Source organism: Apium graveolens, chromosome 2, assembly GCF_009905375.1.
Source record: "Apium graveolens cultivar Ventura chromosome 2, ASM990537v1, whole genome shotgun sequence".
NCBI lineage: Eukaryota > Viridiplantae > Streptophyta > Magnoliopsida > Apiales > Apiaceae > Apium > Apium graveolens.
This window is the reverse complement of record NC_133648.1, coordinates 10,958,088-11,102,266: the sequence shown is the minus strand read 5'-3', so window position 1 is coordinate 11,102,266 and position 144,179 is coordinate 10,958,088. Positions and strand designations below refer to the sequence as shown.

At 34.6% G+C, this 144,179-nt stretch overlaps 7 protein-coding genes across 10 annotated transcripts; 4 read left to right on the top strand and 3 right to left on the bottom strand.

The window, feature by feature from the left end:
* The first annotated feature begins 59,347 nt into the window (after nucleotides 1-59,347).
* LOC141685409 (uncharacterized) lies at nucleotides 59,348-59,929 on the top strand. The gene has a single exon (XM_074490516.1). It carries the CDS (start codon nucleotides 59,348-59,350, stop codon nucleotides 59,927-59,929), a length of 582 nt encoding a protein of 193 aa, XP_074346617.1.
* Nucleotides 59,930-64,252: 4,323 nt separating this feature from the next.
* Nucleotides 64,253-67,814, top strand: LOC141706941 (putative xyloglucan glycosyltransferase 12). The gene is made up of 5 exons (XM_074509843.1): nucleotides 64,253-65,281; nucleotides 65,381-65,689; nucleotides 65,888-66,178; nucleotides 66,283-66,396; nucleotides 66,530-67,814. The coding sequence occupies exons 1-5, from the start codon at nucleotides 64,508-64,510 to the stop codon at nucleotides 67,169-67,171; spliced, it is 2,130 nt and encodes a 709-aa protein (XP_074365944.1). The 5' UTR covers nucleotides 64,253-64,507; the 3' UTR covers nucleotides 67,172-67,814.
* Nucleotides 67,815-75,595: 7,781 nt separating this feature from the next.
* LOC141706940 (AP2-like ethylene-responsive transcription factor ANT) lies at nucleotides 75,596-79,107 on the bottom strand. Its single transcript, XM_074509842.1, has 8 exons — nucleotides 78,691-79,107; nucleotides 78,076-78,565; nucleotides 77,897-77,979; nucleotides 77,521-77,609; nucleotides 77,357-77,430; nucleotides 77,217-77,267; nucleotides 76,953-77,029; nucleotides 75,596-76,624 (listed from the first exon to the last, which is right to left on the bottom strand). Exons 1-8 carry the CDS (start codon nucleotides 78,893-78,895, stop codon nucleotides 76,026-76,028), a joined length of 1,668 nt encoding a protein of 555 aa, XP_074365943.1. The 5' UTR covers nucleotides 78,896-79,107; the 3' UTR covers nucleotides 75,596-76,025.
* A 1,440-nt stretch (nucleotides 79,108-80,547) lies between these two features.
* On the top strand, nucleotides 80,548-84,865 carry LOC141706938 (growth-regulating factor 2-like). 3 transcript variants are annotated; one of them, XM_074509838.1, is made up of 4 exons: nucleotides 80,548-80,953; nucleotides 81,894-82,115; nucleotides 82,830-83,178; nucleotides 83,813-84,865. In XM_074509838.1, the coding sequence occupies exons 1-4, from the start codon at nucleotides 80,827-80,829 to the stop codon at nucleotides 84,429-84,431; spliced, it is 1,317 nt and encodes a 438-aa protein (XP_074365939.1). In that variant the 5' UTR covers nucleotides 80,548-80,826; the 3' UTR covers nucleotides 84,432-84,865. The 3 variants fall into 3 exon arrangements, with proteins under 3 accessions (XP_074365939.1, XP_074365938.1, XP_074365940.1); XM_074509837.1 differs by having other exon boundaries at nucleotides 81,882-82,115; XM_074509839.1 differs by having other exon boundaries at nucleotides 80,828-80,953; nucleotides 81,382-82,115.
* Nucleotides 84,866-85,011: 146 nt separating this feature from the next.
* LOC141706939 (uncharacterized) lies at nucleotides 85,012-95,112 on the bottom strand. Of its 2 annotated transcripts, none has more exons than XM_074509841.1 (11): nucleotides 94,924-95,112; nucleotides 94,180-94,369; nucleotides 94,004-94,078; nucleotides 93,300-93,406; nucleotides 91,907-91,967; nucleotides 90,064-90,300; nucleotides 89,524-89,676; nucleotides 87,102-87,153; nucleotides 86,015-86,137; nucleotides 85,493-85,713; nucleotides 85,012-85,351 (listed from the first exon to the last, which is right to left on the bottom strand). In XM_074509841.1, exons 1-11 carry the CDS (start codon nucleotides 94,956-94,958, stop codon nucleotides 85,319-85,321), a joined length of 1,287 nt encoding a protein of 428 aa, XP_074365942.1. In that variant the 5' UTR covers nucleotides 94,959-95,112; the 3' UTR covers nucleotides 85,012-85,318. The 2 variants fall into 2 exon arrangements, with proteins under 2 accessions (XP_074365942.1, XP_074365941.1); XM_074509840.1 differs by having other exon boundaries at nucleotides 87,099-87,153; nucleotides 94,924-95,111.
* Nucleotides 95,113-105,171: 10,059 nt separating this feature from the next.
* LOC141706937 (DNA-(apurinic or apyrimidinic site) endonuclease, chloroplastic-like) lies at nucleotides 105,172-109,469 on the top strand. The gene is made up of 2 exons (XM_074509836.1): nucleotides 105,172-105,542; nucleotides 108,618-109,469. Exons 1-2 carry the CDS (start codon nucleotides 105,186-105,188, stop codon nucleotides 109,272-109,274), a joined length of 1,014 nt encoding a protein of 337 aa, XP_074365937.1. The 5' UTR covers nucleotides 105,172-105,185; the 3' UTR covers nucleotides 109,275-109,469.
* A 366-nt stretch (nucleotides 109,470-109,835) lies between these two features.
* On the bottom strand, nucleotides 109,836-113,013 carry LOC141706936 (uncharacterized). Its single transcript, XM_074509835.1, has 2 exons — nucleotides 111,036-113,013; nucleotides 109,836-110,122 (listed from the first exon to the last, which is right to left on the bottom strand). Exons 1-2 carry the CDS (start codon nucleotides 112,824-112,826, stop codon nucleotides 110,117-110,119), a joined length of 1,797 nt encoding a protein of 598 aa, XP_074365936.1. The 5' UTR covers nucleotides 112,827-113,013; the 3' UTR covers nucleotides 109,836-110,116.
* Nucleotides 113,014-144,179: the final 31,166 nt, after the last annotated feature.

The window sequence follows — 144,179 nt, the reverse complement described above, 5'->3', positions numbered from 1 at the left end:
TATCCATATGGACTTATTTGAAATAATTAATGTCTTATCAATTTCAAGGAATAAATATGCATTTGTGATGGTGGATGACTACTCAAGGTACACATGGGTAGAATTTATGCATTCTAAGGATAAAACTCCATACATCATAATTGAACACATTAAAAAGATTGAGAAGTAGGCTCAAGATCAGAATTATGTTAAGATATTGAGGAGTGATAATTGCACATAATTCACAAATACAACTTTAACTGAATTCTGCAAAGACAAGGGCACTATTCAAGAATTCTCAGCTATTAGAACACCTCAACAAAATGGGGTAGTTTAGAGGAAGAATAGAACACTAGTAGAGGCTGTTAGAACAATGCTGCAGGATGCCAAACTGCCAACAAATTTTTGGGAAGAAGCTGTCAACACTGCATGCTATACTCAAATAGATATCTCATTAATAAGAATCTTGGCAAATCACCCTAATCAATCTTATCTAAAAGAAAGCCTACTGTGAAGCATCTTCATGTGTTTGGAAGCAAGTGCTATGTTCTAAAAGACAGCTCTGAATATGTAGGAAATTTTTCTGGGATATTCATTGGAGAGAACTGCCTACAAAGTCTATGTGCTTGAACAAAAGAAAATTATGGAAAGTACATATGTGACATTTGATGATGACAAGTGTCTAGGCTTGGAATGCCTTGATGATAATGAAGCCGAGACCTTAAATTTGAAAACCTCAACATCGATAGTGATTCTGAAGATGAAGCTAAAGTCAACACAAGCAATAGAGTGGATGAAGAGTCAATTGAATAAGTGAATCATGAGAATAGAAGCTCATTTCAAACACCTGAATTTGATAGCACAAACTCAGTGGGAGAAAGAGGATAAAGTTCTACAAGTCATGCCAATGATGAAGAAGATGCAGAAAATCAAGTCAACAAACTCACACCAGGAAATGGGATAGGAGTCACACAAGAGAAGCAATTTTTGGTGATCCAAATGCTGGAGTGAGGAATAGATGTGCAACTGCTAATGAATGTCTACATGCATACAATCTATCACAAGTTGAGCCTAAGAAAACTGAGGAAGCTCTACTTGATCGTGATTGGATATTTTCTATGCAAGAGGAGCTAAATCAGTTTGAAAGAAATAAAGTTTGGAAGTTGGTTCCCGCATCAAAGAACAGATGTGTAATTGGAACAAAGTGGGTGTTCTGGAAAAAAATGGATGAAAATGGAATTGTAACAAGAAACAAATCAAGGTTGGTTGCAAAAGGCTACTCATAGGAAGAATGAATTGATTATGATGAAACTTTTGCTCCAGTTGCAAGACTTGAAGCAATAAGAATCTTTCTTGCATTTGTTGTATATTCAAACTTTAAAGTATATCAAATGGATGTGAAGAGTGCTTTCCTAAATGGCGAGTTAGAAGAAGAAGTTTATGTGTAACAGCCACCTGGCTTTGAACATCCTGAATTTCCTAATTTTGTCTTCCAACTTCTAAAGGCTCTCTATGGACTAAAGCAAGCACCTAGAGCATGGTATGACACATTGTCAGAATTTTTGCTTTAACATAGATTCACTGGAGGAACTATTGACAAGACTCTCTTCTATAAGCAACATGGTGGTGATATGATCCTAGTTCAGATCTATGTGGATGATATCATTTTTGGTTCTACTAATGAAAAGCTATGTCAAAGATTCTCAAAACTCATGCAGAGTGAATATGAAATGAGTATGTTGGGAGAGTTAAGTTACTTTCTTGGACTTCAAGTCAGTCAAATAAGTGATGAAATCTTCAAAAGCCAAACCAAGTATGTTAAAGATCTATTAAAAAAAATTGGTATGGTTGATTGTTCACCTGTATCAACTATGTCTACAGCTACAAAGTTGGATGAAGATAAGAAAGGAAAAAGTGTAGACATCTCAGGCTATAGAGGAATGATTGGATCTTTGCTGTATTTGACTGCTAGTAGACCAGACATTATGTTTGCAACATATCTGCGTTCAAGATTTCAAGCAAATCCAAAAGAATCACATTTGATGGCTGTAAAGAGAATTTTCAGATACTTAAAGAGGACCCCAAACTTGGGATTATGGTATCCTAAGAGAACAGGATTTGAAGCTGTTGGATACACAGATGCAGATTTTACTAGATGTAGGATTGATAGAAAGAGAACTAGTAGAAGTTGTCAATTTATTAGACAAAGAATTGTATCCTGTTATAATAAGAAACAACAATATGTGCCAACTTCCACAGCTGAGGGTGAATACATAGCTGCTGAAAGTTGTTGTGCTCAAGTGCTTTGGATTAGAAATCAGCTAATGGATTATGGCCTAGTGTTACACAAAATCCCAATTATGTTTGACAATACTAGTGTTATATCTGTTAGGAATATGTGTATTAGTTTGATGATAAGTTAAACAAAATACTTAAGTAGAAATCTAGTGTTTGTAGCCTCAACGGATAAGACCATTCTGGCTATCCGTTGATGGAGTAGCTTTACTTACAAATAAGTTTAGTATTGTAGCACATTTCAGTTTCTGTATTTAAGTTATAATTCTTAGATGATTGTGGGAAATTATAAGTCATGTTGACTACTAGAGGATATGCAAATAGGAGGGCTAATTGTAAATATTTCATGCCTTGTAATTTTGTATAAGTGAAGTAGTATCAACTGATGAATTAAAGGCCTTCAACGGATTAGAAACAAAGCTTCAACGGATGTCTCTAAAGCTCCAACGGATAACATCCATCAACGGATGAGTGCATCAACGGATAAAGCTTCAACTGTTAATGCATCAACGGATAAAGCCATCAACGGATGAAAGCTTCAACGGATGCTCAGTTCAATAGCAGTTGACAATGACAATTCATAAGATGACAGAGGCACATGGGTTGACAGAGACAAATGGAATGTGGTAGCCTCTTGGAGGAATCAAGAAAATGCAGCATTTCCATTCTGGTGCAAACAAGGAAGTATTCAAAGATTCACAGATTATCCTAGATTGCATTGGATAGAGAAATGAAGAAAAAACGTGTGAAGAATCTTTTTAATTATATTTGTACTTTTGTCTTCACTTGTAAGTTTGGTGATATATAAACCAAGTTGCAGCTAGTAATTAGATGGTGAATTTTCCAGAGCTGTTTAGAAAAACATAGAGAGAGAATCATCTAGTTTGTACTAGGACGCAGCTGTGATCAATTCTTTTGAATCACTGATTTTCTGAAATATACATCTTTGGTGGAACAACAAATCCACCAGAAAAGTTTTTAAAGCCTTTGTGTTCTTTACATTTGTGTTTTGAATATATATCTGTCTGTACCTGCTCAAAATAATTCACACACAACTGTTCATCAAAATACTTAGCCTTTGAAACTGCTCAAAACTTGAAAAAGTTTTGAGATTTACATTCAACCCCCCTTCTGTAAATCTCATTGTTAGTTCCTTGGGAATACCAATTGGTATCAGAGCAAGCTCTTAACTTACAAAGAGTTTAAAGATCTATTCTACTAACATCATGAGTGAGAAGGATATTGGTGTAAAGATTCCAATCCTGGAAAGAGATAATTATCATCACTGGAAAGTGAAAATGCATCTACATCTTCTCTCTCAAGATGAAAGCTACATCAACTGCATTGAAAATGGTCCTCACATTCCTCACAAGGTAGCCACAGCTGCAACTGCCACAGTTGCTATTGGACAGTCTATTCTCAAGCTAAAAGCAGAATGGACTGATGAAGATATAGAAGAAGTTCACAGGGACAAGAAATCCATGAACATTCTGTTTAATGGTCTAAATCAAGATATGTTTGATAATGTCATTAACAGCCAAACTGCTAAGGAAATTTGGGATACTGTGCAACTCATCTGTGAAGGTACTGAACAAGTCAGAGAAAACAAAATGCAACTTCTCATTCAACAGTATGAATACTTTCATTTTGAAGAAGGAGAATCACTGAATGATACCTTCAATAGATTTCAGAAACTGTTGAATGGATTGAAGCTGTATGGCAGAGTGTACCAAGTCAAGGATTCCAACTTAAAATTTCTGAGGTCTCTACCAAAGGAATGGAAGCCTATGACTGTTTCACTAAGGAATTCTCAAGATTATAAGGACTTCACACTTGAAAGATTATATGGAATTTTGAAGACCTATGAACTTGAGATGGAACAAGATGAGTTGTTGAAAAAGGGAAAGAGAAAAGGTGGATCAGTTGCACTTGTAGCTGACAATGAGAAGACTGAAGCCAGGAATGAAGAAAAGACAATGCCAAGTCTCAAAATTGGCACAAGCAAATCAGAATCAAGCAAGGGAAAGGAGCAAGTAGCCGAGGTTGAAGATAGTTCCAGTCAAGATGACTCTGATGATGTTGATGAACATCTGGCTTTTCTGTCCAGGAGGTTTGCAAAGATGAAATTCAAGAAAAATGCTAAATTCACGAAGTCAAACAAGAACATGGTGGACAAATCTAAGTTCAAATGTTATAACTGTTGCATAAGTGGACACTTTGCAAATGAGTGCAGAAAGCCAACCTCTGATAAGAAGAAATTTGAGCAAGTGGATTACAAAAAGAAATATTTCGATTTGCTCAAACAAAAGGAAAGAGTTTTTCTGACTCAGGATGACTGGGAAGCGGATGGAGCCAATGAAGATGATAATATGGAATATGTCAACCTAGCCCTGATGGCTAATTCTGATGAAAATGAAACTAGTTCATCAAGCAACCAGGTAATTACTACTGATCTCTCTCAGCTTTCTAAGATTGAATGCAATGAAGCTATAAATGATATGTCCAATGAATTATATCATTTGCGTGTTTCCCTTAAATCACTAGCTAAAGAAAACACAAGAATTAAAGAGAATAATTTGTTTTTAAGTGATAGGAATGTTGGATTAGAGGGTAAGGTAATTGAGCTTGAAAAGATTAAAATCAAATACTTATCTGTTGAGAGTGAACTAGAAGAATCTGTTAAGAAAGTAGAAATTCTTTCTAAATAATTAGAACGTGAACAAGATGTAATCAAGGCCCGGAAAACATCTAGAATTGTTAGTGCTCGGATTGTCAAGGTTCAGGGAATTGAATCACTCTGTGAGAATGCCTGGAAGAAAAACAAAAAGGAAGTAGAATTAATTGATGGATTGTCAATGGATGTGGAATCAACGGATGATGAAAGTTATCCGTTGAAGGAAGAAAAGGAGCATCCGTTGAAGGCTCATCAATCAAAACAGGCAAGTGATTCTAAATAGAACAATTTGAAAAATCTCAATAAGAAGTTTGGTTCAACTTCCAAGAACTTTGTCAAAGAAGAAGCTAGCACATCCAAAGATGCCAGTAAAGATTATGTGTATTAGTTTGATGATAAGTTAAACAAAACACTTAAGTAGAAATCTAGTGTTTGTAGCCTCAACAGATAAGACCATTCTGGCTATCCGTTGATGGAGTAGCTTTACTTAGAAATAAGTTTAGTATTGTAGCACATTTCAGTTTCTGTATTTAAGTTACAATTCTTAGATGATTATGGGAAATTATAAGTCATGTTGACTACTAGTAGATATGCAAATAGGAGGGCTAATTGTAAATATTTCATGCCTTGTAATTTTGTATAAGTGAAGTAGTATCAACTAATGAATTAAAAGCCTTCAACGGATGATAAACAAAGCTTCAACGGATATCTCTAAAGCTTCAACGGATAACATCCATCAACGGATGAGTGCATCAACGGATAAAGCTTCAACTGCTAATGCATCAACGGATAAAGCCATCAATGGATGAAAGCTTCAACGGATGCTCAGTTCAATAGCAGTTGACAGTGACAATTCATAAGCTGACAGAGGCACATGGGTTGACAGAGATAATTGGAATGTGGTAGCGTCTTGGAGGAATCAAGAAAATGCAGCATTTCCATTCTGGTGTAAACAAAGAAGTATTCAAAGATTCATAGATTATCCTAGATTGCATTGGATAGAGAAATGAAGAAGAAACATGTGAAGAATCTTTTTAATTGTATTTGTATTTTTGTCTTCACTTGTAAACTTGGTGATATATAAACCAAGTTGTAGCTAGTAATTAGATGGTGAATTTTCCAGAGCTGTTTAGAAAAACATAGAGAGAAAATCATCTAGTTTGTACTGGGACGCAGTTGTGATCAATTCTTTTGAATCATTGATTTTCTGAAATATATATCTCTGGTGGAACAACAAATCCACCAGAAAAGTTTTTAAAGCCTTTGTGTTCTTTATATTTGTGTTTTGAATATATATTTATCTGCGCCTGCTCAAAGAAATTCACACACAACTGTTCATCAAAACACTTAGCCTTTGAAACTGCTCAAAACTTGAAAAAGTTTTGAGATTTACATTCAACCCCCCTTCTGTAAATCTCATTGTTAGTTCCTTGGGAATTACAATATCTATTGTGGTTAATCCAGTTAATCATTCTAGAACAAAGCACATTGATGTAAGGTACCATTTTATTAGAGAACATGCTGCAAATGGTACCATTGAGCTAATTTTTGTTCCAACAGAAAAACAGTTAGCTGACAGTTTTACTAAACCTTTGGATGAAGCAACTTTCACTGGACTTGTAGGTGAAATTGGAATGTTAAATTCTTCATCTTAAAGGCAAGAACTCAGCTAATGTGTTGCAGTAGATTGATTTCTAATAAATCAAAATTAATTTGATTTAATTGGAAATTAACTGGAATATGAGTTATAAATATTTCAGAAATCTATGTATATTTATTTTTCAAAATTCAAAACTTAGCTTGAAATTTTTCAATTATGAGAATACTTTCTACATGATAATTTACATCTTCAATATGTAAAATTAGCATAAGACGGATTCAAAAATGACAAAAATATATAGAGAACTGAGTTCTCGATAAGTCTAATTGACTTCTCGACAAGTCATTTTGAGACTTCTTAAGTGAGTTATAGATAAACCATTTTTCTGACTTCTCGAAGGACTTCTCAACAAGTATTATTATGACTTCTCGATAAGTCATTGTAGAGATCTCGATAAGTGATAACTCACAGAGTTCTATACAAGTGTAAATTTTAGACTTATCAACAACTTAGAACTTAAATAATTTAATTTAATAAATTATTTTGGTAAAATACCTTTGATAAAATATTTCTGATTTTATTTTGATTTATTCAAATAAAAATTAGACAAATTCATTCCATTCAGGACAAACTGGGTATTTATTGGACATCTTGATAAGAAATTTTTAGTTCTCGATAAGAGTCAGGAAAAAGACATATCGATATGTATCTATTCTCTCAAAATGACTTATCGATAAACAAATTCCAAATATTTATCTTGGAGTTCTCAATAAGTCATTTACCTTTTACTATAAATACCCAGACATCTCGACATACACCTTTTTACGCCTTCGAGATCTCTAAGTGACCTAATTTCTCCAAATTCAAATCATTTTCTCTCATTTCAAGCTCTTTCTCTCTAATTTTTCTTACCCACTCGAATTCAAAAACTTTAAATGGCATTAAACATAATTACACCTTTTATCCCATAGGAAGGCACCAACTATCTTGCATTTACAGATGCAAACCAAGCTCCCGATAGCTTCAAGAGCTTTGTGAAGTTTCTTTCTGAAACGTACTTTGCAGGTGCTCTAACTGCAAATCCAGTATTGTACTTGGATTTTCTTAGGGGTTTCTGGAACACAGCTGTGGTGAGGACAGTGGTGCATGAGAACCAAGCTATGTCAATGGTGGTTAACTGCTCCATTCAAGGCCAACAAGTGGAGTTTTCTGAAAATGATTTGAATGTGGCTTTGTGGATCCCTACTGATAACTTAGTGGAGGTGCCTACTCAAGAAAAATTGGCTGAATTCATGAACTTCATCAACTACAGTGAGAATCAACTTGGCAAGACTGAATAAGAAATACTTGAGGAGGTCTTTCCTTTTTGATTCAATTGTGAAGTCTAAAATTATTTCCTTAGAATCAATTGTGAGGTCTAAAATTCAATTTTCATTCAATTTTTTCCTTAGAATTACTCTATTTATATTGGAGAGATTCAGGACTTACCCTTACCCTATGCCTGACATGAGGTCTAAAATCACAACTAATACAATAATGGCTCATGTACATGTAGAAGAACAAACACATGAATACCAACAGGGGCCTTCCCAAACCGAGACCCCTCTTTGTTTACCAATAGAAGATAGGAAACCAACCACTTCATCCTCTCAAAAGGATGCAGTGAGTAATAAGAAGAGAAAGCAGGAAACCCTAACTATTATCAATGAGAGTGGTGAGGATCAAACTCAAATAGAGTCCACCCTGGTCAAGAAACCAAAGAAGGTTAAGAAAACTGAGTTGACCACTCAAGCTACCTCTGCATCCTCCCAAAAGGATGTAGTTGCAAAAGAGGGCATAAAACAGACTCTAGGGGCATCCTCTCAACAGGATGTCTATTTTAAAAAGAGCACTCCCCTTAGTGCACCATGTAAAGAGTCTGCACCAACACTTGAACACATTCAAGTGTATGAAAGGAGGAATAAGAATGACACACACACACACAGAGCACATCTTTTGAAGCTCCCTCTTCTATTCAGGGGGAGCTGCCAACACTCAATCCTGAAATTATTGATCTTATATCTAAAATTTCTTCTTTATACAATGAAACACTTGAATCTGATTCTCAAGTGTTGCTAAAATCAAGTGGCATAGTTCAAGAAACTATTATCACCACCCTGGAACCACATTTAGTTGGTGAGAGGCTACACTCTGGGGTACACCTTGATGACACCAACACAAACACAGGGGTTTCATCAGTTTTTACTGAAGACCCTGTGGTAGTTACCCAAGCACCTTCGTGTGCTACACAATTTTCACAGATTGAAAGGTTTGAGAGTACTATTCCTGAGGGGGGGGCTATCTAAATCCTCTCCAATTCAATTGGAGGTTCCTCATGTAGGGACAACTCCCCTCAAAACCCTAGCTGAAATTTCCTTAATAATTGAAGCTAAAAGTCTAATTGCCAATGAGCCTGTTATAGAGGTGGCAAGTCGGGCACATTCAAGTGCTGGCTCTTTGCAAGAAGAGCAAAGGTTTGAGACCATGGTATATGACAGTAACCTGGTCAAATCCCCTCCAATTCAATTGGAGATTCCCACAAGTGGTGAATAACACACTGTCATAACCATAATTCCAACTGTGAGTTAAACTGTGGCATCTATCACAGGTGATGTTACTAAACCCCAACCATCCACCTCAAACCCTACATACATTCCTTCTACATCAACCATTTCTCAACCACCATCACTCCTTATCTCTCAATGGCTTCAAGATGCTCAAACTCAACCCATTACAATGAATGACCTTTTGGTTGATCAACTTTCTGGCCTTTCTAACATCACACAACAGCTTCTTACCACAGACATGTCAAATCAGGACTATCAAGCAATATTGCTCTCTTATAAAACTGATGTTGAAGAGCAGTAGCAAAAGATTGTGAATGAAGCTGAGGAGGATGGAAATGTAGATGTTTGGTTAAGCAAGGACTTCAGCTTGAGCATGGATGAGGTCTTGGCAAGATTTAGGGAAGAATATGTCACCATTTTGGGAAGCAATGTCAAGGCCCTCACTCCATAGGAAGTCTATGATGCTGTAACAGAAGTCTATAAAGATCAACTTAAAGCTTTTCATCTCATGAGCAAAGCACTCCAACAGATTCTGGACAACTATCAAGAAAAGATAAGAAGGTTGATGAAAGATAATCTTGATGATCTTGTCCCTACTCAAGTTCAAATCAAGAATAAGTTTCAGACTTTTGCTGACCAAATGGAGAGGTTTGACATGACTAGCATGGAGCAAAGCATCAGGAATCTCAAACAATCATTTGTAGCTTTGCATGAAGTTGTCCAGAATCACATTACCGGTAACAATGACACAATGATCAAACCGGATCAACTTCATCAAGCTAGATATGAAGCATCTTCTCTTTTAATGCAAGGGATCAAGGAGACAGTTCAAGCTAACTTTGGTAATTCTACTTAAAGTTCTCACCAACTTAACATCCATAAACCTGCAAATTCAAGCTTTTCAATCTCAGGTCTCCACCTTACAGTCTTCAAATGATTCATTGAAAGCTCAAGTCTCTCAACTCATAGCTCTGGTACAAATCACCAGGCTGACATCAAGACTCTGTTGAACTCCTATAAGCATCTTCAAATGCAAAATTCAGTAGCTTTGGGAGCCATCATGGGTGCTCTAAATATTCCATTGCATGCACTTCCAGAAGCTATTAGGCCTGAAATCCCTGTACCTCTCATCTTGCCTGCTAACAAGACTAAGGGGGAGATAGAGGCTAGGTTGCTAAGATCATCTGTCCAAGCTCAAAAATGCAAATTCAAGGAAACTGAACAAAAAGTTGATGTTGGAATGGAGAAGCTACTAAAAGCAGCTGAGGGACGTAGTCTAAGCAGAGAATTTGATGAATTTCTAAAGGCTCACATGGCTTCTCTAAACAACAACTTATTTACATACAAAAAGGCCTTGGACAAGACAGTAAACTTTCTAAGGGTGATCATGGTAACTGTGGATGGCTTTCACGAAAGGAGAATTGTTGTCAACATAAATGACTCTGGGGTAGACATGTGTATGTAAGTGTCCCTTAATTATCTCATAACAAGAAGGACATCTGAATTGAACATTCTGATCAACAAAGTCAACAGAGTGATTCAATAAATCACTCTCTTGCTCATTGAATTGAAGAAAACTCAAGTAGCTGCTTTTCCAGAAGCATATCTGCAACCAAGCAAGGACTGCATACATCTGTCCAACCACCAAACATTGCAAACATTTTCAAATTCCAAAGTAATGTGTCATGGCAAACAAGAAGCTAATAATGACTCTGGAGACAGACTTGAAGATAAATCAGTGCAAGACTGTTGAAGAAGAATACATGATCAAGTTGATGGGGAAATATCTGAAAGATGCTGAAACCAGGTTATGCCCAAAACTCAAACCAATATTAATGGTGACTTGGATGATGATGAGGCAAATCCAAGTCAATCTACTAAGGCAACTGACAGCAAAATAGAAGACAAGAAAAGGGATGACAAGAAGAGGGGAGATGAAAGAAGAAGGAATAAGAAGGAAGATGGTGAAGGCACCAAGAAAAATATCCTACTAATTCAAATCTAACAAGCTTAAATCTCTAAGCCTGCAAAATCAAACACTCAACTACCTTTAACTCCTAAGCCAAAACTTTTGTTCAAACAAACTGCAATCACTCTACTTAAAATACCAATCACCTCTAGCCAAACCACCCTAAAGAAAATCTAAAACCTACCTTCATTTAAGGCACCTATCAAAATTCATTTCAAAACTGTGGGGAGAAAGCCAAAGAAGCTGCAAGTTGAAGAAAGGGCTATCTGGAATTGCTTTGATCAGATTGATTTTTTACCATTAAATTGGTGCATCACATACGATGACTATCTTCAACAATTAGCTGAAGAAATAGTCAAAATTTGGGTTGTATCATTGAGAGAAGTCAGAATCTACTATCAAGATGGCTCCTTCACTCAACTTAACAGGGGATTAATGGACACATTTTAAACCACATCAATTAAGAGGGTGATTAGCTTAATGAAGGATAAGGACACAAGTATAAAGGCATGGAAGGCTGTGATGTGTATGTGGTTAAGAGTAAGAGAAGAAAGAAGAGCAAAAGAAAAAGCTGAAAGAGAGGAAAGAGAAAGAATATATGCAGAAAAAATAGAAATGTTTGAGCAAAGATCTAATGAACTCAAGGCAAAGGGGCTAAGAAGGATATCTAAGGATGGACATTTTCTAAACATACAAGCTGGCAGATTATCTAGATTCAGAGTAAATTACTTGAACAATTATTCATTGGATGATTGACTCAATCTTGTGGAAGCTCTAAGAGGGACATAAATCATAGAGGAACTTCAAGTTCTTTTAAATCTAAAGGACCTCATTAGAAAAGAATCAGGCTATGAGAAGTTTGTATGATGAATATATTTATTGAACTCATGTAATCACTCAGTGTATAAAAGTTGTATTCATTAATCTGTCAATTTGTGAGTATTAATATTTTATTATAACTTGGGGTTAGTCTTGTTACCATCCATGAATTTGTGATAAGCAATCTTCTCACAAATTGGGGGAGATTATTGTGCAAGACATGCTTGTACTATAACAAGACTAAGTCACAGTGACAACCCTAAGATTTAGTTGTAAGATAGTCTAAATATGTATTTTGTATTGTATCACTTGAGTCTATAAAAATGTCAAAGATCAGACTGGAGTATTATTCTGAAACAGTCTCAAGCCTAAGAATAAACTCTGGAAGAAGATCAACAAGATCACGCCTCGGAGAAAAGGTGAAGAAGCTTGTAGTTGAATAAATATATTTTAGGAAAAATGTTCTAAGTCAAGACATCTACAAGTCACAGACCAAGTCATATAGAGAAGTCATCCGAGAATTCCAGAATGACTTATCGAGAAGTCCAAAATGGCTTATAGAAAAGTCTCAGAGATATCGATAAGTCAAATGAAGATGTGAAGATTGGAGATATCGACAAGTCATATTATCAGTAGAGATCTCAGAGATATCTACAAGTCAAAATACATATAGAGAACTCTGAGATATCGACAAGTCATTTCTACATATAGAGAACTCAGAGATATCGACAAGTCAAAATGAAGGTATGAAGATTGGAGATATCGATAAGTCAATTTCTCATTAGAGATCTCAGAGATATCGACAAGTCAAAATGCATATAGTGATCTTAGAGATATCGACAAATCATTTCTACATGCAGAGTTTTGGAGACCTCGACAAGCCAAGTTCACTTATAGAGAACTCAGAGACCTCGATAAGTCAAAAACACTTATAGAGAACTAATAGATCTCGATAAGCCATTATACTTATCGAGATGTCAGTTCTCTATATAACAAACTGGAGATCTCGATATGAACCTTAAGTACAGAATGCAGACAGGTTAAAAATTCAAGATTATCAAATGATCTAATCACTTAGATTGAAAAGTCTACAAAAGCAGTTTGAAGTGTGCAAGATCAATGGTCAAGATTAACTGACAAAGGAAGGTCACATGCCTACAATATTTGCAAGGATTTACTAAGCCATAAATGGAAAGTTTTAGAGATAACTTAAAGTAGGGTTTAATACAACTTATTGCATCTTGTGTAAACCTGTGTTTACTAATCTATAGAATAAATACTGGTCCTTTATTTTTAAAAGTAACAAACAGAGTTTCCTGTTTTTTCTTGTTCTTTTTATCTACAATTTGTCCATCTAGATTGCTTATAGATAGCCCTCTCTAGGGTCTGTCCCAGAGCCAGGATAATCCATGTATTCATTTGTTATTCTATATATATATACTCAATTTAGCAAAAAAAAGTAACAAATAAATCTAGATTTTCTAGTATTCTCACGATAGAAGCTGAGTTCTTTACTTACAAAGAATCCGGAAATTTGTAGCAAGACATACTAAATTATAATACAAAGTTAAGTGAGTTTTAAAAATACTGTGTTTGTGGTGCAGCTTTATTAATACTGCTAAACACAATATTTTTACAAATTAGACTGCTTTATTCATCATATCCAAATAATATTGAAAAGCCTCAAAATCAAGAAAACACATTCTCCCTCCATGTGTTGCACTCAATATCTAACACACTATTTTTTTTTTGCATTCACCAAGTGTATTCTTATTGTTTCGGATTTCATTTTATTTTACTTCACAAAGAATTTGTCAAATATTTATGGCGGTTTATTCCACGAAAATGAAATGGACTCGGCAACTTTTGAGGCAAGAAAGTTATTGCAGCAGTGGGCTTGGTAAAATGTAGATTCATTTTTTTCTTGGTGTAATTTTTTTCATAGAAAATCACAAGTACATTAGAATTGTCATTCAATTCAGCTAATGAATTCATCTGGTGCTCAAGTAAGCCAAGTTGATAATGTTACATGTCAACAGAATGACAATGGTACATTACTGTACAGACATTGAGGAACCAAGTACTCCTTAAATTGTTCACCTCTAGAGTTTGTTGGGGTGGAATTGTATGTCTTTCCTTTCTATCCTTCTAAAAATTTCTCTCCATGTATCAAGTTTCTCTCCATGTATGCAAGGTGTACACGTGTAATAACTATATTAACGGGACCATAGAGTTATATGCACGACTTCAACAATGTGTTTGATAAAATCATGAAAATAATTATGTAAGCATGATCTTTGTAGAATTATTTTTTTTAAGTGGAGCTAGTCTATTTAAATTTAAATGGAACCATATAGGACAAGGTTTCTTATCAATACATATTTACATTTTAAATATTGAAAAAGATATAAATATAAAGATTATCATTGTAAAGGGCAAATTAAAAAAAATATTATTTTCCGGTACTATTTGACTACATGAACATATTTTTATTATACAATTAGATATCTTTTAATTTAGTAAGAGTCGAAATTGCCGGAAGAAAATATTTACAGCAAAACAGAGGCTAAGTGATTTTTTATTATTTTAGATAAGCAATTTATAATTTAAATGTTAGTCTATCAAAAACTTGCGAAGATGTGTAGTTGAGAATATAAACATATGCTCACACTCTTAAGTAAATTAATTATTTATAAAATTTTCTCTAACCAATTATCTCTTTAAAATAGATTAAAAAAAAATCAACTAACTTGGTATAATATCATATACTCACACGATTCTGAATCAAGATAAATCTTTAATCTCACTAATATATCATTTTTTTTGTTCAGTCTCTCACTATAATGAATTTTCTATTAGAAAATAAAAGAAAAATCATTAGTTCAAGTGTACAATAATTTAGTGTTGTAGTATAAATATTATCCAGTTTATGAGCTCCAAATATTTTTATTTGTCACTTTTAAAATAATTTAAAAAATAAAAACACTAATTCTAATACTAATTTTTAGACTTTAATAAAAAGTGAAATTGGCTCATTAATTTATCATTAAATATTCTAATAAAAACTAGATTTTATACGTTAATTTTTAAGGTTGATTTAAAAGATATTCTCCTGTAAAAAAAAGACATTCACGATCATAAGCATGTAATTTTGAAATGAAAGTTTGAGTTATTTAACAAAACAAAATTACTACTAAATAATTTATTTTATTTATTTTTTAAGACTACTATTTATATAACTTTTTTACTAACATGACTTAGAATATTATAATTTTTTTATAATATTATAGTTGAGTATCTTGGAGTGAGTCAAGTGGACCCAGAACGACATATGATTCTTAACCACCATTTAAGTTATGCAATTGTGCACATATTTTCATATTTTTATAGTTGTAAAAAAATTATTTTAATATAATAAAATGTGATACCAAGGTTCCTCAAGTAACATATATACATCCATATATTATGTATTACGAATTTATGAATCTTATTTTATATCTATTTAACTAACTAATCAACTATACATAATTAATATATATTATTAATATAATTATTAAAAAATAGACGCAAGATATATAATAATATTTTATGTATTTTTCAGGATTTATTAATGGGGTTTTTTGAAAAATACCAAGTGTAAAAACATTTTTTCTAAAATACTTCATTAATTAAAAGAATTGCAAAAATACCTTTTTATTTGTAAAAATATTATTTTTTCATTTTTTTTCAAAAAACACGGGTTTTTGCAACTCGAATCAACTTAATGCAATATTTGACGAGTTTCTGCAACTACATGCAACCTCATGCAATAAAAAAAATTGATTCAACTCGTTGCATATCTGCTAGATTTTGGTTGATTCCGTATTTTTGGAAAAGAACAGAAGATAGTAAAATCGCGAAAAAAAACTTAGAAAAGTTAGTATTTTTGGTAATTTCTCTTTATTAATTAGTTATGTGACATTAAATATAACGTCAATTTGAATAATAAAAAGTTTTAAGATTTTTAGGATAATATAGTACTGATAACATTACTTCCATAACAATATTATTCCTTTTATATAATGTTTTTCCTTTTTATTAGATTTTCCTAGATTTGTGAATTTTGCATTTTACTGAATTAAATTTCAAAAGTTTACTCATAAGTAATAGCAAAATATATTATTAGAAGAAGTAAAAATATAATGCTTCGACGTTGAGAAACTGTCAATAAATATCTTATTTTGATTTGTTTCTGTTTCAAAATTATGGTTATCCTCGTTTATATCTTTTTAGTTGCACAATACGAGGTTTCGTCGAAGACAATGCCGAGAAACTATCCATAAATTTTTTATTTTGATTTTATTTCAATTTCAAAATTATTATATATCCTCTATTATATCGTTTTAGTTGTAGAATACAAGGTTTCGTCGAAGACCGCCGAGAAACTGTCAATAAATATCTTATTTTGATTTAAAATATTTCAATTTAAAAATTATATCATTTTTATATTTTTTAGTTGCGAAGTGTGAGTCGTCGTCGAAGATGCCGTCGACAAACTGTCAATAAATATCTTAATTTGATTTATTTCAATATTAAAATTATTGTATATCCTCTTTTATATTTTTTTAGTTGCAGAATACGAGGATTCGTCCAAGACGACGCCGATAAACTGTCCATAAATTTCTTATTTCAATTTTAAAATTTATGTATATCCCCTATTATATCAATAAATATCTTATTTTGATTTTATTACAATTTCAAAATTACTGTACATCATTTACTATACCTTTTTAGTGTCAGAATACGAGCCATCTTCGAAGACGACACCGGAAAACTGTTAATAAATATCATATTTTGATTTTATTTCAATTTCACAATTATTTTATATCCTTTTTTATATATTTTGGCGGTACCAAGAAATTGTAAATAAATTTTAATCTTAGATCAAAAGTTGGTTAATTTAACCACCAAAAAGTACAACTAGAAAAGGATGTATGGAGTGATAAATAATGAAAATCAACAAAACTATTCTTTTCATGTAATATAGCAATTGAGTTAAAAAGAGAACTTGATATGTAATATTGTAAATGAGTTTAAAGGAGAGTGAATATCCAATTACGAATTGCGATAAATTTGCATTGAAGTTATTTTCAATTGAAAATCTGCAGCATTCGAAGCAACATTATTTTAATTTATTTTTGTAAACTAAACGATACCATGACATCCACCATAAATTTAAATTTAAATCACCAAATAAATGTTAAATAATTTCTTATCTACTCATCATAACATGTCAGATGGCGCGTTAAAGCTTGACAACATATTAAACAATTAAGTTAGGTAAACTTATAAATTTGTTAAAAATGATACTATGTTATATATATAGTTTTTAAATAAATTATTTATTACTTTAACTAATCGTCTAGTATTTCATAGATATACGTTTTAAAAATCTAATATAAGACTATAATGTTTATATCTCAAGTCATAATTAAGAAAATTAATGAAACCATGATATAATTTTAAACAAGTACATAAATTTGAATGATATATTCTTGAAATAAATTACATTTTTAATGTGTATTACATGTCTGTAATATCCTGTAATTTTTAGAATTAGATTAATAATTGAATAATAGAAAAAAAAGGATTAAAATTAGATAAAGACTAGGATTTAAAATTGGGTTAGACTAATGGGATTAAAATTTAGATCAAATTCTAATATGGATAACTTGTAGGTTAAGATATAGGGTTTTGTATCGTTATAAATACATCCTATTCGTTTTCCTCGTTTTTAATATCAAAATTTGTAGGGGCTTTTCTTCATAAATCAGCAGTCTTGTAAAATTCGTAGTAAATTCATCATAAGTCGGAATTCAGTGATCCTGGACTTTTCGGAAAGGTCTTTTCGTTCTCTACAACTTCCATGTTTCGTGTTTTTCAATAAAATATCGTTTAGAGGGTCAAAACGAGTAAATTCATATCTGACAAGTATTTGAGGTAAGTTTTCGATCGATCTTACTAGCGTTTTCCAAAATTATATGTTATGCGTTTATATTTGATTATCAAAATTTGGGCTAAGTGATTATATATTTGAAAGTATTATGTGTTATAGTATATGTATTGTTGTACATGTGTGTTGTCTCAACGATAATTTTGGATCTCTGATTTATGCCATGGTTTGTGAAAATATCGAATAAGAACTTAGGACCGTAGTCACCGGATTGTAGTGACAATTTTCTGAAAATTTTGGACCGTTATCACCGGGTTGTATAGGTCGTGGCATGAGTTATTGATTTTGAATTATTGTTGTTTATGTGCTATGTGTATCGAATAAGAATATGAAAGTGTACCGAAAGTGTTTGTTTCGTATATTGTACATCGTATCATATAGATTATCGTATTTTGTTATATGTTCTCATGTTACTTGGCCTACTAGTTGGATCGATTGTTTTCTTGCTGGGCTGTATAGCTCATTACTTACAATTTCAGGTTTCGCCTAAGAGTTCGAGTTGGATAATATTGGAATTCGAGGACCTTAGAATAAGAGTAGATTGACATTTGGACTTCTGCTTTTAGTTGCGCTTTTGTAATTGTCACCTTTATAATAGAATTTCGTATTGGTAATTTTTTTGTATTAGTTTTGATTTAGATTTAATAGTCCGGAAGTGCGGGCTGTTACAGTTGGTATCAGAGCTCTGCCCGGCCGGAAGTGCAGAGGCACTGCCCGGGTTCCGAACGTGTGTTTGTGAGATCGATGAGGACGTCGATCCTATAAGAGGGGGTGTTTGTAACATCCCACATCGATAAAAATAAGAGTGTTTGGGACCTTTATAGATAAAAGTCAACAACCAATGTGTACTAAATCGCTAATTTTTTCGGACTGGTCTTTGGTGGGCTGTTGGGTCCGGTACGCATTCGGTTATGGGCTTGGGTGTTATAAATGGTATCAGAGCAGGCTGTCCTTCGGAGTGTATTAGGTATGGGACTAGTACATTCCCTATGATTCGATCTTGTGGACCATAATTTAAGTTTGACCTGTAGAAAATTAGTAACACTAGACTTATAGGATTGTTGTGAATTTGGGGACCAAATTCTTTTTAAGGAGGGTAGTATGTGATATCCCGTAATTTTTAGAATTAGATTAATAATTGAATAATAGAAAAAAAAGGATTAAAATTAGATAAAGACTAGGATTTAAAATTGGGTTAGACTAATGGGCTTAAAATTTAGATCAGATTCTAATATGGATAACTTGTAGGTTAAGATATAGGGTTTTATATCGTTTTAAATACATCCTATTCGTTTTCCTCGTTTTTAATATCAAAATTTGTAGGGGCTTTTCTTCATAAATCAGCAGTCTTGTAAAATTCGTAGTAAATTCATCGTAAGTCGGAATTCAGTGATCCTGGACTTTTCGGAAAGGTCTTTTCGTTCTCTACAACTTCCGTGTTTTGTGTTTTTCAATAAAACATCGTTTAGAGGATCAAAATGAGTAAATTCAGATCTGACCAGTATTTGAGGTAAGTTTTCGATCGATCTTACTAGCGTTTTCCAAAATTATATGTTATGCGTTTATATTTGATTATCAAAATTTGGGCTAAGTGATTATATATTTGAAAGTATTATGTGTTATAGTATATGTATTGTTGTACATGTGTGTTGTCTCAACGATAATTTTGGATCTCTAATTTATGCCATGGTTTGTGAAAATATCGAATAAGAACTTAGGACCGTAGTCACCGGATTGTAGTGACAATTTTTTGAAAATTTAGGACCTTTATCACCGGGTTGTAGTGGTCGTGGCATGAGTTATTGATTTTGAATTATTATTGTTTATGTGCTATGTGTATCGAATAAGAATATGAAAGTGTACTGAAAGTGTTTGTTTCGTATATTGTACATCGTATCGTATAGATTATCGTATTTTGTTATATGTTCTCATGTTACTTGGCCTACTAGTTGGATCGATTGTTTTCTTGCTGGGCTGTATAGCTCATTACTTACAATTTCAGGTTTCGCCTAAGAGTTCGAGTTGGATAACATTGGAATTCGAGGACCTTAGAATAGGAGTATATTGGCGTTTGGACTTCTGCTTTTAGCTGCGCTTTTGTAATTATCACCTTTGTAATAGAATTTCGTATTGGTAATTTTTTTTGTATTAGTTTTGATTTAGATTTAATAGTCCGGAAGTGCGGGCTGTTATAGTTGGTATCAGAGCTCTGCCCGGCCGGAAGTGCAGAGGCACTGCCGGGTGCCGAACGTGTGTTTGTAAGATCGATGAGGACGTCGATCCTATAAGAGTGGGTGTTTGTAACATCCCACATCGATAAAAATAAGAGTGTTTGGGACCTTTATAGATAAAAGTCAACAACCAATGTGTACCAAATCGCTAGTTTTTTCGGACTGGTCTGTGGTGGGCTGTTGGGTCCGGTACGCATTCGGTTATGGGCTTGGGTGTTATAAATGGTATCAGAGCAGGCTGTCCTTCGGAGTGTATTAGGTATGGGACTAGTACATTCCCTAGGATTCGATATTGTGGACCATAGTTTAAGTTTGACCTGTAGGAAATTAGTAACACTGGACTTATAGGATTGTTGTGAATTTGGGGACCAAATTCTTTTTAAGGAGGGTAGTATGTAATATCCCGTAATATTTAGAATTAGATTAATAATTGAATAATAGAAAAAAAGGATTAAAATTAGATAAAGACTAGGATTTAAAATTGGGTTAGACTAATGGGCTTAAAATTTGGATCAGATTCTAATATGGATAATTGTAGGTTAAGATATAGGGTTTTGTATCGTTATAAATACATCCTATTCGTTTTCCTCGTTTTTAATATCAAAATTTGTAGGGGCTTTTCTTCATAAATCAGCAGTCTTGTAAAATTCATAGTAAATTCATCGTAAGTCGGAATTCAGTGATCCTGGACTTTTCGAAAAGGTCTTTTCGTTCTCTACAACTTTCGTGTTTCGTGTTTTTAAATAAAACATCATTTAGAAGGTCAAAATGAGTAAATTCAGATCTGACCAGTATTTGAGGTAAGTTTTCGATCGATCTTACTAGCGTTTTCAAAATTATATGTTACGCGTTTATATTTGATTATCAAAATTTGGGCTAAGTGATTATATATTTGAAAGTATTATGTGCTATAGTATATGTATTGTTGTACATGTGTGTTGTCTCAACGATAATTTTGGATCTCTGATTTATGCCATGGTTTGTGAAAATATCGAATAAGAACTTGAGACCGTAGTCACCGGATTGTAGTGACAGTTTTCTGAAAATTTAGGACCGTTATCACCGGGTTATAGTGGTCGTGGCATGAGTTATTGATTTTGAATTATTGTTGTTTATGTGCTATGTGTATCGAATAAGAATATGAAAGTGTACCGAAAGTGTTTGTTTCGTATATTGTACATCGTATCGTATAGATTATCGTATTTTTTTATATGTGCTCATGTTACTTGGCCTACTAGTTGGATCGATTGTTTTCTTGCTGGGCTGTATAGCTCATTACTTACAATTTCAGGTTTCGCCTAAGAGTTCGAGTTGGATAACATTGGAATTCGAGGACCTTAGAATAGGAGTAGATTGGCGTTTGGACTTCTGCTTTTAGCTGCGCTTTTGTAATTGTCACATTTGTAATAGAATTTCGTATTGGTAATTTTTTTTTGTATTAGTTTTGATTTAGATTTAATAGTCCGAAAGTGCGGGCTGTTACAATGTCGCGAAAAAATATATCTTGAAATCCAATTGATTAATTTATTTTTTTATCGTATTTTTCTAATTACTTCTTTACGGTTTAAAAATAACAGAAAATAATTATTTAATATACAAAATATTATATATGAAATTATACACAAACATACATACATATATACAAAGTATTAAAATTTTTAAATCTTAATAAAAAGAACACGCGTAGCTTGGGTATAGGTCCCTAGTTATTCCACTGGTTGAACTCTTGTCCCCTTGCGGGAGGTCGACAGTTCGATTCTTAACATGTGCGCATGTAATCAATTAGAAAAAAATATTTCAGTTATATTGACTGAGATCGGAGTTACAGATGCCTCCATAATATGAACAAATGTTTATTGGGAAGGTGTCCATCATCGTTATATTATACACCACTTCGATGCGAGCATTCCAGATCTCCAAATACATCATATAAATCCTTCACAACTCAAAATAACTAAAGACGCATTAAATTCTCGACAACAGATATAACAAATAATAAAAAAATTTGGTGCATAAAACACACCTCACCCCAAAATGAGTATTATTAAAAAAATAAGATCAAAATAAGTATATAGACTAGGCCCTAGGGTTGATCGTGGTGCGGGCGGTGCGATTTTTTTCTTAAACCGCAAATCAACACATACATGTGGTCAAAGTGCTTTGGGGTATTTGGTTTTTTCGCAATATGAAAGTATGGGACAATAAAGGAGTCACTGCAGCCATAGCTATGGAGTGGAGTGCTAAATCTATCTCGAACTGGAATGTTAGGTCACACAACACTGTAGAAGGGGGCTGAATACAGTGTTTATACAATCAAATCGATTTAACACAAGTATGTAACAAAGATTAGGTATATTGAAAAACTCTGTTATAATAAGAATTGTTGTTCTCTCTCAGTAATGAACAATATCACTAAGAGCTGCTGGGTTACAATGTATAATCTTTTCGATAATGATAACACATACAGTGTAAACCCTAAGTCTGTGTTTATATACTACACAGGTACAAGATATATTCTAATTGATATGGAATACAATTCTGTCTCCTAAAATATATCAATCAGATATCTTCTACAAGTCTTCCAGTCTTCTAACGCTTTCCACGCATATCTTCTATTATTTTAGTCTCGATCTTCTACTATAAATCAACTTCCTTTCTTATATAAAAGTCTTCCCGTACTTAAGTTCTAATATGACCTTAAGTTCTGATATTAAGTTCTGACTTCCAGTAAGTCCTGATTTGTCATGTTGTTAAGTTTTGAAAACTAAACACAAATCATATTAGACATGACATCTCAAATATATCTAACAATCTCCCCCAACTTGTAAATTATGCAAAATATACAAGTGAATAGATTTGATGATGTCAAAAACATTTAAGTACAAATGCAAATAAGAGTTTTAACTAGATAATTAACTACAACTTACAGTCCTTGTAGCGTTTACCAATCTCACTGAGTCAATCTGAATTCAAAATGATTCTTGACAAAGCTTGATATCAGCTTTTCTTCTTTACTCCTTAGGACTTGAGATAGTGTAGTCTTGACTTTCTTTATCTCTTCATTTTGACTTCCAATCTGATAGATTGCAGTCTTTAAAGCAGAGATATGGTTTCTTTCTAAACCATCATTTAGTCTTATTACCTTAGGATTAGAAGAATCTTCATTGTAGCACAGACATTTCTCATTCAGTATCACTTCGAGCATAGCAGAATCCTTCTTCATTGGAATCTCACTTCCATCATTTTCAACTATGTTAGGAATGAATTCTGTAATTCTTGAACTAGAAATTCTTGCTTTATCTCTGATGGTCTTCAATATAAAATTTGACCATCTCTTGGTAATTTCAGACTTTACCTCTAAAAAGTAGTGAAAGAATATAAGTTCTTTCAGTGATTTGTTTAGCACATCTGATTCTAACATTTGATATGTCCTTCCATCTTCAAGAAAAATAATAAGATTTTCTTTGACATTGTGCTTGTCATGAACATCCAGTACCACTTGAACAGAGATAACCTTATCAAGGTGTTTCTGTGTAACATCTTAAAGAGGTCTGTCAGTCAGTAGAAATGGATCTTTAGTAGCAACTTCAACTCCTGTCTTGATCTTAGCTTCATCGGAACCTAGTACAGCCCTGTCTCTTGGTTCTCTAGCATTTGACCCAATAGTCATGAAAGTAGAAAACAATTGGCTGTTCTTTGGATCTGATGATTTGACATTCTTCCACAGAAGTTTCTTTTTATCAGCTACTTCCATCTTGTCTAAATCAACTTGAGCATTGTCAGAGGTTGATTTCTTGATGACTTTATCAGAACTTGTTATTTCTACTATAGCTTGATGTTCTTCACTCTGAACAACTTGAGCTTAATCAGAGGTTGTCTTTGATTCTTCAGAAATCTTCTTTCTTTTCAGAGTTTGAACATCTTCATCTTCAGCAAGAATATCATCAGTAACTTAAACCAGTTTGCACACAGGTTTTATCAGGATTTGAGAAAAATTTAAATCTCCTGTTGCTTTATAGGTTCATCAACTTTTCCTTTCCCTCTATCTTTGGGATCAATCTGTGATCTTGTCATGGGCTTTGAAGTCTCAGAATTTGACTTCTCCTTGATCACAATGCCTTTCTCTTTAGGCCTTGGAGGTTTCTTTGCAACAAAAGCTTTTGGCTTTAGATTTTTCTTTTCAGCTTTAAATCTAGCTTCTTCCTCCTTGAGTGCTTCCAAATCCATTCCAGGATTATGTTTCATAAATAATCTTCTAGCAATTTCCTCATCAAGTGTTTGAATCTTTGAATCTTTGTAGTAGACTGTAGTCTGCTTCCCCTTGAGCTTCAGAGTTTGCATGAACTTTTGAGAATCTTGACTTCCACCTTATATCAGAACATCAGGCTTTGTCATCAGACTTTGCTCTTCAGAACTTGATATCAGATTTTGAGTATCAGTACTTGCTATCAGATTTTGAGTTTGAGCAGCTTCAGAACTTGTCTTCTTTTGATCAGAAGATTTGCTAACATCAGCATTTAGCTTCACTTTGCTGCTTTGCTCTTTAACTTGAACTTGACCTCTACCCTTGCTAGGGTTTCCCTGGTCATCAGCTTCATCATCTTTCTTCTTCAGTACTTGATCATTAGAACATTTGTACTTAACTACCCTCTCCCCCTTTTTGGCATCATCATGTAGTAGGAGAGAGAGAAGAAGTTCTACTGAAAATTGAATCTCATTCAATTGAGCTTGTTGAGAAGCTTGATTCTGTAGGACCTCAGAAATCTGGGCATGTTGCTTCTCTTGAGCTTTTTCAATTGCTTCAACTTTCTCAAGTGTAACTCGGGATATATCGATTCAAATTCAGCATTTGTTTGTCAAATCAGCACAAATTATTAGTAACCACAATTTTAATCAAAACATTCATCAAGAAATACAGTTCAAGTAGATGAAGTAAATATTAACAGGATTCAAATAATATTCACATGCACATAATACGAGATAAATAAAGACTAAATCTTGCAATAAAAAGAAATTTCATTAAAATATCAAAAGAGTATATTTTATGAAATTTGTAGATTTCATGCAAAAGATTAGAAGATAATCCTAGTGTTATTCCCAAGGAGCTAACAATGAGATTACAGAAGGGGGGTTGAATGTAAATCTCAAAACTTTTTCAAGTTTTGAGCAGTTTCAAAAGCTAAGTGTATGATGAACAGATGTGTGTGAATTGCTTTAAGCAAGTGCAGACATATGTATATTCAAAACACAAATGTAAAGAACACAGAGGCTTTAAAAACTTTTCTGGTGGATTTGTTGTTCCACCAGAGATGTGTATTTCAGAAAATCTGTGATACAAAGAATTGTTCACAGCTGCTTCCTAGTACAAACTAGATGATTTTCTCTCTAAATTTTTCTAAACAGCTCTTGAAAATTCACACCTAATTACTAGCTGCAACTTGGTTTATATATACCATGTTTTTCAAGTGAAGACAAAGATAAAATACAATTATAAAATAGTTCTTCACATATTTCTTCTTCATTTCTCTGTCCAATGCAATCTAAGATAATCTGTGAATATTTGAATACTTCCTTGTTTGCACCAGAATGGAAATGCTGATTTTTCTTGATTCCTCCAAGAGGCTACCACATTCCAATTGTCTCTGTCAACCCATGTGCCTCTGTCAGCTTATGAATTGTCACTATCAACTGCTATGAAACTGAGCATCCATTGAAGCTTTCATCCGTTGGAGGCTTTATCTGTTGATGCTCTTATCCGTCGATGCTTTAGCAGTTAAAGCTTTAACCGTTGATGCACTCATCCGTTGATGGATGTTATCCGTTGAAGCTTTAGAGACATCCGTTGAGGCTTTGTTTCTCATCTGTTGAAGGTCTTTAATTTACCAGTTGATACTACTTCATTTATACAAAATTACAAGGCATGAAATATTTACAATTAGCCCTCCTATTTGCATATCCACTAGTAGTCAACATGACTTATAATTTCCTACAACTTCTAAGAATTATAACTCATTTACAAAGACTGAAATGTGCTATAATACTAAACTTATTTCTAAGTAAATCTACTCCATCAACGGATAGCCAAAGTGGTCTTATCCGTTGAGGCTACAAACACTAGATTTCTACTTAAGTGTTTTGTTTGACTTATCATCACACTAATACACATATATTCCTAACAATCTCCCCCTATCTATGTCTACTAGAATTGTAGGCATAAATTCAAGGTTAACTTGATGATAACAAAACACTTAACAAATATATGATTTAAAACTAAGTAGAAATTCATAAGTGCTGCAAAAGTGTATGTACTGAGATAGAGTTGAAGATTTACAGTGTTTCCAAGGGTGCTCCTTTAGCCTGAGCAAATTATTTTCTTTTCCTTTATTCCCTTGTTTTCTTCCCTAGCCTCCTGTCATTTTCCTCTACTTGGAGTTGGAGTTGTCTGTAGAATTCAGCTTCATCTTCATCACTGATATCCAACTTAGATTGCATATCCTTGAGAGTTTCATTACTGGCAATCTTAAACTGATCTTCAAGTCTGAAAAATCTTCTGACTGCTTTATTGTCTCTGAACTCCATCAACCAATGAGGTGATTTATGAATTGTAGTTCCATGCTCTGGGATGAGTAATGTTCTAGGCAAGGAATTTGACTCCCACCAAGTCTTCCTTATGCTGGCAATCTTGTTAAGAATCTCAGTCTTGGTAGTCCTGGTAAAACCAGTGTCCCTTTTTATAGATGAGTAGACTCTAATCAAGGTAGAATAGCCCTCACTTAGAATTCTTTGAAGAGGCCAAGTCCTTTCCACACTTTCTTTATACTTGAACACTAGCCTTTCTGGTAGCTGTCCATAGGCATTTATTCCCCTTACTTCCTCCAGGTCATCCAGGTAGAGTTCAATATCTGTATATTCTTTTATGTCACAAATGTGAACATGATCATCCTTTGAGGCTTGTGGCTTAGGCTTAGGTTTATGTTTCTGAGTGAATCTACTTGAGGTTGAGGGAGGTGTGGATTTGGATTTTCTTTTCAGTTCCTTTGGCGGTGAAGAAGTAATTAAGAAGGTAGGCAATTTGATGGTGTCCCAATCAATAGGTTCCTCTTTAGGAATGATTGGTTCACCATGGATATTTATACTGGGATCAAACAAAAGGCTTAGGAATAGAAGGTTGTGGTTTGGATTTTGATTGAGTTACTTCAGTGTCATCTTCACTCTTCCTTTTTGCCCTAACCTTCTTTCTGTTACCCTTCTGCCATTTCTTTCTTTCCTCACTTTCTTCTTCCACACTTTCACCAACCATATTCCCCATATCCACATTTATGCTTTTAGTCTTGTTTCCTTCACTCTTGTCTTCAATCTTTTTCTTTTCTTCAATTAGACTTGACTTTAGCTATTTTTCAAGCTCTGCTTGTGCTCTTTTGTCAGCCTTCAGCTTTTTAGCTTCTTCCTTTAGCCTCATGGTCTCTTCCCTCTTGGATATTGAGAATTTAGGATGTCCTTGAATCACACAGATACTCTTTCCCTCTCTATAGATGATAGCCATATTCATTCTTTCCACTACATCCTTGGTCTCTTTGTGCTTTATGATATTACCACCCAAAACTTTGTCTTCATCAGGCTTTGGAAGAGGAAAATCCACTTCTTTTAGATGAGCAGGAGTTAGAGGGTTCTTTGTAGAGGCCTTGTTGAATCTAGTGGTTGGCCTGAGTACCATGGGCTTCAGGTTCCTTGAAGAGGTTTCTCCAACCTTATTCCTCCTTACTGGCTTGTGCTCCATAATGATTGGCTCAACTTTTGTGTTATGTTTCACAGATAGAGATTTTGCAGTTGTAGAACCAAACACTTGTTGCATCATTTCATCAATTTTCCTCCTTTGCTCTTTCACTTTCATCTCAGCTGCTACTAGCTGGATTAGATCAATTCCATCAAGCTTTCCTTTGATTTGAAGTGTTGGAGAAGTAGTGATGGCAGGAACTAGCACATTTGATATTTGAATGTGTGTCGATGGCTCCCCTTCCCCTTTATTCTCCCCCTTTTTGTTATCATCAAGGAGAGGGGTCAAGCCCTGTGCTTTAGCCAGTTGTATTAGAAGACTAGTCTGAGACTGTTGATTTTGAAGAATGGTCACCATAGAGCTTTCAATAATTTGAACTCTTTTCTCCAATTTGTCCATCTTCTTTTCAGCATCTGATTCTCTTCTCAGTCTCAGTAACAGTTTGTGCATGGTACCAAAGGGCATGATTGCATCCAGCTTCTCAGTATTATAGGACTTTAAGTCAGCTATATCCTTTTTGAGTTCATCCACACTTAGATTTTGTCTTAATTGTTGTAGCTTCATGAGATGTAGAGAATCTAAGTGGGCTTGGAGAATGGCCTTGGTACCAATATTGGAAGTTTCCTGAATTACCTTTTGGATAGCCATGACTTGTTTGACTAAGGATACATTGAAATGCCCTGGTGTAGACTCCTTGGTCAATGCCCATTCAGGTAACTCTAGAATAGAACTTGGGCCTTCATCTCCCCCTAAGCTCATGCTTCCATCAAAAGAACCAGAGATATCATCATTAGAATTTACTCTAAATTCTTCATATGGCTCTCCAGCTGTAGAAGGCATCATATTGATAGAAGCTTTATCCCTTTGTAGAGATTCTAAAGTATGTACTAGGTTTAAAGTCTTTTCTGCCTCCTCATTGCCCTGAGTAGCCAACAGTTGATAGGCTGACACAGGATGAGTAAAAGTGTCAGCATCCAAGGAAATGTTATCAATTTCAGCTCTGTAATGTTGCTGAAATTGTCTTTCCTTGTCAGCATCATCCACAATCATTGACTCACTAACAATGGCTGGATCCACCCTTATATCTCCTGTACCTGCTTTCCTCTCAATTTCTCTCTTTTCTTGAATCAGGGGCTCCCCTGGCTCACACTCCTCACACCCTCACCTTCACCTACTAAGGTGGTACTCCTCTCACTTTCTTTTGCCATGCTGGAAGAAATAGCATGCATATTTATACTCTCAAGCTCTCCTTTTGTCTGGGAGCAACCCAGCCTCTCACTCAAGTTTTCACTCCCTTCCCTCAGCCCTAGAAGTGATTGTACAGTAACCATGTCTTCTATAGTTGGAGTTAATTCAGTTGTTTGTGTGGAGACCATCAACGGATAAAGAATATCCGTTGAAGTTGAAACTGATGGTATCAACAAATAACTGCTGTTAAGCTTACCTGTTGAAGAACAACCACTTGTCAACGGATGAGGGATATCCGTTGAAGAAGGAAAAGAAGTAGAAATTGAAAGTGACATAATTGTTGAATCTGTGTGGATTTATTTTAAATTAAGTGACACAGATTCTTCAACTAGGTCTGAAAGAATTGGCTGATGATCCAACAAATCATCTAAAAGATGATGATCACCAGTACTTGAGTGGGGCTCCTCCCTGAGTTGTAAAGAGGGAGAATCAGGAATTGATGTGAAAATCATGTCCACATCCAGAGATGGTGATGGAGAATTTGGTGGTTGGTGTGTCTCAATTTTGAGAGAATGGTTTTGTGACTCCACATTTGTTGGAGTCACATCAAGCTGAATTTGTGAAGGCATAAATACAAGTGATTGTATATGTGCAGTGTGTACACCCAGTGTGGAAACTACGGTTTTGACCTTCTTTCTTCTTGTGAAGGCTTTTACAGGTGAGTGCGTGGCTTCAGTGTCCCTCCCTCTTTTGTTATGTGTCCCTGGTTGGGGACTATTTTCAATAGCTACACCCTTTTGGGAGGGTGCAACTAGGGATGAGTTTGAATTCTTTTCAACCACCACAATCTTTTGAGAAACTGTGGCTTGGCTAGCTTGGGTACCACTCACCTCTCCTACCTTATTATGGGGGGGTTCTTTATGTTCACCCCTCCCCTCACCACTAACACCCTGTTCACTCCCCTCAGGGTTTTTGGTAGTTGTTACAACTGTTGTCTTTTGAGAGACAACAGAGGTGGCTTTCTTTGACTTGGGTTTTGAAACTTTAGGTTTGGTGGCCTTGGTAGGAATCTGTTGGGGCATTGACATAGATCGCATGGACACACTTGAAGGCAAAGAAATGTTGGGGTTGGAAGTAGTAGAAGTTGAAGAAGTATTTACCTCACTTACCTTAGGTGCATCCATGATTGGTAAGTATACTAATGGCACCTTACTGTTGAGGTTAATCCTTAAAAGGTCTACAAGGACCCTCTTCTCTTGTGCCCAGCATTTGAGTTTATTACTCTCATTATTTATGACCAAACCTTCAGCAACATGGTTAGCCAATAACATAAAGAATCTAGCATAATAGATGTTATGAGTTCTATTAGCCTTGTTACCTAACCTAGTACCCAATTCTAGCGTAACATAGTTGCTAAAATTATAGTACCTATCAGAAACCAGCATATAGAGCATATTAACAAGAGCTGAAGTTATTGCATCAAAATTACTAATTTTTCCAGAGAAAATCTTGATAAAGGCATCACTGAGAAAACTCCACTCTTTTCTAAGGCCTTTTCTCTTAATACTGCCTAAACTAGTAGAATCAAGGGAATAGCCTATGGAATCTAACATGCTAGATACATCATTATCAGTGTGTGGTGTCATGGCATTGTTTTTAGGTAATTTAAAACAGGACTGTATATCATCAGAGTTAATACAGTAATCCTTACCTTTGAGAGAGAAGGAGATGGTCATATCAGTGGGGTTGAACTCAGCAGTTGTCCAAATCTTCTCAACTATCTCACAGTAAATCATTGGGGCTTCCAGCATTGCATAGCTTAGTTTGCATTTCTTGATGAAATCCATCATCTTGTGATAATCTGAGTGGACTTCATCCTTTTCCACCAAAGCTATGAAATTGTTTTTCTCATAGACAAACCCAGATTGGGACATTATCTTTACTACCGGTGCCATTGTTGTGGGTAGAAGTTGCAGAGAAAAGTTGAGAGTTTTGGGAGAGAAAGAGAGTAAAAGCTTTTGAAATTTCAAGAAAGCGTAAAGTGAAAATAAAAATTCAAAGGGGCTTTTATACTTTCTCAAATTAAAACATAAAGAGAATGATTAAACATTATTTTTAAGTAAATTACAGCCGTTTAAGAATAAAAGAAAAACTGTATGTATTCTAAAAACTGCCTTTAATACAAATACATACAACTGTATATATATGTATCAACAGTTAAGAAAATAGAATCAACGGTTATGATCCACTTGAATCGACTGATGTGACAGTTCAACGGATGAGGTAAACGGTCATCCGTTGAAGATTAACACAGTTTTATCCGTTGAAGGATAAAATTTCCAGAAGTGTATTTGACTTTCAACGGATAATGAACATCCGTTGATGGAACAACTTTGGCTTTCAACGGATAGAAAATATTCATTGATAGAATAAACTTTAATAAAAGCCAACTTTGCTCTTGCAATAAATTCATTTCAGGCTGCATTACAAATTGTAATTTGGACATGAATTTAAGAAAAATTAGGCATACCTAGCTCACTTACCAAATTTGTGAATGTTGATTCATCAAGTGGCTTGGTAAAGATGTCTGTAATTTGTTTTTCACTTGGAACAAAATGAAGTTCCACTGTACCATTCATCACATGTTCCCTTATGAAGTGGTACTTGATGTCAATGTGCTTGGTTCTTGAATGCTGCACTGGATTTTCAGTAATGGCAATGGCACTTGTGTTGTCACAGAATATTGGAATTTTGTCAATATTTAGCCCATAGTCAAATAGTTGATTCCTCATCCATAATATCTGTGCACAACAACTACCACCAGCAATGTACTCAGCCTCAGCTGTTAATGTAGAAACAAAATTTTGCTTCTTACTGAACCATGACACAAGCTTATTCCCCAGAAATTGACAGGTGCCAGTTGTACTTTTCCTGTCTATTTTGCAACCTATATAATCTGCATCCGAGTAGCCAATTAGATCAAAACCAGACTCTCTAGGGTACCAAATTCCTAGATTTGGAGTCCCTTTGAGATATCTGAAAATTCTTTTAATAGCAACTAAGTGAGATTCTCTAGGATCAGCTTGAAATCTAGCACAAAGACATGTAGCAAACATTATATCAGGTCTAATAGCAGTTAAATATAGAAGTGAACCAACCATGCCTCTATAGCTTGTAATGTCCACAGACTTTTCAACCTTGTTTAATTCAAGCTTAGTGGCAGTAGCCATGGGAGTTTTTGCAGATGAACATTCCATTAAGTCAAACTTCTTTAAAAGATCATAAATATATTTAGTTTGACTAATGAAAATTCCACCACTAACTTGTTTAACTTATAAACCAAGAAAATAAGTTAGTTCTCCCATCATGCTCATTTCATATTTACTTTGCATTAAATTAGCAAACTTTTTACAAAGTTTATCATCTGTAGAACCAAATATAATATCATCTACATAAATTTCAACAAGTGTTGTAGAGCCATTAACATTTCTAAAGAAAAGAGTTTTGTCAACAGTACCTCTAGTGAAGTGATTATCTAGAAGAAATTTTGACAAAGTCTCATACTAGGCTCTAGGTGCTTGCTTTAGTCCATAAAGTGCTTTCAACAGATAATACACATGGTCTGGAAAATTTGGATCTTCAAACCCTGGAGGTTGACTCATATAGACTTTTTCCTCCAATTCTCCATTCAGAAATGCACTCTTGACATCCATTTGATAGACTTTGAAATTGGCATGGGTTGCATAGGCTAGAAAAATTCTGATGGCTTCAAGTCTTGCAACAGGAGCAAATGTCTTATCAAAATCTATTCCCTCTTGTTGAGAGTAGCCCTTGGCAACCAATCTAGCTTTATTCCTTATGACAATGCCATTTTCATCCATCTTGTTTCTGAATACCCATTTTGTGTCAATAGAACTGTTGTTCTTTGGCTTGGGTACCAGCTTCCATACTTTGTTCCTCTCAAATTGGTTTAGCTCCTCTTGCATGGCAACAATCCAATCTGGATCCAATAGAGCTTCTTCCACTCTCTTAGGTTCCTCCTGTGATAGAAAACTACTGTATAGACATTCATCTTGAGTAGCCCTTCTAGTTTGCACCTTAGATTTTGCATCACTAATGATTAGTTCAAAGGAATGATTCTTGGTCCATTTCCTTTGAGGTGGTAGATTAGCTCTAGATGAGGTGGCCTCAGTGTTGTCATGATGTGAGATAGAGTGTTGATTAGTTGAAACTCCCCCTGAGTTATTGGTCCTTTGCAAGGAACTGGGAGTTCTATCAACTGATGATGTAATTTGATTATCCGTTGATGAACTATGATCAACGGATGCTCCATTGTGTACTTCAACGGATGATGCACTTTGTCTTTGAACGGATGCTGCATTACTTCTGTCAACGGATGCTGAGTTATGACTTTCAACTGATGCATTATTTTGTGCATTATCCAAAGGCAAATTTTGAATCCTTTTTGAAGTGTCTTCTCCATCATTCTCATCTTCACTATCATCACAATATATCTCAATGTTGTCAAATTTGAGTCCTTTATGGTGTCCCTCATCTGTTAGTCCATAATCTTTTTATCATCAAACACAACATGCACATATTCCATAACAATGTTGGTTCTTAGATTGTAGACCCTATATGATTTTCCAGCAGAATACCCAACAAATATCCCTTCATCAGCCTTTGCATCAAACTTGCCTTTGTGATCAGGTTGGTTCCTTAGAATGTAACATTTGCAACCAAAGACATGAAGGAAGTTTAAGGTTGGTTTTCTTCTCTTGAACAATTGATAGGGAGTCATGCCTTTTGCCTGATTAATTAGAGAAATATTCTAAGTGTAACATGCACAGTTAACAGCCTCAGCCCAAAAATATATTGGGAGTTTTGACTCTTCAAGCATTGTTCTTGCAGCTTCAATTAGTGATATGTTCTTCCTTTCTACCACACCATTTTGTTATGGAGTCCTTGGAGCTGAGAACTCATGCATGATCCCTTTTTCTTCACAGAACAACCTCATTGTAGAATTCCTGAACTCAGTTCCATTGTCACTCCTGATATTCCTTACTTTGAAATCCGGATGGTTGTTTGACTTGCTTGATATGATTGATAATGAATTCCTGAACTCAGTTCAAGTTGATTTTGGTACCCAAGTTTCCTTGTGTCCAGCCTTGTTAGTCTTTTTCCTAGACTTCACACTTCCTGCACCTTTTGACTTAGGTAACTTTGAGTTAACCTTGGTCTCAGATGTAGTTGTTGAAGTGTAGGGTTAGTCACAGAATCATTTAGCACATTTGGTTGAATTTGATAAGGCATAGATTGTGCAAACATGTTATTCCACATAGGCATGTTGTAGGGCATTTGAGGCATACTAAATGCAACAAAATAAGGATTATTAACATATGGCATATTTGCAAAATGTACATGTGGATTCTGTTGAGACATAACAGGCATAGCATGCAGTGGTGACATAGACATGTTAGGCATGGAAGAAGATAAAGACATGGGAGCATTCTTTACAGATTTACAGTTAACAGATAGATGATTAACACTACTATAATGCACATAACTTTTCCTAGGAGCATACTTATCAGGTGTGTAGTTGTTGTGTTTGTTAATCCCTACCTTCCCATTTCTATTGGATTTTCTTTTAGTTTCCTTTTTATCCTCAACCAACTTAAGCCTATTCTTCAACTGATCTAAAGTCATGTGTCCTATATTCACCTTACTATCATCTTTGGATGTGCTAGCTTCTTCTTTGACAAAGTTCTTGGAAGTTGAACCAAACTTCTTACTGAGATTTTTCAAATTATCCTTTTTAGAATCATTTTCCTGTTTCGACTGACCAGTCTTCAACGGATGCTCCTTTTCTTCCTTCAACGGATGACTTTCATCATCCGTTGATTCCACATCTGTTGACAGTCCATCAATCAATTGCATTTCCTTTTTGTTTTTCTTCCAAGCATTCTCACATAAAGATTCAATTCCTTGAACTTTGGCAATTTGAGCACTAACATCCCTAGATGTTTTCCAAGCCTTGATTACCTCTTGCTCATGTTCTAGTTATTTAGAAAGAATTTCTACTTTCTTAACAGACTCTTCTAGTTCAGTCTCAACAGATAAGCATTTGATTTTAATCCTTTCAAGCTCAATTACCTTACCCTCTAACATAGCATTCCTATCACTTAAAAACATATTATTCTCTTTAATTCTCATGTTCTCTTTAGTCAGTGATTTAAGGGAAACACGTAAATGATACAATTCAGTAGACATATCATTTATAGCTTCATTGCATTCATCTTTAGAGAGTTGAGAGAGGTCAGTAGTGATTACATGGTTGCTTGATGAACTTGTTTCATTCTCATCAGAATTAGCCATCAGGGCTAAGTTGACATACTCCATATCATCATCTTCATTGGCTCCATCAGCTGCCCAGTCATTTTTCTGAGTCAGAAAAGCCCTTTCCTTTTGTTTGAGCAATTTAAAATATTTTTTTTGTAATCCACTTGCTCAAACTTCTTCTTTTCAGAAGTTGGCTTTCCGCACTCACTTGCAAAGTGTCCACTTGTGCCACAGTTATAACACTTAAACTTAGACTTGTCCACCATGTTCTTGTTTGGCTTAGTGGCTCTAGTGTTTTTCTTGAATTTCATCTTTGCAAATCTTCTGGACAGAAAGGCCAGATGTTCATCAACATCATCAGAGTCATCTTGACTGGAATTGTCTTCAACCTCATCTGCTTGCTCCTTTCCCTTGCTTGATTCTGATTTGCTTGTGCCAATTTTGAGACTTGGCATTGTCTTTTCTTCATTCTTGGCTTCAATTCTCTTATTTTCAGCTACAAGTGCAACTGATCCACCTTTTCTCTTTCCCTTCTCCAACAGCTCATCTTGCTTCATCTCAAGTTCATAGGTCTTCAAAATTCCATATAATCTTTCAAGTGTGAAGTCCTTATAATCTTGAGAATTCCTTAGTGAAACAGTCATAGGCTTCCATTTCTTTGGTAGAGACCTTAGAAATTTTAAGTTGGAATCCTTGACTTGGTACACTCTGCCATACAGCTTCAATCCATTTAACAGTTTCTGAAATCTATTGAAAGTATCATTCAATGATTCTCCTTCTTCAAAATGAAAATATTCATATTGTTGAATGAGAAGCTGCATTTTGTTTTCTCTAACTTGCTCAATACCTTCACAGATAAGTTGTACAGTATCCCAAATTTCCTTAGCAGAGAGGTTGTTAATGACATTATCAAACATATCTTTGTCTAGGCCATTAAACAGAATGTTCATGGCCTTCTTGTCCTTGTGAACCTCTTCAATATCTTCAGGAGTCCATCTGCTCTTGGCTTGGGAATAGACTGTCCAACAGCAACTGTGGCAGTAGCAGCTGTGGCCACTTTATGAGGGATGTGAGGACCATTCTCAATGCAGTTTATGTAGCTTTCATCTTGAGAGAGGAGATGTAGATGCATCTTCACTTTCCAGTGATGATAATTATATCTTTCCAGGATTGGAATCTTCACTCCAATATCCTTCTTACTCATGATGTTAGTAGAATAGATCTTTAAACTCTTTGTATGTCAAGAGCTTGTTCTGATACCAATTGTTATTCCCAAGGAACTAACAATGAGATTTACAGAAGGGGGGTTGAATGTAAATCTCAAAACTTTTTCAAGTTTTGAGCAGTTTCAAAAGCTAAGTGTATGATGAACAGATGTGTGTGAATTGCTTTAAGCAAGTGCAGACAGATGTATATTCAAAACACAAATGTAAAGAACACAGAGGCTTTTAAAACTTTTCTGGTGGATTTGTTGTTCCACCAGAGATGTGTATTTCAGAAAATCTGTGATACAAAGAATTGTTCACAGCTGCTTCCTAGTACAAACTAGATAATTTTCTCTCTGAATTTTTCTAAACAGCTCTTGAAAATTCACACCTAATTACTAGCTGCAACTTGGTTTATATATTACCAAGTTTTTCAAGTGAAGACAAAGATAAAATACAATTATAAAATAGTTCTTCACATGTTTCTTCTTCATTTCTCTGTCCAATGCAATCTAAGATAATCTGTGAATCTTTGAATACTTCCTTGTTTGCACCATAATGGAAATGCTGCTTTTTCTTGATTCCTCCAAGATGCTACCACATTCCGATTGTCTCTGTCAACCCATGTGCCTCTGTCAGCTTATGAATTGTCACTATCAACTGCTATGGAACTGAACATCCATTGAAGCTTTCATCCATTGGAGGCTTTATCCGTTGATGCTCTTATTCTTGATGCTTTAGTAGTTAAAGCTTTAACCATTGATGCACTCATCCGTTGATGGATGTTATCCGTTGAAGCTTTAGAGACATCCGTTGAGGCTTTGTTTCTCATCTGTTGAAGGACTTTAATTTACCAGTTGATGCTACTTCATTTATACAAAATTACAAGGCATGAAATATTTACAATTAGCCTTCCTATTTGCATATCCACTAGTAGTCAACATGACTTATAATTTCCTACAACTTCTAAGAATTATAACTCATTTACAAAGACTGAAATATGCTACAATACTAAACTTATTTCTAAGTAAAGCTACTCCATCAACGGATAGCCAAAGTGGTCTTATCCGTTGAGGCTACAAACACTAGATTTCTACTTAAGTGTTTTGTTTAACTTATCATCACACTAATACACATATATTCCTAACACCTAGTCTAAGATGGTGAACATTATCAACCATGGTCTAAGAAGGAAAGCTATCGACTAGTTCCTCCTGCAGCTGACAACTAGCACTGCAAGACGGATGATCCGTTCTAGATGAAGAAGAGCCTCTCTCTGTTCTTCTTCTAAGTGATCAAGATGGAGTTGATAGTCCATCTCAAAGAACAAGAGATTTGTCCGAACCTCTTGTGGAACCAAGTTCCATATCTCATCAGGAATAGCAGTGACATGTCATTCCTGTTCCCAGTCACCACAACTGAACTCGACGTTGAAGTTTTCATAATTCATAAACATGTTTACAAGAACCATTTTTATGAAGAATGAAAATGGTGAGAATTAAAAGAGAGAAAATGATTTTGTGTGAGAATAAAAGATGATATGTCTGAGATGAGATGTCAGTTAAATAGCCAATGGAATATCAAGGGACTAGGAGATTAATTAATGATTAAGTGTAGAGTTAATGATGCCTCGTCTCCCTAGACCGATGTGTAATAATAACAGGCAGTAAAAAGTTAAAGCAGGAGTTAATCGGCACGAGAAATAAGTAACAATTACTGTGCACATGCAGTTTTTCAAGACAAACACGTTTACCACTAACCCAAATGATTATGACTATTTTTTATCTCACCTAATTATATTCTGATTAAATATGACCATTACCGTATTTACCACAAATAAGTCAAGTAAAAATAATGCCACGTAAGCATCAGAGTTTTTATCAGGATTTAATATCAGAACTTGACTATTATCAGAATTTAACGGTCATCAGAACATGGCTTCTTTACTAAAAAAGTGAATGTTTTTATCTGTGATTCTGCATACAAATACTGACTTGTTTCTTCAGAGTTTAATCATCAGAACTTTCATCAGAATTTGTCCTCAAAATTTATGCATGTAACACTTAACTGTTTGTCTAAAACAACTTAATCACCACAGTAATTTTCATCATTCATATGGAGTGAAAGTGTGTGCATTTAGCAAAATATCAGATAAAGATTAAAGTCTGATAAACTTCAGTATATCTTATAAATAAGGCATAACTAAGAAAAGTGCTTAAAATCTGTCATTAATTTTGAAGTCTACTATGGGATAAATTTGTGCATGAGTCCACCTCAACTGTTTGTGCTCATTTTATGCATATTTTAGAATTCTTTTTCACAGTGGCTCTTCAGTGTAAATGAGTGACGACTGTTTATCATAATTTATGCTATTATCAGAGTATTTCTCCAGTAATCAGAGAATGTGAAAAGTCATCAAGAAAAATTTATTTGCTTTTCTAATGCATATTACTTAATACCAACAATGCACTTGGGTCTTCCCATTCACATATATTACTCTAGATCTCAAAGGAGTACCTGATTTCAATTTTTTTTCTTTTCTTCAGATAAGTGAGGCTTATCAAGCATATGGTTCATCCTTAAGATTTACTGACATCAGAATTTAACAGATAAGAAGCAAGAATCTAGTTTGTGACTTAGTAATAAGATACACAAAGTAAATTTGACTAAGCTCAACATCAGAATTTGCTTGTGTTAATGAGTTTCCACATAAACAACTAATTCAAACATGGGATTTCTAGTATGTTAAAGACTATTAGGTCAACATCTAGCAAAGTTATCCTCATTAGATTGAATAGTCACAGAACATTCAAAACACTATCAGAGTATATAGATCCACATCAGATAACAATCAGCATTTAATGTATTACAATTCTAAGCACAGATTAAACTAGAGATAGGAAAATCTGTAAACACTGATCATAAAGTCTGATGCATGAGAACAAAAACTAAGCAGATTTAGAGAAAGAACCTGAAACCATTCCAAGTTCATTTACCAGTCTTGTAAAAGTAGCTTCACATAGTGGTTTTGTGAAGATATCTGCTAGTTGTTGATCTGTTGGGACAAAATGCATTTCCACTGTACCTTTTATCACATGTTCCCTTATGAAATGGTACCTAATGCTGATGTGCTTTTTCATTGAGTGTTGAATTGGATTACCTGTCATAGCAATAGCACTTTGATTATCACAGTAAATAGGTATTTTAGTAAATTCTAACTCATAATCCAGTAACTGATTCTTCATCCAAAGTATCTGTGCATAACAGCTTCCTGTAGCAATATATTCTGCTTCTGCAGTTGATGTGGAAATTGACTTCTGTTTCTTGCTAAACCAAGAAACCAATCTGCCTCCAAGAAATTGGCAGCTTCCACTAATGGTTTTCCTGTCTATTTTGCATCTTGCAAAATCTGCATCTGAGTAACCTATTAGCTTAAAGTCTGATTCTCTAGAATACCACAATCCTAGATCAGCTGTACCCTTAAGGTACTTGAAAATTCTTTTCACAGCTATTAGATGAGGTTCTCTTGGATCAACCTGAAATCTTGCACAAAGACAGGTAGCATACATGATATCAGGTCTACTAGCAGTTAAGTAGAGTAGTGAGCCAATCATACCTCTATAGTTAGTAATATCTACTGATGAACCAGTATCTTTATCAAACTTGATGCAGTGGCCATGAGAGTTGAAGCAGTAGAACTGTCTTGCATTCCAAATTTCTTGAGTAGATTTCTGGTGTACTTGGATTGACTGATGAAAGTACCATCTTCAGTTTGTTTGACTTGAAGTCCCAGAAAATAACTCAACTCTCCCATCATACTCATTTGATATCTTGACTGTATTAGCTTGGAAAATCTTTCACAATGCTTTGTATTTGTAGAGCCAAAAATGATATCATCAACATATATCTGTACCAAAAGTAAGTACTTTCCATGGTTGAGGTAGAACAAAGTCTTGTCAATTGTGTCTCTGTTAAATTCACTTTCCAGAAGGAATTGAGCTAAAGTCTCATGCCATGCTCTTGGAGCTTGCTTAAGGCCATAAAGTTCTTTGTCAAGCCTGTAGACATGATTTGGAAATTTAGGGTCTACAAATCCTGGAGGTTGTTCAACATATGCCTCTTCCTCCAATTCTCCATTGAGAAAAGCACTTTTCACATCCATTTGAAAGACTTTGAACTTTTTGTGAGCAGCATAAGCCAAAAAGATTCTTATGGCTTCCAATCTAGCAACTGGTGCAAATGTTTCATCATAATCAATACCCTCCTATTGAGAGTAGCCTTTAACAACCAGCCTTGCTTTGTTTCTTGTAATTATGCCATCACTGTCAGTTTTGTTTCTGAACACCCATTTAGTACTAACAATAGATCTGTTCTTCGGTCTTGGCACTAAGGTCCAGACTTTATTTCTTTCAAATTCATTTAACTTTTCCTGCATTACTTGCACCCGATCAGCATCCTGAAGAGCTTCATCCACTTTCTTTGGTTCAGTCTGAGATAGAAAGGAATGATAGAGACATTAATTTGATGTTGCAGTTCTAGTTTTGACACCTGCTTCAGGATCTCCAATTATTAAGTCAGGTGTATGTGATTTGGTCCACTTACTTGCAGATGGAAGTTGTTCTCTAGAACTGGATCCTCCCCCATGATCCATGTTGTCTCCATCAGCATTTTCTGATGCTCCCCTGTAGTTATGCTCTCTGAGAATTCAGAATTTGAGTTGGATCCATCAGGATTTGAAGAATTAGAGGTTACAGAATTATCAGAATTTGGCTCATCAGAACTTGATGAATCAGAACTTGAAGATCCGGTGACAGGTTTCGATGCTTCTTGAGAATCTTGAGTTCTGGTAGGATCTTCAGCTTGCTCCCCCTGAACAAGTGCATTTTCTCTTGGAGTAGTTACCACAGTTTCAATGACATCAGAATTTAACCCGTCAGAACTTACAGGATCAGGATTTAAGTCATTAGAATTTCAGAATCGGATTTTAAATCTTCATTTTCAAATCTCAGCTGATCATGATCATTGAAATCTTCAAGTCCAGTAATCTTTTTATCACCAAAAGACACATTGATAGATTCCATGACAACTCTTGTTCTTAAATTGTAGACTCTGAAGGCTTTTGTGGAAAGTGGATATCCAACAAAAATTCCTTCATCAGCTTTTTGATCAAATTTTGACAGCTGTTCAGGATGAGTCTTAAGAACAAAACACTTGCATCCAAATACATGAAAATATTTACGATTTGGCTTCTTTTTCTTCACCATCTCATATGGTGTTTTTTCATGCTTGTTGATCAATGTAGCATTCTGTGTAAAATAAGCAGTCTGCACAGCTTCAGCCCAAAATTAGGTTGGTAGCTTCGCTTCATCAAGCATAGTTCGTGCAGCTTCAATGAGAGTCATGTTCTTTCTTTCTACAACTCCATTTTGATGTGGAGTTCCAGGTGCAGAAAATTCCTTCTTGATTCCATGCTCTTTGCAGAACTCTTCCATGATTGAATTCTTGAACTCAGTGCCATTATCACTCCTTATGATTTTAACAGAATCTTAGACCAATTTATCCAGCTATTTGACATGACCAGTTAGAGTATATGCAGTTTCAGTCTTCTTGTGCAAGAAATACACCCAAGTGTAGCTTGTGAACTCATCCACTATAACCATAGCATATTTCTTCTTTGCAATAGACATGGCATTGACTGGACCAAATAGATCAACATGCAGTAAGTGATAAAGCTCAAGAATTGAGGATTCAGTTTTGCTCTTGAATGCGGATTTTCTTTGTTTTGCCTTTTGACATGAATCACAAAGGCCATCAGGAGCAAATACTGATGTTGGCAGTCCTCTCACAAGATCTTTCTTTACAAGCTCATTTATATTGTTGAAATTTAAATGAGAGAGTTTCTTGTGCCAATTCCATCTTTCTTCAATTGATGCTCTACTCAACAGACAGATTGCAGAACCATCAGAACTTGTTGAAAGTCTGGCTTCATAAATGTTACCATGCCTGTAACCTTTCAGAACCACTTTTCCTGTAGAATTGCTTACAACTTCACAGTGTTCTTCAAAGAAATCTACATGATAACCTCCGTCACAGATTTGACTCACACTTAGCAGATTGTGTTTAAGTCCTAAGACAAGAGCTACTGTTTCAATGATGACATTCCCAAGATTGATATTGCCATATCCCGGAGTTTTTCCCATATTTCCATCTCCATAAGAAACTCCTGGGCCAGCTTTCTCCACAAAGTCTGATAGCAGGGCTTTATTTCCAGTCATATGTCCTGAACATCCACTGTCAAGAACTAGGATGTTTTTCCTGTTGCCCTGCAATCACAAAGACCACTATTGGTTAGTTTTAAGGACCCAGACTTGCTTGGATCCTTTGGTCTTATTAAGTTTGTTAGCATTTGTAGCGGATTTAATTTCAGAGTTTATGCTAACATGTTATTTATCAGAATTTACAGTATTAGACTTTGCATCAGAACTTACACTAGAAGGAATAATGCTAACTTTCTTTAAAGAAGGTTTTATTTGATAATAATCATAGTACAAACTATGATATTCCTTACAAGTATAAATGGAATGTCATAAACTACCACAATAAAAACAAGGATTTTGTGGTTTAAACCTAACAGACTGACTCTTAACTCCTGATTTAGGAGGTAAAGAGTTTATATCTTTATTTTTCCTGCAAAAAGAAGCAAGATGGTTAGAGTTTCCACAGTTATAACATTCCTTTCTAGGAGCATTAATAACGGGCATATAATTATTGCTTTTATTCACACCTTCCTTTCCATTCCTATTTTTCCTAGTTTCCTTTACCTTGTTCACATTTTTAATCTCTTTCAGCTTATACTTAAGCTGCTTCTTTGTTATTAAGCCTATGTTGACTTCAACTGGTTTATCCTATTTTAATTTGTCAAAAGTTGACTTTTCTTTGACTTCTGTCCTAGACTCTTTCATCTTTTCAGAATCAGACTTTACAGTTTTTGGTACAAACTTAACAGGATTTACCTTTGGTTTAGTAGTCTGTTTAACAACAATTGGCTCAATTTGAACAATTTCTTTCTCACTTTTATCATCTCTATAACCTAAGCCCTCTTTCCAGTTTTCACTACTTAGCAAATTCTGAGTTGTTTTGCCAGAGTTAGTCCAATTTCTGATAATCTCCCTTTCCTTTTCTAACTCAGTTTTTAGAGATTCATTCAATTTTAGCACTTCATCTCTAACATAAAAGGCATCATCTCTTTCTTTCTGAGTTTGATGGAACATAACTAACTCCTTTTCTAAATAATCATTTCTCTTTTTAAAAACAAGATTTTCAGATGTTAATCTTTCACATGTTAAAGTCTGATCTATATAACTAATAAACATGATTTTAAGATATAATCTCAACTCAGTAATATCATCAGTATGAAAGGCATAAGTTGTTTGAGGTACCTTCAATTCAGCAGTCTCGGGCCACACAACACTGTAGAAGGGGGTTGAATACACTCTGTTACCAATCCATAAAGTATATTGAATAAACTTTGTTACCTATCCATAAAGGCATAGGTGATTCGATCAGTATAAACACTGTAGAAGGTACCTTCAACAGAATCTGAAGTGTCTGTCCAACTTTTTTTCTTTGTGATAAATGCCTTGCCTTTGTCACCTTTTCCTTTCTTGCAGTCAGGAGATATGTGGCCTCTTTCACCACAATTGTAGCATTTGACATTTGAGTTGTCTCCTCTGTCAGACTTTCCTTTGTCTTCTGACTTTCTGAACCCTTTCTTATCAGAATTTCCACCTTTCCCGGAAAACTTCTTGTCCATTCTGAATTTCCTGTAGGCAATCTTTGTGATATCTTTCACCATAAGAGCACACAGTTGCATCATCTCTACATCAGCATCCATTTTAGGTAAACTTTCAGTTTCTGAATCATCATAATCAAAATATGATGACTCTGAATCAGACTTTATGATGAGAGCCTTTCCTTTGCCCCTTTTTGAGGCAGCCACTTTATGAGATTCCTCCTCAGCTTTAAGAGCAAATGTCCTTGACTTTCTTCCATGCCTCTTGCTCCTTAGATCCATCTCAAGTTCATAAGTCTTGAGCATACCATAAATTTCATCAAGAGTAGTTTCAGTAAGGTCATAGTTGTCTCTTATGGTAGTAGACTTCAAATCCCAATTGTCAGGAAGAGCTAAAAGGAATTTTAGATTTGAATCTTCAAGATCGTATTCCTTGTCCACCAGTGACAGATCATTCAAGAGTTTGACAAACCTGTCATATAATTTATTTAATGACTCATCAACTTTTGAGTCAAAGTGCTCATACTCTTGAGTGAGTATAGTCCTCCTGTTCTTTATGATTGCATCAATTCCCTGGCACCTTGTTTCCAAAGCATCCCATATCTCCTTTGCAGTCTTGCAATTAATTAACCTGTTTGATATGACATTATCAATGGCACTATGCAGCAAATGCCTTACCCTTGCATCCTTGGCAATAGATGAGATATCTTCAGCTGTATACTCACTTTTCTCCTTAGGTATGGTCTTTGCTGGTTGATCATCAACTACAACAGAGAGCTTGGTAGGCTTATATGGTCATTCATTAATTCTGTCAAGGTATTCTGGATCTGTAGCTTCCAGAAACATAGCCATCTTCACTTTCCATATGGGATACTCAGAAGGTCTCAGTATGGGAACCCTAATAGTCTCATATCGACCGTGGGTTTGGGTGTTTTGAGTCTCTTGAGTTTTGGTGGGCTTGGTTGGAGTTTGTGTTTCTTCAGACATGATTGTTTGGATCTTTACTGTATGTGTTAGATATATTTGATAATGTCATGGCTAATATGATTTATGTTTAGTTTTCAGATCTTACTTTAACAGGATAAATCAGTACTTACTGGAAGTCAGGACTTAAGGATATCAGTACTTATATTATCAGGAGATAATCATCAGAAGATGGATATCAGAACTTAAGTGCTGGAGTATGTTCAGATAAGGATAGTAGTTGATTAAAGGGAAGAAGATCGAGATAAACATAAGAAGAGATATGCATGAAGAAGGAGTTCCGTGAAGAATAGAATACTTGGAAGAAAAGATATCTGATTGATATATTTTAGGAAGCAGAATTATATTCCATATCAATTAGCGATTATCTTGTAACTATGTAGTATATAAACACAGACATAGGGTTTACACTATAAGTGTTATCATATTCGAAGAGATTATTCATTGTAACCCTAGCAGCTCTCGTGATATTTGTTCATCACTGAGAGGTAACAGTTCCATACTGTAACAGAGTTTATTGTTTCAATAAAGTTTGTTTTCTGTTACTTGAAATATTAAAAGTTCGATTTGATTGTATTTTACACTGTATTCACCCCCTCTACAGTGTGTGTGACCTAACAAGTGGTATCAGAGCCTATCTGTTAACGCACATACAGTTAAAGATCCAAACACAATCATGTCTGACACAGAAACTCCAACTAAGCCTACCAAAACTGAAGAACCACCAAAGACACAAATTCAAAGTCGGTATGAAACCATCAGAGTTCCCATACTGAGACCATCTGAATATGCCATATGGAAGGTGAGGATGACCATGTTTCTGGAAGCTACAGATCCAGAATATCTTGATAGAATCAAGGAAGGGCCTCACAAACCAACCAAGCTCTTTGTTGCAGTTGCAGGTGAAGCAGCAAAGACCGTACCAAAGGAGAAGAGTGATTATACTGCTGAAGATATCGCATCAATTGCTAAGGATGCTAAGGTACGACACTTACTGCATAGTGCCATTGATAATGTAATGTCAAACAGGGTAATTAACTGCAAGACTGCTAAGGAGATATGGGATGCTCTGGAAACAAGGTGTCAGGGAAATGATACAATTATGAAGAACAGGAAGACAATACTCACTCAAGAGTATGAACACTTTGACTCAAAGGCTAATGAGTCATTGACTGATTTATATGATAAATTTGTCAAACTCTTGAATGATTTGTCATTGGTTGATAAGGAGTATGATCTTGAAGATTCAAACCTTAAATTCCTGTTAGCTCTTCCTGAATGCTGGGATTTGAAGGCAACAACAATAAGAAACAACTACAATCTTGATGAAACAACTCTTGATGAAATTTATGGAATGCTCAAGACTCATGAACTTGAGATGGAACAAAGAAGCAAGAGGAAAGGAGGAAAGTCAAGGACAGTTGCTATTAAGGCTGAAGAAGAATCCCCCAAAGCAGCTACCTCAAGGAAAGACAAGGGTAAAGCTCTTTTCATAAAGTCTGATACTGAGTCATCAAGTTCTGAAAGCGATAATGACTCAGATTCTGAAAGCTTGCCTGAGACTGATGCTGATGAGGAGATGATGAAGCTGTGTGCTCTTATGGTGAAAGGGATCACAAAGATTGCATACAGGAAGTTCAGGAAGGGAAAGAAATTTTCCAGGAAAGGCACAAGTTCTGATAAAAAGAATTTCAGAAGATCTGAGGGCAGAGGAGGAAAGTCTGATAGAGGAGATTATACCAATGTCAAATGCTATAACTGTGGTGAGAAAGGCCACATATCTCCTGATTGCAAGAAAGTGAAGGGTGACAAAGGCAAGGCTCTGGTCACAAAGAAGAAAAGCTGGACAAACACCTCAGACTCTGAAAGTGAGGAGAACTATGCTTTGATGGCAAATGCTGATAAAGAAAGTGCTGAGAGCAGTTTTGAAGCTGCTGAAACAAAGGTACCTCAGACTACTTATGCTTTTCATACTGATGATATTAATGAGTTGAGAAGATATCTTAAAACCATGTTTATTAGTTACAGAGATCAAACTTTAACATGTGAAAGATTAACTTCTGAAAATCTTGCTTTTAAGTAAAGAAATAATTTCTTAGAAAAAGAGTTAGTTATGTTCCATCAAACTCAGAAGGATAGAGATGATGCTTTTTATGTTAGGGATGAAGTGCTAAAAATGAATGAATCTCTAAAAACTGAGTTAGAAAAGGAAAGAGAGATAATCAGGACTTGGACTAACTCTGGCAGAACAACTCAAAATTTGCTAAGTAGTGAAAATTGGAAAGAGGGCTTAGGTTATGGAGAGGATAAGAATGATAAAGGAACTGTAGAAATTAAGTCTGTTGTTAAGCAAAAGCCAAAGTTAAAACCTGTTAAGTTTATAACTGTAAAGTCTGATAATGATAAATCAGAAGTTAAGGAGGGATTAACTTCTGACAAACTAAAACAGGAAAAGACAGCTGAAGTAAACATAGGCTTAATGACTAAGAAGCAGCTTAAGCATAAGCTGAAAGATGTTAAGAATGCAAAAAAGGTAAAATCACCTAGGAAAAATAGGAATGGAAAGGAAGGTGTGAATAAAAGCAATGATTATAAACCTGTTCCTGATGCTCCTAGGAAAACATGTCATAACTGTGGAAGTTCTAACCATCTGGCTTCTTTTTGCAGGAAGAATAAGAACATTAACTCATTACCTTCAAAATTAGGAGTTAAGAGTCAGTCTGTTAGATATAAACCACAAAATCCTTGTTTTCATTGTGGTAGTTTATGGCATTCCATTTATACTTGTAAGGAATATCATAGTTTGTACTATGATTATTATCAAATAAAACCTTCTTTGAAGAAAGTTTCCATTGTTCCTTCTAGTGTAAATTCTGATTCAAAGTCTGATAGTGTAAGTTCTGATAAGAAAAATGTTAACATAAACTCTGATGTTAAATCCGCTGCAAATGTTAACAAACTTGATAAGGCCAAAGGATCCAAGCAAGTCTGGGTCCTTAAAACTAATCATTAGTGGTCTTTGTGATTGCAGGGCAACAGGAAAAATATTCTAGTTCTGGACAGTGGATGTTCAGGACATATGACTGGAAATAAAGCCCTGCTATCAGACTTTGTGGAGAAAGCTGGCCCAAGTGTTTCTTATGGAGATGGCAACATTGGAAAAATATTGGGATATGGCAATATCAATCTTGGGAATGTCATCATTAAAGAAGTAGCTCTGATCTCAGGACTTAAACACAATCTGCTGAGTTTAAGTCAAATCTGTGACAGAGGTTATCATGTTGATTTCTTTGAAGAACACTGTGAAGTTGTGAGTAAATCCAAAGGCAAAGTTGTTCTGAAAGGATACAGGCGTTGTAACATTTATGAAGCTAAGCTTTTAACAAGTACTGATGGTTCTGCAATCTGCCTGATGAGTAGAGCATCAATTGAAGAAAGCTGGAATTGGCACAAGAAACTCTCTCATTTAAATTTCAACAATATAAATGAACTAGTCAAGAAAGATCTTATGAGAGGACTGCCAAAGTCAGTATTTTCTCCTGATGGCCTTTGTGATTCTTGTCAGAAGGCCAAACAAAGAAAATCTTCATTCAAGAGCAAGACTGAATCATCAATTCTTGAGCCTTATCATCTACTACATGTTGATCTATTTGGTCCAGTGAATGTCATGTCTATTGCAAAGAAGAAATATGTGTTGGTCATAGTGGATGAGTTCACCAGATACACATGGGTGTATTTCTTGCACACAAAAAGTGAAACTGCATCTATCTTGATCGATCATGTCAAACATCTGGATAAATTGGTCAAAGATTATGTGAAAACCATAAGGAGTGATAATGGCACTGAGTTCAAGAATTTGATATTGGAAGAGTTCTGCAAAAATCATGGAATTAAGCAGGAATTTTTTGCTCCTGGAACTCCACAACAAAATAGAGTTGTTGAAAGGAAGAATACAACTCTCATTGAAGCTGCACGTACAATGCTTGAAGAAGCAAAGCTTTCAACCTACTTCTGGGCTGAAGCTGTGCAGACTGCTTGTTTTACTCAAAATGCAACACTCATTAACAAGCAAGGAAAAACACCATATGAGATGGTGAGGAAAAAGAAACCAAATCTGAAGTACTTTCATGTATTTGGATGTAAGTGTTTTGTTCTCAAGACTCATCCTGAATAGCTATCCAAATTTGATCTAAAAGCTGATGAAGGAATCTTTGTTGGATATCCACTTTCCACAAAAGCCTTCAGAGTCTATAATTTGAGAACAAGAGTGGTCATGAAATCTATCAATGTCTCTTTTGATGACAAGAAGATTACTGGTCTTGAAGATTTTATTGATCATGATCAGCTGAGATTTGAAAACGAAGACTCAAATTCTGATACTAAAAATCCTGACAGTCTAAGTCCTGATACTGTAAACTCTGATGGATTAAACTCTGATGTTATTGAAACTGTGGTAACTATGCCAAAGGAAGATGCACCTATGCAGGGGGAGCATACTCAAGATCTTACCACATCTCAAGAAGCATCAGAACATACATCTGGCTCTTCAAGTTCTGATTCGTCAAGATCTGATAAGCCAAGTTCTGATAGTGCTGAAAATCTAAATTTTGAAGAATCCAACTCAGAGCGCATAGTTTCAGGGGGAGCATCAGAAAATGAAATTGAAGACAACATGGATCATGGGGGAGCATCCAGTTCTAGAGAAAACCTTCCATCTGCAAGGAAGTGGAATAAATCACATACACCTGATTTGATAATTGGAAATCCTGATGCAGGTGTCAGAACTAGAACAGGTACTTCAAACGAATGTCTTTACAATTCGTTTCTCTCTCAGACTGAGCCAAAGAAAGTGGAAGAAGCTCTTCAAGATACTGATTGGGTGCAAGCAATGCAGGAAGAGTTAAATGAATTTGAAAGAAACAAAGTTTGGACCCTAGTGCCAAGACCAAAGAATAGATCTGTTGTTGGTACAAAGTGGGTATTCAGAAACAAAACTGACAATGATGGCATAATTACAAGGAATAAGGCAAGGCTGGTTGCAAAAGGATATTCTCAACAGGAGGGAATTGATTATGATGAAACATTTGCACCAGTTACTAGGTTAGAAGCCATAAGGATATTTTTGGCTTATACTGCTCACAAAAAGTTTATTGTCTTTCAAATGGATGTGAAAAGTGCTTTTCTCAATGGAGAATTGGAGGAGGAAGTATATATTGAACAACCTCCAGGCTTTGTAGATTCCAAACATCCAGATTATGTCTACAAGCTTGATAAAGCACTTTATGGACTTAAGCAAGCTCCTAGAGATGGTATGAGACTTTAGCTCAGTTTCTTCTGGAAAGTGGATTCAACAGAGGAACAATAGACAAAACATTGTTCTACCTCAACCATGGAAAGGACTTACTTTTGGTCCAGATTTATGTTGATGATATCATTTTTAGGTCTACAAATGACATACTTTGCAAGAAGTTTGCCAAACTGATGCAGTCAAGGTATCAGATGAGTATGATGGGGGAACTTAGCTATTTTCTGGGCCTTCAAGTCAAGCAAAATGAAGAAGGCACTTTTATTTGTCAAACTAAGTACACCAGAAACTTGCTGAAGAAATTTGGAATGCAAGATTGTTCAAGTGCATCCACTCCCATGGCCACTGCAACAAAACTGGATAAGGATACTGGTAAATCAGTAGATATTACTGATTATAGAGGTATGATTGGCTCTCTACTCTATCTAACTGCTAGTAGACCTGATATCATGTATGCTACCTGTCGTTGTGCAAGATTTCAAGCAGATCCAAGAGAACCTCACTTAACAGCTGTGAAAAGAATTTTTAAATATCTTAAGGGAACAGCTGATCTGGGATTATGGTATCCCAGAGAATCAAATTTTAAACTAATAGGTTACTCAGATGCAGATTTTGCAGGTTGCAAAATTGACAAGAAAAGCACAAGTGGAAGCTGCCAATTTCTTGGAGGCAGATTGGTTTCTTGGTTTAGCAAGAAACAAAAGTCAATTTCCACATCAACTGCAGAAGCAGAATATATTGCTGCAGGAAGTTGTTGTGCACAGATTCTTTGGATGAAGAATCAGTTACTGGATTATGGGTTAACATATTTCAAAATCCTTATTTACTGTGATAATCAAAGTGTTATTGCTATGACAGGTAATCCAGTTCAACACTCTATGACAAAGCACATCAGCATCAGGTACCACTACATCAGGGAACACGTAGATGAAGGTACAGTGGAATTGCACTTTGTTCCAACAGATCAACAACTAGCAGATATCTTCACAAAACCATTGTGTGAAGCTACTTTTACAAGATTGGTAAATAACTTGGAATGGTTTCAGGTTCTTTCTCTAAATCTGCTTAGTTTTGTTCTGTTACATCAGATTTTATGATCGGTATTTACATAATTCAATCTCTTTGTGTATTCTGTGCTTAAATGAAAAATATGTTTAAGTAATGACTGTTGTCTGATCAATGTTTCTAAACTCTGATAGTGATATGTCTGTTTAGGTAACTATTCAATCCTATGAGGATAACTGTGCTAGATGCTGACCTAGTAGTCTTCAATAAACAAGGGATCCCATGTAAGAAGTAATTTTTTAATTGAAAATCTATTGACACAAGCACATTCTGATAATTGAGCTTAGTTGAGTTTACTTTGTCTATCTTATTACTAAGTCACAAACTAGAATAACGCTACTCATCTGTTAGGTTCTGATGTTAGTAAATCTGTTGAATGTACTAAGTGCTGATAAACCTCTCTTATCAAAAGAAAAAGTAAAAGAATCAAGGATTAAAAATCAGGTACTCCTTTGAGATCTAGAGTACAAATGTGGAAGGGAAGACCCAAGTGCATTGCTGGTATTAAGTAATATGCATCAGAAAAGCAAATAAAATATTTTCTTGGTGACTTTTCACACTCTATGATTACTGGAGAAATATTCTGATAATAGCATAAATTCTGATAAGCAGTCGTGACTCACTTACACTGAGAAGCCACTGTAAAAAGGAATTTAAAAAGATGCACAAAATTAGCACACAATAGTTGAGGTGGACTCAAGCATGAACTCATTCACCAGTAGGTTTCAGGATAATAACAGCTCTTTAGCAAAGTTTTAGTTATGCCTTATTTCTAAGATGTACTGAAGTGAATCAGACTTTACTCTTTGTCTGATATTTAGCTTAATGCACACACTAACCACTCCATATGAATGATGAAAATCACTGTGGTGATCTATGTTGTTTTAGATGAACAGTCATTGTGTCACATTGCACAAATTCTGAGGACAAGTTTTGATTGCATGTTCTGATGATTATTTTCTGAAGAATATAAATCAGAATTTGTGTGAGGATTTACTAAGATAGGCATTCATTTTTCGAGTTAAGAGATTATGTTCTGATGACTGTTAAGTTCTGATATAAGTCTAAGTTCTGATATTCACGTCTGATTCTTTACTGGACTTATTTGTGGATAAAATTTGACCTAACAGTCTCAGTTTAAACCTGAATATGTTGAAGTGGAAGATTAATAGTCACTATGGTTAGGGATAGTGGTACTCGTACTTGAACAGTCAACTTTTACTTGCTTCTTGTGCGCATTAAACCATGTTTTATCTTTCCAATTAATGTTTTTCTTTTTCCAAGTCTGGGGAGATGAGGTAGAATTAATTCCACCTGTAAGCATTAAATTTCTTTACGTCTCCTGGCATTCTCTTGCCTATATAAGCAACCACTTCACATCAGCCTTCCCATCAAATCTCTTCTCACACACTCACCTTCATACTTTTTATATCAAAAACACCATGGTCAGATACAATATGTTTTTGAACTACGAAACTTTCAATATGGAGCTGAGCTGTGCTGATTGGCAGCAGGAATGGCACGTCACTGCCATTCCTGATGAGATATGGGACTCTGTTCCCCAGGAGGTACTCACCCACCTCCTGTTCTTCTATATGGATTACCATCGCCATCTGGAGCGATTGGAGGAGGAAAGGCTGGAAGCTCTCCGCCAGCAAGAGCGAATCATTCGACTCGCCATTCTGTTTATCGAGAGTAGGAAGAAGAAATAATTTATTTTCTTCTTCCTGTTTTTCTTCATCATCAGCCTTGCCCTGCTTCTTGAGCTAGGACAAAGGCTGTTGACGTTAGGTTTAGAAGCTTAGGGAAATCTTGTCCAAGTTCTGATGTAATTTAAATTTCATGAATGTATTCTCTTGATATATTAATGAAATTTGTTTTTGTTTCAAGATCTTATCTCTGAGATATTTTAATGCATTGTTAAATCCTGATACATATTCATATTCTAATGACCATATAAATTTTGTTTTAATTTAAGTTCTGATTTTCCTTTATCAGTACTTACTCATTTGATTTATCTTGGTCATTTTCACTCGATTTATTTTCAGAATATTGATGTTGCAGTGAACAATAATTAAATAAGTGGGAACAGTTTCAATTTTGAATTAAAATTGTTTCACCTTGATTAATGGAATAAATGGGTAAGTGGAACGGTTTCTCCTTGAAAAACTACAAGTGGGTAAGTAATGATTATTATTTTCTCGCGCCCAGTAACTATCCGTTATTACTGCATGTCTGACAGGTGTCCAACGGTAACATTTTTTTTAAGAGTATAAGTAAGACAGAGAGAGGATTTTTTAATCTTTTATTTCCTTTCACACTTTTTCTTTCTAATTGTTTTTACTCTCTTACTTTTTCTAACGTTGGTTTTTCATATAGACATTCTATCAAACACCTAACATGCACTTACACATCTCGATTAATTTCATGGCACCAAAGGATTTAATCATTGATGGAGCTAAATTTGTTCCAAACAATTATGCTGCTATTCTTGATAATGTTGAAGCTCCATCTGAATTGCATTTTGTGCAAGATTTTCGTGCACATAGTGAAATTGGTATGCGTTGACCCAACCTTCCGTCTTCTCCAGTCAACAAGTTCTGATATTTTGGCGGACTGGGCACTTTCATAATGGTGGTACACATGGCACTCCCAGTATTGTTTTTGAAGTGGGTGATTCTTCATATGCAGTCACTCATGGTACAATACGCAAGGCTCTACATCTCCCAGAAGGATGTACCTTTTCAATTCCAGAGGAATCAGCTCTTCAGGAGTTAATGGCCAGTTTGGGGTATGAACAGAGTTTGGCAAAGCTTGGGCAGTTGAAACAGGCTCATATCAGAAGGGAATGGAGCTTCTTCTTCGACTGCATCACTAAAGCTTTTGGGAACAAGTGTTCGAATTTTGATGTTATTCCTATAATGAGTCAGCACATCGGGTATGCTATTATAAACCAAACTCATTTTGATTTTGCAACTGCTATAATTGGTTTTATTGGGGATAGGATGACAGAGGATAGGAATGTTGTTTACTTTGCTAGATTCTGTCAACTTATATACACTTTTTGTACTGATGAACCTCAATTAGTCAGTTCCTCAACTCCACCTTTTAAGGTTGCAAAACGTTACTTTAATGACCTGATAAATGTTGACACTAAGAAATCAGTGGTTAGACCTTTAAAGATTTCTCAGTCTGTAAAAAAGATCTTAGTAAATGCTGATCCTGATACTTATAGATCTGTTTATTCTGATGTCCAACCAACAACAACCTCCCAAACACCACAACAATCATCAGCACCTACCACTCATTCTACTCAACCAACCCTCAGGCAATATATTAAATCCTATCTCTCCACTTCACAGACAGTTCAACCCTCATCCTCAGAACCTCCTGTAAACCCTTCATCTTCTAAGCCTAAGAGGACAAAGACTGTTCCTCAAACACCTCAAAAGAGAAGGAGGATTGCTTTGAGAGATGAATCTGATACTGAGGAACAGGTTCCTTCTTCAGAACCTGTTGTTAAAGAAGCTGAGAAAGTGACTTCTCAGAAGGATTCTGGAATTGGGGGATCTAGGCTTCTCAAGAGGCTTAGCAGAATGACTATTCCTGAAACTCCCAAGGAATCCATACCTACAAAGAGATACAAGAAACAGAGGGCAAAAAGGCCAGTTTCAGATGATGAAGAAGCAGCAGCTAAGGAAGGGGATCAAGAATCTCTGATCTCACACGAAAAGGAATTTGCTAAAGTCACTTATTCTTCATCAACTCCATCTCAGGAAGCTATTTCTGAAAAGGTCAACACACCATCTGTATCTCCTGTTGATCCAGGCACAAGTGCTGATATTGATGTTCAAAACTTGGTTGTGCCTGAAGTAATTCTCTTAGAAGCTCCAACAACAACTAATCCATCAACAACACATGTTACTGATGCTGCTCACACTCCAGAATTATCTACTACACCTTCTCTGCATCTAGATGTTGATGATCAGAATATAGGTGAGCATCAGGATATGGCTGTTGATCAGAACTTGGAACCAGATCAGCAATTAGAGGATGCTGAAGCCTCCATTGCTACTCACACTGTTGTTCTATCAGAAGATACTGATTCTGTAAGTTCTGATGCTGCCAATGCTGGAGATACTGGTGATGCTGCTCTACAAGCAGATACTGATGAAGCAGGTCCTTCAGGACATGCCCCTCAACAAACAGTTCTTAAATCTGAACTTGTTAAGAAGTTTGTTACCAGAGAAGCACCAGTGCCTTGGAGTGAAACTCCTGCTGGTCAGGAGTGGACTAAGGAATGGAACTCAATTACTTGTGTTCCATCTGCAAAGAATCTGGCTGAGCAATTGACAAAAGCTGATGAGATGTTAAATACTGATGATTTCAAAACCCAGCTTAGAGTCACTGCATTGAGTACTAAACATCTTCAAGGTCTCCATTCAACTACTCATGCAGAGCTACACAAGATTCAGGAAGAATTCATCAAACAGGACCAAGTTCAAAAGATTGATAAGAAAAAGTTCTTCCAACCTACCTTTGACAGGATTGCTTATATTGAGAAGACTCAAGAGAAGCAACAAACTCAGATTGATGATATTCTGAAAAATCAAGCTTCTCAGCAATCTCAACTTACTAAAATCCAAGCCTCAGTGGAATTGCTTGTCTCTCTTCTACTACCTGCTGATGCCAAAAAGGGGGAGAAAGTAATTAAGTCCAAATGCAAGACTGACAAGACACTGAAAGGGAAGGATGATGAAAAGGATGATCAAGGAAACCCTGGAATGGGTAGAGGTCATAGTCAAGGTAGAGGTTTCTCATCAAGAAAAGCTGAAATCACAAGTCACAGGACAAGTTCTGATGCTGGAAAAAGAATTAGTTCTGCTACTGGTAAAAGGATAAGTTCTGATGAACTTTTAAATCTTGATGAAGAAATGTCAAGACAGTTATTTCTTCAGGAAAATCCAGGAATGGACTTGGAGAGTTTAATGGAAGAAGAAGCCAGACTTAAATCAGAAAAAGTCACATCTAAATCTGAAGCTTCTGGTAAAAAGACACTTCCAAAACTCAAAGGCATTGTGATAAAAGAAAGGACAAATACTGAAGCAATATTGGCTAAATCACAACCGCAGATAGATCCAAGATCCAAGGGTAAAAAAAAGGTTGGTGAACCTATCAAGGTTTATGTGCCTCCTGAAAATGAAGAAATCACTGATGAAAAGGATGATCTTGCTCTGACTTCAAGAAAAGTTCTTAAAACAAAAACAACCTCTGACATGGCTCAAGTTGTTCAGAGTCAAGAGACAGTAAGTTCTGATATTCCAAAGAAGCAAGTAACCTCTGACATAGCTCAAGTTAACTTGATATCAGAAGATAGACCAAAGACACTCCTACCAGGATTCACTAAAGCAAAACAGACTCAACCTCTGAAGACTGCTGCAAGTGGTTTTGAAGCAAGAGTAGTTACTGGAAAGGAAGCAAGAGATAAAACTGGATTGAGAAGTGCTGATGAAAGAAGAATACCGAACACTACCAATGATCCAACTTTCTTAAGTGAACCAGGTATTGGAGCAACTCCTGAGAGATTGAATCAACTAGAATCTGTACAAATGGTTTACCATACCTACTTGAAAAAACACATCTTGTTGTACTTCATGACAGATGGTAGGGTTTATCATATAAGGAAAAATGCCATTCCATTGAAGTATTTTGAAGAATTGGAGCATGTACTATTCTTACTTCAAGTGGATGACAGATTGACAAGAAGTGCTGCAAACTATCTGAAGGATCAGATTCAGAGACAGAAAAGACTTTATTTTGTTAAGTCTGACAGCACATATGTTCCAAAGTACAGAGATCACAAGGGTGATATAGTTAAAATGAAGCCCAACACTGCTAAAATTATAACCACCTTTCTGGGTTACAGGGCTGTGGAATTCAATCTTGAGTCTGATAAAGCTTACTTGATCAGACTGGATCAGGATATAAGAAAAGCAAAGATTAATGATCTCAGGGCTGCAATCTTTCAAATTGGTGAAGATAATGCAGAGCTTAAAGATGTAAAAAGGAGGATGATTGATGAACTTAGATATGCTGAGAGATGTTTGTTGAAGAACTATCTCAGAACAACTCCTGACATCAGAGAGATCAGAAGATGAAGCCAAGTCAAGATCTACAACTGATTAAATTCTGATATTTGTACAGACTGAAGTTGTTATCAGAAGTTAAATGTTGGTAAAGCTTTAAGGACTGTAAGTTGTAGTTATCTAGTCTAATTCTCATGCATTTGTACTTAATGTTTTTGACATCATCAAATATCTGTTAAACTTGTATATTATGCTAATTTACAAGTTGGGGGAGATTGTTAGATATATTTGATAATGTCATGGCTAATATGATTTATGCTTAGTTTTCAGATCTTACTTTAACAGGATAAATCAGTACTTACTGGAAGTCAGGACTTAAGGATATCAGTACTTATATTATCAGGAGATAATCATCAGAAGATGGATATCAGAACTTAAGTGCTGGAGTATGTTCAGATAAGGATAGTAGCTGGTTAAAGGGAAGAAGATCGAGATAAATATAAGAAGAGATATGCATGAAGAAGGAGTTCCGTGAAGAATGGAATACTTGGAAGAAAAGATATCTGATTGATATATTTTAGGAAGCAGAATTATATTCCATATCAATTAGCGATTATCTTGTAACTGTGTAGTATATAAACACAGACATAGGGTTTACACTATAAGTGTTATCATATTCGAAGAGATTATTCATTGTAACCCTAGCAGCTCTCGTGATATTTGTTCATCACTGAGAGGTAACAGTTCCATACTGTAACAGAGTTTATTGTTTCAATAAAGTTTGTTTTCTGTTACTTGAAATATTAAAAGTTCGATTTGATTATATTTTGCACTGTATTCACCCCCTCTACAGTGTGTGTGACCTAACAGTATGTGTGTTAACAAATAAGCTTTGATACCACTTGTTAGGCCACACAACACTGTAGAAGGGGGTTGAATACAGTGTTTATACAATCAAATCGATTTAACACAAGTGTGTAACAAAGATCAAGTATATTGAATAAACTCTGTTACAATACGAACTGTTGTTCTCTCTCAGTGATGAACAATATCACTAAGAGCTGCTAGGTTACAATGTATAATCTTCTCGATAATGATAACACATATAGTGTAAACCCTAAGTCCGTGTTTATATACTACACAGTTACAAGATATATTCTAATTGATATGAAATACAATTCCGTCTCCTAAAATATATCAATCAGATATCTTCTACAAGTCTTCCAGTCTTCTAACTCTTTTCACACATATCTTCTATTGTTTTAGTCTCGATCTTCTATTATAAATCTGTTTCCTTCCTTATATGAAAGTCTTCCTGTACTTAAGTTATGATATGACCTTAAGTTCTGAGATTAAGTCCTGACTTCCAGTAAGTCCTGATTTCAGTAAGTCCTTATTTGTCCTGTTGTTAAGTTCTGAAAACTAAACACAAATCATATTAGACATGACATCTCAAATATATCTAACATGGAAAGAGGCTAAGGACAAGCGATCAAAGGTGTTAACCAACACTCATTCTACTAGTGTGCAAGAGCGAGTGAAATGGAAGAAACCAGAAATTGGTTCTTACAAGCTCAATGTTGATGCTGCCATCAAGTTGGGGGATCCTTCTTTTTCTATGGGGATGGTTCTTCGGGATCAAACTAGCGCTTTTGTGACATGTAAAATGATTTGCAGAGCTATGGTTTCCTCAGTAGTTGAAGCTGAAGCACAGACAATCCTTGAAGGACTCCAGTGGTTACTCACGATGAATTATGATCGAGTAAATATTGAGTCAGATTCCCTGAAATCTGTTCGAGCTATACATTCCCCAGATATGAATTTACTAGAAGTTGGCTTCTTTATAGATGCTTGTCGGTTGCTCCTAGATGCGAAAGTTGGGTTCTCAGTTTCATTTATTAAAAGGCAAGCGAATAGGGTCGCTCATTTAGTAGCTAAATTACCTTGTTCCATGAATTGTCAAAACGTTATTACGGCTCCTTCAAATATGTTGTTGGAGTCTCTCATGTATGATGTTTCTTCTTAATGAAATTGTCTTTTATTCAAAAAAAATATATTATAATTTCAAAATGAATGAAAATTTAATAAAATACATTATATACTATGTTTATTTAATTTATTATAATACTTAATAATCTGTATAACAGACACAATAAGTAATTAATTAAGAAATTAAACTATAATTACATATTCTTAAATGATATCAAATAATATTAAAAATATTATATATAATACAAGTAACGATTATTTTAATAAAAATAAATCTAAGTAAAAATTAACAAATCATTTGTTAATCAGGTTAAAGTTGATCATTTTTAAAAAACAATTGGAATGGATAAGTTTGAATAAAAAAATTATAAAAAAATAATTTCATTTTTTATCATATAAAATAAGAAACACATTTAGATTATATTTAGATATAAATATTACAAGCGTTTTGTTTCATTTTGTAAAAGGGGAAAATTACAGATTGTCTTTTAAAAAATTTAGAGTACATGAATTTTATAAAATGTAAAAAATAGGAAGAAATATATGTACAAAAAGTACATTTTTTTGAAAAATACATTTTTCATGAAAAACATAAAATTTTATTTAGGAAATAAAATTATTTTAATAAAAATTAGTTAAATAAAGAATAAATATTTCAAAAATAATAATAATAATCTCGTGCATCGCACGTAGGGCTGCACAAAGGTTAAAAACCGGACCGGACCGACCCGGACTGGACCGAGGACCGGATTTTTTCAGAATTACGGATCGAGGACCGGACCGGCTCTATCCGGTCTTGAGACCAGACCGGACCGGAAAAACCCGGATTGGACCGGGACCGGACCGGTTTGGACCGGTTTAATTAATATTTATATAAAATAAATTTATATATAAATTTATTTTATTTATTCTTTCAGATTTATATATATTAAAAGTTTTGTTACTTGGTACGTCAATAAAAATTTAAAACTAAATATATATTTCAATATTTTAAAATTAAATATAATTTTTTAAGTGTATGAATCTCAATATTTTATTATATGAATTTATTATTTATTAATATGGATCAATAAAATATGATATGCGTGAATATTTAATATTTTTATATATGATCTTATAAGACATCAATTAAAGCTAAAATAATTATATATATGAATTCAGGTTCATTCAGGTCTGGACTGGATTTTTTCAGGTCTTGGACCGGACCGGATCGAAGACCGGATTTTTTCAATTATAAGGATCGGGGACCGGACCAGGTATGTTCGGTCCGGTCCGGGTCTTGGACCGGTAGACCCGATCCGGTCCGGGATACAGGTCCAGACCGGAATTCTGTGCAACCCTAATCACACAGGTACAAAGTTAGTACTCCCTCCGTCCCAATATACATGTCCCTTTTGGGAAAAAAAATTGTCCTAAATTACCTGTCACTCTCTTCTTTCAATGTAAATTTAAACATAAATTTTTAAAATTATTCTTAAATTTGTTATTTCCAAAATTTGACTTTCTAAAATTAGTATATATTCTCTTTTTTCAATGCATTTAATGAGGTATTTTGTTGAAAATGTTATCCAACTAACCATTTTCTTAATATATTTTTTTTGAAAAGGAACATGTATAATGGAACGGAAGGAGTATATTCTAAGTTTGGATCGGGTAACATTGGGGATGGATGATTACAAAAGACATATTAAAACATGTATCATGTATGACGTTCAGGGCTAGTGATTAACATAATTACTTTCCTTGCACCTAATCTTGCAATTGTCATAATTTATAGCAATCAAACTTGTAGTTATGGTTTTCTTATTATACGTCTTTGATTCCTTGGATTAATTTAAATTGGAAAGTTAACTTTAGCACACTAGATTATTCTAACATTCTCCATAGTTTATAAACAAAGTAAAGTAATTAGTAGAGCTGTTATCCATAATCATAGTAAATAATTGCTCAAAAGAAATCACTTAATTGTATCATGGCTAATTTAAAATTATTTTACCTTCTTTTAAAACTTCCAATTAAATATTTGTTTTTATGAAATTTCATAATTGAGCGAGAATCGAATTCAAAATTTGAAATAATAATAATATTTGAAAACTATATTGAACACAGCACTCTAATGACTCTGGTAGCATTAGTCATAGTGTACAATGAATGAATGCAAGGTGATTAAGGATGAGCACTGTGCAATCATTAAGCTTAAACCAAAGTGATTAGTACACAAACATTAAATTTTAATTAATTGTGGTACATACTTGTGTGATTATAGTAAGGCTAATACGAAATTTCATCATTTTGGCAAGTTGAAAAAACATTGATACCTACCTACGTAACAACATTCCCTAAATATGGAAGTGAACTAAAAAAGTCATTCAAAGATGATGCAATTAGCGTTGCCAGTAATCACGGTGCAACTGATTAAGTTGGTCTAATTGATGAAAGTCTAATTCTTAGCTCTGTACTGTCTCCTGATAATCATAAATACCATGTAAAATATTTCTAAGATTTTGTTTCTGAGACGGTTGATAATCCATGTATTTAAGAGTTTACGGGCCTATTTGGCCACTGCCGATTAAGTAACTTATTGACTTATAAGTTAATAAGTACTTATCGACGAGTGTTTGTCAACCCAACTTATAAGTTGAATTTATTATAAGCTGATAAGTTAAATATTAGCAACGACGTACTTTTTCTCAACTTATTTTTAATTTTTAATTTTTTTATTAATTTTTGTTTTAATATTTATGTTTTTACATGTCTTTCTAATTTAAAATTTACGAATTAAGATAATTATATTTGAAATTTATTTATTTTAGCTCAGTTAAGTAAAAAAATATTCTGACATTTAACCAAACACTTATTTAACTTATAAGTATTTATCTATTTATCCCTTATAAGTCTCTTATTCATTTTAAGTTATTAGTTACTTATTTTAAAATTTCCCAAACGGACACTATAATCTGTTATCTTAGATTTTGAGTTTGATTCTCACTCATGTTAAATTTTTTTAAAAATTATATTTTACTTTTAATTCTCAACCGATTTGGTTAACTAGTAATGCTCTGATTTAAACGAATTTTTGTTTTGGCGAAAGATTTAACCGAATTTTAGAACCATTATATTATTGATTATATACGTTGTTTTTTTTTTGAAACAATTTGATTATATACGTTGTTGTTGTAGTTGTTGGTGTATGTAATTATTTTGAACATAAAAACAACGTACTTCCCAACACTGCATGGTTGTTTTACTAAAGGCAGACCTGGTCATTACCCCCCTCCATCGGTGCCGCTCTTTAGATCCCCTGCTTCATCTCTGACCGATATTTAAAATTATGTACTCGCTCAGTTTCAATCAATTTTTTACGTTTGGTTTGGGCACGAAGGTTAAGAAATATGTATAAAATAGTTAAAAAAGAGAAAGAAAAGTAAGTGAAGTGGTGAGACCTATTGATTTTTAATGTATAAAAGGGAGATAGTGGAGTAAAAGTAGTGTAAAAACGAAAGAAAGTGGGAAAGTAGTGGGACCCATTAACTATTTATGGTAAGTTTTGAAATGTAAAGAATTGGATGAGACATCCAAAAAAAGGAAAGTGTAAAAAAATGGTTGGGACAGAGGAAGTTTAACTTAACTAACATCATATTTCTCTTATATAGTTGAAACTTGATAGTTGAACCTTGATAAAATAACAATCGATAAAGTAATAATTTCATTAAGATAATATATTTCTCTAATCCTAACATAATGAATACATAGATACAGTATATTTTTACTTTTAATAAAATAATAAACTAGATAAAATAATATTTTTCCTGAATCCTAATCTTATTACTTTAAAAAGGTTTAACCGTCTGACAATCAAATATTACATTAATCTTGTTTATATTTACTTCTAGAAACTAGCAGCAGTCCTTTCGTCTCAATATATTTTTAACATTTGAAATGTATTTTAAGCCTTTTATTTAATTTAATTTCATAATTTATTTTTAATTTTTTAAAATAAAATTTGAACATTTAATTTTTGTTCAAACAAAATAGTTTTTAAAATAAATCACGTAACTGTGATAGATAAGAGTTTTAAAACATCAAATGTTTAAAATTAGCTGTGGGAGGAACATTTGAAAATGTACACCATATTTTATGCATTTTATAATTTCTACACTTCTTGATTTCAGGTTCCAGGTAAGAGAGGCCACTTCTATAAAATTTACAAATGTATCAAAATCTGGAAAAGCGTGATTTAAGAATAAAACAAGATAAAAACATATAATTGTGCGTGCGTGTAACATTGTAAGTACTGATATCTACATTAGCTGTAATAAAACTGAATCAAGCTTTTGTTTACTCATCTTCCATCTCCATTCCTCTGTAAAACATTTATATAATTACACACATAATTTTATATATATACACACACGTATACATACACACTTCACTCTCTCCAAGCCTCTATATTTCATCATTTTCTCTGCAAATTTTCACCAGTTTCGAGAAATGAGATCATTTCTGTGAAATCTAATCATCTGGGTCCTTCACATTTCGCTCATTCTACAACCCCATCTCAAAATCTTGAATTATTTCCACTGATTTCTCATCTGGGTCGTTAAATTCTTCAAAAATGGCGCCGTCGTTCGAGTGGTGGGCTAAAGAAACCCACAGAGGAACGCCGGTGGTTGTGAAGATGGAGAACCCGAATAACTGGTCTATGGTGGAGCTTGAGTCACTTTCCGACGACGATTTTCTGTCCCCGGAGCTTGCCGGAAATGTAAAATCCGGCAACCCGAAATCTAAATCTCGCCGGAATAAAAATGCCAAACAGCTCACCTGGGTTCTTCTGCTTAAAGCCCACAAAGCTGCTGGTTGTTTAACTTCAATTGCCTCTGCATTGTTCAGTCTTTCATCCGCCGTACGCCGGCGAGTTGCCGCCGGAAAAACTGACTCCGATGAGGCTGAAAGCCCTGTTGTGAAAAAAAGGTTTTATACATGTATAAAAGTGTTTCTTTGGTTATCTGTGTTGTTATTAGGTTTTGAGATAGTTGCTTATTATAAAGCTTGGAGTTTTGGTTCACCAGATCTTGAGTTAGAGTTTTTATATAAATTAACAAGGCCTTCAGGGTTGAAAGATGCATTTGATTTGCTTTATTCCAATTGGGTTATGATCAGGGTTGCTTATCTTGCTCCCCCTCTTCAGTTTCTTGCCAATTCCTGTATTGTACTTTTTCTTATCCAGAGTTTGGATAGGTTAGTTTTGTGTTTGGGTTGTTTTTGGATTAGATTTAAGAAGATTAAGCCAGTTTTAAAACAAGGGTTAGAGGATCTTGAAGCTGGTGATGGTACTAGTGGGTACTTCCCTATGGTTCTTGTTCAGATTCCCATGTGTAATGAAAAAGAGGTGAGTTTTGTGTGCTTTTGTTTTGTTGTTTGTCTGAAATTTAGCATCTTGTTTTTTGTTGGAGGTGTTAGTTTTGATTTTGAAGTTTGCGGTTTTTAGGTTTATCAGCAGTCTATAGGAGCAGTGTGTAACTTGGATTGGCCAAAAGCTCAATTGCTCATTCAAGTTTTGGATGATTCAGATGATCCAGTTACGCAGTTGTTGATCCAAGACGAGGTTCATAAGTGGCAACAAGAGGGTGCCAACATTTTGTATCGGCATAGGGTGATTAGAGAAGGATATAAAGCTGGAAATCTCAAGTCTGCGATGAATTGTAGCTATGTTAAAGACTATGAGTTTGTTGCCATTTTCGATGCTGATTTCCAGCCCACAGCTGATTTTCTTAAAAAGACTGTTCCACATTTTAAGGTAGTAAACACTTCCTTGCTTCTTTAATGGAACTACTGATTGTTACTATAATGGTTGGAATCTTGTTTAACTTGACTATTATGCTACTTTTGTGTCACTGCAAACACACATGAGGCAAGAATTTAATTATATGACTTTTTATGGTATCAGTATTTGAATGTATTTGGTAAGAATTTAGTGGCTTTTATGATTTTGTAGGATAATGAAGAGTTAGGGTTGGTTCAGACAAGATGGTCCTTTGTGAACAAGGATGAAAACCTATTAACGAGGCTCCAAAACATTAATTTGGCATTTCATTTTGAGGTGGAGCAACAGGTAAATGGAATTCTACTCAATTTCTTCGGATTTAATGGAACGGCTGGGGTGTGGAGGATCAAAGCCTTAGAAGAATCTGGTGGGTGGTTGGAGAGGACCACAGTTGAGGACATGGACATTGCTGTCCGAGCTCATCTCCATGGATGGAAATTCATCTTCCTCAATGACGTGGAGGTAAATTTCCTTCAATACTACATGTAGTACAATCAGTGCGCTTGTTTGGAATTCTGTTTATATGCTGAAAATGTTTTATTTTGTTCATGTGATCCAAATTTCAGTGTCAATGTGAACTGCCGGAGTCTTACGAGGCTTATAGGAAACAACAGCACAGATGGCATTCTGGTCCGATGCAGTTGTTTCGTCTCTGTTTGCCAGATATAATCCGATCAAAGGTATTTAACTTGTATAACATTTTTTTTAACGTTCATGTATTTTTAAGAAAACTCTTCACTTGCTTGTGTAAGTTGTAATTATTTGGTATTGGAGCATTCCATCCTGACATTAGTTTAACTTTTGATTGAGCAGATTAGCTTGTGGAAAAAATTCAATATGATATTCCTTTTCTTCCTTCTAAGAAAATTGATTCTTCCATTTTACTCGTTCACCCTATTTTGCATAATTCTTCCAATGACAATGTTCATACCGGAGGCTACACTGCCGGCATGGGTTGTTTGCTATATACCAGCAACCATGTCTTTTCTAAACATACTCCCAGCCCCCAAGTCATTTCCTTTTATTGTCCCTTACCTTCTATTCGAGAACACAATGTCTGTAACAAAGTTCAATGCCATGATATCTGGTTTATTTCAACTAGGAAGTGCATACGAATGGGTAGTTACCAAGAAATCTGGACGCTCCTCAGAAGGTGATCTCATTTCCTTAATTGATAAAGAACCAGAACAAAAGCCTTTAAGGGGAAACTCATTGCCAGATCTAGATGAAATGCGAGAAGATATTGAAAAGGAAATCAAGAAGGAGCAGATAGCTTCGAAGAAGGTAAAGCATAACAGGATGTACACAAAAGAGCTAGCACTAGCTTTTCTTCTCTTGACAGCTTCTGCCAGAAGCCTCTTGTCCGCACAGGGAATCCATTTCTATTTCCTACTCTTTCAAGGGGTGTCATTTCTACTGGTGGGACTTGATTTAATTGGCGAGCAGGTTGGTTAAAGGAAGATTCACAGGCTTTGCACGAAGTATATTGTAAAGAAAGCTATTTTGGCTTTTGTAGATAGTGAATTGAAAATCAGACACGGAAGTGAACTTTGTTGATGAGTAAACATGGGTAGCCTGGAGTTGTCTTCCTTGTTCACAGTGCTGATTCTGATTCCAGCAACTTCTAGTTGGACTTGTGATAGAAAGACTGAATACCCATGCACAGAAATGGAGGTAAATTATGCTATATGAAAGGTCGATATTAGTTACTAATCTTGTGATTTCTTTTGTACCTACTATCGGAATTCTACAATTCTACGTTTTCAGTGATTCATTTGTTTTTTAGACAATTCTTTTGTAAGAAGGAGATTCTGGTTCAGACGAGGAAGAACATAAGTTGTTCCAGATGTGTGCAGTAGTATCAAATCATCTAATAGGAGTGCATTCTTTATAAGCACTATTCTTTGTGATCACCATCTTCTTTGCTTCATATGTGTGACACTTTGTCGATTTCGTGTTATTACATTCACGTAAATTTGATCAAAATGTATAAGGTTAATGGGATGAGTACTAATATGTAAGTTACTTCAATCATATTTTGATTATGCCATTTGGGCGGTTCTCTCCTTGAAATCAAATCCGTGTAAGAATTGTGTCATTTACGGAGAGTTTTTATGGTAAAATCAAGTCGGAATTGTGTCATTTACGGAGGTTTCTTAGTTCTTACAGTAAAATCGTAAAATCAAGTCGGAATTGTGTTATTTTCGAAGAGTTCTTATAGTAAATTTGAGTCGGATTCCGGATCATGTCACATGAACCCCCTAATCAAAATGTGCATGTCAAAAAATGATATATTGAAATTTTTGACCAAAAATATCCAGCTAAAAATAGATTTGGTGCAAGGCTCTGTGTTGGAATCTGACATGAGAGTATCTTTCAGTACTTGTTGCTCTATCTTCTTTATTTGTTCACCGATATTATGGTTGAGTAGCTGGAACCTCTCTTTAATGAAGTTCAATTCACTTTTATGACCTGTTTGTCTTTTAAATTCATTCATTTATTCACATTAAATACTAGATACACCAACCCCTAATTTTAAAAAATAACTATAAAATCGTGTTATAAAATCGCAAGTAGCAACATAGGCTTTATGATAAATGGACCTGCCGTTGGGTAAATGGCCAAATTAATTGAAAAGGGTCCATGAAAAATGGCCCATACAACAAGCTGTATGTACCATATTCTTTATTGTTATTTATTATTTTTGCCTGTTACTTAAGATACATAAAATATGACTTACTCACGTATGTAAATAATAATTTAGTTTCATGCATGACTATAAAAATATTATCTATTTTTATAATATTTTTCTTGTAATAATTAGGCGTATACCATACATCTTACAATTGAGTATAGATAATCTTCTTCGGGTCCGGTGATTTTATCCATGGTAGAACCAAAAGACGAGTTCTTAACACTTAAAATAATTTAAAATGAGTGTGGAAATAACGTTATAATAAGTGTTATAATTGTTTATTAGAAATTACCGATAAATCGGTAAAAATAATAGACCGATTCGATAAAATTCTGGTAAATCACCGATAACTCATTTGATTCTACAAAAATTATCCGATAAACTACAAATTTATACATCAACCGATTAATTCTGATTTCCGAAATATATAAACAGACATATAAGTTAAAATAAATGCGAAAAATGGGCTTAATAGCAAATAACGCAATATAGAGGGAGCATGACTGAAATGTTTAGCATGTAAGAGTCACAAATAAATGAGATATCGTTCCCATGAGAGTTTTGTGTGCAGAATAGACATTTTACCTGTATTAGTTGTGCAAGCCCATCTTTGTTTGCTCTTTTTTATGGTTTTACATGACAAGTACATTGCAAAAACTGTGACTAGCATTATTGCATGAATATGTCAAACCTGTGATCCCGAGACTGCAAAATCTAACATGTTTTGGTCGTCAACAACAACCTTGCATGCGTTTCATTCTTTGTATTTGAGTGTAGGCTTTTCAATGTCTTTTTGCAAGACTCAATAATAGTTCATCTGTTTGATACTTTAATAATCTGTCTCACGCTAATTATGTTAATATTTAGTTTATTTTACACAATTTTAAGGTCTGCAGTTTTTCCAAAAATACTCATGTTATAATTCACATGCAACTTTTTGCAACATTTGTTGCAATCTCATATGCAACTTTTACTGTATTTTTTAAAATAAGTTCAAAAAAATATGAGTATTTTTGATAAATTTCTTTTAAAGTCTATAATTTTCTGTAAATATCAAAATATTTATCTAATTTGATCAATCAAAAAATCTTATTATATAATAAAATAATAATAGTGAGGACAACTAAATGCGGAGATGTGTAATATTTTATTTAAATAAATGGGTTTATATATCTATACTATTATATTAAAAACGAAATAATAAAAGTTTGGTTAATAGTCGGACTGGTCACCGTAATTATAGCAGTATTAAAAATAAACAATTTCACAACTGAATAGATATTCATAATAGACTTATAATATGTCGAATGGTTTTCATTAAAACAAAATAATATATAAAATTCACTCGGCCGAGCTAAACTAAATTATACTATTGATCCAATTTTAAATAAAAAATTAAAAAAATTACATATAGTTAATTGAATTTGAAAAATTGAACTAAAATAAAATAATAAATATTATTGATCCTGCTAAAAATATTATTTTATTGGACTGGACTATAACAAAATAAAATTTTAAAAGAAAATTCGTAAGGTCGATATAATGTCATCAAACTACCTGCCGGGCTAAACAAAATTATACTGTTAATCTAATTTTAAATAAAAACAAATAAACAAATTACATATAATTAGTTGGATTTAAAGAATCGGGCTTAAATAAAATAATAAATATTATTGATTCCGCTAAAACTATTATATTATTGGATCGGACTATAACAAAATGAAAATTTGAAAGGAAATTCGTAGGTTAATATAATGTCATCAAATTAAAATAAAATAATAAATATTATCCATTCGGTCTAAAATAAAATAATAATCATCCCGGGCTAATATAAAATTAAATAACATAGTAAGTATAATTAGCTGGATATTTTAAATAACATAGTAAATATAATTAGCTGGATATGGTTGATATAACTCGCCTCAAACTAACATAAATTTGTTGTCATTAACACATAAAATTTTAACATTGATTCGTGTTTAAACATATTAACTAATATAAATCTAAATATAGTTAGTTGAATTTGGTCGGTCAACAGACTAATGATAATTCGTATATTATTGATCTCAGCTAAAATTTACCTTTTAATTAAATATAAAAATCTTCTGTAAATTACACCTATAAATATCAATAAAAATATATATTTCAGTCATTATATTATTTTTTAAAACTGGAGTATAACTAACTTATACACCCTATATGTATATTAATAAGTATTATCAAATTATATTATTAAAATTTCAAATAAATAAATTTCATACTTTAAATTAAATTAAAAAATATTTAATATTAAAAATTATGCACAAAATAATTCTTAGCATTGCAAGGTTTTAGACTAGTTTTACAAATAAGTATCAAATAGGGGTGAGCGCGGTGCTGTTTTTTCCTCAAACCGCAAATCAAACCGCACGTGTGGTTTGATCAAATTTCCAAACCGCACCCGCACCGCGTACCCTTAAAAATCGCATAAACCACACCACGAAAATGCGGTGCGGTTTGGTGTGGTTTACTGCGATTTACACTTTAAAAGTTCCAAGATTTAAATAAATATAAAACTTAAATTTAATCAAATTGCCGAATAATATAACACAAATTCGCCAATATTCTTCAATAATACAAGTTAGAAATTACACACTGGAAAGTTTAACTTTTTTACAAATTCAATTACATAACAAAAAAAAAACTTAAAAGTGCAAAGCAAAAGACATAAATAGGAGCTCCAAAATTTGATCATAAATTATTATTAAGTTTGAAAAAATAAATTTGTAAATAATGATCATGGATTGAGTTCACGCTAACTATTCTAATCACATTGAGTTCACGCTAACTATTCTAATCACATAAGAAACAGGTAGAATGTAATGTAATCTTGTTACTTGTGGAAAGTGTTTGTGCGGCCAACTGAATAGCAAACAATAACCTAATTAAGTATTGGGCTGTAAATATTGAGTGCGATGATCCGACAGGAATATAATTATATTATATATATAACATATTCGGTTTGAACCGCATTTCAGAAATTTAAAATCACAACCCGCACCGCACCGCACCGCACCGCACCGCGCAATTTATTAAAAATTCAAACCGCAACCGCATCACGAAAATTAAAAACCGCATTTTACGGTGCGGATTGATGCAGTACGAGCTATTTTTGCGGTTTTATGCTCACCCCTTTATCAAACACGGGATATAGTTGAGAAAATAGAAGTTCAGAAACAACAACAGTTCTAGACAACAAAATATCTGAAAATCTTGTATTCCCTTGAAAAAGAAATGGATCAAATAATAAGAAGTTGGGCATACCAAGCTGGCTAGCTCTAACAAAATATTGGGCTGGTTCACATGGGTACAGGGTATATCCCGTAAAGGATCAATTTGCAAGGCCCTATCCCAGACTGTCAGAGGGTGACAATACTTAAGATATTAAAACTGACAAGATTGAAAATAAATTTCATAAAACTAAACCACCTTATACTGATATGTCATTGTTAGCATGGAACTTTGATTTCTTGAAAGAAAGTTTGATATCATCCTCTTCTCATGTATGCGGTATGGGATTGAAAGTTACTCGGACAACCGGGCGGATACAGAAATTAAATTTCGGGGATATCGACTATATTTTGTAAATAAACCCTTTTTTTGTTTAGGGGCACTTTCATTTATTTTTAAAAATTTAATGGTGAAAAAGCTTTTAGAAAATGAGGGTATTAGAGCATCTCTAAGGGAGAGCACCTGTTAGCAATAATATCTACGTGACAACCCTAATTTTAAAAATATAGATAATATGTAAAAAAATCAGTACTCCAAGGGAGATACCTGTTAGGTAAATTTTAGATGCAGAAAAAAAGGCACGCTACATTTGTTGAATGAATGACTGTCATTTATATTTGAGTCAAGTCATTTCCCTTTACAATATCTCTCCAGCAGCTTAGATACACACCTTCCTACAAGAACATCTGGCTTTATCAAATATATATAATTAAGGTTTGGGATTTTAGAATTGAGTGGAGTTTTACAAAAAATTACATATATATATAATATTTACATTTAATATATATATACTAATTTAATTTTATATTTTAACTTTATATAATATTAATTGTAAAAATTTAATATCAAAAAGCTGTAAAAAAATCATGTTAACCAATTTTATTAATTACTTATATAATTTTTTATTGTACATTTTGATATAAAAAACTATTAAAAATTACTTGGATAAAAAAATTAGTTAAATATTTTATAATATATAAAAGTAATGTTTGTTAACTAATTTTTTTCATGATTTAAATATTATAATAACATCAGTAAATATTTTTATTTTCTACATATATATATATATATATATTATTTCCACTTATATTAAGTTAAAAAAATCATTTTTTATTAATAATTTCTTATCAATCCTTTTTGATAAAACATAACTCTTAAAATTTAAAAATAACAATAAAAACTGTTTTTTGAATATAGCTAATCATTATAACTAATACCACTGAAGCAGAATTTCTTACAGGTTCATCAATTTTTACATAATATCTATTTTCTACTAATATAGCTACTCCCATTGGAGATGCCCTTACACCCCACGTTGTCGAGTCATTTTGAGCCGCGCTTGAGTGGTTGGTTGTTGCATGTGTGCAACGAGTAACGCTTGAAATGTGCTCTCGTTCACGAGAGTTTTCCGAGACACTTTGAATCACTCAAAATGATCAAGTAATGAGTGAGATTATTAAAAGATGGTCTTTTAAGAGTGGAAAATGAGTTATAAAATCTTAAGACCCACATTGAAAATTGATTTTCTTAGCTTTATATAGCAACACATATGTATTGTTCACTTGTGTTGTCTATGTATTGCTCCATCACCTACGCGAGTGCGCAGGGCGGTGCAAATTATGGGTTTTTTCGAGAGGTAATCTGAGACTTGCGAAGTTTTCGAGCTTGTCCGCGTGTGCGACGTGCGGACACGAATGTAGCAGAAAATTAGTCTGAACGACGCGAATGTAGCAGAAAATTAGTCCGAATAATGGACCGCCGGGTCTGGTCTCAAATAAATTGACTTACATTTTTATTTTTGTGTTGGTCAAATTAATTAGTTAATTATAATTAATTGGCCACCGACCTATCGACCTAATTAATTATGGTAATTGTGTAGCGCACAAGTTTTTCCTCCCTATAAAACACCTCTAGGGCGTTAGAGTTAAACACATAAAAATACGGCTGTTCCTAAACACCTGCCCTCTAACCCGTAATTGTTTGTTGCTCGCTTTCAAGTACGTTGAGAGTGTCGACCTTCGGCGTTACCACTGCAATCCGTTTTATCCTGGGAGACTTTTTGTTCGCACAATACGGTGAGGGCTAATAAGTTTTAAGGAGACAGTTCCGCACTGGACTCGGGTTCTTATATCCTTCGCAATACGCTTCTTGTTTCCGTTCCGTTTCTATTATTTGATTATCTGTTTTGCACGCACACATTTATACGTAATTTTTGTTACTGCGTAGATTGTTGATAACAAAAATGTACATAAAATTTTATTTTAGGGGAACACATGTGCCCCGTGACTCGTGCCCCTTGCTATAGGACGACCGCTATATATTCACATGTTGTTGTTGCCTATGCAGTGCTCGTATTAACGTTAAATCGGATATTGAAAATCATATCGAATCGAATCGACAAAACACTTTATTAAAATTAATTCAAAAAATTACAACTGTATAGGTCATGGAGAACATTGCGAAGAGTCGTGCATATCTTTTGACAAAAATCATATGAGAGTTGCAAACAACTGCAACTCAGTGCACAAATGAAACAGTTCATATATTTTCACTTGTGGATCGAGTGAATATACTTTGTTTCACATAATCTTACCTGTCCCCGACAATTGTGTAATTATGTTTAATTTGACTAAAACCAAACACACACACACAGATTTGATATTTATATAAATGCCAAATGCAAAGCCAAAGGTGTTGTAATCTTTTGACCATTAAACTTCACACTGTTTATCTTTAAAACAAAAATATGATAGTTGTTCATTGTGCCTTTCTTTTCTCAAAGTGGATCCTCCCCTTTTTCTCCTTTCGGTTCATTTTAATTTTTTTCCCTCCTAATTTTTTTAGTCACGAGGGCATTTTGTACACCAATTCTAGTTGTGCAGAGTCTTAACTTAATATTTTGATGTTATTTACATTATTATGAGCATAATTACTTAATAACAAAATATGGTTGGTTTTATGGTAAAAATTAACAAACGATAATTTATACAGAGATATCGCAACAAGCTGAAACTAGAAACTAATAAATGATAAGTTTATAAAATGCATTATTACTATCTCCCAATATTTTATTGTTGGAGGGATAAATCAAACTTTCGAAGAGAGAAATCGAGGGGAGTCACAGTTATTGGATCAAAATCTGTAATAAGGCCTTAGCGAGGCTTATGATCATAAGATATGCGCAAATTTTACCTTTAGGTAAAACACGGTAAAAAGACTATTTTCCTGGTAACCTCAAGCTTCAAAACAAAAAGAGAAGGAACTAAAACAACATCAATTGGATAATATAATCTAAAATTCCACTAAATATATGGTTCATACCAGCTGCATATCAGTTTTTGGTGACATTAAGTGACACTTACACTCAGGAGCCCATCTTAATACTGCTAATTGCTGTATTAAACAGTCTTTTTTAATGATTAAATTCATCTTTTCTGCCACAATTTTCTTCCTTGTCTGCTAAGTTAAAAGTATTTTATTTTAATCTCCAAGATTTCACAACTAAATTACTTAGAAGTGCACCACAGAGGTGTCTCACGTGTGAGTTAATCTAATCAAGGCCACTAATTATCAATTCATCAGCTCATCAGTGGCACACCAGGACATGAAATTACTTTTAGTTTATAAATTTGTACAATACTGTTTTCTTTTCTAGACATAAAATTTGGCTTTACAAATAAAATAGCAGACAAAAGTTGCAACTAATCATGACCATCTAATCTTTAGACAAATAAAGTTGTGGTATGAGAATATTTCCCATCTTTTTTTTTTGAATAATTCAAGAGAATGTCTTTTGCCTTTAAAGAAAGCTTAATCCAAAAGATTCACAATCATTTTGTCATGCAGATTTGAGTGATGAATTAGGGAAATATTAGTGTGGTCAAAGCAAGAAAATGGCCTTTTACATTATTGAGAGTCATTTAGCTGGTTTGTACTTTGAGATTTAGATGGCAAAGAAAGTAGATACAATCATTTAGAATACACATACTAATATTCAAAGGTAATGATCCCTCCATTAAAACCATTCCCTCCATTTTGCAAATGTAGAAATAATTAAATTCCATCAAGAGCCAAAAGGTGTTTCAGTTTGAAAAAGATGGTTACATTGTCACAGCAAAAATATAGAGCATGGCCCCTAATGTCTTCCACTGGTCTTTTTTATAATATACCACCATAATTCTACTATTTTTACTTTTGTGTTGTTCATGCAGATAAACAAGCCTCATGCAACTTAAACTCAGAAGAAACCTGTGTCTAAGGAGTTGAAGGACTTTTACAAGGAGCAAAACTGGCCATTGAGAGGGACTTGGCTGAGCTGATGATTTTCAAAAACTTGCAGTTGGATTAGCAGAACAGCATTGAAGCTGTGATGACTCCGGAATTGTCGGGGCTAGCTTCTCTTGAGCTACTTAAACTAGTAACCAGGGAGGATGGATCCGAGAAATGATGACTATTATCAAGCTTTGTTGATGTCAACGAATTATCGAACATCATTTGTGTTGAATTCAGAGATTCGATACCCATCCAATCCTGTAAGGCCATTGAGAAAGACAGATTCTTATAGTGCTGCTGCTGCTGGTCATGTTCAACACTTACATTTTGTTCAGCAAGTGATTTCAGACAATTAGCATTTTGTTCATGCTGTTGTGAAGACTGGTGCATCACCATTTTCCAATCTGAACTAGTAGTGTTTTCATGATTAGCAACTTGGAAAATATCCCCGTGGCTTGAAGCTACTGATGGGTTTATGTATTTGACAATGCCCTGAGGAATAGTTGTTTCCGAGTCCCTAATGCGCCTAGCTTGCTCTCCAGCAAGTACTGTGTTGCTGGACATGATTTTTTCAACGTCGTATCTTGTTATGTCAAAGTTTGTTACAGCACTTACCCCACGAAATTTAATTGCAGCAATGTCATAAGCTTCAGCTGCTTCCTCTTGGGTGCCTGAACCATCAAGATTCATCGACATTGTAACTTAAGAGTCCATAAGTATAAAAAGGTAATCATTTATAATTCAAATTCACATAAGAATGAAAAAAAATTGTTTGGTTGCTGTTCTTGTAGGAAAATTAGTCCAACAATGATGGTACATAACTCAAAGAACTGGATGGAATAACTTGTAATGCTCGAATTAAGTAGAGTTCAAATTCAAGAAAAGATGAATGTCATGCATTTACATTATTAGCTTGAATTTTGCTAATGAGATACTGAACAATCAGATGCACAAAAAAAAATTTAACAAAGTGAAATTTGTATGTAGGGCAGGACTTACTGAATGTCCCTAGGTAGAGGTCCTTGTTTCCTGCAACCCGGCCAATTCGAGCTTGCCACCTTCCATGCTGATGATGCCTAGTTACAATGTTTTTGACAAGAAAAAAGTGATTTTTTCTTTATGCATATGCTACTACAATTATATCATGTACAATACAAATTCATAAAGGGTCTGGGTCCCTGACAAACGTATGTTGACACTCACTAAGCGCGGTATGTTATGCTGCAACATATGAACTGAACCCATTCATAAATCATTAGATACCTTGTTACTCCTCTGTACATCGAAGCTCCCCTTGAAAATCCACTGCTTTTCCTAGAAACACAAATTAGAAAACAGACTATGAAATATCTTAAAATGCCACTAAACTAAGCATCCAAAAAAAAATTCATCATCAAAACTACCTTCTCAGATGCGCAATATACTCCTGACGGCTCATGCTTTTCATATCCTCAAGTTGTTGCTGGTAGCTCTCCAACTGAAAAGAAAACATGTAACTCCTCAGTAATCAGTACAGTTTAATATGTTACGGAATGATAAACTCATATATGTCCAATTAAAATTATACTGGAAAATTGATATGGGTTTGAGATCCCCAATACTTCAAGGCTGCACAATCATAAGCTCTTGCAGCTTTCTCTTCCATATCATAACCCCCTAAAAATTAAACATTTCCAAGGCTTGATTAAAAATGAAAAACTAATAATTAATCCTAGTCTTTTGGCTGCAAGTAAAAATGACTTACCAAGATACACTGAAATATGCACCACCAGTGGATATGTAAAGCAAATATTCCCCCATCATATAAAAGTATGACAAGATATAATCAATAGAAATGGTCAGATTAATGAACCAAATGTAGAAGTCAAAAGTATGAACCAAACTTGTCTAAACTAATTGAGAAACATGCATATTTCATTTTAAATGTACTCTTAGTTTCTTACCTTGCCTTCCTTTCCTTGTTTGGCCTTCTTTCTTGCAACTATTATCCCACAAATGTGCTTCATATCTACCAGTCCATCTATGCCTAAGCAAAATATGACATTTTACAAGATCTATTGAAAAAATTAACCCAACATAAGTAAAAGATAAACAAAGGAATATTCTGAACTAGTGAACTAACCTTGTAACACCTCTATATTGAGATGTTCTTTTCCCAAAAGTGTCAATAGATTTCCTATGAGCAGGTTGTTTTGTGCCCATTTTAGCTGACCCTTTCTTTTTAGTTTGTGTGGCCAAACAATGTGAGTCACTAGGTGAGATGGCACTAGATTGAGAGCCAGGGCTAATAGACAAGCTCAAACACTGTAAATCTCCACAACCCATTGACTCAACAGAACCAGAACCAGCTACAACAGAACCATCACTGTGAACCAATGTCCCAGTGTTGATTTGTTGGCCTAAAAATATTCCAGAGAAAAAATCTCCACTCTGGGAATCTCTATCATCTTGAATAGATGAAGTTTGATACAACTGATGGCAAGGCATCTCAGAAAAATAATGCATCTCTTGTTGCTGTTGTTGTTGCCTTTGAGTTCCTTGGTCTGCAACATTTTGGTGGTAGTAAATACTGTCTAAGCTAAGAGACATTGCTTCCCTCTCATGGCTTGCACCTTTTTAACAAGTTTTCAAGGTTTCAAGATTTATAATTGAATGAAAATACAAACACAACAAACACAAGTTCTATCTGAATATTCAATACTAGAAGGGAAAACTAAAAAGAGCATTATTTTATTACCTTGCAAGCTTTGTGAAGTGGAGAGTGCTTCCATGATACAAAGAGAACCATCTGATTTTAGAGGCATGACAGACAAAGGAGAGTGAAAAGCATCATTTGCTGCATAAGATGAGGATGAAGAAAATCCCAACCAGTTAGGAGAACTGTTTATAGTATGGCCATTGTTGTTCATAGCTTCACTCATGGTCTTTATCTTTCTTTTCATTGCTCTGCAGCTTTTCTTTACCAGAATCACCTAGTATGATTCAAGGCAAGCTAATGACTGAAAGAAAAAAAAAACACAATAATACTTCAAGGAAGCTACATACTTACTTATTTGACTGAATAAATTGCGGTGACTTTGGAATAATAAACAAAAAGAATGAACAACTTCAAGAAGTGTTGGGTATAAGCCATGCATTCTTGTATAGGGATCCGTGTATATATAAACAAACTACATACATATTTTTGATAAAGAAAGATCAAGGCCCTTTAAATTGTTTATTCTCTCACGCTTCCTGTGGATGCACTGCAGGGTTGAATGTAGTGACTACTGGATATATATAACCAAGGTTCTCGTTTAAATCCGATAATTCTTGAAGCATACTTTCCGATTTTAATTAAAAGTACTACTAAGTGTCCGTTTGAGAAATCTTAAAATAAGTAGTTTATGACTTAAAATGAATAAGAGATTTATAAGTGATAATTACATGAATACTTATAAGTTAAATAAGTGTTTAGTTAAATGTCAGAATATTTTTAACTCAATTAAGCTAAAATAAATAAATTTTAAATATAATTATCTTAATTCGTAAATTTTAAATTAGAAATACATGTAAAAATATAAATTTTAAAACAAAAGTTAATAAAAAGCGAAAAATCAAAATAAGTTGATAAAAAGTACGTCATTGCTAACATTCAACTTATCAGCTTATAAGTTATAAATTCAATTTATAAGCTGGGTCGACAAACACTAGTCGATAAGTACTTACTGGCTTTATTCGTAATTTATCTGTGTGTAGCCAAACATGCCCTAATTCTTAGTGATTTATTTTATCATATTTAGCAAACACGATAATATATGATGTAACAATTATTTGTCGAGAATTCGGGGACAGTGAACCATAGAAGAAAACATTTAACAAGAAAACATTTAACAAGAAAACAAGTCTGCAATACTAATTTACTTTTTTACCATAGGGGGGTACAGTGAGGGCAGGGAGCTAGATAGAATCTACTACTAGCAAGGATAGATTTGAAAAATCTGCAGCCCATCTAGTCACTTCATGCAGTACAGCTCTCTTCTGTATAATGCGGCTACTGCATCACCTGCAAGCTGCAACACTCTCTTTTCTATATATATTTATATACTAGTACTACCTACTATATCATTTTTTTGTATTTTGTTTTTGAATTTTGATGAAGAAAATTTAAACAAGTGTAGGTAGGACCAGTTTTGAACTTCTAGATATTTGCTCTTCTGTTCTGCGCTCACTCCAGCTTTATTCCATGACCTTTGCACATTTAACTTTCATTATTTACATGATGCAAAACATATGAAATATTTAAGCATGACTTTTAGAGATGCATGTCTTTACATAAATAAATTTAGGGGGTGTTCAGCTACATGAGTGTAACACTCTGGTTGAATTCCGATACTTAAATTATTGAAAAAAATTCAAAATATGATCCTTATTATCACGATACGTGATGAGAAAATTATCTTTTGGAAAAATGTAAATAAACACTTCTTCCTACGGGTAAATACTTTCAAAGGAAAAATATGGAACACCCTCTTACTTTAATCTTTGATTTGTAGCTCGAAGCAGAAACACATGTGTAACAAAGTACATTACGTTCAAAATATCTGGCCTATTTCAGCACCAAGGTATCGTTTGGGCTTGGTTTTGTCAATTTTGTTTGATCATTAACGTATGCATGATATGCGTTTGTTTAATGTGTGAGGACCAAGGGCACAGGCCCAATGATATGCGGTTGTTTTGTTCCGGCTAATGGATTTTTTGGGGTTTGGTTTGTTTTTACAGATTTGCTTCACATCCTGAGACCAGTTGTCCTAATCTCAACTATCAAGATTCATGACTTTACTTGCCAAGAAACAATACTAGGATATTTTGTTCAATCTTAAAAAAAGACAGTATGCTGAAGAAGAGATCTAATTCTGGTTTTCTCTTTTCTGATGGGCAGCCTCAAATGCTCAGCTTCTCTTCCCCCAACTCTCACCCTCTTGGACTGCCTCATCAAGCTCCTCCTCCTCACTCTTACAGTACATCTCTCTCTCTCTCTCTCTCTCTCTCTCTCTCTCTCTCTCCCTCTCTCTCTCTCTCTCTCTCTCTCTCTCTCTCTCTCTCCCCATCAGCCTCTCTCTCTCTCTCACCCTCTATCTCTCTCCCATCTCCCTCTCCCTCTCACCCTCAATCTCTCCCATCTCCCTCTCTCTCTCTCCGTGTCTCTCTCTCCCCCCCAGTAGGTAGAAAGTTGAAGTCTTTATTATGTTTCTTGATGCGGGTAGTGGGTGTTTGCACTTATCTATTAGTTTAAAACATTTGAGTATGTTCTAGTAAGGACTATAGAGATTTGTTTAGCTTAGTTAGTAATCTGGGTTCTTTTTATAAGTATTGTGATTTTGAATGCCTATTCATGTTTACTTATACAACTGTTTGTGCTTACATACAAACCTTTCTCATGAAACAGGCTACAAACTCTTTACAAATCCATGTTCCTTGCCCATATGTTTATGAAGTATATAGCTTAGGTAATATAGTGTCAAACTGGTAAGTTGTATATAGTTTGAACTTTGTAGAGCTTGTAGGCTAAATTGGTTTGCGAAATGACCCTATGGCCTATATATATATTATGGTCTTGTCAAAAAGTTTTTTAAAAAACGATCTGTTGATTTTTTGTTTTTTTGAAAGGGATAAGCTTTGGTTGTCACAAAAAGGAAAAATGAATCACAAAAACAAGAATTACAAGAACTATAGGAAAACCGGCCATAAGACCTCCTTTTATCATTGATTATTCTAATTTATGGTTTTTATTCTTTTATCTTATTTTCCGTGTTCCTTCTGTATATTTTGTCGACATTTTTTTGTAGAACTGATTAGTACTACTCTTACCTTATATTTTACTCTGTGTTACTGTATATAATGTCAATCAGCATTGGAAGTGGTTTATGTTCCAACTGGTATTTTTAGGAAATTTTTCAGGCTCTGTCTCTGGAGACTTGTATGGTGCAAACATGAATGGAATGTCAACAGGGGTTAAGGGGCCATTTACTCCATCACAGTGGATGGAGCTAGAACACCAGGCCCTAATTTACAAGTACATAACTGCAAATTATCCTGTTCCTTCTAACCTCCTCAACCCCATAAAAAAAGCTCAGGAATCTGCTCGGTTCTCCAGCTTTTCAGGAGCAAATCCGAGGCCGTGTAAGTTTGCATTTTGGTCTCTCATAAACTCTAATATGTTCTTTATATGCATCAGCTTTCTACCTACCCTGTGTTGCTTCTCCGATTTTTCTCTAATCTTTGTTTTATGACGATGTCATTGTCCATATCCATCTCTTCGCATATCCCAACCTTCCCAGCCATAATATCAAGAGAGGGGTTCCTGATTTTTTTTGGTATTCTGCTGCTTTTCCTGTTTGCATGTTTGTGGTATTGCTGCTCCGCCTGGTTTACCGGTTATGTGAAAAAGATCCTTGTTGTAACTGTGAATATACTACTGGTGTATTAACTACTGAGTGTGTATGCAACAATTTAAGACATGATTATGAATGGAAATCAAGAAACACTCAGGTTTTCTGGACTTTATCAACTTTTGTTAACCTTCAGTAAAATAGATTGTTATTGTTACTTAAACGGACCTGATTATATTGCATCAACTTCAAATTAAATTATAACTTCATTATTAAAAATAATAAAAAGATTATTCTCACTGAATTTAATTGTATAATAAACATGTCCAGGTGTGAAAAACCAAACAGGTTACTGATTTTTTTAATGTTATAATTGAACTCCAAACTAACTTCTCACACATGTTATAGAGCCTATGCATTCGTAATATTGATTTTTAAACAGGGTAAGTAGCGAAGTTGATACATGTATATAATTTAATTGCTTGCATTCGTGTCTGTCAAACAGCGGAATGGGGTACTTTCCATCTTGGATTTCCTAACAACACTGATCCTGAGCTTGGGAGATGTCGTCGTACGGATGGGAAGAAATGGCGCTGTTCAAAAGAAGCTTTAGCTGATCGAAAATATTGTGATAAACACACAAAACGATCTCGTTCAAGAAAGCCCGTGGAAGGTCAAACTGGCCATAACGTCTCTGGAACCACCAATACCACCACAAAGTTTCTGCCTATGTCTTCTTCCATATCAGCTGCTATGGTGGTTCCAGCCAGCCGTACATTTGATAATTTTGGTCTCTCGGGAAACCAGTTGCAGGATTGCACACCTAATCCCACCACATCCCCTGACCCTAAAAGGTAAATACATTACTTGCAAATTGCAATGTTATTTTTGTTGCATGTGTTTGCTTGTAGATTCTCATTCACTCTCTAGACTTAGCTTCATCTGTTCAAGCAACGCAATTTGAACTTAAGTTACTCAGACTCTTTGGCTTCTGCCGTCGTATTTGTGTCAGCCCATTTGACACGACACTCGTTTCGTGTAAAAATTTTGGGAGTCAGAAAGTAAAAGTGGAGATATAGTAAAAGATCCCTCAATATTAATTTAAAGAGGGTATTGAAATTTGAAATCCAAGATTGTTACTTTGAGAACTAACCTACCATTTGCAAAGCATTTTCTGTTAAAATATTGTCATATATTCCCATATAATTATCTCTTACTAAAGTCTTGTCTCTATACATGTGTTTGATAAATGTCCCCAAAAAATAGGACATTTCCATGCCGAATTTAAAATCCAACATCATAGGTCAGATATGTATCCTGTACCAACCCAAGTCTAAGCAACTTATATCTAAACAATAAACTCGTAATCATTTTCATTTGTGTTCATTTTAAATCTGTGGCATTGCTTCCACTAATTTTACATGAATATTACTAGTTCTGTTTGCTACTCTATTTAATTGTTGAACCTGAATAGTTTTCTTTGAGCAGGAGATTTCTTAATAAAGGATATACTTCTGAGAAAGTCGAAGAGATGGTAGGGTTTCCCGTGAAGTCTCCGGTCAATGGATTAAATGGAAGTCAATTTTTAAATATAAATCAGAATCTATATCAAGAATCTTCTACAATGGATTTTGGACTTCTAAGTTCCAACTCATTGCTAAACCCATTCCAGAAAGCTACTTTGGAGATTAAAGGCAAAAGCTATAGGTCTTCTGCAGAGCTTGATAAAGACAAATACAGATCAGAGCATTTTCTTGGGCAATTCATGGGCGACTGGCCAAAATGCCAGTCTGAGTCGCTAGCTAATCTGTGGCCTGAGACTGATACCCAATCAGACAGGACCAGACTCTCCATATCATTACCAGCAGTTGCTGCAGATTTCATGTCATCAACTTCGACTCTCACCAATGAAAAGCTTGCATGTTCACCCATAAAATTATCATGCAATCTCAGCTCTGCTCACATGGCTTCTGAAATGAATGCAGTCACCAAACGTACAATCCAAAGACAGGCAAATTGGGAGACTTCTGCGGGTGGACCACTTGGTGAAGTTTTGCACAGTTCCAATACCAGTGCAAGTGATTCCCAGAACTCCATCAGTCCATAGTCTCATGGGTTGGGGCCTGGGGTTGGGAAGTAGCCCTATAGTCTGGTACCCCCAGCAGGCTGTCTTACCAAAGAAAGCGTTTCGATCTCCTAATAGCAGTGCATGGAGCAGTCCTTATAGAGAGACCAACTTCCTCTGCTCCAATAAATCAGTTCCTAATCCTTTCGTAGTTCTCGACTCCCTCCAACCTGAAGATCTACGGACAACATAGGCAAGACAAATGTAAGCTTTTATATCGTGCTGGAAAAACATTGCAACAATGAAGCTATGAGTTCTGGTGTTTTTGTCCATTTGTTTCTATTGTATCTTTTCATGTGCAGCATTTGTTTCAGTTGCACCTTTTCATATGTATTGGTGACTTTAACTCGAGCTTATGTTTTGTAATGGTAGCACATTGGTCGTTTCAATACAAATTTTAGAAATGTTTTTAATTATGTGATCAAAACTCTTTGAAGTATCTGTTTTTTTTAAGAGGACTAGTGTATTGGAACAAGGAGCATTATTACATAAAGATTTTGTAGATGGTAGAGTTCGGCTTCAAACCCATTATATTAACAAAGATTGATGATAACCCAGTATGTTTTCGATCATATTAACATAATATCATAAACCATAATATTGCTTCCGTAAATAATTTTCTACAATTAATAACATAATATGGGACATAATTATTTGCTCATATTACTAACATCAACCCATTACACACTTTGCCACCATTTGTCACTGGTATATCTTTGTTCTACTTCCTACAATTTCCGAAGGAATTGAATCACAAAGTTTTTCCCATAAAAATGTGCGATTTTCCTTCTCCGTGCTACATGAAACTCCCCGTCTCCTCTTCAATATAAAACAGCTGGAACATTGTATACACACTTTTCTTGAAGATCCTACCTAACTTGCAAGTTAACCTGTGGAACTCCCTAAGAAAAACCAGGGAGACACGAGTCAGCAGTTAGCCCGACTGTTGAATTACACATAAAGTAGTTGTTAGTGTGTTATGTCTCCAATTCCAATCGATGTGATCCACATCATTTCTGCACTTATAACACATTAATTCTCACCTTAAATAAAAGGTCATAAGCAATACACTCCCAGGGCAGAGATATAGACATCAAACAGCACTTCAGTGGATGCATCTCATCAGAACTATGGCTTGCACCAGCTGCAAGCTTTGCAGTCGCAGATGCAACAGTTGCTGCTTTGCGTACTGTTTCTCTGATACGGGATTTTTTCTTGGACGATTTAACTAATGAAGAAGTATTTAATCCCTGCATGCTTCCATCTGAAATTGTAACCAAGAAAAACTAATATGGTTAACAAAAGGCTCACCACAACATAGTTCACCAGTCCTGCATCAATCCGGCAAAGCAATTCAACATATGGAGTACATGTGTCAATGTGTACGCACATTTCTTTGGCCTAAATTTAAGTACATGCCGGAATGATGAGATAAAGCTAGGAAAAAAGCTACATCAGTCATTTTTACACACAGATTCAGACTTGTGGGACTGAAATATATAACCAAAGCAAAATAATCTTTTAAGCATCATATCTCGGTTGGAGCAGGAGGCAGAAACAAGTACCTAAGACACTAGAAACGGCCACTTCAACTTCCCCACATCCTCCAGGACCTTTCATGTCTAGCTTGTGCGTCTTGCCGGAAGTATGACCAAGTGACAAAAGACTACTAAATCCAGATTTACCAGCTGTTCGTTGATATAGACATAGTTAGAATTTAGACTCAAAATATAGGTCGAAGCAGGTAATCGATCCATACGAAAATACATCACAGAATAACGTGATTCTAATTTAGTATAAACATAATATTATAACTGAATGTCTTTTATCATCATACTCTCAACTTCTAGCAAAGACAACTAACAAATCTATTAGGTAAGGTTATCCTAAGTAATTGGAGTTCCTTTATTTCAGCAATCATGTGAAGTATTAAATATAGCTGATTTATCACTAATATTAGAATCAAATTGCAAGTAGATCATCAAGTGAGAACAGCCGAGTCAACTAGTTATATATTCAAAATCTCTTAAACTGGTTTACTACATTAGTGCATTTAAAATAGGAGATAATATTATATGTACCCTTACCAGAACTCGTGCTCTTTGTAACATTGATCAAGTCTGATTTAAAAGAGACAAATTGTGTCGCTGATATTATCTAAAAGTTTATTAAAGGAATACTAGAAATCTTATGATGAAACATGGACTTCCACTCTTTAGAGCATAATTAGATTACACAAACTATAACTTATTATTCATATTTTAAGATGCAATCGTGCAACGCATTTATTACCAGCTCAAATTTTGAAGAGTGCATGTGATATTAACTATTTCCAAATCTCAATTTACTTCTACTTTGGCTCTTTTTGCAAAGCTATATTGATGATTTGCAAGTTTCTGATTTCTGTTTGTAAGCGAAATAGGACTATCTCACTTCAGTTATTATAGTGCAAGACTATCAAAATATAGTTGAAAAGGCAGAAACGAAGGTCTGTTAAAATTTGGTACTAGTTGCCCATTATAGCATTTTGGTCATGGTCATAAAAAATTTAATGTCATTCAAATTTAAGATTGTTAGGATACTAATTTTTCCACAGTTCCACTTCAAAAGTTTACTGAAAGAAAAGTGTATTTAAAAAATGTTAAATACCACCACTTGCTTCTCGGACAGTTTGATAGCTGACAAATCCAGAGAAAAGTGTAACCTGCAACCAAAAACTAGAACACCTTTTAGAACAACCTAGCAATCTCCATGAGCCAGCATCAAAACCACCAAAAAATAAGAAGGGGAAGGGAAAAGTCCCAGTGTACATATCACTACAAAATTAACAAAAACATCCACTTAACGTATAATGTCTCGTGTGACTAGTAATTAACGAGAAAAGCATTACCCACTTTAGATCCTTATACTATAAACTCCGAAGTTCTTAATAGTATGTAACATAGTCACAAACTAGCCTAGTAACACAAACGGCAGCGTGTAAATCTTAACCAGAATGACGCGCACATATATGACATCACAAGTTTTGGCACCATCTAGACTAGAACCAGATGTACTATTATACAGTTATAGTAGGCAAGTAATCCTGTTTCTGTGGTAGTGATTTTGGCGAGAAAAGCAAGTGCTAATTAAACTCATCAGAGCTGAGTTTTGGATTATAAATGTTAAAAATCCAACATTCCCAGGCGTAGCAAACTCAACCCCCTTAACCCTCAAATAGAGTTATTGCATTACTAGACCCCGCAATTTCGTACACAAAAAGAAATAAATATTTGATATTTCTGTTTGAAAATTTTTAATATGAAGTACACAAACAGATATAGTGTCATGCTTGTGTTCGGAATCGACCGTGTTCCGGTTTGGGATTCTCTAGAATGTCCCCACGTTTCTTGTAACATTGGTTTGCACTTTGCAAAACACGATCCAAAAAGTACATGAAATACATTAATATATTAACTGTAATTATACTCTGCAGACATAATCTGATTTTCAAACTAATATTACTGATGGCAATTGGCACTAAAATAAGGGACTGTCACTTCTCGTGGATATAAATATTAACTTCTAAAATTTATTTGTTATCTTTGTGATTATATAAATATCTTACTTTAAAATAACATGCAATTATACTTTAACATAATCCATATATCTCATATTCAAAGTGAAAAGTCAGACTATCAATACTTCAGTATACATTACCGTATTAGACAATATACGACTCACTATCTATCTACTTTCTTCTCCTGTTATTCATTAAAAATTAGCGGCTCGCTCAACTCTTCTCTGGCCTCCCTAAATAATAATATCCAAGCCCACAATACATACTGGATCCAACAACCCACCACAAGTCAGTCCAAAAGAGCTAGCAATTTGGTATATATTAGTGAGTTAATTGCAGTTTGCAACCCTTATCTTTCATTTAAATTCAAAACAGTATACCTACTTTGTAAAACACAGTTTGCAACCCCTAACTTTCAAAATCAAATACAACATGCATCCCCTTCATAATTTTCTGGAATTGAGGTGTTTAATATTATTTTTATAATTTAAAACATTATAATATTAATGTCATTTATTTTATATTTTACTTAATATAATATTAATGTCAATTATTTTATATTTTACCCAATATAATATTAATGTCAATTATTTTATATTTTACTCAATATAATTTTTAAATAGTTAAAATATAGATATATTTAAAAAATTTATGTTTATATCTATAAACATATATTTTGCTTGATAAATATATTTTAAGTATTTTAGCATTATGATTAATTTAGAGTATTACTAATAGAAACTAACTATATTTTTTTCATGTAAAAAATGCATTAAAATAAATATTTTTATTGATTTGAAATTTTAATTATTAATATTAAACAGCTCAATTCCAATTTATTACTTAAAATTGTGAAGGGGATGCATGTTGTATTTGATTTTGAAAGTTAGGGGTTGCAGATTGTATTTTACAAAGTAGGTATACTGTTTTGAATCTAGATGAAAGATAGGGATTGCAAACTGCAATTAACTCTATATTAGTTGTAAACTTGTCCTTGTAAAGACCCCAAATTTTCTTATTCCAAACGAATGACCGAATGCATACCCGACGCAATAACCAACCACACGTCAATCCAAAAGAGCTAGCAATTTGGTGTACATTAGTTGTAAACTTTTCTTTATAAAGACCCCAAATACTCTTACTCTAAACAACGTGGGATGTTACACTAAAGCTCCAATCTACTACCATGGCCTCTCCAATCTTCAAATCTTGATTAACAATGTTTGACGATGATACTTTCAGTTTTTTAAGATTTGTATCCGCGTAGATCTGTTAACCTTTTAGTTTTTCTTTAAAATTTCCATCTAGGATTAGACATATTACGACATGCATGCAGGAAAAAATTTCATCTTAGTTTAAGAGTAAAGGAAAATGAGATGAATACGACACTTCCATATTGTGATCGGTTTGAGAACAAACGTAGAAACGAATTTCATATATATATGGGTTTGACAATTATGAAACAATAACACGAAAGTACACAACACTACAAGTATGCAAAAAGACATGTCAAACCTTTGTATGGTTTATTTTTCCTGGATCAGTTCTGGAATTTTCTGAAAAATTGTCACTAGAACTACACTCTTGTGATATCGTTTCACTAGGAAAAGCTGCTCCACCGTGTGCATTTAGAAGAACACAGAAACAGTGGTCTGCATCAGTTAGCACCTGCAAAATAAATTTTTGTTGGTCTCGACCATGTGCATTTAAATTTTGGTGATGTTAATTCGATTTGTTGGTGGTGCGTGGTAGCGGTGGTACATGGTGTTGGTAGTATGGTTGTGATTGTGCATTGCGGTAGTAAAAGACAGTGTGGTATTGGTAATGGTGGTGGCAGTGTGGTAAATCCATTAATCCGGAATTAGGTAGTACTTGTTGGCTTGATATATGTTCGTTTGATTATATTTAAATTTCTCTAGCTTTGCTAATCTATGTGAGATTCTCGGCACAGACTTGGTCTTGAAGAGCACAGAAAGAATGCAAACGAAGCAGCAGGAAAGAGTTACTGTCATTTGCTGAACTCGTGACAAAAAAAATAAAAGGTTCTAGAGTTACCATTGCATCAAAACTGGAATCAAAATCATCAACTGCAAAACATATATCGGGATATGCAGGCGTTGTCTCTACTTCCTGTATAAACAGCAGGATCAGTACCAGATTTGTAAAGTTATGGATGACAAGAAAGGTGAAAAAAAATTCACAGAATAATGTCGCCAACGAATTAATACTAGCCTTTCTTGAGTCCACATGGAAATTTACACGGTCTGGAGATGCATAAACAGTTTTCACAACCTGCACACAAATCCATACCAATATCTTTACTTACATACAATAAACTAAAGCAAGTGAACAGGCACAATGATTGAAGTAAATTTTGGGCATGAAACATAAATATAAAGAAGATATACTGGATGAGATATTGTAGAACAACAAAATTTAAACTACTGGATGAGATTTGCTTTTGCCCTTTCTCTACCTCACACATATAATCTTATGTTCCTGCCCCCATGCCAAGGATCAAATTAAATCTTAAACCGCAACTTTCATATCTACTCATCCTAGACAATATGTAATTGGCAATGGCCTACTTCCTAAAAAGGCTTTAACTTCTGATGAGAGTAACTTCATCCTGGGAAATGAACTTTGTAAGCCAATGGTTTAGCCACACAAGGGAGCTGATAAGTAAAAGTTATTGAGAAAAGTTGTTTTTCTGTCAAGGGGCATCCATCTTTGAGTGGAAGTCAGGGAAGCTAAAGATGTTGCAACCAGATAAAAAAAAATTGTAATATTGAATTGAGGGCTAAGAGCCTGATATTGTTTCCACTTGATAGTTGATTACTATATGGCCATTGGGGATCATTTCAAAAAAGATTATTAAAGTTTATAATCAGAACTTTGCATGTTTTTTAACTGACCAATATGATGAAAAGTGAAAGATCAGATTTAGAGTGGTAACTCTTCGTAGATGGCCATATTCCAACTGACGGGGGATTCAACTTTATTAGCAATAACTTCGGTTGAGGGTAAATGCTGCTAAAGACATTGCAACAAGACCAAAAAACAAGATAACAGGTAAGAATGGCAGTCTGACTTAATTAGAGTAAAAGGGATTCTTCCAAGGAAGATGAATCAAGTTCAATGAAGTAATCACGGCTTTATATGTTTATGAACTGACCAAGATTATGAAACAAGAAAAGACTTGGAGAAAAGAAATAACTCTTGATGCTCAAATTACATAAATGTCTACAAAACATGAAAAGCTTATAAATCTTACCAAATCACCTACGTATACTAAGCCCATCAGAATTCAGGTGTAAATAATTGCATTATGATAAACAAATTATCAGCACACAAGCCTTGCCTTGACTGCGAGAGAGATGGATATTTATATATATAGATAGAAAGATAGAGAGCGAGTGAGTGAGTGACTGAGAGAGAGAGAGAGAGGGATGGTATATCACTAGCACACATTCAGTATTTACATTTCTCTGCCTTGGCTTGCATCGACTCAAATAGACTCCACTTACTTTACTTTATTGGTAATTATTATACTAATTTTCTTACTATTTTACATAAAACAAATTAAACATCAATTCTTGAAGTAACTTGCCCATAAACTTAGATAATCAGGTAAATGAGTAAAATTCAGCTACTAAATCGTTTCATACACTTGATTTAAGCATATTAACCTGCATCTTCCAATCAAAAAATGTTCTAATTATACTAAACCCAAGAAATCAGCTAGACAGCTACTACTTTGCTTAATACACATGATTAAGAACGGTAATGTGCATCTTCCAATTAAAAAATATCATGAATTATACCAACCCCTCCTCCCCCGGGACATATATTCATTCATTAATAATAAAGTGCCATCAAACAACTTTAGCATATGTACCTTACATATGGGAGAAACCGATGTTGTTACACCACTTTGATAGTTGTGAAGAGCCTGATGACTGAAAGCAAAGGTCACGGTTAAAGTAAGTGGATTACTGGATATAATTATTAAAGCTAACAATTCATATTTAGTTTATAGCCAAAGATGAATGAGATAAAAAATGCAGTTTTTTTAGTTATTAGTTCAGTTTTGTTCTTTGCTCGCTCTCTTTCTCATTGAAAAACAAAAGCCCTCCTGACAAAAAACAAAAAAAAACAAAACCCCAGAGGGTTTGAAATTATATTTCCTTTAGTTCGCATTGCAAGTCATACAACTGCTAAAGCTTCCAAAGCCTTAATAGCAGCACAAGGCTGCAAATTAATAATTATTCAATTGCTCGATAGTGTGGGCACATAAAACCAAGCAACCCAGTCAGCTACGCTTCCAATCTTTTGCTTAATCAGCTGTTGTGGCAGTCCCACAACATCGTGTCAGGAGTTGATTATATTTAAAAAAAGTGAGAACAGGTCATTAAATATTATTTGCAGGTCAGGTAGTACAGATAGATAAGTTATTAACTGCTCTAAACTATATAGCTAGTGCATCAGTGCAATTTTTATCAAAACTCTAAATGTAACTTCTGACTACGTAATAATCTACAGGCATTGAGTAGTAATCATATGACATACTGATGGGGATCAGATGAGGATCACTCAACTAACATTGTTTAGAGAATATTGTTGGATTGGTTTTATCTATATCATTGGACTTCTATTTATGTTCGGCTTTATTTAGCCCGCTTGTTTTGGGCTATAGCTTTGTAGGGTTTTATTACGTGTACATATGATTGATGTAGACGACAATTGAACTTACCCTTGGATTACACAAACTTTTATTTCTTTAAATGTGTGGTCATTATTAATTTGGAGGGTAAAGCTTGGAGTAGTAAAATGAATTGCAATTCAATCACCAAAGTGGTTTGCTTATTTACGCTTCGCTATTGTCCTGCATCGCACACTTCCAAAATTAAGAGATGCCCCTTTTAAATGGATATAAAACACTGAACGTATCAAGCTATATTATTATAATAGTCGAACTTGCTGGCAAAAGTGAACACCAGCTCGGGGATGCAATAGGAGATCAATCATGAATTCATGATTAACTAGTACAAAAGGTTGTCAGGATTTAATTTAGCAGGCAGCAACTCAACTCTAATAAAAAAACCTAACTCCTCAAAAAAACAGATCCTAGATTTTTTTCCCATCCGATAGTTCAGAGTCTAGGCACGTACATATCAATCCTAAGAAACAAAAATACGCTCATGGCCACATGAAAAGAAGAAGATTTTACATAATTTAGAGGCAACAAGTTTTAGCTAATAGCTATTGAAGGGTATGGAAGAAAACGGTACCTGCAAATTAACACTGTTACACTAAATGAAGAATGCGCAATTAGGTTCAAGTAAAATGAGCATCTCCAGTCCACATTCTCTGCATTCTTCTCCACTAAATTATTCATCTAGAAATAACACCATAAAACAAAAGACCAGTTCAACAAAATAAAGATCATAGTCCATGTTTTTACGAAGGACATAGATTGAAGTCCATAAGGCAAACTAACAAGTCAATAAGTAAAAGAATAATACAAAGATTGATTATCAAAAATGAGAGTGTCGTGTCAGCTAATCATTAACAAAAATGGAGCACTAGCAACTACATGAAAAAAATGCAGATGCAAACAACTCTGCTTCCACTCAAGTAAGGAATGACGCTATGCCAATGTTAAATTTCATGATAGGAGTAACTTCAGTTTTAGATATTTCTACAAACAATTCTCTGCAAGTACAGTATATACTTTCTACAGACTGACTTTTGTCTATCATCTGTTACAAGAAGTTTCTGGGAGAAAGACATTGACTTTCTACACAACATGCAGAAATATTAAAAGCATATTCAAGATAAAGAAAAAAACTAAGAATCATCGCCAATTACTTCACAGTTCACCAAAACTTGAGAAGAAAGGAGCATCTTAAACAAACACTCAATTGGAACCTTTAACTAGTATAAAAAAGGGACCAGAGCAAAGTTTTAAGTGTTTCAAATTAATAGGTTTTACCTGCGGTGCCCACCTACGAACAAAGTAAGGGGAGTCATCCTCTGCACTGTCAATGAATTCAAACCCATCCATGCTCTGAAAGCAAGATTTATTACACAAACCAATGATTGGCACAGGAAAAAACAATACTACTAATCACCAAAAGAATAAAAGTAACAACATAAAATTAATAATACCGTGTTCTTAACAAAGAATATTAGATCGTCATCCAGCCTTCTCTTTGCCTCCTTACCAGTCACAAAATAAAGTTCCATGACATCGTGCCAAAATCCATGATTCTTTTCAACATCAGAAACGTCTTGCTCGTCAACTACATTTTTTCGTAATAACACCGAGTGCTTCTTCACCATATTTAACAATTCAAACCTGGTAAATATAAGTAAAAATATAAATAAATGACGCTAGAAACAGAATAAGATCACATCGTTAGCAAAAAAAAATTATTAGTAAGGTTCTAAGTTTAAGTAAAACCGAAGTGTAGAAAAACAATCTTCCTATGCAAATATGATCACATTGTGATCACATTGTCCAGCACAAATAAATTCATGATGTTCTCGCTTAATCAAACAAAAAAAATAACATACTCCAACTTATAAAAAGGACTCATCTGAATTTTCTGCCTATATTATTTATACCAATTCCCATTTCTAATAAATTTCCAACAATAATTAAAAGTTGGGTTTTCTAATAGTCACAAAGGGCTACTTTAAAAATCAACAAAAAGCTCATTAGTCATTACTAAAGACTATGCAAAGATCACTAATTTCACAGATTCTTGATCACCATTATAAAAAAGATCAAATCTTTATAACAACTAAGCCAAGAAATGCAATATACTCTAAAGCAATTATAGAAACATAATTAAAAATTGATCAACACTTATTCAAATACATATACACACAAGCAATTGTATCACTCACCTAGAAGGTGCATCCCCATCAGGGCTTAGCATCATGTGTGTGTGTATTTTCAAGATCAGTATTTTCCAGATCAGCAAACTGTTTGATTTTCTTCAAATATATAATGATGACTGGGTTTTCTTGGTTTATGAGGAATTTTTATGAGAGATTTATGGAACAGCCGTGTTGGGATAAACCCAAATTAATGATTTTTTGTACAGTTAACCCAAATTGATGATAAGAATAATTTTGTTTTTAAAATTTGATCTAATTTAGGTTAAATAATAAAAATAATAAACTATGTTTATTTATCTATGTATTAATGAATAAATAATGACATATATATCTTGTCATGACTATTTATTTGTCGAAAGAGTAATTTTCAAAAAAAAATATAAAAATACTATGTAAAGATTATTTGAATACTCTATTTTGCAGGGGAGCACTAAAGTGATACTCTGTAACTTTTTAATAAACCTACGACATTTAGTCAAAATTTTGTATAAATATATATATATATAGGGAGTTGTTCAAATGAGAACCCCCACTATTATGAGATATGAGATCCAATATTATCCACGCATTTTATATATATATTGATTAAATCTTATCCATACATTTATATTTTAAGTTATGTTTTTTTACTTTTAATCTCTATCATCTAATCACCTCCTTCCCTACCACCTCACCTCCTTCCCTATCAGCCTCTGCCACCGACCACCGGCCGCCATCATTGCCGGAAAAAATCGCTGCCACCGAGGTTGAAAAAACACCAGACCTCTTTCTCTCTCGCCCCTCTTCTCCCGCACCCACCCTCTTACTGCCTCCAACATCTCCTTCAACTCCAACGCCATCCTTTACCACTACGCCACCTGAAACTTCGACGACACATCTCCGCCATCATCAACATCTCTAATCATCCTTAAAATCAGCCTCGAATTGCAAATGTCTCGCAAGCCAAAATTCAGATTAGGTGCTTCAGTTAAATTGTCGACTACGTTCCGGAAGAAGAGATTGACGTGCAGGGATCCAATAGGTGATAGAGACGTCATTAAAGCTCTGTTCGAGTTTCAAAACGGAGGCGATTTGGTGATTTTCAATTCAGATATGAGGATTCTTGGTGAACCAATTTAATATCCGATGATTTTCTAGTCGAAAGCAATGATTAGTCAAAGACGGAGATATATGATTGTGGTTTGATGGTCATGATAGTTTGATTTACTGGACTATGTGTTTGATTTTATTAATTTTTCTTCGACGGTGGTGATTTTTTTGATTTTGGTGGTCGGTGCATGGCCAGACAGAGTTGTAGTATGGTGGTTGTGGTGGTGATTTTGGTCGGAGTTGGTGATTGTGACCGGATCTAATGGGAAGAAAGTGGATGAACGTGGTGATTTCTAGTTTCCGACAGTGATTTATCATTTTCTGGTGGTGATTTTTCATTATCCGGTGGTGATTTTTGATTTGACGGTGGTGATTTTATGTTTGACGGTGGTGATTTTCTGGTGGTCGTCGGAGGTAATGGTGGCCGAAAATGGTTGTCACCTAAGGTGGTGGTGGTTGATGGGTGGTTGAATTAGATAGAAGATGAATTATAAATATTAAATATTAAATAAACGGTGAGTGATGAATATGTTGTATTTGAATGAGTGCATAAGATTAATTCTCATATCTCACAATAATAGGGTTCTCACTGGAGTAAGACCCTATATACACATATATATACAGACAAATTATTTACATGCTCGATGCACCATTGCAAATAAATATACATATATAGAAAAATTATTCACAGTTAACAGGTTAGAGTTACTGTATCAGATATTGTGGATGTCGTATCTTGAACAAATAGCCATTAGTTAAAGGACATAAATTCATAATTTACAAGCTACATTATTTAAATGTTATATATAAAAGAGAAATGAACCTAAGTATCATCATTTCAGTAAAAAAATATCCAAAATATAACTTCTGAAAATTATAACCCAAAATATCACTTCATAACGAGCTATCGTGTAGCGTTTTGAAAATAGGTGTAGCATTTTGTCTCTTTAAAAAAAAAAATCACCAGCCATGCTACATTATGTGGCGTTAAGGTGCTTTCAATTTTTTTCTTTTATTAATCTTTTATTGTATGTTGTTTTGACACCGTAAACACCACTTAATATTACGTTTTCAACGATTATTTTCAAATTAGTATTTTTAAATTTAATGGTAGTACCATAATTTATTAGTTTTTAAAATTTTTAGGGTTCAATAATTCACTTTCGGGTTTTAGAAATATTAAAAAGTGAAATAAAAAACACATATAAGTTAACAATTTTTAACATTTTAGTTTTCAACAATACCCTTTTGGATTTTAGAAATATTAAAAATAAAATAAAAATTACATCGATTTAGGGTTTAGGGTTAAAACTCTAATTTAATCTAGGGTTTAAGGCATAAAGGCCCTTGTTAGATATTAAGTGCAACACAGGGGTGAATGTGTTTTCTTGATTTTTAGCTTCTTTCCAACTTGTTTAAATATGGTGAACAAAACACTTTACAATTTGTAATGATATTATGTTAGCATGATGAAAACAACAAGCACATCAAACACAATTTTTCAAAATTCACTTAAGTTGTATTAATTAAGTTTGTCTTGCTACAAATTCTAAGTTTTTTAAAATAAAAGAATTCAATTTTTTTACTTGAGAGGGTACAAGAAAATTTAGATATGTTTGTTACTTCTAAAGACAAAGGACCAGTGTTTACTTTATAAATTAGTAAACACGGGTTTGCACAACTGCAATAAGATGTACTAAATCCTTTTTTAAGTTATCTCTAATTATTTCTGTTTTTGGCTCAGTAAATCCTTGCAAATCTTGTAGGTCTGTGACTTTCCTTTGTCTGTTAATCTTGACCCTTGATCTTGCACTCATCAAGCTGTTTTTATACACTTTTCAATCTAAGTGATTAGATCGTTTGTTGATTGATAATCTTGAATCTCTAACTTTTCTGCATTCTGTACTTAAGGTTCATAACGAGATCTCCAGTTAGGTCTATAGAGAAGTGACATCTCGATAAGTATAATGATTTATCGAGATCTCTGAGTTCTCTATAAGTGTCTTTGATTTATCGAGATCTCTGAGTTCTCTATAAATGAACTTGGCTTGTCGATGTCTCCAAATCTTTGCATATAGAAATGACTTGTCGATATATCTGAGATCTCTAATGAGAAATTGACTTGTCGATATCTCCAATATTCATATCTTCATTTTGACTTTTCGATATCCTTGAGTTCTCTATATGCATAAATGACTTGTCAATATCTCTGAGATCTCTATATATATTTTGACTTATAGGTATCTCTGAGATCTCTAATGATAAATTAACTTGTCGATATCTCCGATCTTCACATCTTCATATGACTTGTCCATATCTCTGAGACTTCTCTATAAGCCATTTTGGACTTCTCGATAAGTGATTCTGTAGTTCTCGGATGACTTCTCTATATTAATTGATCTGTTACTTGAAAATATCTTGACTTAGAGCATTTTTCATAAAACAGATTTATTCAACTCCAAACTTCTTTCTCTTTTTTTTAGGCATGATCTTTGCTTGATCTTCTTCCAGAGTTTATTATTAGTCTTGAGACTGTTTACAGGAAAAATACTTCAGTCTGATCTTTAACCTTTTCACAGACTCAAGTAATACAATACATAATACAGATTTAGACTATCATACAACTAAATCTTAGGGTTGTAAATGTGACTTAATCTTGTTATAATACATGCATGTCTTGTACAATGACTCTAAACACTAGAAACCAAAAATGTAAAGTTTAAATTAAACAATTTTAAATTTTAAGGGTGTAACTTAATTTAATATTTTTTAACATTTTAGGGTTCATTAATTTCTTTTTAGGTTTTAGAAACAAATAATTTTTTTTTTATTATTTTAATATTTAAAAAAATTTTATTTGGGTTTGAAAATATTTATTTTAAAAAAAACAATATATGCAAAATGCTAGATGAATTAGTGTTTTGGGGTCAAAACGCTACATGATCTGGTGTTTTGGTGTCCAAACACTACATCATGTAGCGTTTTGGCAGATTAAAAATTAAAAAAAAACTCAAAGCAAACAACGCTATAACGTGTGGCTTATTTTTATCTTTTTTAAAAAAAGATACCAACGCTAAATCGTGCAGCGTTTTGGGTTCTTTTCCAAACGGTACACGATATACAGTTATGAAGTGACATTTTGGGTCATATTTTTTAAAAGTTACATTTTGGACCATTTTTCGCACCAAAGTGACATTTAGGGCCAACACCCGATATAAAATGAGAGTATTCTTTTAAGTAATGGTGATTCATGTAAATTATTTTAAATCATATTTTACAAAAAGATATTAAAATTGCACTAGGAGAGTATAAAAGTAACAGAATGTAAAAAAAAAATTATTAGCAAAAAAAATGAAACAAGACTCAATATGCTACATATTTTTCTGAAACTTTTTTGAACATATAGCCAAGTTTATGAACAACTAAAGAACCGAATAATTAATAGTGTTAGATATGAATACAACATAGAGGGGGGGGTGAATGTGTTTTGGCTTAAATGGTTACTTTTTGATCGACTTTGGGTTTAGCAGTTGGTTGTTATCAATGATTTTGAAGAATAGATGTTAAACATAAATAACAATACAAATATATAAAATAAAAATCTTCAAAACTCACTTAATTTTATATTAAAAATCAAGTAGTGTTTTGCTACAAAATCTCTAAGTTCTTGGTTTAGAACTTAGCTTCTTTCTTGAGAGAGAATACACTTTCTAATCTGAATTCTTACAACTGACTAAGGACCAGTGTTAACTTTATAACTCAGTTAACTGATGGTTTACACAGTGTGTAATAAGACATGTTATTAGCTTTTCTAAACTGTCACTTGACAATTCTATTTATAGAAAAACAGATCTTCCATTTCTGGCTTAGCATCCCGTGTTCACTTTAATCCTCCTTTGTCAGTTAATCTTTACCATTAATCTTGCACATCTCTCAAGCTGTTTATTGTAGACTTGTCAATCCAGCTGTGTTAATTGTTTTTTGATTTGCAACCTTGGATATTGAACTATTTTGCAATTCTGTACTTAGAGAAATTTCTTTACTTCGAGATCTCCAATTAAGCTGTAGAGAACTCGACATCTCGATAGGCATGTTGGCTTGTCGATATCTCTGAAACTTCATTGTTGACTTGACTTATTGACAACTCTGAGTTCTCCAGTGAATTTTAGTTTATCGATAACTCAGAGTTCTCTAATGGACTTTGACTTATAGATAACTCAGAGTTCTCTAATGAATGTATACTTGTCGATATCTCTGAGTTCTCGAATGGGTATCTGACTTGTCGATATCTCCAATAGCATTTCCTGAGTTCTCGATAGACAATTCCTGAGTTCTCGATAGGTCTTTCTGAGTTCTCGAATGACTTCTCTAAAACACTAATTCTGTGACTTGTAGAGATCTTGACTTAGAATGTTTTTCACCAAACAGAATTATTCAACTCCAAGTTTCTTCATAATTCTTCTGAGGCATAACTTTCTTGATCTTCTTCCAGATAGAATTCTTAGGCTTGACACTGTTTAGGGAAAAATGCTCCAGTCTGCTCCATTTACATTTTACAGACATTAAGTGTTACAAGTATAAATTACAGATTAAGGTTACAATACAACTTACTTAGGGTTGACCCCAAGCTTAACTGATTGCTAATGACATTGTCAGCATCAGTAATCTTTGACATCATCTATTATATATTACAAATAGATTTTGCTACTCTTTTTATATCATTTTACAAATCTCTACAAATGTTAATTTTTGTTGAGTTATAAACTTTTTGTCGACGCACAATGTAATATCCCGTAATTTTAGATTTAGATTAGTAATAGAATAATAGAATAAAAAGAATTAAAATTGGATAAGAATTTAGGATTTAAAATTATATCAGACTAATGGGCCTAAAATTTGGATCATGTTTTAATATGGACAACTTATAGGTTAAGATATAGGGTTTGGTAGCATTATAAATACACCATATTCGTCTTCCTCGCGTTTTGTATTAAAATTCGTAGGGCTTTATTCACAAAAATCAGCAGTATTGTAAAATTCGTAGAAAATTCATCGTAATTCAGAATACGTTGATTATGGACTTTTCGGAAATCTCTTTTCATTCTCTACAACTTTTGTGTTTCGTTTTTTCTCAAGAAAACGTCGTTTAGATTGTCAAAAGAGTAAATTCAAATTTGACCAGTTTTTGAGTTAAGTTTTCGATCGATCTTACTAGTGTTTTCAAAATTATGTGTTATGTGTGTATATTTGATTATCAAAATATGGGCTAAGTGACAATATATTTTGAAGTGATATGTATTATCGTATATATATGTGGTGTGCCAATGATAATTTCGAATCTTTGATTTGTGCCATGGTTTGTGAAAATAAAAAGTAAGAACTTAGGACCGCAGTCACCAGATTGTAGTGACAATTTTCTGAAAATTTAGGACCGTTATCACCGGGTTGTAGTGGTCGTGGCATGAGTTATTGATTTTGAATTATTATTGTTTATGTGTTATGTGTATTGTGTGTATCGAATAAGAATAAGAATATGTATCAAAAGTGTTTCTTTCGCATATCGTATCGTATAGAATGTTGTATTTTGTTATATGTGTATGTGTTACTTGGCCTTCTAGTTGGATCGATTATTTTCTTGTTGGGCTCATGTATAGCTCATTACTTACAATTTGAGATTTCGTCTAAGAGTTCGAGTTGGATAGCATTGAAGTTCGAGGACTTAGGATTGGATTTGATTGACTTTTGGATTTCCGCTTTTAGCTGCGTGTTTGTGATAGACACCTTTGCAATAGAATTTTGGATTAGTAATTGTATTAATTTTGATTTAAGATTAATAGTCCAGAAGTGCGGGCTCTTACAGTTAGTATCAGAGCAGGCTATCCTTCGGAGTGTTTTAGGTATGAGACTAGTACATTTTCTAGGATTTAATCTTGTGGACCATAGTTAAGTTTGACCTATAGGATACTAAATGGAGTAGACATATATGTTTGTTGTGAATTTGGGTACCAAATTATTTTTAAGGAGGGTAATATGTAATATCCCATAATTTTTAAAATTAGATTAATAATAGAATATTAGAATAAAAAGGATTAAAATTGGATAAGGATTAGGATTTAAAATTATATCAGATCAATGGGCCTGAAATTTGGATCAGGTTCTAATATGGATAACTTGTAGGTTAAGATATATGTTTTGGTAGCATTATAAATACACCATATCCGTCTTCCTCGTTTTTGTATTAAAATTCGCAGGGCTTTATTCACAAAAAATCAGCAGTCTTGTAAAATTCGTAGAAAATTCATCGTAATTCATAATCCGTTGATTATGGACTTTTCGGAAATCTCTTTTCGTTCTCTACAACTATTGTGTTTCGTGTTTTTCAAAAAAACATCGTTTAGATTGTCAAAAAAGAGTAAATTCAAATCTGACCATTTTTTAGGTAAGTTTTCGATCGATCTTGCTAGTGTTTTCAAAATTAAGTGTTATGTGTGTATATTTGATTATCAAAACATGGGCTAAGTGACAATATATTTTGAAGTGATATGTATTATCATATATATGTGTGGTGTGCAAACGATAATTTCGAATCTTTGATTTGTGTCATGGTTTGTGAAAATATCGAATAAGAACTTAGGATCGCAGTCACCGGATTGTAGTGACAATGTTCTGAATATTTAGGACCGTTATCACCGAGTTGTAGTGGTCGTGGCATGAGTTATTGATTTTGAATTATTGTTGTTTATATGTTATGTGTATTGTGTGTATCGAATAAGAATATGTTGTGCAAGACATGCCTGTACTTTAAAAAGACTAAGTCAAATTGACAACCCTAAGTAAGTTGTATTGTAATCTTAGTTTGCATTTGTACTTGTAACATTTAAAGTCTGTAAAAATATAAAAGAGCAGACTGAAGCCTTTTTGTTTAAACAGTATCAAGCCTAAGGATTCCATTTGGAAGAAGATCAAGAAGATCATGCCTCAAAAGAATTATGAAGAAGTTTAGAGTTGAATAAATCTGTTTGGATAAAAATATTCTAAGTCAAAGATCTCTATAAGTTACAGATTTAGTGTTATAGAGAAGTCACTCGAGAACTCCAAATGACTTATCGAGAAGTCAAAAAAGCTTATAGAGATCTCACAGAGAGATATCGACAAGCCAAATTGAAGACATGGAGATTGGAGATATCGACAAGTCATTTCTTCACCAGAGAACTCAGAGTTATCGACAAGTCAACATTCATTAGAGAACTCTAAGTTATCGATAAGTCAAATTCCACTAGAGAACTCAGAAATATCGATAAGCCAAAATTCACTAGAGAACTCAGAGATATCGATAAGCCAAAATTCACTAGAGAACTCTGAGTTATCGACAAGTCAAAATACTAGATAACTTTGAGTTATCGATAAGTCAACAAGCCACTAGAGAACTCAGAGTTATCGATAAGTCAAAGTGAAGATATGGAGACTAGAGATCTCGACAAGCCAAATTCTTCTATAGAAAACTCAGAGACCTCTACAAGTCAAATTTACTATGGAGTATTGGAGATCTCGATAAGCCAATATACTTATCGAGATGTCAAGTTCTCTATAGACCAAATAGAGATCTCGAGGCAAAATCTCAAAGTACAATTTGTAGACCAGTTCAATATCCAAGATTTACAATCAACAAACAATCCAAATAGCTGAATTGACAAGTCTACAAAAGCAGCTTGAAGGATGTGCAAGATCAATGGTGAAGATTAACTGACAAAGGAAGATCAAAGTAAACACATGATGCTAAGATATGCTAAGCCAGAAATATAAGATACACTTTTCCTAAAATGAAAATGACAAGTGACAGTTTACTAAAGTTAATAGCATGTCTTATTGTATACTGTGTAAACCAGCAGTTAACTAAATTATAAAGTTAACACTGATCCTTTAGTTAGAAGTAACAATTTAGATAGAAAATCTTATAACACTCTCAAGAAGATTCTTTATTTAACAAAGAGCCTAGAAATTTTGTAGCAAAACATTCTTAATTTTAATATAAAATTAAGTGAGTTTTGTAAACATCTGTGTTCTTTACTATTGCATGTTTAATTTCAACAGTATCACATTTCACTACAATATTTAATTTACTTTGTTCAACCATAAAAAGCTCAAGAAAAACATAAAAACAGTAAAACACATTCACCCCCCTCTGTGTGTTATTCAGTTTCTAACATAATATGTATCGAACGTATTTATTTCGTATATCGTATCGTATCGAATGTCGTATTTTGTTATATGTGTATGTGTTACTTGACCTTCTAGTTGGATGAATTATTTTCTTGCTGGGCTGTATAGGTCATTACTTACAATTTGAGGTTTCGTCTAAAAGTTCGAGTTGGATAACATTCAAGTTCGAGGACTTAGGATTGAATTTGATTGACTTTTGGATTTCCGCTTTTAGCTGCGCGTCTGTAATAGACACCTTTGCAATAAAATTTTGGATTAGTTATTGTATTAGTTTTGATTTAAGATTAATAGTCCGGAAGTGCGGGTTTTTACACATAAGAAATATGATATTATAATTCATGTAACATATAACTTGTAATTTTAAATTTATCATTTGAACTATCTCATAAATAATCACGAGAGACAATATAATCATATATGTAATTTTTTTTTAAAAAAATATGTATCGCGCGTGGACGCGATTTTATATCGTAATTTATTTAAACCCCAACCAATTTTGAAAAAATAATGACAAATTATTTTATTACCGGATATTTTATGATACTAGTTCCAACGTTGATGATATTTATTATCGAATGGAGCCTAAAATCACTAATAGTCGGATTTTTAAATACTTACGTGAATTTGTTTTATTTCCGTAAAGATATATTAATTTATTACAATACAAAAGTATAGATTAATTAACAAAATATCATTTTTTTTCAAATGCTACCCATTACTTAATTAAATTAAAATATATATTTTTAAAATGTGGTGTCACCGTAATAATATTTATTCAATATTGATATTTTAAACACATTTTGCCAAAAAACAACTTTAAGTCAATTTCTTTTAACTATAACTAAAATCTATTTAGTATTACCTAGTACTAGTTTAATTGTATATATATATATTTTTTTACTTTTCTAGCTTTTACTCCGATTTCTAACTAGAGTAAACATTCATATGTTTTTATTACAATGATTCGTGTTCCAGCTCTCAAACTATTAGGGTTCTACAAACTCCAATCTTTCCCAAGTATTATTACACAAGCCTTCTTAACATTCCCCAAAACAAGACTAGCCATGTCATCTTCTAAAGCCACTGTTGAGCCATGGACTGTTCTCACACACAGGAACCCACAACCAGAGTGGGTCCCCTATAATCCTCGTACTATGAGAAAGCCCCCACTTGACTCTCAGACAAAACATGTCAAGATTTTGTCTTATAATGTCAACGGCTTAAAGCGTTTACTTGAACTAGATGAGAATTATCTAACACAACTTGCACAGAGAGAAGACTTTGATGTGTTGTGCTTGCAAGAATCTAAATTACAGGTACTCTTGTTGTTTCGGGTTATTATTAATCCTTTAATATCTGAATTAAATATCCGTGTCTTTTTATAATTCATAAATACCACTATTATGACTTTGAATAGTAGGTGCAATGCTAGAGTGCTTTCCTATATACTTGTTTGTTTTCGGTTCTAAAATCTCGAAAATAATATGCCATTATTTGTTTTGGGGATTTAGTATGCTTAATGTAATGTATCTGTATAGCCTTCCAGATGTGGTCCGTTGCATTCTATGTGAGATTGATATTGTAAGTACACCAGGCTGTGTTACTAGTCCTTGTTTAGTTATTTGTAATGTATCTTATTGCCTCTATGATAAATTGTTAAGAAGTACAATGAGAATAGTTCATTGTGCGCTGATGTAGTAATGACTCTAGATACTTGTGTACCTGTATTTGCATAAGATTCTTTTCTTCATACATTAATCGGAAAGGTATATCTTTGTCAAGGCTTTCTTTTGTGTCTTGCACAAACTGGAAGTGGGTTTCTTTGATATTTTGTCTAGGCCAGAAATTTGTTAGTTACCAATTCGCTTATCTTCCAAAAGGACCAAAACTAGTGCTTTTAAGGGCAGGGAATGACTAAATAAAGTATACTGTTCATGACTATCGGTAGAAATGGATACACTGTGTGTTTAATTACTTCCAAAATTATGAGACGCCTAGTGGCAAGTCTGAAAGTTAAGTAAACCTTCAAAGAAGTTCTCATATAAAGAACCGATCATGTCAAGATCTATAATTATAATAGTCCAACTTGATGGCAAAAGTGAACTCCGGCTCAAGAATGCAGACATGACTAAATGCAGTATAGAATGTGATATGAAGTACAACTCAACTTTAACCTAGAACTAGGCGATTAATCATGAATTCTAAAATCTCGAAAATAATCTGCCATTATTTGTTTTGGGGATTTAGTATGCTTAATGTACTGTATTACTGTATAGCCGTCCAGATATGATTTATTGTATTTTATGTAAGATTGATAACGGAAGTACAGGAGGCTGTGTTAGTAGCCCCTTGTTTAGTTGTTTGTAACTTGCTTAGATGGACGACTTGCGGACGTAACCTATTGCCTTTAGGATAGATGGTTAAGAACTACAATGAGAACAATTCATTCTGCGATGATGTAGTAATAACTCTAGATACTTGTGTACCTGTATTTGCACAAAAGATAGGAAATTATATACACGAGTATTCTCTCATTCACACATTAATTGGAAAGGTATATCTTTGCCAAGGCTATCTTTTGTACTGGTAGTCGGTTTCTTTGATATTTTTTCTAGGCCAGAAAATTTGTTGTTTCGGGTTATTATTAATCCGTTAAAATCTGAATTGAATATCCGTTATTATTAATTTGTAAATACTACTATTATGACTTTGAATAGTAGGCTAGAGTGCTTTCCTATATACTTGTTTATTTTTGGTTCTAAAATCTCGAAAATAATATGTCATTATTTTGTTTTCGGGATTTAGTATGCTTAATGTAATGTATTCTTGTATTGCCCTCTAAATATGATTTATTGCATTATATGTGAGATTGATAACGTAAGTACACGGGGCTGTGTTAGTAGTCCCTTGTTTAGTTGTTTGTAACTTGCTTTTGATGGGCAACTTGCGAATGTATCATATTGCCTTTAGGATAAATTGTTAAGAGATACAATGAGAAAAGTTCATTATGCCGTGATGTAGTAATGACTCTAGATATTTGTGTACCTGTATTTGCATAAAAGGTAAGAAATTTTTTATATGAGTATTCTTTCCTTCATACATTAATTGGGAAGGTATATCTTTGTCAAGGCTTTCTTTTGTATCTTGCACAAACTGGAAGTCGGTTTCTTTGATATTTTGTCTAGGCCGGAAATTTTGTTAGTTACCAATTCGCTTATCTTCCGAAAGGACCAAAACTAGTGCTTTTAAGGGCAGGGAATGACTAAATAAAGTATACTGTTAATGACTATCGGTAGAAATGGATACACAATGTGTTTAATTACTTCCAAAATAATGAGACGCCTAGTGGCAAATCTGAAAGTTAAGTAAACCTTCAAAGTTCTCATATAAAGAACTCATCATGTCAAGTTCTATAATTATAAAAGTCCAACTTGATGGCAAAAGTGAACACCGGCTCAGGAATGCAGACATGACTATATAAAGTATATAATGTGATATGAAGTACAAGTCAACTTTAACCTAGAACTAGAAGGTGATAATAAGTTTAATAGGAGATTAATCATGAATTCTAAAATCTCGAAAATAATCCGCCATTATTTCATTTCGGAGATTTAGTATGCTTAATGTACTGTATTACTGTATAGCCTTCCGGATATGATTTATTGTATTGTATGTAAGATTGATACGGAAGTACACGAGGCTGTGTTAGTAGTCCCTTGTTTAGTTGTTTGTAACTTGCTTTAGATGGATGACTTGCGGAGGTAACTTATTGCCTTTAGGATAGATGGTATAAAACTACAATGAGAACAGTTCATTCTGCGATGATGTAGTAATAACTCTAGATACTTGTGTACCTGTTGCACAAAAGATAAATTATATACACTAGTAGTCTCTCCTTCACACATTAATTGGAAAATTTTATCTTTGTCAAGGCTTTCTTTTGTACTGGTAGTCGGTTTCTTTGATATTTTGTCTTGGCCAGAATTTTTGTTAGTTACCAATTCGCTTATCTTCCAAACAGACCAAAACTAGTGCTTTCAAGGGCAGGGAATGACTAAATGTACTGTTTATGACTATTGGTAGAAATGGATACATCATGTGTTTAATTTCTTGTGTAGCATTAATGATTTGAAATTAGATAATGACTTGGGTTGTGCTCAATTGGATATAATATAAGGCAGTGGGAGTAGAATAAAAAACTATGGAGTAGATAAATCTTTGAACTATCTCAAATTTGACATTTAAGGTGCAGTATTGTAGGTATTTTCTGTGTAACCCAAATTACGGCAATTTGAGATTTGATATCACATTTAGTCCCAATTCAACCTATATTCTGTAGTTGGCAAGCACCGATATACAAGTAATAATTTTTTTTTTTCTTTCCAAAACAGGAGAAAGATGTTGAGGCCATCAAAGGCTCTCTTCTTGATGGATATGAAGATAGCTTTTGGACATGTAGTGTCTCCAGGCTTGAGTATTCTGGTACTGCAGTTATCTCAAGGATAAAACCACTTTCAGTGAGTTATGGCCTTGGCATATCGGATCATGATATGGAAGGACGTCTTGTGACGGTAGAGTTTGATACTTTCTACTTACTATGTGCATATATTCCAAATTCAGGAAGGGGTCTAAAAAGATTGACATACAGAGTTACAGAGTGGGATCCTTCTTTCAGGAATTATGTGAAAGAGCTAGAGAAGGTGAAACCAGTCATCTTGACTGGAGATTTGAACTGTGCACATGAAGAAATTGATATTCATAACCCTGCCAGAAGTTTAAAAAAAGCTGGTTTTACAATTAAAGAAAGGCAGTCGTTTGAGATGAACTTCTTAAATAAGGGATTCGTTGATACATTTAGGAACCAGCATCCTGGTGTTGTTGGCTATACTTTCTGGGGTTGGAACGATGGGCGCGAGACAAATAAAGGATGGCGCTTGGATTATTTCCTTGTTTCGGAGTCCATCTTGGACAAGGTTTACGATTCATATATTCTCCCAGATGTTGATGGAAGTGATCATAGTCCAATTGGTCTCATTATTACACTCTAGGCTAATTAGCAATAGAGCATTAACTCTTTGGCTATATGTATGTATAATTTCATTGTAAGCCGGAGGAAAACCATATAATATCTGCAGCACGTCCTGCTATGACTGTTTTCTGTAAACATCTGCATAATTGGATTTGTGGCTCCATCTGACATTCAGTATAGGGAAATGCTAAGTTCCCAAAAACCGTTCCCGAAACGGTTCCCGAATGATAAGTTGTCATCGTGATATTGGATGATTATTTATAAATGAGGTGAACCCCTCGTGTATTAATATAAATCTCACAAATAAAATGATGACATATGTCATTTTGAGAATTTTTTTGGGTATGTAGCATTACTTGTCGGGATAAATAGATACATTAACATACAAGAATATCATGACAAATCATTGCTTAAAAGTTCATGAACAAGTATTCATTGTTTTCAGTAAAGTATATAATATTATTATGTTCAATATATTATTGCTTTCTCTATATAAAACATAAAGAACACATCTTTTACCTGCAAGATTTCAAGAAAAAATGATCACAAATCAATATTTTAAATCAAGGAGCAAAAATAATTTGAAGAATGAGGGCTCTTTTTATCGGAAAAGTTATAACTTTTTTCCATAATACAAGAGTTTCCCACGACTATGACTTTATGAGTCTTCACTTGAAAAGAAAGAAAGAAAGTAACAGGACCATCAGACAACAGTCACAACACTTGCCAACACCAACCTCCTGGATACCATTGAAAGTTTACAACAGAAATCAAGAGAACTAAAGCTCAATATACATAGATGGAGACAGTGATGTTGCTGTTACTCTTCCGTTTACCGTCTTCTCACTTGACATCTGCTGTCTACGCCTGGAAACAAAATTAAAATCAGTACATGATGCAGATAGCATAGAAGATTATCTGAAAGTACATAATATTATAAGCTCTTTAGTATTATAACTGGACTAGAAAAATTAGTAACAAATGTATAGTCAGCAATGATCACTCCCTACTTAATGTTCATAGTCATGAATTTCAGTGAACTCACTGCTTTATATTTCTTCCAATCAGTATTCCAGGCCAGGGGTAGACTGGCACCATTGGCCAGAGACATACCAGGTTTTTTATGGAATGGGTTATTTACAGCTTAACAAAATTAAAAACCGAGTGAGTGTACAAATTCAAAGGGGAATTATCAAGCATGGACCAGGCCTGGCTGCCCGGAACAACCTGCACTTTATAATGCTCCATTTGGTGGGAGGAATGGAATGTGTCCAAATACAATTTCTTTTGATACTGGTATTTGATTATGATACTGGCCAGGTTACAAATTCAGAGGTAACATTCACCATTTGCATTCCTTCCTCCCATTCATACAAAACTTTAACTAGACCTCTGTCCCAATTTGGATATCAATAAATCGTTCCTACTTCTACTCATTTTCTTGGCAAAACTTATATAAAAAATTGGCACTCTCATTTTTCCGCATTATTAAATTATGTAAACTTGACTGCCTAATCAGTAATCAGCTAATGTAGTAAGGAGTATCTCTTGAAATGAAAATCGACAAACAAATAATATCTCAACATTACTGAATGATTTTTACAAGGAGCTATTTTTACCGATGGATGTAATCAATATAGTACTATTTTGAGATAAATATTAGAGACAGAATGCTCATTTACGCATCTTCTGGAACCTTCTATTACGTGTTCTAATTCAGTTATCAGGACCTATAAGTGTTATTGCATAAAAGTGAATATCAAGAGAAATCAAGAATTACCTGAGCTTGTGTATCAGCTTCTACATCAGTTTTTTTCACCCACATCATGCCAGTCTCTTCCTGCTTATTCCTCCAGGATCCAAACCTCTCGCGACCGCTACCATACTTACCATTACCCTTTCTCCAATTATTAGACCAACCCCCAAATTTCCCCCCAATCGCCTCATTTCCCCGCCAATGACCAAAACCTTTTGAAGACTCCGCCATATTAACATCCACCAGATTTTGCTTAGCTTCAATTTTGTCACTCACATCCACTGGAATTTGCTTCTCTACATCATTTTTTCCCTTGACATCCACAAAATTTCGCTTTTCAACTTCATTTTCTCTGTTCACAGCAACCTCAGTTGACTTCACAGCTTCATTTTCTTCCCTTACAGCCGCTGAAATTCTCTCCTTCTCCTTTCGACGCACTCCACCACCATACCTAAACTTACCTCTTCTTCCACCGCCATTAATCTTCAAATCTCCAAATTTCTTCCCAACATCCACAACCTCATTAATTATCCTATCATCATAATCCTTCCCAGCCTCTAACATCTTACCATCCGCCACATTTTCCTCCCTCACATCCCCCACATTTCCCTTCACAGCCTCACTCCCCACCCTCACACCCACCACATTTCGCTTCTTCTCAACAACATTTTCTCCCTTCCCAACCCCCAAAACTTCCTTAAACTTACCCCGATCTCTACCATACTTACCACTGCCCCTCCTACTACCATTTCTCAACAAATCCCTAAATTTCTCTGCAATCTCCGCCTCCTCATTCACCCGCGTTCCAATCAACCCGCTAAATTCCCCTCCAATCTCCACCTCCTCAATCCCCCGCATTTCACCCAAATCCTCCAACAACCTAACATCCACCACAGTCCCTTCCCTCACATCCACCACATATCTCTTCACATCCCCATTCCCTCCTTTCCCAAACCCCCCACGCTCACGACTCCCACCAACCTCACCTCTACCTCTCCTCCCCCCACCAATCTCCAAATCTCCAAAATCCACCACCTCCTTAACCCTCCTATTCCCGGACCCCTTCAAACCCCCCACCACATTCCTCATCTCGACCTCATTCTTCCCCTTCCCAACCCCCAAACCTCTTCCAAATTCACGATAATCCCCCTCAAAATCCTTCCCTTCACTAATTCCCATATCCTCAAAACCCTCCAAACCCTCACCCTCCACCACATTTCCCTTCCCAACCCCAAAACCTCTCCCAAATTCCCGATAATCCCCACCAAAATCCTCCCCTTCACTAATCCCCATATCCCCAAAACCCTCCAAACCCTCACCCTCAACCACATTCCCCTTCCCAGCCCCAAAACCTCCCCCAAACCTCCTCCGATCCCCACGATAACCCTCCACCACATTACCCCCCACCTCAATCCTCTCCTTACGCCCTCCAAACCTCCTCCGATCCTCACGATAACCCTCCACCGCCTCACCCCCCACCTCAATTCTCTCCCTACGCCCCCCAAACCTCCTCCGATCCCCACCATAACCACCACCACCACCAAATCTCCCCACCTTCCTACCCCGAAAACCCCCCACATCATTTTTCACTCCCTCAACATAATCATAACCATTTTCTCCACTCTTCCCTTTTCCGACAATATCTTCTTTCTCATCAACACTTCTCTCTTCACCTCTCATCTCTTTCCTCTTCGCTTCTTCCTCTTCTTGCTGTTTCTTAATCCTCTGCCTCTCAAGCCACCGTTCACGTAAAACAGCAATAGAAACATAATCAGCCGGAAGCGATGGTTTGTTTATTTGCGTCTCCTCCGCCATTCTCGCCGGAATTAATTTCACGATCGCCGGAAATTCAAGAAAACTCAGAAAAAAAGGCTTATAAAAGTAGCTGTCAGCTACGCCAAGCTAATGCAACTTCATGTATATAAAATCTCTAGATGGGCCCCCTTCAATTCTTAATTCTGTGCTTTTCTTGCGCTTTTCTTGGTACTCTGCTGTGCTCAGCTTTTTGTGTACGTTATTATCTTATTAAGGAAAAAAATGAGTAATAATTTCTATATTATATTATTTTAAGTTTGTTTTGTATCTTTTGATATGTAAATGGTGCTATAATTTCCAATTTTTGGCATATTGAATTATTTCTTTATTTCAAGATATTGTAATTTAATTTATTAAATAGTTAAGATTTCAAAAATAAAGTAAAATATATGATGTTATTCTAATAATTAAGTATTTTTAAGAAATTATTATTCTTAGCGAGAATTGATTTTGTTAATGTTTTTCTTTGTCTTTTTTTACTTTATTAATATAACGAAAGAATGCGACAAAATCATAATTGTAAATGAGTTTATCGTGTCATCCGAATATTGAATAAGTTTATCTTATTATGTCGGAATATTAAATACTATAACATTCTCGTCAATATCATAACGTCAGCAATTTGCATCAATTAAGTTATCGTATAATAACCGAATGTTAAATTAAGTAATATCCTTCTGAAGATTCGGCGTCAGCCAATCATTTTATCTTTACAGTGTAATATTCGAATATTAAATTACACATATTTTCAATATAACAAAATTATTTGAAAATGTCAGCTAATTATAAATGTTTAGTTTGAATTTATCAAACTCTAAAATTCACATTTTTTTGATTTGTTTGAAAATTATATGAGTAATAGTTAACACCAATCAATTTTTGTCATTTTAGGTCTAATATCGAATTCAACAATATTTATAAAACTAAAAATAATTTAGTATAACTAAATTATACTATGATTATGGTCGAGGATTCTAAGGCCTTGACTGTTATTCAGCGATCAGGATTGAGTTTAGAGCTAAATACAGGGAAGACCGAGGTTTTTTGGCATATTATTTACCCACATTTTTTCGAGATGAATTTTTCCCTCATGGTATAGGCAATTCTTAAATAGGGGTCAAACTTCTTGATAGTTCTATAAGCATGCATGAAAGGTTTGGAGAGAAATTTGCTAAAAAAAAGTGGTAAAGTGTATAGAGATTATGGGTGTATTGGAGCAACTTAATGTTTACTTAGGATTTGTATGGACTAAGTAAATGGTGTGTAAAACATGCATGTACAATAACAAGACTAAGTCGCATTGACAACCTTAAGATTAAATTGTATGATAATCTAAATATGTATTATGTATTGTATTTCTTGAGTCTGTAAAATGGTTAGAAGATTAGACTGTGGGATTTTTCTGTGAACAGATTCAAGCTAAGAAATAAACTATGGAAGAAGATCAATCCATGATCATGTCTCAGAGAAAAGATGTAGAATCTTGGAGTTGAATAAAGTTCTTCTATGAAAAATGTTCTAAGTCAAGATTTCTATAAGTCACAGATCAAGTTATATCGAGAAGTCATTCGAGAAGTCCAGAATGACTTATCGAGAAGTCCAAAATGACTTATAGAGAAGTCTCATAGATATCGACAAGACAATGAAGATGTAGAGAACTGGATATATCGACAAGTCATTTTTGCATGTAGAGAACTCAGAGACATCGATAAGTCAAATGAAGATGTGAAGAATTGGAGATATCGACAAGTCAATTTCTCATATAGAGATCTCATAGATATCGATAAGTCAAAATGTGTATATAGAGATCTCAGAAATATCGACAAGTCATTTCTACATGTAGAGATCTCAGACATATCGACAATTCATTTCACATGCAACGATCTGGAGAACTCGACAAGTCAAGTATACCTATATAGAACTCAGAGATCTCGATAAGTCATTATACTTATCGAGATGCCACTTCTCTATACAACAAACTGGAGATTTCGACATACTTCTCAAATTCAGAATGCAGACAAGTTCAAGATTCAATATTATCAGTCAACGATCTATTCACTAGATTGAAAAGTCTACAAAGTAGCTGGAAGAATACAAGATCAAGGGTCAAGATTAACTAGACAATGATGGTCACATACCTGCAAGATTCTACACAGATTTGCTAAGCTAAAAATGGAAATAGAAAAAGGTTGCTTTAGAAAGTAGTTAGTACATTTTTGTGCAAGTCTTGTAAACACGTGTTGCTAGTCTATAAGGCATGCACAAGTCCTTAGTGCACAAGTAACAAACAAATCTAAATTTTCTTATATTCTCTTCAAGATAAAAGCTGAGTTCTTATTTTCTTAAGAACACATAAGTTGTAGCAAGACCAACTTAATTAATACAAATAAAGTGAGTTTTGAAAATATTGTGCTTGTTGATTAATTCTGTAAACACAGTATCTCTACAATATCTTTACTGCTTTGTTTACCTACAATCCAAACAAGTTTAAAAAGGCTAAAAATCTAAGAAACACATTTATCCCCATGTGTTGTATTCAATATATAACAAGTGGCATCAGAGCAAAATCTGAAAGTAAACATATAAAGATCTTGGAAGAATGAGTGCACAAAAGATAAGCACTATCAAGATACCAACTTTTGATATAATCAACTATACACTATGGAAGAAAAAGATGATGTTGTTCATAAGGATGGCCAACCCTATGTACATCCAGATTCTCAAGAATGGCCCTTTTATTCCCGTAAAAAAGGTTGATGAGTCTACTGATGGAGACCTGGTCATACCAACTCATTTTTTCCCTAAAGACCCCTCAAAATACACAGAGCCTGAAAAGGAAAAGGTTTCTCTGGACAGTGGCCTGCAACTAATACTGATAGAGTCAATTGACAATGTTATGTACAACAATATTTTCAACTGTGACCCAGCCAAACAAATTTGGGAGAAGATTGAAATTCTGTGTGAGGGTACAGAGAAAGTAAGATCTAATCAAAGGAGAATACCGGTGTCTCAGTATGAGGGTTTCATGGCTAGACCTAATGAAAGGATTATTGAAGTTTTTGAGAGATTTAATAAGTTGATAAATGACTTGAAACTTCATGATAAGTATTATGAAGCTGAGGAGGAAAACCTGAAGTTTTTGCTCACACTTCCTGACCACCTTGAACAGAAAATATCAGCAATTAGAGAAGGAAGAGACTTGAGCAGAATGACACTGGAAGTCTTGTATGGGATTTTGAAAACATATGAGCTTGAGATGTTACAAAGAAAGTCATTGAAGGCAAACTAAGGACATGTGGGTGATGGATCCAGTGCCTTAATGGTCAATGATAGTGAAGCAAGTGAAGATGAACAAGATGCTCAAATTCCAGTCATTCATGTTGTTGAGCAAAAGAACAAGGGACCTCAGAAACAAGTTGTTTTAGAGTTAGATGAAGATGAATACAACACCCTTGATGAGCTAGATGAGATGGATCAATCTATGACTTACCTGGCTAGAAAATTCTCTAACATCAGGGTTAAAAGCCAAGGGTTTTTAAGAACAAGGGACAATCCTCAAATAGCAATAACTGGAAACCAAAAACTCAGTTTAACACAACTAGCAAAGGTGGCTACAAAATATGATATGTTGACAGATAAACAACAAGGTGCTTTAACTGTGATGAGTTGGGCCACTTTACAACTGAGTGCAGGAAGCCTAAGAAAGTGAAGAAGGATAAAGCCTATTTAAAATTAGAAGCTAAGTATGAAGCTCTCTTGAAGAAACAACAGGGAAAGGCTTACATAGTTGAAGGTAAGAGTTGGGATGATACTGATGAAGATGATAATAATGAAGAATTTGGAAATTATGCACTCATGGCTCTTGAGTAAGGAGAATCATCCTCATCAAAATCAGAGGTACCAACTATAACTACCACTGATTTAAATATAAGCCAATATAAAGAAACTGTTGAAAAAATGAGTGTAGAGATGTTTCATATCCACACAAGCATGGTGGAAGCTACTGAGGAAGTTAGTAGATTGTCAAAGGTTAATGAGAAGCTTGAGATTGAAAAGCAAGAATTGGAGCTGCAACATGTTGAGCTTGAAATAGTCAAGAAAGAAAATGAATATCTTAAAAACAAGCTCAAGTTGCAAGTGAAATTGAAGTTGTGTTGAGGGAAAAACTGGAAAATAATGAAGTGAAATTGAAGTCTTTCAGAAATGCATCTCAGTTGGTTGGACAATACCATGAGAAGAACAAACCATGTGCTAATATAGCTATAGTTTTGGATTATAATTCCTTGAACAATAACAAGAAAAGTAGATGCACCTTTGTTCAAGGCATGTGAGGTTAATTTCAGTGAGGTTGAGTTGGTCATCAAGTAAGAACTTACAGATGAAGACAATAAAAAGAAAAACGAAGAACTCACTCCTACTGCTGAAATTAAGAAGAAGCCCATGGCCAATCAAGTTTCTAAGACACCAATCAAGAGAGTCAAGATTGAGAATGCAGGAAAGAAGAAGAAGAACATGAATGGGAAAATTGGAGTGAACAAGAGCAATAACTTTGCATTGTTGCAGATGCTCCCAGGAAACAATGTCAAAAGTGTGGCTCAACCAATCACCTAACTCACCTTTGTAAAAAGGCTGTTATTGAGCCAAAAGTGGGAGCATGCAAATACATGAAGCAAAGGCTGAAGATCCCTATTCATTTTATGACAAGTTTGATTGCATTTCTTATAATATGAAAGTAATGACAAGTTGTCATAAACTGAGAGTAGACCTCAAAGAAGTTAATCTTGGATCTACAGTTAAAAAGGAATATGCAAATCAATCATTGAACACTGTACTTTTTAAATTATCAAATTCCACTTCTGCTACTTCAGTGAAAAAGAAGAAAGTACCCAACACTACTTGGGTAGCTAAACACACTTAATCCTCATTGTGTGCAGGAAAAAATGAAGAGAGTCATATGGATAATTGACAGTGGATGCTCCAGACATATGACAGGTGATAAGGCCCTGCTATCATAATTTGAGGAGATGGATGGCCCATTGGTGACTTTTGGTGACAACAACAAAAGTAACATAATGGGATATAGCAAGCTAGTTTCTGGAAATATTGTCATAGAAGATGTAGCACATGTTGCTGGACTTGAAGTCAATCTTCTAAGTGTCAGCCAATTTACTGACAAGGGATTCAAGGTGAACTTTGAAAAAGAAGACTGCTCAATTATCAGCAAAAAAATTGGTGAAGTTGCTTTGAAAGGAGCAAGGAAAGGAAACATGTTTGTTGTATATCTATACTCAACAAATAAGGATGGATTATGTTGCTTCTATACCAAGACATCTATTAAGCAAAGCAAATTTTGGCATAAGAAACTTTCTCACCTGAATTACAAAGCAATTAATACCTTGGTGCGAAAGGAATTAGTGAGAGACATTTCAAATCTGGAATTTGCTCAAGATGAAGTTTGCGAGGCTTGTCAAAAAGGAAAAATGAAAAGGTCCAGTCACAAAAAAAAACTGTGAATTTCATAAGTGCACTATTGCAAATTAATCACATGGACCTATTTGCACCTGTTAATGTCTTGCCTATTTCTGGAAAGAAATATGCACTTGTGATGGTGGATGACTACTCAAGGTATACACGGGTAGAGTTTATACATTCAAAGCATGAAACTTCACACATCATTAGTGTTAGGAAATGAATAACACACATAGGGGGTGAATGTGTTTTTCTATTTTTTGAGCTTTTCTTGAATATTTTTGGTTGAACAAAGTAAATTTAATCTTGTAGAGACGATGTGTTAATGCAGTAAATAAACATGCAATAAACAAGAACACAATCTTTTCAAAACTCACTTAATTTTTATATTAAAAATCAAGAATATTTTGCTATAAAATTTCTAGGCTCGTTGTTTAAAGAGCTTAGCTTCTTCTTGAGAGAGTTACAATATTTCTATCTAAATTGTTACTACTGACTGAAGGACCAGTGTTAACTTTATAATTCAGTTAACTGTTGGTTTACACAGTGTTGTGCAAGACATGCCTGTATCATAACAAGACTAAGTCATATTGACAACCCTAAGATTAGTTGTATTATAACCTTAATCTGTAATTTATACTTGTAACACTTAATGTCTGTAAAATGTAAATGGAGCAGACTGGAGCATTTTTTCCTAAACAGTGTCAAGCCTAAGAATTCTATCTGGAAGAAGATCAAGAAGGTCATGCCTTAAAAGAATTATGAAGAAGCTTGGAGTTGAATAATTCTGTTTGGTGAAAAACATTCTAAGTCAAGATCTCTACAAGTCACAGAATTAGTGTTATAGAGAAGTCATTCGAGAACTCAGAAAAACCTATCGAGAACTCAGGAAATGCTATTGGAGATATCGATAAGTCAGATACCCATTCGAGAACTCAGAGATATCGACAAGTATACATTCATTAGAGAACTCTGAGTTATCGATAAGCCAAAGTCCATTAGAGAACTCTGAGTTATCGATAAACCAAAATTCACTAGAGAACTCAGAGTTGTCGATAAGTCAAGTCAACAATGAAGTTTCAGAGATATCGACAAGCCAACATGCCTATCGAGATGTCGAGTTCTCTACAGCTTAATTGGAGATCTCGAAGTGAAGAAATTTCTCTAAGTACAGAATTGCAGAACAGTTCAATATCCAAGGTTGCAAATCAACAAACAATTCACACAGCTGGATTGACAAGTCTACAAAAAACAGCTTGAGAGATGTGCAAGATTAATGGTGAAGATTAACTGACAAAGGAGGATCAACCAATACACATTGGATGAAGATATGCTAATCTAGATATGGAAATCTCACTTTTCCCTTAAATAGAAGTGATTAGTGACAGGTTAGAAAAGTGATTAGCACTTCTTATTGTTCACTGTGTAAACCAAAGTTAACCATCATATAAAGTTAACTGAGATCCTTTGTTTAGGATAGGACTGAATAGATTAGAAATTGAATTCTCTCTCAAGAAAGAAGCTAAGTTCTAAACCAAGAACTTAGAGATTTTATAGCAAAACACTACTTGATTTTTAATATAAAATTAAGTGAGTTTTGAAGATCTTTGTTTTACATATTTGCATTGTTATTTATGTTTAACATCTATTCTACAAAATCATTGATAACAACCAACTGCTAAACCCAAAGTCGATCAAAAAGTAAACTTTTAAGCCAAAACACATTCACCCCCCCTCTGTGTTGTATTCATACTTAACAAGTGGTATCAGAGCAAAATCTGAAAGTAAACAAATTAGATCTTGGAAAAATGAATACACAGAAAATCAGTAGTATCAAGATTCCTCCCTTTGATAAGGCCAACTACACTTTATGGAAAAAGAAAATGTTGATGTTTATAAGAATGGCCAATCACCTTTACATTCAGATCCTCAAGAATGGGCCCTTCACTCCTATGGTTAGAGTTGAGGAAACCACAGATGGAGACATGATTATTCTAGCGAATTATGCTCCCAAGGATGCCTCTGAGTATACTGAAACTAAAAGAGAGAAAGTTTCCCTAGACAGTGCTTTGCAACTGATACTAATTGAGTCACTTGACAATGTAATGTATAATAACATTGTCAACTATGACACTGCTAAACAGATCTGGCAAAAGATTGAGATACTCTGTGAAGGAACTGATGAGGTTAGGTCAAATCAAAGAAGGATATTGATTTTTCAGTATGAGGGTTTTATGGCTAAACCAAAGGAAGGTATTACTGATGTGTTTGAAAGGTTTAATAAGCTGATAAATGACTTGCAGCTTCATGATAAATTTTATGATGTTGAAGAAGTGAATTTGAAGTTCTTGCTTACTCTCCCTAATGATTTGGAACAAAAGATCTCTGCAATCAGAGAAGGAAGGGATTTGAGTAGAATCACACTGGAAGTGCTCTATGGGGTTCTGAAAACTTATAAACTTGAAATGATTCAAAAGAAATCATTAAGGGATGGTCAAGGATATGTAATGGATGGCTCAAGTGTACTGATTGTGAATGATGGCCAAATCTCTAATGATGAGCAAAGATCCCAAACTCCAGTAATTTCTATAAGTGAGAAAAGAGTCAATGACATTAAAGAGCAAGTCATACTGGAATTGGATGAAGAAGATGAGTTCTACACTCTTGATGAGCTTGATGAGCTAGATAAATCAATGGCTTAGTTGGCTAGAAAATTCTCTAACATTAGAGTGAAGAAACCAAGATTTTTCAAGAGCAAAGGACAGTCCTTCAACAAAGACAACAGCTGGAAAGGAAAAGGGAAGTACACTCCTGATAGCAAAACTGGCTACAAAACTGGATCTGTTGATAGATCAAACATAAGGTGCTTTAACTGTGATGAGTTGGGCCATTTTGCTACAGAATGTAGGAAACCCAAGAAGGCAAAGAAAGACAAAGCCTATCTTGAATTGGAAGCAAAGTATGATGCTCTTCTAAAGAAGCAACAAGGGAAAGCTTATATTGCTGAGGGCAAAAGCTGGGATGATTCAGATAATGATGAAGATGAAGAAGTTGGAAACTATGCACTCATGGCCTTGGAACAAGGAGATTCTTCATCATCTAAATCACAGGTACCAACTCTTACCACAATTGATTTAAATGTGAGTCAATATAAGGAAACTGTTGAAAATATGAGCACAGAAATGTTCCACATTCATACAAGCATGGTTGCTGCAAATGAGGAAGTTAGCAGATTAAAAAAGATCAATGAAAAACTTGAGAGTGAAAAATAAGAGACTGAATTATTGCTGGTTGAGCTTGATGCTGCTAAGCAAGAAAATGCATACTTAAAGAACAAATTAAAGTGTGCAAGTGAAATTGAAGCAGTATTGAAAGAAAGGCTGGAGAAGAATGAAGTGAAGCTAAAATCCTTCAAAAATGCTTCTGAGTTGATTGGCCAATATCATGAAAAGAACAAGCCATGTGCAAACATTGGCATTGGTCTTGATTATGAGGGTTTGAACAACAAAAAGAAGTCTGTCAGTGACAAAGGAAAATCAACTGAAACTGAGAATGTTCCAATTATTTTGAAGAAAGTTGAATCACCTTTGTTCAAGGCATATGAGGTGAACTTCAGTGAAGAAGAGTTGATCATCAAACAGGAGATAGCTGACGAGGACAAGGAAAAGAAAAATAATGAGACAACTCAGTCTTCCATCTCTGTTGAAACACCAAAAGCCAATCAAGAAACTAAGGAGCCTGTGAAGGAGATTAAAGCTGAAGAGGTCAAAAAGAAAAAAAAGAATAGAAATGGAAAGATTGGGATAAACAAAAGCAATAATTTTGCTTATGTTGCAGATGCTCCTAGAAAGAGGTGTGATAATTGTGGATCAATGAATCACCTAACTCACCTTTGTAAAAAGATTGTTAGCAATCCACCTGAAGGAGTCTGCAAGTACAATGAAGCTAAGGCTAATGATCCCTATTCATTATGTGACAAGTTTGACTGCATTCTCTGCAACATGAAAGTGATGAAGAGTTGCCACAAATTGAGAATTGATCTCATAGAATCAAAAGTTGGTTCTATATCTGAAAGGGAAAATGCTCAACAGTCTATGAATTCCATTTTATCTGAAAATTCTCATTCTACTTCTGCAAAATCAGTTAATAAGAAAAAAGTGCCCAACACAGCTTGGGTAGCTAAACACACTTAATCCTCATTGTGTGCAGGGCAAAGGAAAGAAGGTCATATGGATCATTGATAGTGGATGTTACAGGCATATGACATGTGATAAGGCCCTGCTATAATAATTTGAGGAGATGGCTGGCCCTTTGGTGACCTTTGGAGATAACAACAAAGGATTCACAATGGGATATGGTAAGATTGTTTCTGGAAATGCTGTCACTGAAGATGTAGCACTAGTTGCTGGATTAGAAGTAAATCTTCTAAGTGTTAGTCAATTTACAGACAGAGGTTTCAAGTTGTTTTCAACAAAGAAGATTGTGCTTTTATTAGCAAAAAGACTGGTGAAATTGCTCTTAAAGGAGTAAGAAAGGGAAGCTTGTTTGTTGCAGACTTAGACTCAACAAATAAGGATGAAGTGTGTTGTTTCTACACCAAGGCATCAGAAGAGCAAAGCAAATTGTGGCATAAGAAGCTATCTCACTTGAATTTCAAAGCAATCAACACCTTAGTGTTAGGTCCCAATGTGTTTGTAGAAGGGGGGTTGAATACAAACAGTACCGAATAATCGAATAAATGCGGAATAAAAAAATGTGAAACAAAATTCAAGTTAAATAAAAATATTATTAAACTTGAAAGGTGTTACAACAACTGTATCGATTACAAGAAATTAATCTCAAATTAATTATCACAAATCTAGAATAAATTCGACATGAACTTTTTCTGTTTTTGTAATAATTAGAATCAAATGCTAAACGCAATTTGAGATTAAGTTCTAGGGATTTTGATCCGCTAGATTGTTACACAAGAACAAGATAAATAATTCTAGTGGTTTGGATTTAACTTTACAAACTAGAAATGTGATCTTGAATTAAGCAGATGAAAAATGGAATGTTTCAGAGGCGGATGCTTTTGCTTTCTGTGTTCTTGTTTTGTGTTCTGTGTGTTGGATGATTGAATGTGTTCTGCTTCTTTTAATCAATCAACCGAATAGAATTGAACTAGCATGACAATCTCTTTGCAAGACTTTCGGTAGGACTATCTTTTAGAACTAGCAAGACAATCAGAATGAACTAGCAAGACTTTCGGTATGACAATCAATTGTCATACCGATTGTCATAGTAGTTCAAACAGATTGTTTTTGCTGAAAATAAATAGATTTAAATCCTATAATAATTCTGGTAAGACAATCCTTTCGAATTAGCATGACTTTCGGTATGACTATTGATTGTCATACTGATTGTCATACTAATACAATCAGTTGTCTTGTTGAATTAAAACAGATTTTTAAACCAATTTAAATTCTAAAAATTCTTAATATTAATTCAGAATTAATTAATCAATTAATTCAATTAATCAAATAAATTAATCTTTGCAGATATAATTTATTTTCTTAATTAAATTATATGACTTAATTAATTAATAGAGAATTAATACTAATCTTGAGCAGCATCCATTCTTATGTATATCTTCTGAAAATCACTGAAATATATAAATCAATTCCACCACTTCAATGTTGACACTCGATGTACTGTCTGATTCATGAGTGACTAACTTCCGTGACGTTTCTTCATGTCTTGACTTTGACACTTTGATTTTCTTCAGATTAAATCCTTGTAATTAATGATACTCTAACGGGATCTCTGTCACTTGATTAAATCCACGATCTTGATTTATGTCACTGAGGCTTGATCAATTTCTTGAACTTCTTCCAGTAAATTAACTCCTCAAGTCTGTAGATGAACCTTGTTTCTGAATCCTCTGACAGATGTTACTTTGCGAGATCTCTTTGACGGTAGATCCACTATTTACTTATTACATTCTTATTTGAGTTGAGTTAAATCCTCGAATATACAAATAGGCTATAAAATATGCCTTACAATCTCCCCCTATTTGTTTGTTAGATAATAACACACAAATACCTAGAGGATAACTCAACTAACAAATAAGAAAAAGATATAAACAGAAATGCAAAGTAAATAGCAGAAAAGTTCTGGATAACATTTAATCTTTTCCAGATTCCAAATAGATGTTCCTCTAGACTGAACATATCTTCAAGTAGTTTCATCTTCTTTTGTACAACCACATTTCTTGTTGAGAAGCACATATCTCTCTTGCTTCTCCCCCTATGAGAATCAACTGATTAAAGAAGATCACCTTCGTTTACCACCTCTCCCGTACAATAGGATCCGCAGATAAAAACCAATGGTACTCCCCTTTTGAAAACAGCTTCTTCCCTTACTAGAAAATCACCTTGTGTTTACCACCTCTCCCGTACAATAGGATCCGTAGTTACAAATAACAATGGTGTGGTGTAGTGTACATATGTAGGATCTTTTTCTTCCTCCCTGCTATTTCTCCCCCTTAGTTGAGGAATCCTCCAAACTATTACTTAAGCTTTTATCTCCCCCTTAAAGAAGGAATGTATGCCATCGTCTGAAGGAGTTCTCATATTTCACTTGGTTGGAAAAGAAATAACAAGTAGTTTCTCTTTCTTCCTCACTGTGAGTGTGTGATTCTGTTTAGTGTACCTCACATGTGTTTCACTCTTCTCTCCACTCGTGTTTACACTCATTCTCACAAGTGTATCACTCTTCTCTCATAGCTCCAACATTCAGCTGTACCTGCAAGGAAAATCACCTTAGCCATCCTTAAGGAGGTCACATGTGGTGCAATGGGAGTTCACAAATCCCCATCCTTGTTAAACTCGTCAGATGAATCTGAGTCATAATTTACAAGTTGCTAGTTTCCCTTTTAGGGTTCCAGATTTGAATTCTGGGAAGGTAAACAATGATCCAAAGAATTTAGCATAAAGATCAAGGTTCCCTTCTAATGTTTGTGAAGACATTTCCTTGTGACTCATCAGGTAATATCTGAATCATTGTCAACAAGTTGCCGATCTGCACCTATGTCAGATCCACTATCCGCAGATGCATCCAGGGGATTTAAGCCTGGGGAGGTAGACACTGACCACTGACATATGGCTTTTGGATCAGTATCCTCTCCTAACACCTGTAAAGGCAATTGGTCCATTAACGAACCTTAAACAATCGAATCTGACCTTAAAATGGTCAAAACTCTTGTTTCCGTCAACTCATCCTTTGTGTGTGTAACCTCTCCTTGTGCATCAAGAACTGTTTATGTTTGAAGTGGTGACACTACATCGGATGCCTTGACCGACAGGCAAAATTCAATAGACGCACCCTGTTGAGAGAATGAATCTAGTAATTGTTTTTGTGCCTTTTCAGCCATTACATCTTTTTGAGAAGATGTATGGGGGCTAGCAGTTATCTCGGTTTAAATACTACTCATCTATGTAGGAGACAGAGCTACTGGGTTGACTACAGAACCTTCCTTATGTGGTGCACTTAGGCACTATCTCCCTCACGCTCATTCATACTATATTTAGTGGTAAGAGAGTGTTGGTTGGTTCTGTTTCTGTGTTTGTCTTTTACAGTCTGGGATAGATGTTGTGGTTTTTCAACCTCATGACTGTCAATGAAAGAAAGTCATTGGAGACTGAACCTGTATCACAGAACATATGGTAATAGAGAGAAAATGATTTACAATAGTGATTTCAAAAGATTTTACATGACATAAGAAATCACTAATGTATAAAGAAGTTTGAGTTCAATGATAGCATTTTCAATATATCACTGCACATATAAAACAATATGATTGTGCCTAGTGATAAGAGAGTTATAAATATGACGACTCTACTAGTTCATATAAAATTATAACTTCTGTTAGAGTGCCATACCATGTCCTTGACGATTGCTTGAGTAGTACACTAGTTCATACCAACCTGAAGTGAGACTGTGAAGAAGAGATTGCATAGTCCAATAGATCTGCAGCTGCAAAGTCCATGAACTGTGGTGCACTGACTTCCTCTTTTGACTCACCAACCAGGAGTACACTTGTACACATCTTACTAGAGTCCAATTCCAAGTGTATTGTGCAGCAGGTGCCTGATATGTCGTAATATTCTCAAGTCTCGTCACTGGTGCTATATGTTAGATACTGTTTCCTGATAATAACCTAGCACAATATACAAAATTTCACTGATAACATATCCAGCTTGCAAACAGCCATATCCCTCAGATAAACTTTGCTGTTATCTCCAAAGGTAACCATGGGGCCAGCTTTCTCAACCACATTTGATAGCAGGGCTCTATCTTCAGTCATATGTCTTGATGATCCACTGTCAAGAATCCACACTACCGGTTATACCTGTTTAATGCCCTGCACTACAAATGGATTAGACCTTCTTCGGAACCCAAACTTGGTTGGGCCCGACATACTTGTAGAATTGTCCTTTGTCAGGCAAAACAACATTTTTAATTTTAATTGTCTCAACTTTCTCAATGACTGAACATTTGACCTTGTAAACAGCCTTAACAAATTTCTGTTTAAGCTTAGGCACAAATGTCTCCTTTCTAGCCTTAGAAGGACTGGCAGTCTTAGACCTATCATGCTTCTTGTTATTCACATGCTGATGAGGAGTAGTCTTATCATTAAAAACATGCTTACCATTAAAATAAGCATACATCATATTAAAAGCACAAGACATACAATTAGAAACACCACATGCTTTATGAGAGTGATTAACAGCAGGCAATTTATGCATGGTAGACATGGCGTTTTTGTTATCCAACTCATGTGTGTCTGAGTTAGTCTCAGTTGCTTTCACAACTTTGACTGGAACTTTCGATACACTTGACTTGGAAACAACCTTCTCATTAGCAAGATCTTCAGCACGTATTTCTTCTTGAATAACAGAAGAGGTCGCATCAAATGGTTCAGCAATTGATGGTTTATAGAGGGGTTCATCAACACCCTTAAGCACATGTGGTACTTCCCTCCCTTTAGCACATACACGAGGAGGGGAGTTTATGCCTAATTCTCCAATAGCAACATTGTAATCATAACCTATTCCAGATGTTTGATTAACAGATTGCTTACTGTAGAACTCTTTAGCCTTCGAACAAGAATTGAAGTAGGCTCCAACCTTAGTCTCAAGACCGGTGATCTTGTCTTTGAGAATAGTTTCGAGTTTTCTATAACAGTCAACTCTATTCTCTAGAAAAGATACTTGTTCTTTTAATTTGTCTTGATTAATGTGCACAAGTCTTAATTCATTGACCTCTTTCTCAAGGTCTGTGATCTGTAAACTTAATAGTTCATTATCACGACGTGCACAATCTAAGTTACCTCTTAGATGATAAACCATTTCAGCATTAGAAAGTTTTACCTCTATTCTTGACGATGAAGCTTTTCCATCAATAGCCATAAGAGCAAGATTTCCTTCATCTTCATCTTCACTGTCAGTATCATCCCAGCTTCTTCCCTTTTCCAGATAAGCCCTTTCAGAGTTCTTTCTTACTTGCTTTGGCTTCCTATATTCTGTGGCAAAGTGTCCCAACTCATTGCAGTTATAGCATCTAATGGTGCTCCGATCAACCATCCCTGTTTTGTATCCACCACTGCTGGTGTTAGAGGATGAAGATCCACCTTTCTGGAATTTGTTGTAGTTGGACTTGTACTTAAGCTTGGGATTCCTCTTGAATCTGACATGGGAGAATCTCTTGACAATTTGGGCCATTGACTCGTCTTCCAATTGCTCCAGCTCTTCTAAGGAATAAAAATCATCACTTGATTGATTTGTAGTAGGAGGATCATATTCTGCTACTAACATATTTTCCTCAGCCTTGGAACACTGTACCATTCTCTCCAATTGTTGAGAGTGCTGTTGTTGTTGACCTTCAGCTACAAGTGCAGTAGATGTGCTGACCATTCTATCTTTCCCGTAGACTTCATTTTGCTGAATCTGCTCCAACTCATAGGTTTTCAACACACCATAGAGTCTATCCAAAGAAATCTCACTCAGATCTCTAGCTTCTCTAATGGCAGTGATTCTATGTTCAAGATGAGTTGGCAGTGTTAAAAGAAACTTTTTGTTGACTTCCTTGATTGAATAATATTTCCCATTTATGTTCAGGTTGTTGATCAACGCATTGTACCTCTCAAACACTTCAGTAATTTCTTCTCCTGGATTTGATTTAAAATATTCATACTCAGAGGTTAGGATCTCCAACTTGTTCTCCCTAACTTCCTCTGTGCCTTCATTAATCACCTCAATAGTTTCCCACGTGTGTTTGGAATTTTTACAGTTCATCACATGTCTGTTCATCAAGGGATCAAGGGAATCAATTAATATTAATTGAAGGCTGGCATCCAAGGAGGCTTCATCTTTTTCAGCAGGAGAAAAATCCTCAGGATCTTTAGGATAGGTTCTGGCTTTGGTGATCACAACATCATCTACTATCACCTCCGGTTCAATAACCATCGGAGTTCTTATCCCCTTCTTTAACAAGTTTGAATATTTGGGATTTGCCACTTATAAAAATAAGAACATCTTCTTCTTCCACATAATATAATTCTCTTTATCAAATTGTGGAATTTTAACGGTTCCAACTTTTTGTGAAGTCATTATGAATTTTTGAATGAATAAAAATTCAAGGAGTTGAAAAATCACAAAAGTCTAGGATCTTGATTTGTTCGTTAATCAGAAGGCTCTGATACCAATTGTTAGGTCCCAATGTGTTTGTAGAAGGGGGGTTGAATACAAACAGTACTGAATAATCGAATAAATGCGGAATAAAAAAATGTGAAACAAAATTCAAGTTAAATAAAAATATTATTAAACTTGAAAGGTGTTACAACAACTGTATCGATTACAAGGAATTAATCTCAAATTAATTATCACAAATCTAGAATAAATTCGACATGAACTTTTTCTATTTTTGTAATAATTAGAATCAAATGCTAAACGCAATTTGAGATTAAGTTCTAGGGATTTTGATCCGCTAGATTGTTACACAAGAACAAGATAAATAATTCTAGTGGTTTGGATTTAACTTTACAAACTAGAAATGTGATCTTGAATTAAGCAGATGAAAAATGGAATGTTTCAGAGGCGACTGCTTTTGCTTTCTGTGTTCTTGTTTTGTGTTCTGTGTGTTGGATGATTGAATGTGTTCTGCTTCTTTTAATCAATCAACCGAATAGAATTGAACTGGCATGACAATCTCTTTGGCTCAGCAAGACTTTCGGTAGGACTATCTTTTAGAACTAGCAAGACAATCAGAATGAACTAGCAAGACTTTCGGTATGACAATCAATTGTCATACCGATTGTCATAGTAGTTCAAACAGATTGTTTTTGCTGAAAATAAATAGATTTAAATCCTATAATAATTCTGGTAAGACAATCCTTTTGAATTAACATGACTTTCGGTATGACTATTGATTGTCATACCGATTATCATACAAATACAATCAGTTGTCTTGTTGAATTAAAACAGATTTTTAAACCAATTTAAATTCTGAAAATTCTTAATATTAATTCAGAATTAATTAATCAATTAATTCAATTAATCAAATAAATTAATCTTTGCAGATATAATTTATTTTCTTAATTAAATTATATGACTTAATTAATTAATAGAGAATTAATACTAATCTTGAGCAGCATCCATTCTTCTGTATATCTTCTGAAAATCACTGAAATATATGAATCAATTCCACCACTTCAATGTTGACACTCGATGTACTGTCTGATTCATGAGTGACTAACTTCCGTGACATTTCTTCATGTCTTGACTTTGACACTTTGATTTTCTTCAGATTAAATCCTTGTAATTAATGATACTCTGACGAGATCTCTGTCACTTGATTAAATCCACGATCTTGATTTATGTCACTGAGGCTTGATCAATTTCTTAAACTTCTTCCAGTGAATTAACTCCTCAAGTCTGTAGATGAACCTTGTTTCTGAATCCTCTGACAGATGTTACTTTGCGAGATCTCTTTGACGGTAGATCCACTATTTACTTATTACATTCTTATTTGAGTTGAGTTAAATCCTCGAATATACAAATAGGCTATGAAATATGCCTTACACTTAGTCAAGAAGGAGCTTGTGAGAGACATGCCCAGTCTGGAATTTGCTCAACTGGAAGTTTGTGAAGCTTGCCAGAAAGGAAAAATGAAAAGATCAAGTCACAAGTCAAAATCTGTGAATTCTATAAGTGCACCTCTGCAACTTATTCACATGGACTTGTTTGGGCCAGTAAATGTCTTATCCATTTCAAGGAACAAATATGCCCTTATCATGGTTGATGATTTTTCAAGATACACTTGGGTTGAGTTCATGTACTCTAAAGATGAAACTCCAAACATTATAATTGAGCACATCAAGAAAATTGAGAAGCAAGTTGAAGGAAAAGTTAGTGTGAAAAGATTGAGGAGTGATAATGGAACAGAATTCAGAAACTCAACATTAAGTGAATTCTGCAAAAGCAAATGCATTGGTCAAGAATTTTCAGCAGCTAGAACAGCTCAACAGAATGGAGTAGTTGAGAGGAAAAATAGAACATTGGTTGAAACTGCTAGAACTGTTGTGAATATGTTGTGTACTTGATGATCACTTAAACAAAATGTCTAAGTAGATTTTACTTAGTGAAATAATGTAGCACTCGACGGATAAGAGTTTTAGTCTCGACGGATAACTCATTATAGTCCCGACGGATGATTAACTTATTATCCATCGAGTGAGTAGCTTATGTAATAATAAGTTTGTAGCACAGTGATGTATGCACCTTTGTATAGAATCTGTAGTAGCATATAAGTCATGTTGACTTTAACTAGATATGCAGAATAGGTTGATTAACTATACATAAGCAATGTCTTGTAATTCTGTATAAGTGAAATGAAGTCAAGTGCCAAAATAGCTACCGACGGATGATTAACAAAGCTTCGACGGATGATCAAATGACTATCAACGGATGTTTAACATAGCAGTCGACGGATGATCAATTAAGTCATCGACGGATGATCTGAAAGTCGACGGATGATCATATCAAGATTTAAACATCAGTTGAACAGTGAAAGCTGACACACAACCGTCGAGTTGGATACAAACACACTGTGGAAGCCCATTAACTGGGTAATAGAGGACGAAAAGCAGCAAAGATCAAGACTGTTAGATTTTATATTTGTTCAGTTCTTTTGACTTTGTAATCTTGGTAATATATAAACCAAGAGAGTAGCAAATAGAAAAATAACTGAGATAGCTGAGAAACATACAAACAGAGAAATCTTTGTAAGCACAATCTTTAGCATTTCCTATATTCTCAACAGTTCTATTTTGTAAGCAGCTGTGAGCATTTCTGCACACAGAGTCCTCTCGATATATTATATATATCTCTGGTGGAATTGTTTAAATCCACCAGAAAGTTTTTAAAGACTCCTGTTTTTAATTACTTATGTTTTGATTCATTCAAGTTTACATTCCGCATTGTGCTAATCAAAACAAATATATCCATAATCGAGTTGAACATTTTTATTTCAAGAAAAAGGTTCAAGAATTCCATTCAACCCCCTTCTGTAATTCTTGCTATATTGTTAAGGGACTAACAATTGGTATCAGAGCAAGCTCTTAATCTACAAAGAGTTTAAAGATCAAAACAATTCAACAAGATGAACAAAAAAGATGTTGGAGTCAAGATTCATTTTCTTGATAAAGATAATTACCATCATTGGAAGGTAAAGATGCATCTTCATATGCTTTCTCAAGATGAGGCCTATGTGGACTGCATAGAAAGAGGCCCTCATGTTCCAATAAGAGCTGCAACAGGAAATGAACCATCTGTTCCAAAGCCAAGGCATGAATGGTCTGATCCTGATATTGAACAAGTCAGGAAAGATAAAAAGACCATGAACATTCTGTTCAATGGTGTTGATGCAGACATGTTTGATAACATTATCAACTGCAAGACTGCCAAGGAAGTTTGGGACACAATACAGATAATCTGTGATGGTACTGAGCAAGTAAGAGAAAATAAAATGCAGCTCCTGATTCAGCAATATGAGCAATTTCACAATGAAGAAAGTGAGTCACTCACTGACATTTTTAGTAGATTCCAAAAGCTACTAAATGCTCTTAAATTGCATGGAAGAGTCTATCAGACTAAAGACTCCAATCTGAAATTTCTCAGATCTCTTCCAAAGGAATGGAAACCAATGACAGTTTCATTGAGAAACTCACAAGATTATAAGGAGTTTACTTTGGAGAGACTGTATGGCATTCTGAAGACATATGAGCTTGAAATAGAGCAGGATGAAAGAATGGAGAGAGGAAAGAAGAAAGGAGGATCCATTGCACTAGTTGCTGATCTGGAAAAGGAGAAGGAAGTGAAGATGAAAGCTATGGAATCAACTTCAAAGGCCTGTGAAAGCAAGAGTAAAGGGCTAGCTGCAGAAAATGAAGATTCATTGAGCCAAGATGACATGGAGGACATTGATGAGCACCTAGCATTCCTTTCAAGAAGATTTGCCAAGCTCAAGTTCAAGAAGAACTTTGGAGATGCCAAGCCAAATAGAAACATGGTGGATAAATCAAAATTCAAGTGTTTCAAATGTGGCTTGGCAGGGCATTTTGCAAATGAGTGTAAAAAGTCAGATTCCAGTAAGAAAAGATTTGAGTATGTAGATTAGAAGCAAAAATACTTTGATCTACTCAAACAAAAGGAAAGGGCTTTTATTATACAAGAGAATGACTGGGCAGCTGATGGCTTGGATGAAGATGAAGATGTCAGCTATGTCAATCTAGCCCTAATGGCCAAGTCTGATGAAACAGAGACAAGTTCCTCAAGCAATCAGGTAATCACTACAAACCTTGCACATTTATCTAAAGCTGAGTGTAATGATGCAATAAATGACATGTCTACAGAATTGTATCATTTGCGTGTTACACTTAAGTCCCTCACTAAAGAAAATGCTAAAATCAAAGAAAACAACTTGTTTTTGAGTGAGAGGAATAATGTGCTTGAGTCTCAGTTTGTTGAGTTTGAGAAACTAAAAATTGAGTGTAGAATTGCCAAGGAGGAATTAACTGAGTCCTTGAAAAAGGAAGAAATTTTAAAGAAGCAGCTCGATCGTGAACAAGAGGTGATTAAAGCATGGAAAACATCCAGAGATGTTGAAAGGCATATGTTAAGCCTATTTGTTTATTCGAGGATTTAAACTCAAATAAGAATGTAATAAGTAAATAGTGGATCTATCGTCGGAGAGATCTCACAAAGTAACATCTGTCAAAGGGTTAAGAAACATTGTTCATCTACAGACTTGAAGATTCACTGGAAGAAGCTCAAGTAATTGATCAAGCCTCAGTGATATAAATCAAGATTGTAGATTTAACCAAGTGACAGAGATCTCGTCAGGGTATCAATTAATTACAGGAATTTAATCTGAAGAAAATCAAGACTTGGAGAAACATCACAGAAGTTAGTCATTCATGAACCAGACAGTACATCGAGTGTCAACATTCAAGTGGTGAAATGGATTCAGTGATTTTTAGAAGATTGTCAGAAGAGTGGTTGCTGTTCAAGAGTAGTATTAATTCTCTATTAATTAATTAAGTCATTTAATTTAATTAAGAAAATAAATTAAATCTGCAAAGATTAATTTATTGATTAATTGAATTAATTGGTTAATTAATTCTGAATTAATATTATGCATTTTTCATAAATGATTTTGGATTTATATTCAAAAAGAAAACCAGCAAAACAGATTTGAACTGGTATGACAATTGGATTGTCATACCGAAAGTCCTACCAAGTCTTTCTGGATAGTTCTACCAAGTCATTCTATTGTCCTACCGATAGTCTTTCCAAGTCAAGTAATTGTCCTACCGAAAGTTCTACCAGTTCAAAGGATTGTCTTGCTAGTTCATTTTGGATTGTCTTGCCGAATGTCATGCTGATTCAATTCGAGTGATCTGTTTACTTAAACAAACATAAGCAGATCATTTTGTCAATACAATTGAATACACAGCCAACCACTGAAGAACACAAAACAAACAGAAGCAGAGAAATTATTGTAAAATTCTCAGAGCATTTATTTCTAGCAGTTATTGTTAAATCCAATCCACTAGAAATTCTGTTGTTGTTCTTGTGTAACTATCTAGCGGATCAAAATCCCTAGAACTTAATCTCAAATCGCTTTTAGCATTTGATTCTAATTATTGCAAAAATTGAAAAAGTTCATGTCGAATTTATTCTAAATTTGTGATAATTAATTTGAGATTAATTACTTGTAACAGATACCGTTGTTGTAACACCTTTCAAGTTTAATAAAAGTTTTATTTAACTTGAATTTTGTTTCAATTTTTATTCCGCATTTTATTCGATTAAACGGTATAGTTTGTATTCAACCCCCCTTCTACAAACATATTGGGACCTAACAATTGGTATCAGAGCCTTCTGATTAACGTACAAATCAAGATCCTAGACTTCTGTGTTTCTTTCACTCCTTGAATTTTTTATTCACTCAAAAAATTCATAATGACTACACAAAAAGTTGGAACCGTTAAAATTCCACTATTCGATAAAGAAAATTATATCATGTGGAAGAAGAAGATGCTATTGTTTTTACATGTTGCAAATTCCAAATACCTGGAAGTGTTAAAGAAGGGTCCTAAAATTCCGATGGTTATTGAACCAGAGGTAATAGAAAATGATGTGGTGATTACCAAAGCAAGAACTTATATGAAAGATCCTGAGGATTTTTCTCCTGTTGAAAAAGAAGAAGCCTCCCTGGATGCTGGCCTTCAATTAATTTTAGTAGATTCCCTTGATCCCTTGATGAATAGACATGTGATGAATTATAAAGATTCCAAACATATCTGGGAAACTATTGAGGTTATTAATGAAGGCACAGAGGAAGTTAGGGAGAACAAGTTAGAAATCCTAACCTCTAAGTATGAATACTTTAAATCCAATCCAGGAGAAGGAATCACTGAAGTGTTTGAGAGGTACAATGCATTGATCAACAACCTGAACATTAATGGTAAATACTATTCCATCAGGGAGGTCAACAAAAAGTTCCTTTTAACACTGCCAACTCATCTCAAACATAGAATCACTGCCATAAGAGAAGCAAGAGATCTGAGTGAGATTTCTTTGGAAAGGCTCTATGGTGTGTTAAAGACTTATGAGTTGGAGCAGATTCAGCAGAAGGAAGTTTACGGGAAAGGAAGAGTGGTCAGCACGTCTACTGCTCTAGTAGCTGAAGATCAACAACATCAACAATCTCAACAGTCAGAAAGAATGGTACAGTCTTCCAAGGTTGAAGAAAATATGATAGTAGCAGAATTTGATCCTCCTACTACAAATGAATCAGGAGATGATTTTTATTCCTTGGAAGAACTGGAGCAATTGGAGGATGAGTCAATGGCCCTGATTGTCAAGAGATTCTCAAATGTCAGATTCAAAAGAAATCCCCAGTTCAAGTACAAGTCCAACTACAACAGATTCCAGAAAGGTGGATCTTCATCCTCTAACACCAGCAGTGGTGGGTATAAAACAGGGATGGTTGATCGAAGCACCATTCGATGCTTCAACTGCAATGAGTTGGGACACTTTGCCACAGAATGCAGGAAGCCAAAACAAGTAAGGAAGAACTCTTATGATTCAAATCAGAAGAGTAACTCTGAAAGGGCTTATCTGGAAAAGGGAAGAAGCTGGGATGATACTGATAGTGAAGATGAAGAAGAAGGGAATCTTGCTCTTATGGCTATTGATGGAAATACTTCATCGTCAAGAAAAGAGGTAAAATTTACTGATGCTGAATTAGTTTATCATCTAGGAGGTTCCTTAGATTGTGCTCGTCGTGATAATGAACTGTTAAGTCAGCAGATCAAAGACCTTGAGAAAGAGGTCAATGAATTAAGACTTGTGCACATTAATCAAGACAAATTAAAAGAACAAGTATCTTTTCTAGAGAATAGAGTTAACTATTATAGACAACTCAAAACTATTCTCAAAGACAAGATCACCGGTCTTGAGACTAAGGTTAAAGCTTACTTTAATTCTTGTTCGAAGGCTAAAGAGTTCTACAGTAAGCAAGCTGTTAATCAAACATCTGGAATAGGTTTTGATTACAATGCTGCTATTGGAAAATTAGGCATAAACTCCCCTCCTCATGTATGTGCTAAAGATAGGGAAGTACCACATGTGCTTAAGGGTGTTGATAAACCCTTCTATAAAGGATCAATTATTGAACCATTTGATGAGACCTCCTTTATTATTCAAGAAGAAATACGTGTTGAAGATCGTGCTAATGAGAAGGTTGTTTCCAAGCCAGGTGTGTCGAAGGTTCCAGTCAAAGTTGTGAAAGCAACTGAGACTAACTCAGACACACATGAGTTGGATAACAAAAATGCCATGTCTACCATGCATAATTTGCCTGTTGTTAATCCCTCTCATAAAGTATGTGGTGTTCCTGATTGTATGTCTTGTGCTTTCAATTTGATGTATGCTTATTTTAATGGTAAGCATGTTTCTAGTGATAAGACTACTCCTCGTCAACATGTGAATAATAGAAAGCATGATAGTTCTAAGACTGCTAGTCCTCCTAAAGCTAGAAAGGAGATATTTGTACCTAAGCCTAAACAGAAATTTGTCAAGGCTGTTCACAAGGTCAAATGTTCAGTCATTGAGAACGTTGAGAATATTAAAATTAAGAATGTTGTTTTGCCTGATAAAGGCCAATTTTACAAGTATGCCGGACCCAGCCAAGCTTGGGTTCCGAAGAAGGTCTAATCCATTTGTATTGCAGGGCATTAAACAGGTACAACCGGTAGTGTGGATTCTTGACAGCGGATCGTCAAGACATATGACCGGAGATAGATCCCTGCTATCAAATATAGTTGAGAAAGCTGGCCCAGTGGTAACCTTTGGAGATAACAGCAAAGGTTTAACGGAGGGATATGGCTGTTTGCTAGCTGGAAATGTTATCATTGAAAATGTGTATGTTGTGCAAGGACTTGAACACAATCTGCTTAGCATTAGTCGGTTCTGTGACAACGGCTACAATGTTTTATTCGACAAGCTGAAGTGTCAGATTCTGCACAAGAAAAGTGAAAAACCCTCCTTGATGGGAATCCGGAAAGGAAATCTGTTCGTAGCTGACATGAACTCTGGAAGCAATCCTGAAGTCAATTGTTTCTATACAAAGGCATCGTCAGATGAGAGTTGGCTATGGCACAAGAGACTTTCTCATCTCAATTTCAAAACAATGAATTCTCTTGTCAAAAGAGAATTGGTCAGAGGTTTGCCTCAGCTGGAATTCTCCCAAGAAGGACTATGTGAGGCTTGCCAGAAAGGAAAGTCAAAGAAAGCAAGTCACAGAGGCACTGACACATCTTCCATAACTGGTGTTCTGCAATTATTGCACATGGATTTATTTGGACCAGTTAATGTCCTTTCGATGTCAAAGAAGTGTTACTGTCTTGTGATAGTTGATGACTATTCCAAGTATACGTGGGTTTTATTTCTTCACTCTAAGGATGAAACACCACAAGTTGTGATTGATCATATCAAGATGATTGAGTTAGATTCTAATGTCCCTATTAGAGCAATAAGGTCAGATAATGGAACGAAATTCAAGAATTCACTTCTCAATGGATTCTGTACAGACAAAGGGATTACCAGACAATTTTCAGCTCCTAGAACCCCTCAGCAAAATGGAGTGGTAGAAAGGAAGAATCGTACATTGATTGAAGCTGCAAGAACGATGTTAAGTGAATTAGGTCTTCCAATGTACTTTTGGGCTGAAGCTATCAATACTGCATGTTATACTCAGAATCGAACTCTAATCAACAAAGACTTCATGAAAACTCCTTATGAGATCTTGAATGAACAAAAACCTTCTATCAAATACTTTCATGTATTTGGTGCCAGATGCTTCGTGCTCAAGGATGAAGATGATCGTCGTGGTAAATTTGAGGCAAAGGCATATGAGGGTATTTTTGTTGGATATGGAAGAAGATCATACAGAGTGTATATCATTGATCAACATAAAGTAACTGAAAGTGTCAATGTTATATTTGATGACACTAAACTCCCTAGTATCCAAACTGAAGATCCTTCTGAGAAACTGAAGTTTGATGATATGTCAGATTCAGAATCAGAACATGGTCAAGAACCTGAGGTTGTTGCTGGTGAAGAACCTGTTAATCATGATGATACTCAAGGTAATAGTGATGCAAACTTTGGCAACAATGGAGATACCACTGCTACTGACGGAGAATCTTCAAGTCAACATGGCAACAACTCAGGGGGAGATGCTAAAGGATCATCTAGTAGGACACAACATCCCAATAAATTTCAAGGCGAATCATCAAGATCAAATCTTCCAAGACAGACTGTCTGGAATAAAGCTCATCCTTTTGAGTTGATTATTGGTGATCTAGATGTTGGAGTTAGAACTAGACGTGCTACTCAAAATGAGTGTCTGTTCTCAGGATTTCTTTCTGAGATGGAACCTAAGAAGATTGAGGAAGCACTGACTGATCCAGATTGGGTGATTGCTATGCAAGATGAACTCAATCAGTTTGAAAGTCAACAAGTCTGGAAACTGGTACCTAGACCTACACACAAGAAAGCTGTTGGTACTAGGTGAGTATTCAGGAATAAACTAGATGAAGATGGTGTGGTTACAAGAAACAAAGCAAGACTGGTAGCTAAAGGGTATTCTCAAGCTGAAGGCATTGATTATGATGAAACCTATGCTCCAGTGGCTAGACTAGAGGCCATCAGGATATTTTTGGCATTTGCAGCATTCTCTAACTTTAAAGTTTATCAAATGGATGTCAAGAGCGCCTTTCTGAATGGAAAGCTGGATGAAGAGGTATATGTAAAGCAACCTCCTGGTTTTGAAGATCCAGATCATTTGGATTTTGTCTTCTTTCTTTTCAAGGCTATCTATGGACTCAAACAGTCTCCGAGAAAATGGTATGACACTCTCTCCGAATTTCTTCTTGAAAATAGCTTTATTAGAGGTGTCATAGACAAAACTCTTTTTTCTAAAAAGCATAAGAATGATACTATATTAGTCCAAGTCTATGTGGATGATATAATATTTGGGTCTACTAATGATAATCTCTGCAAGAGATTTGCTAAGTTAATGCACAACAAATTTGAAATGAGCATGATGGGAGAGCTGAAGTTCTTTCTTGGATTACAAGTAAATCAAAGGTTAGATGGAACTTTTATTTGTCAATCCAAGTATCTCAAAGAACTCCTCAAAAAGTACAATCTAGAGGATTCTGCATCAGCAAGGACTCCGTCAACTACAGCTGTCAAGCTTGGACCATGTGAAAACTCCACTAAGGTAGATGTCACAAGCTACAGAGGTATGATTGGCTCATTACTCTATCTTACTGCAAGTAGACCAGATATTATGTATGCTACATGCTTATGTGCAAGGTTCCAAGCGGATCCTAGCGATATTCATCTCGTTACTGTTAAACGAATCTTAAGATATCTTAAGGGAACACCAAATCTAGGTATTTGGTACCCTAAAGAATCTGGTTTTAACCTTGTTGGATATACAGATTCAGATTACGCAGGAAGTGGCGTTGATAGGAAAAGCACCTCAGGGAGTTGTCAATTCCTAGGTAGCAGGCTAGTCTCATGGTACAGCAAGAAACAACAAACAGTTTCCAACTCAACGGCCGAGGCTGAATATATTGCTGCTGGAAGCTGCTGTGCTCAGATCTTGTGGATTAGGAACCAGCTACGAGACTATGGCTCTGTATTGAACAAAATTCCTATTTTATGTGACAATACAAGTGCAATAGCCATCACCAACAACCCTGTGCAGCACTCAAGGACAAAGCACATCGACATCAGGTATCATTTTATTAGAGAGCACGTCATGAATGGTACTGTTGAACTATTTTTTGTTCCAACAGAAGAACAAATAGCAGATATTTTCACTAAACCTCTTGATGAATCCACATTTACCAAATTAGTTGGTAAATTGGGTATGTTGAATAGCTTTAGTGATTAAACTTGTGAATATCTGAAATCTGTTCTTGAGTGAATTTACAAATGAATTTTTCATAAATAAAAAAATTCATTTGCAAATTTATTTTATCATTTTCCAAAATTTCCTGCTTATTTCTATGTAATTTTTTATTATCTCATCTGTTTTATTTACTCTACTTGTTAATTTCAAATATCTCAGAATATTTTATTTTCTCTAAAAATATTTTTCTATGAATTTTATTTGCTAAAATTCAACAGAAATCTATTTTTGGAATCAAAATAATTAATTCTGAAATATTGTCTTTATTTTTATAAATATTTTCTGTAAGTATATAATTGTCTTTCTACTGGAATGACAATCGGCAAGATAATTAAAATTGTCTTGCTGAAAATCATTTCAGTACATATATATATATAAATATGTACATACTAATTCTGTTTATAATTGTTTTATTTTCAGAATGACAATCGGCAAGACAATTGAAATTGTCTTGCTGAAAGTCATTTCAGTATATCACTGTGTTATTTTGGTTATCAGTATAGTTTTATACTGGCAAGACAATCGGTATGACTATCAATTGTCTTTCCAGTTATAAACCTTATATATATATATATATTTTTTTTTCTTTTATTTTATACTGGTATGACAATCGGTATGACTATCAGATTGTCATACCAGTTATATATATTTAGTGTTTATTAATTTTATTTCTTTTATTTTTTTCTGTCTTTAAGCTGGTATGACAATCGGTATGACAATCCCAGATTGTCATACCAGTTATACTACTTAATCGTTTTTGTGTCTGTTTTATTTTCATCAGTTCAGTTCTCTATTTTTTAAAAAAATTCAATAGTCTCTCTTTCTCTCTTCGTTTCAAAACTCAACTGTTTCTCTTCTCTCTCTCTTCGAACCATCTCAACCGCCATTAATATTTCTTTTGCTCGAGTTTTTACTCAACACACTTCACTGTTACATATACATACGTGTGTATTCATACAGTGAGGAAGTGTTGCCAAATTTTTTCAAAACTTTTTTCGTTTTCGAATCGTTTTTCTCGTTCTTTAAATCTGTGTGTGCTTATTTTTAATTGGGTATTAACTTTTGTTTTGTTTTGTGTGTTTTTCTTGTGTTATTTATTATTATTTTGTGTCTTGTGCGGTTTTTCAGATTTGTTATTGCGAGTTAAGAATTTTAACGAGATACATTACTTTCTAAGTTTTTCGAATATAATCGACTTAATTCGAATTATTAATTTTTTTAATTCGAATTTTCTTAATATCATTCTTAAAATTCTGAAAGTGTGTGTTTTATTATATTTTTAATGGCTCTCAATTTCCAAATTGTCGCGCATAATCAGGTTGGTTATTTTAATCTGGATAATTGTGATGTAGAAAAATTTAAGCCGTGGATTAGATTTTTAAATGACCATTCGATTGTTAGCTCTGCTATTAAATCAAATGTGATTTTAAATGTTGATCTGCTAAGACTGATTTGCACAACCTCTACTGTGGCCGATGATTTTAAATCTTTTTCATTCACCGTGGCAAACACACAGTATGTGGTTGATGAAACAGTCGTCAATCGAGCTTTAAATTTTCCTATGGACAATTTCTGTAATTTGCCCTCTGAAAATGATATTTCAAACTTTTTCCATGCTATTCACTATCAGGGGGTGATCAATTTAACCAAACTTTCAAAATCTAATTTGGTGTCTGAATGAGACATTTTCTTCGATACACTTTCTAAAGTGTTTGCCAACTGCACTAAATCAAACTTTCACAACATCACTTCCACTCTGCAGTATATTGGTCTTGCGGCTGTTTTCAATCAAAGGATCAATTTTGGCAAACTACTTTTACCCATTCTCTTGAGACGTCTCACTACTGCTTTACGTGATCATTCTACAAATCGTTGGGTCTCGTGTTACTATGCTCGTTTTCTCATGCTTATAGCAGATCATCTTCTCACACCTGAGCACAAAGCCCTTTTTGCTAACTCCGCAGTAACCGAACCCCCTCCTGTAAGCAAAAAGATTTACACCCGCCAAGTCACAACCTTCAAATTCATGCAAGTTCCAGTACTTGTATCTGCTTTCATGGCCACTTATATTCCCTTACCTATTTTCAATCTTCCCGGTCATGAACATCAAGCTCAACCTCCAGTGGTTCAAGCCACCCAGGCTCCTCCAACATCAGATGCTCTTCCATTACAGATAGCAATTCCTCACTCTCACTCCATTCCTACTTCTGTTGAAAGACCCCCAGTGGTTGATAGGACTGACCATGAAGTTGTAGAACCACAGCTTCAATCCCAGGTCATAGAGCCAAACACAGAGTCACAACCTATCTCAACCTCTCCCCCACTGTCTAAAATGTTACCCAGAAGGTTAATAGGAAGTAGTGTATTGGTGGATGTGAATGAACCCTCAGCTCTGCCTCCTCCGAAAAAAGAAAAACATTTACTGAGGTATCTGAAAGCCCATCCTTGTCCTCCCAACAGGACATGGACTTTGAAATGGCCACTGAACAGTTACTAGAAACATCCTCTCAACAGGATGAATCTATTGAAATTCGCCATAGGGCCATGGCATCTTGTACTGAGTCAAGCACAATTCCATTACTCACAATGGAACCATACATACCCGTAGATGATACTCAGGACACGGAGCGAGGAGTGCACATAGAGTCTGTTACAGTGCCTGCCATAGTTACGACAGAAGAGTAGTCACATGCTTCTGAGGGAAAATCTGACTCTCAGCCACCTTTAATAGAGTCATTTTCTCCCCTCCCAGATCCAACACCTCTGGCTCCCTCATGGGATTCTCCACTCGCAGATTTATCTGGAGAAAGTGGAGGGCAACTCGGTCAATCTATCCCTGAAGCAATTCAGACATCTATTTCACATGAAATGATAGGTTTGACTGAGGATCGGGACTCACGAATTCCCATTACACCACCACTGACCTCTCTTGAAGAGGCTAGGGTGATTTTAATTGCAGGTACAGAAGAACAGCAACAGGAAGACTCCTCACGAGCAATTATATTGAGAGAAACACAAGCACGTGAGGTGAGTGAACCAAACACGAGTGAAATTCAGGTGAGAGCACACACAGACACAGACACTGAAAACACGTTAGCTCAAATTGCTGCTTTAAAAGAAGAACTTGCTAAAAGCCAAGCTGAAGCTAAATCATTCATAGCACAAGTGGTTGAACGGTCTTCTTCTTCCACCTCTGTCAACAATCAGCTGGCACTCATCAGGAATGATATCTCAGATCTCAAGACCACTGTCATACCAAAGCTCAATTCCATTCAGGAAACTCCAACTTTATCAGCTGATGACATTTCTAACTTCTGCTCTCTACATACAAGAATGACTTCTCTTGAAGACCTGGTTGAAATGAATCATTCACTGGACTCCTCCAGATTTCTAAAGATAGAAACGGGCATGGAACATCTTAATGAAGGGATGAAACACTTATATTTCATGATCAAGAATTCTCACTGCCCTAATGAAGAACAAAGAACTTACTTTGAAGGGCCGTCTGGTGGAGGCTCAGGCTCTGGAAGTGATGGAGGTCATGGAGGTTCTAAAGGAAAGTCAGTAGAGGATCCCTCAACTAAGGGGGAGAAGAAAGGGAGTAGTGGAAAGGGAAAAGAAAAAGATACCTCTGCTGGAGACAAAGGAAAGGCTGATGATGTCTACTACAGTGGAGAATAGGATGACTTTGATATTTTTGACATTCCCACTGAACCAGTCTTGGAAGATAAAGATGGTTTATTTGAAGCTGAAGAGGAAAGTGATTTTGGAGAATGGGAAGAGGAAGCT

Coding starts and splice junctions, on each gene's coding strand:
- LOC141706937 (XM_074509836.1), top strand. CDS start 105,186: ATGATTCGTGTTCCAGCTCTCAAACTATTAGGGTTCTACAAACTCCAA. Junction 105,543..108,617: donor TGCAAGAATCTAAATTACAG/GTACTCTTGTTG, acceptor TTTCCAAAACAG/GAGAAAGATGTTGAGGCCAT.
- LOC141706940 (XM_074509842.1), bottom strand. CDS start 78,895: ATGAAAAGAAAGATAAAGACCATGAGTGAAGCTATGAACAACAATGGC. Junction 77,980..78,075: donor CAATATAGAGGTGTTACAAG/GTTAGTTCACTA, acceptor TATTTTGCTTAG/GCATAGATGGACTGGTAGAT. Junction 77,610..77,896: donor AACAAGGAAAGGAAGGCAAG/GTAAGAAACTAA, acceptor TTTAATTTTTAG/GGGGTTATGATATGGAAGAG.
- LOC141706939 (XM_074509840.1), bottom strand. CDS start 94,958: ATGATGCTAAGCCCTGATGGGGATGCACCTTCTAG. Junction 94,370..94,923: donor GATGGGGATGCACCTTCTAG/GTGAGTGATACA, acceptor TATATTTACCAG/GTTTGAATTGTTAAATATGG. Junction 86,138..87,098: donor TGTCCGAGAAGCAAGTGGTG/GTATTTAACATT, acceptor ATCAACGAACAG/CTGGTAAATCTGGATTTAGT.
- LOC141685409 (XM_074490516.1), top strand. CDS start 59,348: ATGACATCTCAAATATATCTAACATGGAAAGAGGCTAAGGACAAGCGA.
- LOC141706941 (XM_074509843.1), top strand. CDS start 64,508: ATGGCGCCGTCGTTCGAGTGGTGGGCTAAAGAAACCCACAGAGGAACG. Junction 65,690..65,887: donor AGACTGTTCCACATTTTAAG/GTAGTAAACACT, acceptor ATGATTTTGTAG/GATAATGAAGAGTTAGGGTT. Junction 66,179..66,282: donor TCTTCCTCAATGACGTGGAG/GTAAATTTCCTT, acceptor TCCAAATTTCAG/TGTCAATGTGAACTGCCGGA.
- LOC141706936 (XM_074509835.1), bottom strand. CDS start 112,826: ATGGCGGAGGAGACGCAAATAAACAAACCATCGCTTCCGGCTGATTAT.
- LOC141706938 (XM_074509837.1), top strand. CDS start 80,827: ATGCTGAAGAAGAGATCTAATTCTGGTTTTCTCTTTTCTGATGGGCAG. Junction 80,954..81,881: donor TCCTCCTCCTCACTCTTACA/GTACATCTCTCT, acceptor TGGTATTTTTAG/GAAATTTTTCAGGCTCTGTC. Junction 83,179..83,812: donor ACATCCCCTGACCCTAAAAG/GTAAATACATTA, acceptor TTCTTTGAGCAG/GAGATTTCTTAATAAAGGAT.